Here is a 144,179-nt window from a genome sequence, read left to right as displayed (position 1 = left end):
TATGAATCAATAACTGGGACAGACAGTTCTTGTATCTTCCAATAAATATTTTTAAGATCTCCTCTTGAGCCATGCAAAGCCATAATACTACAATGGAGGGCATCACCACCATATCCCACAGGATGATGAGCAGAGTGCACTAGACCCATTGATGAGTCCACCAACAACATAATATTATCTGCAAAAAGGAGCAGTGTAATTCTTTCAGAAATGCCCATTACAGGCACTCCAAAACTATCCCTTACAATGCCATCCAACACATCTTTGATGGAGACAATGAGTAGGATAGGTCACAACGGACAACTTTGCCTCATTCTTCTTTTGAAATAGATAAGCTTAGCAATTCTCTCATCTACCTTTATGCAGTTTTTGCAGCTGGATTTCACATTCTGGATGAATTCCAAAATTTGGCCACATACACCAATAGTTTATGGCTTCTAAATGAGGGCCACATAAGAGAGAGATACATTTTACAGCACTTAATCTCTCTAGTACAATGTACATGATCAATCTCTACAGTGTATCTCTTCCTGAAGGTTTGAAGTAGTTTACACATTGCCAAGTGCCAGATCATAAGCCAGTATGGGAATCACTTGATTGCACTTGCAGACAAGTTCTGAGCATATGCAAAAGATGTCTTCAACGCATTCTGGGGCAACCTCAGGAGAATGGGCCAGCAGTGAAAGAAGTTCAAATCCTGTGCTGATTTTTGTCAGCAAATACTAATAAGCAAGCACAAACTTTAGCTGTCAACAACTGTGTTCTTTTTTACTCTCTTCAATCTTGCCCTGCACTATGGCATTTGGCCTTTCACTTGACTTCTCAAAAAAATTCCTTAGTTTCTCTCATGTTCTTTTTTTAACAGAACTAAAAACAAAAGCAGAAATATTTCATCTGTAAATGAAAATAACTCTTTCATACGATACTGCACACAAAATGAAAGCTATATCAAGGTAGAGGAGACTAGTACGTGATGTAGTTTTATTTTAAATCATCATTATTCTCCTCTTACCACAGAGTGTTTGGAGACCAAACAGGGAGAAATGGCCAGTGACCACCTCCTACCCCCAGGGCACATATCTGAAATTGCTCAAATTCCTTACCAATTGGGAAATGTAGGACAGAAAATCAGGTGGGCTGTGTAACAGGTGTGCTGTCTTCTGAGACAGATAATATGATATGCAAAAGCAGAAAATGATCCCATTTACCTCCTTCTTTGGGCTTACCTGCCATAACTTAAGAGATGCTTTTAGATTTTCCATTTGCGCACATGCTGCTGAATGCATGGTGTGGGAGTCACCTGATTTTGCAAACGCACAAGTTCCACACATGCACAGAAGACATTTTGAAGGCATTCTGGGGCGACCTCAGAGGAATGGCCAGGCAGTGCCGGGTGTTCAAATCCTGTGCTAGTTTCTATCAGCAAGTGTTGATAAGTGGATACTGTCACTATGAAACATTGATGGTGTTGATAATATATGCTAACAAATATAAATTAATGTGATATACACTGCTGTCAGGAAAAGCAAAGATTGGATTGTGGAATGAGACACAGGTGGCCACGTTTCTCCAAGCCAGAATGTAAAACGTATTTTTGCAAATCTTGTGGGGCATCCTTTAATAGACAGGTACTCCCAAAGGAGCAATTTTTTTCCGTAAAAAGTGAAAAAGAGAAACTGTTCATATTTTTTCCTCAAGAACATGTATCCTATACAGCAATATAGGGATATTACAATGTTTAGTACTGTTTGTCTTTTATAGATGTTTTTGCACAGATTTTTTGCATCAAAATACAAAGTTATAACAGGCACTACACAGAGACATTTAGCTGATTTCATCTGTTCAGTTCAATAAACTAATTAATAAAGTAGTGGAAATAATTACGGTTTATTAGATTTATTCATTTCTTGATGAATAATGTTTATTTATCTGTAATATTTTTCTATTTGACCAAGTAAATATTTCAATCTTCTCATGTATGTCTCCAGTGACTTTTCTTCCTTCCAGGCCATAATTTCAAACCCAGTTAACATGTAAGGGCTGATTTTACAAATGGACACCATTGGTAAAGAAGCTCACCAATCAGCTGTGCATATTGGAAAATGGTGGAAGCACGGCGTGTGATTTTCAGTCCATGGATGGAAAGTTATGGGCAGCACGTCCACGTTTTCCCAATATGCACAGCTGGTGGGCTGGTAATGTGCCTTTGTAAAACCAGGCCTGTAGAGTGGACCCATGAGTTTGATCACTGCTTACCCTCTTGTTCTTGCAATATTCAATGTGATTTGGTGTTCTCTTCTCCTTGGACTCTTGATGACATTCCAATATTTATGGCAGTATGTCCTACCTGCAGATGCTGGAAATTGGAAAAAAAATCAGAAAATGCTGGAAACACTCAGCAGGTCAATCAGCATCCATGGAGAGAACAGATGAGTTAATGTTTCAGGAGTGGACACTTTGTGTATAGTCTGTCTGCTTCATGTGGCTTTGTGTCAAGTTCTGGATGCTCTGAATAAGTATCCGTGCAATATCCCAAGCAGCCTGAACAACATGGGTAAGATGACAAAACAGGTCTTTACAGCATGACGTCTGAAGTGCAGAAAGTGCCAGCTACTGTGCCACATACTGTAACAACCTTAGTGAATGTCATGGGAAGCACAGTGTATGCAGCTCCCATGAAAACTCACACTGTAGCAATAAAAATGTTGGATAACAAATGCAACAAGCTGTGAGGACTGGAATTTACTCACTGGGGTACAATTTCCACGGGGTTCTCTCGATGTCCCACAATATTTTTGGCAGAAGATCGGCAGAATCCCCAGAGAAATGGCACAAATAGCTGTTTATATCATTTTTCCAGGGTTTCTGCTGATCTCCCCTCGAAGTTAGGCAGAAGATTGGAAGACTCGCCATAGAAATTATTGGCAATTAGAAACAAGACTGCAGATTTCCCTGCAGCGATTTATACAGGTGCTATGCTGCAGCAGACTAGTACCCTTCTACAGGAGGTGCTCCTGCAGTGTTTAGCAAAACAGTGCACAAGGTTTACTGATTGGCTCTTAGGTTAGTGACAGTACTCTGTCAATACCAAGCCTGATGCTCGCTCCACTGGCCCCATGCTCACCCCTAGCCCACAGTTAAAATCAGGGCTTATATACCTGTATCCCTAGCTCTTCCTGTTCCTTCACTCTGTTAAGAGTCATACCATTTGCGGTATACTTTCTTTCACTAATCTTTTTCCTAAGATGTACTACTTTACATTTCTCTGCATTGAACTGCATCAGCCAACTATCTACACATTCTGCTAACCTGTCTGTGTTCTTCTACAATTTCCTGCATTGCTCCTCAATTTGTCATGTTGCCAATTTGGTATCACTCTGATATCATTCCTCTTGTGTCTACATTCAAATTATTTATATAAATGGAAAACAAAAGAACTCTCAGCATAGTTTGCTGGGACAAATGAAGACCCACACCGTGCCATTCATAAAAATATCTAATTATGCCTATTCTCTTCTTTCTGTTCCTCAGCCATCCCTCTATCTATATGGCTACATTCCTTTTAAAAGCATGTAGGGGTAGATCTTGACTTTGTGGGATAGTGTGAATTGAGTTATAGCGAGTCCGGAGCCCATGTTACATCTATACTGATTTTTATTTCCAATGAAGTCAATGATACACCTCTGTGTGTCAACATTTGAAACAAGTCACTTTCGTGACACCTTCTTAAAATCCATATATTCAATATCCACAGCATTCCCTTCATATATACACATTGTGATTTCTTCAAAAAGTTCAATTAATTTAGTCAAACATGATTTTCCCTTTACAAATCCATACTGACCATCCATGATTAGCCTGTGGTTTTCTAATTTTATGCTGTATTTTGGAATCTAAAAGTTTACCCATAACTAAGGAAAAACTAACTGGATTTCCTAGGTTGTCCCTTTCTCCTTTCTTGAATAGGGGTGTAACATTTGTCACCCTTCAGTCCTTTGTAACAATACCATTTACAAAGACCTTTGGATAACCTCAGCTGAGAGATCCCTTGTTGACCCTTCCGCACGTGGTCTTTGACAGGCCTTTGTATATGCAGTAATGTAGCTGACCATCCATTGTACAAGTAATTGGCTTAATGTCATAGTGTGGCTTCTCAGTGGCAAAGATTTTAGATCAAAGAATGCGAGGAGTATAAGATTTGGACGTGTCTGATATTCCAGTTAGTTGTAATTTTGACCAAGTCGTAGAGGCAAGATGTTAACTCCAATGTAATTCCAAATAAGGCTGAAACCGATAGGGATTAGGGCGCTACTAAGCTACTGAGAGGAGTACACTCTATATTGTTTGAGAAGTCTATATATTGTTTGAGGGCCGTTCAAAAGGAACTTGATAGAGTGGTCTATCTTTTTGAGTTTTCATGAACTGGTTCAAAATTACTGTGTTATTTGAGTTGACTGCGACAACTTGCTGTATTTTACTACGACTGTAAAAGACTCTGGAGCTGATTTTTCTCTGCCTAATGTTCCATGTGTAGTTATTTCCAGAGTCTTATGTAGAGGCAAAGAGGGTGGAGACCCTTTGCTTTCAGTCTCTGCCCCATCTGCATTTCACCAGCTGAGGCATAGAGATCACATCTGAAACAGGCACTGAGATGCACACCATTGCCATCACCACCATTTCTGCTCCCAACATCCTTCTTAGCACAATGACTGTCCCATTCAGAATCCCAGTGTACATCTGTTACTTGGAGAAAGAGGATGACGAGGATGAACTTTGGATGACAGGGTATGCTGCATCACTGCAGGAGGGCAGCTACTCACCATTACCCTGCCAACCAAATATATTGGCCATCAAAGAATTATCTGGATGTCATAAAGAAATAATGCCTTTGGAGGCAGGGATGCAGCAACAGAGTTATGCAAATTCTGCAGGATGACCTACAGCCCAACTCCAGGGCAGGCACCGCATTGCCAGGGACAATGAAGGTGACTGTCACGCTGAACTTTTTTGCCCCAGACTCTTCCAGTGGAACATCGGTAACACTGAGCAACCGGCGGCTGTTGGGAAGATTTTTGTGGGGCCAGTGACACCACTTTTTTGTTGCCATTTTTGGAGCGGCCTGGTTAGGCTGCTGTACGTCCAGCATGCTCCGTCCATCGGTAATTGAAAATTGCGTTGGGGTCCTACAAACAGCGCAGGAACCTGATTTAAATATTTTAATAACACTTGTGCCTGTTTCAAATGCAGCCCATTTCACGGCCCAGTCAAAAAATTATGTCTGCTCAGCGCTCAGATTTTCAGTGTCAACTGATAGGCAGATGAAAACCTTTGATTTGCCATTAAAATGGTTTCCTTGAGTCAGCCACACTACAATTATCAATTAGACAGATTGTTAGAAAATAGGCATTTTCTCAGCAAACTAAAAGTCGCATAATAAATAATCTGCTTTATTGTCCCTTCAATACTTCTTGCATGGCTAGAGGTTCTAAATATAATGGCCCAGAATTTACTGTAAAAATAACGGTGAGGCTAACAGTGGTCACCGATATTTATGCGCAAATTGCACAGCAACTACCGACGAGCAGAGATACGCAGTTAAACTCGAAAATCTGGAAGTTGCTGTCCGAGATGCACTGCCCCTCCATCAGCTTCGCGAAAACGGCATCTTGCCGTCTGACTCACCATTCAAATATATTGAACACGTGAAGTTCCTGTACTGACATCATAGATACGGACTAAACTCACCACAAAAAGTTAGGGCTTGTCCATTCCAGTCTAAGCACCCTTTTAATGATGGGGTAAGTCTTAATTACTGCCAAACCTCTGTGGCAGTGAAAATTAACTTTTATAAGCGTGGAGTCTCATTCCTCCAGTTTATAATTGTTGTTGGAGCTAATTTAAATACTTTTTAAATTTTTTTTCTTTCTGTCTCTTTTTTCTCTTTCTCTTATTCCAATCTTTCTTTTCCCTCTCTTTATTTCACTTACTGTACCTGATTTGACATTGAATTCACTGTTCTAACTTACACTTCCTGGTACAGACTCGGCGATGCTCATTAACGATTCTTCAATCGATTGGTTAAGGAGATACACAATTGCTTGCCCTGTTCACACAGGTCCCAGATGCCCTTTAGTGGGTGCCGAGGTGTTTGGAACTTACAGTAACTTCCAGCGCAAAAGCTAATGGAGAGTCTACGGGCAAGGGCATGGAAAATGAACAGCACAGCCACTCACACTGAATTCTAGCCCAATGTTCTGAACAAACTGAATACTAATTATAACATTTCAGAGACAGAAATTGAATAAGAGCCTCGACCTATAATTATTGATTCAGCAGACTGTTCCACCTGGCTGCAGGGAAAGGGTAGGGGATTAAAGTAATAATTTAAAAATCCCCAGACTTAACAAAATATTAAATTAACTTGTATCTATTTTTTCCTTCATCAAATATTTCTACATCAATACTTATTGTTACTAAAAAAGCTCTTTATATCTAAATTCAAGATTTGTTGTCCAAAACTTCCCTCCTTACTCAAATGGAGTAGTCCGTTTAGGAGCGCCCTTCTTTAAGTTAACCCTTTCTCTGCTGTTCTTTTTGTGTTCTCCCTCAGGTACATACAAGTGAAAGAGATTCAACTGCTTCAACCACTCAGAACACATTACAAAATAAACAAGCAGTACAAAATTTCAAATGTAAAGTTCCACTTGTCACAGCAGGTCATGCTTCATCTCACAGAGAGCAAGTGCTTTCCTATGGGATCTGCGTTTTGTGTTAGGCACAAGAAAAGTATCTGGTGAGAGCTTGAATCATAACACTCTGCTGCAAAACTGCCTTCACACTAACACCAGCAAAACTATGGCAATTACCACTGGCACAGGAATCAGTACAGGGGAATGGGTACAATCACAAGCACAGCCCACACCATCTCCACCTTGACCAGAGCGTTTACCAATATGTGAGGATGTGGCACACCCCTGGAGGAAACAGATGTGGGAAAAGTTTCAGAATCCAAAAGCCACATGCAGAGCAACAGGACAAAGTGTAACAGAACTTCCTTTCCAGCACCTTCAAGGAAAGAATTATGTTGCAATTAGAGACCTACGGACTTTTATGCAGAAATTAAGATATGACTTGTACTCTACTTCTACAGTGATATGGACAACCTGCACTCAAGCATGTCTGACTTGCACATATATATCTTGAATGCTATGGTTAAAATCTTGCTTTGGAGGACTTTAATCCATTCAGTTTACAATGTTTTGAAAACCATACACAATATTGAACACAAATTTTGTATATATTTACAAATGAAATATGTTTGTTAAATTTAGTATTTTATCACCTAGATAAAGTCTGAAACGCAGCTTAATGTAACCAACATGGGGTTGGATTGCAGCCAGCTCTGAGTACTAGTTTAACTTACATTAGGAATGGCTGGCAGTCCATACTACATATGGGATGATTATTAGCATTGAGATATTAACCAGACTAGTGTCAGTAAGATTGACGATTGTCTAAAAACTCTTTGAACCACAGTAAAGCTAAGCTGAGAGCACCTTAGGCAGAGCATCAGATATCTGTGAGCAGCAGGAATGTGGTAATAGCAATTCCAAGCAACACAACTTTTGATGGTCCTTTCACAACACAAAATATATGAAAGTTTGGGCTCAATAGAATCAATTAGAGTGATTTAGTATGTGCTGCAGGAAGATTGCAGCCTTGCCTGTTGCTGTGAAAGTAACCATAGTACTCACTTTCTATTTGGCTATTTTAAGATTTTGCCAATACCAGTCAGTTTGCCATAAGAAAACAGAACTTGTATTTATATAGATCCTTTCATAACCTCTAGGTATTCTAAAGTGCTTCATAACCAATGAAGGTAGTTACCAATGGTAATTGTGTAAATTGGAAAGCTATGACCAGCAGAAGACTCCAGGATGGACCAAAGATCCTGGCTATTCATATTTATTAATGGCCTAAAACTGGATATTTGAAAGTAGGATGTTTAAATATGTGGGTGATAAGAAAACAATCATATGAAGGGCAAGATAAGATTCAAAAGATTATGGCCCAGAATTTGCTGGAGTGGGGCATCTCGTGACGTGCCACCATCAGTTAAATTTTTTCCCTCACCCATCAGCTCGAAAAATTTTTGCCATGTAAGTTGCTGGAATTGTGAGCTGGTAATGGCACAGTGAGAGCAACGGGGCATCTGGGATCTTGGTGAACAACGGGACAGGCAATGTATCTCCTTAACTAATGAGATTTAAGGATATGGAAAGAAACAGAGGAAGGACTGAGAAAGAGAGTGAATTAGAGTCAAATCAGGTACAGAAAGAGAAATAAAGAGAGGGAAAGAAAGATTGGATTAAAAGAAAAAGAAAAAAGAGACAGAAAGGAAAAGCAAGAAAAAATTTTAAAAGTTTAAATTCCAAATTTAAAAAATATCTAACAACAATTTACTACCTGTAGGAATGAGACGCCACAGTTTAAGTTCCTCCCTTTCTGGGCTGGAGAGGTTGATTGGCATTGCAGGAACATAAATTTCCTCATTAAAAAGAAACTTAGAATCATAGAATCATAGAAAGATTACAGCACGGAAGGAGGCCATTTGGCCCGTCGAGTCAGTGCCAGCTCTATGCAAGAGCAATCCCCCGCCCTATCCCCCTAGCCCTGCAATTTTTTTCCTTTCAAGTACTTATCCAGTTCCCTTTTGAAAGCCATGATGAATCTGCCTCCACCACCCCCTCTGGCAGATCCTAACCATTCACTGTGCAAAAAAGTTTTTCCTCATGTCACCTTTGGTTCTTTTGCCAATCACCTTAAATCTATGCCCTCTGGTTCTTGACCCTTCCGTCAATGGGAACAGTTTCTCTCTATCTATTCTGTCTAGACCCATCATGATTTTAAATACCTCTATCAAATCTCCTCTCAATCTTCCCTGTTCCAAGGAGAACAACCCCAGCTTCTCCAGTCTATGCACATAACTGAAGTCCTTAATCCCTGGAATCATTCTAGCAAATCTTTTCTGCACCCTCTCTAAGGCCTTCATATCTTTCCTAAATTGCGGTGCCCAGAACTGGACACAATACTCCAGTTGTGGTTGAACCAGTGTTTTATAAAGGTTCATCTTAACTTCCTTGCTTTTGTACTCAATGCCTCAATTTATAAAGACCAGGATTTTGCATGCTTTCTTAACCATTTTCTCAATCTGCCCTGCCACCTTCAACGATTTGTGCACATATGCCCCCAGATCTCTCTGTTCCTGTACCCCTTTTAGAATTGTGCCCTCTAGTTTATATTGCTTCTCCTCGTTCTTCCTACCGAAATGTATCACTTCGCATTTTTCTGTGTTAAATTTCATCTGCCACATGCCCGTCCATTTCACCAGCCTGTCCATATCCTCTTGAAGTCTATCACTATCCTCCTCACTGTTTACTACCCTTCCAAGTTTTGTGTCAACTGCAAATTTTGAAATTGTGCCCTGTACACCCAAGTCCAAGTCATTAATATATATCAAGAAAAGCAGTGGTCCCAGCACCGACCCTTGGGGAACACCACTGTATACCACCCTCCAGTCCAAAAAACAACAGTTCACCACTACTCTCTGCTTTCTGTTACTTTGCCAATTTTGTATCCATGTTGCTACAGCCCCCTTTATTCCATGGGCTTCAATCTTGATGACAAGCCTGTTATGCGGCACTTTATCAAACGCCTTTTGAAAGTCCATATACACCACATCAACTACATTGCCTTCATCCACCCTCTCTGTTACCTCATCAAAAAACTCGATCAAGTTAGTTAAACATGATTTGCCTTTAACAAATCCATGCTGGCTTTCCCTAATCAATCCACACTTGTCCAAGTGACTGTTAATTCTGAGCCGGATTATCATTTCTAAAAGTTTCCCCACCACTGAGGTTAAACTGACTGGCCTATAGTTGCTGGGTTTATCCTTACACCCTTTTTTGAACAAGGGTGTAACATCTGCAATTCTCCAGTCCTCTGGCACCATCCCCGTATCTAAGGATGTTTGGAAGATTATGGCCAGTACCTCTGCGATTTCCACCCTTACTTCCCTCAGGAACCTAAGATGCATCCCATCCGGACATGTGACTTATCTACTTTAAGTATAGCTAGCCTTTCTATTACCTCCTCTTTATCAATTTTTAGCCCATCCAGTATCTCAACTATATCTTCCTTTACTGAGACTCCGGCAGCATCTTCTTCCTTAGTAAAGACAGATGAAAAGCAGTTATTTAGTACCTTGGCCACGCCCTCTGCCTCCATGAGTAGATCTCCTTTTTGGTCCCTGATTGGCCCCACTCCTCCTCTTACTACCTGTTTACTGTTTGGATGCCTATAGAAGACTTTTGGATTCCCTTTTATGTTTGCCGCCAGTCTATTCTCATACTCTCTCTTACGCTGTTAAGTACTAGCCCTAACTTTCTACTGCAAGTTTAATGGGCAATTAATGCGCAAATGCAGCAACTTCACAAAACACACGGCGAGGTTGAAGGCGAACTGTCGTTTTCGCAAGGCTAATGGCAGAGTGACGCAAATCATCACTCTGGCCACTCATTCCAGCGACGAGGAAGCCCAGTGATTTTGAATTTAGCAGACAAGCTGCGGGGCACCAAACAGAAACCCCGATGCAGCTTGCTGAATTGAGGCCTGAAGATCAGGCGGGGGCGGCCACCAGCAAGGTAAGTTGCAGGATTAGGGGCCGTGAACTCAGAGAGTGGGGGCCCCGGGGCGACATCGGCCCAGATTATTTTTGAGGGCCACAGTTGAGCAGTCCTGCTCTGCCTTGGCCACAGATATAATTTGACACTTACCTTTGGCCGGCCTTTTTGGTTCCATCGCCCGTGAAACTGCATGGCGCAGACTCTGACCACTTCCGACCAAAAATGGCAATCGGGGTCCTATTTATGTTAAAGGATCCCGATTTCCATATTAAAAGTGACTTTTATCTTGAAACAGGCGGGTGCTTTGGACATCCAGCAGTTGGTTCCTTTCAAAATGAAGATGACTGCATCGCAGCTGCTAACTGGGCGGTAAGACTATTGACTCAATTTTGAGACTGTTACCACCCCGTTAACGCCAGGCGAAGGCAGGAAAAATCGACCTATTTAGATTCTTGTTAGAAAAGTAAAAGGAATTAGGATTCAAGTTTAATTGGCTGTGAAGTGCTTTGGGCTGTTCTGAGGTTGTGAAAGCCACTATATAAATGTAAATTCTTTCTTTCTTTTCTTAAATATTGAAAAGAATTGAATAGATTGGACTTACAAATATAATTTGTATACTATTAGAGAACAAACTTATGATGAAGCTATTGGAGACAAATAAAGTGGTACTTTCTCAATAACTTCTAAAGCTGTATGGAAATAAAACCACCTTCTCCACCAAAGTCTTTTTAATTTTGTCGCCTCTCCTGTGCAATAAAGCAGTCCACACTTCAGTTGTCTTCAGACCCAATGTCTCACCCCCTCCCCACCTCCACCACACAGTTGTTCCAAAATTCCTCATCCAGTGTGGATGCCCAGGGAGTGCCATAAATTGTGTGAGTGCCTACCCCCTTTATGTTAAGGGCTCTGTCCCCAGGATTGGACAGAGTCAACATCAGGGGAGAATGGCAACCAGGAGTCGTATCCCGCTGCACTTCCAGTGGTGGAGCAGAGCTCAAAGAATTTCAAGCCCTAACTTCCTTTATGTGTAGCACCTGGAGAATGACTTGATTGGCAGAGAAGGGTGAACTCAGGATTTAAAGACTGGTCTATTTATGACTTGGACTCTGTGGAATGTCTAATGTCATTCGAAGTTTACATATATAGTGCTTACCAGATGCTGCCTTTTAAAAAAAAATTAGGGTGATTTTGCACACATCAAAATGAAGAAAGTTAGTGATGGGAAATGAAACATTTTGTCACCCAGTGCCAAGAACTCCTGTATCAAGCACACTGTTAAATTTCTATTTCCACACCAGTCATTTTTGTTGATTCTCTAAATAAGATGCCAATTGATACTAAAATATGACCAATTTTATGCTGTGAATTCAGCCCTAATGAGAACTATATTGAGGCTTACTAAACTAATTTCATTTAGGACCTTTACAATCAGAGAAATAGAAGACTTTCATCTCATTACTCTAAGCTGAATTTATTGAAAGAAAAGCATTCTATGCTACTTAATTTCCTAATGTCAGGCATAACTTAGATCAGTGTTATTAGGTGACAGATCATTGACCTTACATTCTTAGCCTACATTAACATCTCTGAAGACTGTGTTTTAATTTATTTATTATGTGCAATTAACTAATTCCTTTCCGTGTGATGTTGTACCAACCGGTGGTGTGCCACTTATGCTGTTCTCTTTATTCAGGATGAGTTTTATCTTACTGAGATGGAGTGGTAAAGGGCAACTTGGACTTTCCCCTACCTTGGTGCACTTGTTTTAAATTGTTCTCCTAGACACTACATTGAGGTTTTCAGTAACTTGCCTGGGTAGTCACAGCAATTTGGATCCTTTTGCTGGCTTCAAATATGATTGATGAAGACCACTTTCTATTGTGTAAAGATATGAGACTTGAGATTAGAAGATTTTATCCCATAAAGTGGTTGACACATTGAATAGACTTGTAACAAATACAAATAATGTTATAACAATACCTGTCAAAAAGCACTGGATAAATATTTTAACAAAGTTACAAAGATAAGGACATAGATTATCAAATCCTCTGTAGTTCCTGCGCTGCTGTAATTATTGATGAATCTTCTATGGCATGCAACAGGTCAGAATTGAGCGGCATAGCTCTGAGGGCAGCCAAGAGTTGAAAAGGATGGTTTTGAGCTAAGGAAATTTGCCTCATTCATGACTCAACATTAGAAAGTTAGAAAGTATATCAACAGCATATAAGTCAATGATGGTGGTGGAGAGGTAGAGTTGGATGTTGTCTGTACATATGGATGCTCACCCATGTTTGTGGATTATGTTGCCGGGTGTGTAAATGATAATTAGAAGGAAATCAAGGATCAAGCTTAGGAGAGCACACTTGGAAGAGACTGTGTGGGTATGGGAGGAGAAACCATGTAGGATTTGGTGGCTGTGCTGGGACAGGTATGAATGGAACCATGAGAGAGTGCTGCTCGCAAGACAGACTGTGGAGGAGAAGCAGCAGAAAGAATGGAATGCGAAACAGTGTTAAAGATGGTAAAGAAGTTGAGGAGGGATAGTGAGGCACCTTCACAGCCACACAGGATACCATTGACAACTTTGACCAGAGCGCTCTAGGTGCTGTCGATGAAATGGAAACCAGATCAGAAAACTCTAGCTGGGAGTGGTTAGAGAAGTAAGCTTCTTCAAGAAGCTGGAAGAGAAAGGATAGGTTCAACGTAGTCTGTTAGTTAGAAAAAATAGGGGGGTCAAAGTTTGGCATTTTAAAAAGGTTATAATAACAGTGTTCTTGAAAGGGATGGGGTCAGTGAATAGGCAGAGGCTGACCATGGTGAGTATGAGGCTGTGTAAGTTGGGTACTCAAGAGCTGGGTCAGGAGACAGTCATGGGAGCATGTGGTGGATCTCATGCAGAATATGAGTTTCATGGGAGCTGATGGGGTGGGGGAGGAAAAGGCTGCAGAAAGCGGGTCTGAGTTGAAAGAAGTCTGGGAACATTGAAAGATGGGAGAGAGAAGAGGCACAGGAGGCAGAGCCAAATGTTTAGATATTTCAACTGAAAATACACAGGTCAGATATAGAAGAAACAAATTTCTGACAGGTGAATGAATGACTGTTGGTATCAAGGAATTGCTGGAGTGAAATATATGATCAAAAAGTCACAAATTTTAAACCCATTTAAATATATGCAGTTACATTTAATTTTAAGCATAAGGTATGTCAAAGGAGGTGACATTTTTATATCAAAATGAGCAAAAACTGACAGATCTGAGGAATGTTGGATGATTATGCAATCAAAAGGGTGGCCTGAGTAACATAGCAGAGGTTAATGTTCTGCCAATCTATATGGTGGAGGCATGAAGACACAAAAACAAAGGGGAAAGACATCAGAATTCCCATCGCCTCCACCCTTACTGTGCTCAGAGTAACTTATGACCAGATAAAAAAAGGTGTAGTGGCCAGTCAGATCAGCTGAGCCTGATGGAAGTGCTCTACTTAAAACTACCAGCAGCGTGAACAACTTTTGCCCATATCTTAGGATTTCCTGCATATATTGGGATATTTGCTTTGGGAAGTTACTTAGGTGGACTTTAAATTGACAGACTAAGGGATTCTCTGATCAACTGCAAATATTTGACCCCCATTCGGAGTAAAGCATTTGAGAACAGTACGGGTTTCTCGATAGGGATTCTTCTACATATGCTATCTTGATGGAGAAAGAGGAAACCTGTAGGGAGAAAAGGAGAGTTAAACAGCATCAAAGAAGGATGAGGACAACTCGATATTACCCCCACAACGAGCTGGAGTATTGTATCCAATTCTGGGCACCATACTTTAGGAAGGATGTCAAGGCCTTAGAGAGGGTGCAGAAGAGATTTACTAGAATCATACTAGGGATGAGGGACTTGAGTTATGTGGAGAGACTGGAGAAGCTGGAGTTGTTCTCCTTGGAGCAGAGAAGTTAAGAGGGGGTTTAATAGAGGTGTTCAAAATTATGAGGGGTTTTGATAGAGTAAATAAGGAGAAACTGTTTCCATTGGCAGGAGGGTCAGTAACCAGAGGACACAGATTTAAGATAATTGGCAAAAGAACCAGTGAGGAGATGAGGAGAATTTTTTTTACACAGCGAGTTGTTATGATCTGGAATGCATTGCCTGAACGGGTGGTGGAAGCAGATTCAATAATAACTTTCAAAAGGGAATTGAATATATACTTGAAAAGGAAATATTTTCAGGGCTATGGAGAAAGAGCAGGGGAGTGGGACTAATTGGATAGCTCTTTCAAAGAGTCGACACAGACATGATGGGCCAAATGGCCTCCTTCTATGTTATATGATTCTATGAGTGTATTGGTCCTGGAGATCTTATGAGGGATTGTGCAAGGAGCTTTACCGTTGCACAATGTGAATCAGTAAGGAAGTCCTGGATGACCTGTTCAGAGGGGCCATAGACGATATGCATGGTGCACTACAATGAACCCATTGAATTTCCCAAACAGAAAAGGATTCCACTCCTTCAATGTTCAGATTGTTTGTGACCAGCTGCAATGAATTCACCATGTCAGTGCAAAATTTTCAAGGAGTTGTCACAATGCTTTAATTATGAGGCTGTCCAGCCTCCCAGTTCTATTCAGGGAGGACAGTGAAGTGTCGGGATGGCTTCTGGTGACAAAACATTACCCTTGCTACCACCCGACTTCGAGAGCCAACCTAACCAGATGAACATTGCTACAATTAGGCCCATTTAATCAGTTAGGGGGTTTATTGAAAAGGCTATTGGGGTTCTAAAGGGAAGATTTTGCTGCTTTGATAGAAATGGAAGGGCACTGCAGCATGCTCCTGAGCTGATAGGTTACATCATAGTTGCCTGCTGTGCTCTTCAAAAATTTGAGATGGGAAAGGAATGGAAATGGAATCCCGGCTGCTGTTGAGGCTGAGGAACCTGGAACTCAGCTTTATGAAGATCAGGATTTGTGCATCAGCTGCAAGAGAAATTCATAGTTAGATTATTATTAATACATTCTCCTCAAATTAAAGCATTTCCTTTTAAAAACATCAGTCATTACATCTTCCCAGCCTTCATATCAACTCCAATCATTGTATGCCAAAAACATTTGCCTCTGTGTGTCCCTAAAAAAAATGCCACTTATTCCCAACCAGATCTTGTGATATCACATTTACTCAACTAATAACAGAGCCATTAAAAACATCAACATCTGTTTTATATGACTGCTGCATTCACATTCAATATAATGCCCTACTTCTTATCACCATCTGCCCCCTGGATTTCTTGATGTGCTTTCCTATGTCCTACCCTAGTGCTTCTTCTAGATGCCACCTGAGCACAGTGTCACAAAAGGTGGTTGACTGCTGGTTTGGTACAAAAGGCAGAGGAGCCCTTGTCTCATGACAGCTGAGTCCTGGGAAGGACCCATTATGGCCTGCACCTCTTGTGCGACTGCTTAGACAGCCTAGCCCTGCATTCTATGTGCTCTTGGATGGACTAGGCTGGATGCCTGACATGTGCTGCTATCCTGAGAAACAGCTGTCTTATGTCAGTCAACCCCAGCTGTGCCACTGTTACTGGGCCCGGGATCTGCGTGGCTACTCATCAGTGGGATGGATGATTGAATGGTTCCCACCAGATCCTGTGAGCTCCAGGAGAGTGTATTCTGCAAGCAAGCCCCCAGAGTCTGAATGCTGCAATGCAGGGCTAGCTCAAGCCCGACCCTAGGTACTCCAGGGCCACAGTTTGTGTTTTTCATGAGACTGTCTTCGGGTTCCTCTACCATTGCCAGATTTTGAATCCATCCTTCAAGTCTTGAAATCCCCTGGTAAGAAATCACTGCTGGTGTACATTGTGCAGGAGAAACCATTACTTATTACCCCCTTCAACTGATGAATCGGGTGGAGAACTTCAATGTCCACCATCAAAAGTGGCTTGGTAGTACCACCACTGATGAAGCTGGCCAGGTCCTGAAGGACATAGTTGCAAAATTAGGCCTGCATCAGGTGGTGAGGGAACCAACACGAGGCAGTAACATACTTGACCTCATTCTCACCGGCCTACCTGTCGTAGACACGTTAATCCAGAATAGCATTGGCAGAAGTAACCACTGCACAATCCTTGTGAAGACAACGTCTTGTCTCCACCATGAGGGCATCCTCCATTGTGTGGTGTGGCACTACCACCATACTAAGTGGGACAGACTAAGGACAGATCTAGTAGCCCAAAAATCAGCATCCATGAGGCATCATGAGCCATCAGCAGCAATAGAATTGTATACCACCACAATCTGTAACCTCATAGCCCAGCACATCCCTCACTTCTCCATCACCATCAAGCCAGGAGGCCATTGGTTCAATGCATTGTGGAAAGGTATGGCAGAAGCAGGGTCAACATTCTGTAACTCCCTACTTAATACCATTGTGAGAACACTATCACCACAAGGACTGCAGCGCTTCAAGGAGAAGGCCCATCAACACCTTCTCAGGGCGATTAGGATGGGCAATAAATGCAGCCTTGCCAGATGAGCCCATATCCTGAAAACAAATTTTAAAAACCTGCTGTTTTTTCAGGAAGCAGGTGCCATTTTAAATAGCTGCAGGCTTTTAAATCCTGCAAATTTGCTTTCCTTCCATACTGTATTTCTCCAATTTTATATGGGAGTTTGCTCCTGGGCCACCCATGATTATTATGATTAGCTGACCCGAATTCCAGCAGGTTCAGCAGCACATGCCACCAGTGGGCAGAAGTCACACTCTCTGGTGCAAATCCAGGACTGCTTTCTAGATCACTTTGGCCCTGTGGATTTTCAGGGCCCTATTGATGTAGAAAGCAGTCCTGGACACATTGTAGAAACCCCTTCCCTATATTTTTACCCCAGTCTTTCATTGGATAGTTAAAGTCACCCATTAGTATGGACCTATTGTTTCTGCATTTTTCTCTAATTTGCCTACATAGCGCTTCCTCTATCTCCTTTTCACTGTTTGACAGTCTATAATAAATTCCCAATACAGTAACAGTTCCCTTCTTATTCCTTTTGTACCATGCCTTATACTATCCCTATGTTCTAGTGCAGTATGGAATCTTTGATTAAGGCTGCCACCCTCCTCCCCTTTTTCCGAGACTATCCCTCCTGAATATTTTACAATGAGAAATGTTTAGCTCCCAGCCCTGTCTAGTCTAGAGGCCTAAAAGAGGTGGCTGCAGAGATAGTGGATGCATTGGTTATGACCTTCCAAAATTCTCTAGATTCTGGAACGGTCCCAGTGGACTGGAAGGTAGCAAATGTAACCCCGCTATTCAAGAAGGGAGGGAGAGAGAAAACAGGGAACTACAGGCCAGTTAGCCTGACATCAGTCATTGAGAAAATGCTGGAATCCATTATTAAGGAAGTGGTAACAGGGCACTTAGAAAATCATAATATGATTAGACAGAGTCAACATGGTTTTATGAAAGGGAAATCATGTTTGACAAATTTATTAGAGTTTTTTGAGGATGTAACTAGCAGGGTCGATAAAGGGGAATAATGGATGTAGTATATTTGGATTTTCAAAAGGCATTCAATAAGGTGCCACATAAAAGGCAGTTACACAAGGTAAGGGCTCATGGGGTTAGGTGTAATATATTAGCATGCAGAGAGGATTGGTTAAAGGACAGAAAACAGAGAGTAGTGATAAACAGGTCATTCTCAGGTTGGCAGAATGTAACTAGTAGGCTACCGCAAGAATCAATGTTTGGGCCTCAGCTATTTACAATATATATCAATGACTTAGATGAAGGGACCAAGTGTAATGTATCCAAGTTTGCTGACGCTACAAAGCTAGGTGGGAAAGCAAGCTGTGAGGAGGACACGAAGAGTCTGCAAAGGGATTTAGACAGGTTAAGTAAGTGGGCAAGAAGGTGGCAGATGGAGTATAATGTGGGGAAACGTGAGGTTATTCACTTTGGTAGGAAGAATAGAAAAACAGAATATTTTTAAATGATGAGAAACTATTAAATGTTAGTGTTCAGAGAGACTTGGGTGTCCTTGTACAAGAAACACAAAAAATTAGTATGCAGGTACAGAAGGCAAATGGCATGTTGGCCTTTATTGCAAGGGGATTGGAGTACAAGAGTAAGGACGTCTTACTACAGTTGTACAAGGCTTTAGTGAGATCTCACCTGGAGTACTGCGTACAGTTTTGGTCTCCTTATCTAAGGAAGGATATACTTGCCTTGGAGGCAGTGCAACAAAGGTTCACTAAATTAATTTCTGGCATAAGAGGGTTGTCCTATGAGGAGAGGTTGAGTAGAATGGGCCTTTACTCTCTGGAGTTTAGAAGAATGAGAGGTGATCTCATTGAAACATATAAGATTATGAGGGGGCTTGGCAGGGTAGATACTGAGAAATTGTTTCCCCTGGCTAGAGAGTCTAGAACTAGGGGGCATAGTCGCAGGATAAGGGGTCGGTCATTCAAGATTGAGATGAGGAGGAATTTCTTCATGCAGAGGGTTGTGAATCTTTGGGATTCTCTAGCCCAGAGGGCTGTGAAGTCATTAAAAATATTCAAGGCTGAGGTAGATAGATTTTTGGACTCTAGGGGAATCAAGGGATATGGGGATCGGGTGGGAAAGTGGAGTTGAGGTCAAAGATCAGCCATGATCTGATTGAATGGCGGAGCAGGCTCAAGGGATTGTATGGCCTACTCCTGCTCCTATTTCTTATGTGCTTATGATCTTATGTCTAAGCCTTGTCGCTGTTAATGCTGTTATAGCATACCTCCCACAGCATTTTATGCCTCTAGCTTACTAATTTTATTCACAATACGTGGTGCATTTATGTACATTAAGAAAGACTTAAAAGACTTGCATTTATATAGCACCTTTCATAGTATCATAGCATCATAGTGGAATACAGCACAGAAGGAGGCCATAGGAACATAGGTCAAGAGTAGGCCATTTAGCCCCTCGAGCCTGTTCCACCATTCAATCAGATCATGCCTGATCTGTGACCTAACTCCATATACCCACCTTAGCCCCATATCCCTTAATACCTTTGGTTAACAAAAGTCTATCAATCTCAGAGTTAAAATTAACAATTGAGCTAGCATCAATTGCCATTTGCAGAAGAGAGTTCCAAACTTCTACTACCCTTTGGGTGTAGAAATTTTTCCTAACTTCATTCCTGAAAGTCCTGGCTCTAATTTTTAGGCTTTGTCCTGTAGTCCTAGGCTTCCCAATCTGTGGAAAAAGTTTCTCTCTATCTACCTTATCAGTTCCCCTTAATATCTTGAAAACTTCCATCAAATCACCCCTTAATCTTCTAAATTCCAGGGAATACAACCCTAGTTTGTGTAATCTCTCCTTGTAATTTAACTCTTAGAGTCCAGGTATCATGCTAATAAATCTACACTGCATTGCCTCTAAAGCCAATATACCCTTCCTAAGGTGCAGTGCCCAGAACTGAACATAGTACTCCAGGAATGGTCTAACCAGGGTTTTGTATAGCTGTAGCATAACTTCTACCCCCTTGTATTCTAGTCCTCTAGATATGAAGGCCAGTATTCCATTAGCCTTTTTGATTATTTCCTGTTCCTGTCCATGACATTTTAATGATCTATTTACATGGACCCCCCCTAAATCTCATTGGACCTCCACTGTTTCAAGCTTTTCACCATTTAGAAAGTACTCTGATCTATTCTTTTTAGATCCAAAGTGGATGACCTCACACTTGCCTACATTGAAATCCATTTGCCACAGTTTTGCCCATTCACTTAATCTATTAATATCTCCCTGTAATTTTATGCTTCCATCTACACTGCTTACAATGCTGCCTATCTTTGTGTCATCGGCAAACTTGGATATGTGGCTCTCTATCCCGTCATCTAAGTCGTTAATTAATACAGTGAATAGTTAAGGCCCCAACACAGATCCCTGTGGGACACCACTGGTCACATCCTGCCAATTTGAGTACCTGCCCATTATCCCTACTCTCTGTCTCCTGCCGCTCAGCCAATTTCCTAACCAGGTCAATAATTTGCCCTCAATTCCATGAGCTTCAACTTTAGTTAACAATCTCTTATGAGGGACTTAATCGAATACCTTCTGGGAGTCCATATAAACAACATCCATATACCTTCCCCTGTTCACTACTTTAGTCACCTTTTCAAAAAATTCAATCGGGTTCATCAGGCATGATCTACCCTTTACAAATCCATTGCTGGCTCTCTCTGATCAGCTGAAAATTTTCAAGGTGTTCAGTCACTCTATCCTCAATTATAAACTCTAGTAATTTCCCTAGAGCTATCCAATTAGTCCCACTCCCCTGCTCTTTCCCCATAGTCCTTGTAATTTTTTTCCCTTCAAGTAATTATCCAATTCCCTTTTGAAAGTTATTATTGAATCTGCTTCCACTATTCTTTCAGGCAGTGCATTCCAGATCATAACAACTTGCTGCGTAAAAAAATGTTTCCTCATGTCGCTTCTGGTCCTTTTGCCAATCACCTTAAATTTGTGTCCTTTGGTTACTGACCCTTTTGCCACTGGAAACAGTTTCTCCTTATTTACTCTATCAAAACCATTCATGATTTTGAACACCTCTATCAAATCTCCTCTTAACCTTCTCTGCTCTAAGAAGAACAGCCCCAGCTTCTCCAGTGTCTCCACTTGACTGCAGTCCCTCATTCCTGGTACCATTCTAGTAAGTCTCTTCTGCAACCCCTCAAAGGTCTTAACATCCTTCCTAAAGTGTGGTGCCCAAAATTGAACACAATACTCCAGCTGAGGCCTAACCAGTGATTTATAAAAGTTTAGCATAACTTCCCTGCTTTTGTACTCTACACCTCTATTAATAAAGCCCAGGTTCCCATATGTTTTTTTAACAGCCTTCTCAACTTGTCCCGACACCTTCATAGATTTGTGTACATACACCCCCAGGTCTCTCTGTTCCTGCACCCCCTTTAAAATTGTACCATTTAGTTTATATTGCCTCTCCTCATTCTTCCTACCAAAATGTATCACTTCACACTTCTCTGCGTTAAATTTCATCTGCCATGTGTCTGCCCATTTCACTATTCTGTCTATGTCCTCCTGATGGCTGTTACTATCCTCCACATTGTTAACCACTTTTCCGAGTTTCGTGTCATCTGCAAACTTTGAAATTATACCCTGTATACCCAAGTCCAGGTCATTAATATATATCAAAAAGAGCAGTGGTCCTAATACCGACCCCCGGGGAACATCACTGTATACTTCCCTCCAGGGAATCTCAGGGCATCCCAAAGCACTTCACAGCCAATTAAGTACTTTCGAAGTGTAGTCATCGTTGTAAAGTAGGAAGCAAGGCAGCCAATTAGCACACAGCAAGTTTGCACGAATGCAATGAGGTAATGACTGAATAATCTGTTTTAGTGATGTTAGTTGAGGAATAAATATTGTCCCAAATTCCCCTGCTCTTCTTCGAAATAGTGCCATGGGATCTTTTACCTCCACCTGAGAGGGCAGATGGGGCCTCGGTTTAACGTCTCATCTGAAAGACGGCACCTCCGACAGTGCAGCACTCCGTCAGTACTGCACTGAAATGTCTGTCTAGATTTTGTGCTCAAATCTCTGGAGTGGGACTTGAACCCACAATCTTCTGACTCAGAGGCGAGAGGCTGCCACATATACCTCAAAGCTGCCTCTGCTTGGCAATCTTCTTCTTTACTATCCCTTCTCCTACTGATCTGTTTTTTTATTACTTTCCTGTTATTCTGTTTTATATTTCCTATACCTCTTGCCTCTTTTGCGTTTCTTTCTACTTCATCATCCTGTCTTTTCCTTCCGCCCTGTCACATTGGTAAAACCCATCCCCACAGCACCAGTTACTCTCCCAGTGAGGACCCTAATCAGGTGAAGCCTGACCTTCCTGTGCAGGCCATTTCTGTCCCAAAAAACGTCCAAGGAATCTGATGTCTTCCCTCTACACCAGCTGCCAGCCACTTATTTACCTTTGTTATCTTACTGTTCGTATACCGAGTAGTGCATAGCAATGGGAGTAATTTGAGACTCTCGCTCTTGAAGTCCTGCTTTTAATCTATCTCCTAATTCCTAAAATTTAATTTGCAGAATGTCAAATCTATTGCTTCCTATGTCACTGGTTCCAACAAAACCCAAAACTTTTGGCTGTTTCCTTCCCTTTCCAAAATCTTTTGCACCACTCCATTATATCCCTTACCCTGGAATTTAGTCCATTTTAGTTCATCTATCCAGAAAGTTCCTACAAGTTCTCCCACTATGACATAAATAATCGAAGTTGGTCAAAAAGAGGCCTGCAGTTTGAAAAGGACTCTCTTCAGCCGTCAACCTTTTGGCTCAAAAAATTGACACCAATGAGAAAAAAGCCCCAGCAAAATACTAGTAGGTTCATTGTAAAAGCATGCCCACCAAAAAAGTGATTGATACCTAGGAGTTAGGGTCTCCCTCCCATCATTCACTCCCTGTGTTGTCAGACTGCTTGTCTGATATCCAATCTTGGATGAGCCGCAATTTCTTCCAGCTAAACATTGGAAAGATTGAAACCATCGTCTTCAGCTCCTGCCACAAACTATGTATTCTTGCCACTGATTCCATCCCACACCCCAGCCATTGTCTCAGGCTGATCCAAACTGTTTGCAACCTCAACATCCCATTTGATCCTGAGCTGAGCTTCAGACCCTATATATTCTCCATCACAAAGACCACTTACTTCAACCTCTGCAACATCGTCCACCTTCACCTCTGCCTCAGCCCATCTGCTGCTGAAACCTCCAAACTCGACCATTCCAATGCTCCCCTGCCCAGCCTCCCATCCTCCACCATTCGTAAACGTCAGTTCATCCAAAACTTTGCTGCCTATATTTTATCCTGCACCAAGTCCCACTCACCCATCACCCCTGTCCTTGCTGACCTACATTGGCTCTCACACCCCCAGTGCCTCAAATTTAAAATTCTCATCTTTGTATTTAAATTCCTTTGTGGCCTTTTCCCTCCCTGTCTCTGTAACCTCATCCAAGTCCTACAACAATAACCACCTCCTGTGTTCCTTCGACTCTGGCCTTTTGTGCATTCCCCCTTCCTTTGTCCCACTATTGGTGGTCAGGCCTTCAGTCATATAGGCCCCACGATCTGGAAATCGCACCCTAAACCCCTCTGCCACTCCACCTCCCTCTCCTCCTTTAATACGCTCTTTAATACATACCTCTGCCCAAGCTTTTGGCCACCTCTCCTTTGTCTCAGTGCACATTTTTGTCTGATTACACCTCTGCTAAGCATCTAAGAATGTTTTTGTACATTAAAGGTACTATATGAATGCAAGTTATAGTTACTGTTATTAAGCCTGGATGAAGACCCAGGCCTGGATTGAAGCCTAGGCCCAAAGAAATTCCTGGCCCAGACTTCTGCTTAGTATCCCTCAGTGATTAAATAATAAACTCAAAAGTACCAAGCTAGCAGGAGCAGTCACCAATGTCTCGGCTGATCTACCGGCAGAAATTTCAAAAGCATGATTGATTCAAAATTGGGCCCCACGCAGCAGTGGGAAGCAACCCCAACCAGCCTACAGTGACCATCAAAGGAATTCCACCCCCACCCCCCGCAAAAATGCATACTTCTGCTCCAGAGCCCCCATAATTACCTCTGGAAGCTGAAAATCCTTCCCCCTCTTTCTCTGTCTGTCTGTCTTTCTGTCTTTGTCTCTGTCCCCTTGCTGATCTGCGCAACTCAGGCAAAAGCTCTGACTCCATTGAAGCCGTCCAGGCTCAGGCAGTTCCCTTCCTTCCATGTGCAGCAACCATGACAAGTCCCTCCCTCTCTACTCAAGATCCCACAACAGAGGACTGCCATGTAATAATTGAAACCTCCTCCAAGACATGATCACACTAAGTGTAACAGTGCACGCAGCAAGACAATGTCCAATTTCTGCTCAACTTCACACTAAATCTACCCAACAGCCCATGTCATCTAAAACTCTCACTGCCAACCATGCAAGGAACAACTCAATACTCACAGCACCTGGGACAGACCCCAGGTGATACCTGCCAACTATGCAGACTTCTTGCCAACATCAGAGAACAGGATAGCATGTTCACAAATACCTTTAACACATACACTCAGAAATCTGCACACTTTAAGCCACAAACACCTGAACAGAACACCACTTTGACATGCTGGAAGGTAGCCTGGGGGGACAGCAGCCTCATGGTTATCAGATACCAGGTGGTTGACAAACACAACAGAAGCCAGGAAATGACTGCAAAAATAGACAACCTGGATAAAAGGGGTCGTCACAACAACAATCACATTGTTGGCATCCCTGTAGGCACATAAATAAAGGTCTATCCCCTTTATCCAGGAACCCTTATGATTCTCAACAACTAACTTGATGTAACTCTGGACAGAGTCCACAAAACATTCACCCCCATATCTTTGCATCCAAAAGGTCCCAGAGCCTCTGCTCCAGACAGCACAGTATGTGGTCTCTGTGACTTAGCACAGCGATTCTCAGGGAAAGACTTGAAGGAGGCACTGAGATTGACCCTTATGACTTCTACTTGTAGCATTTTTAGTAAGGGTTGACTCAGAATCCTCCATCATACATACTTCACCCCACCAAATTTAAAAACTTCCACCTAACCTTGCAGGAGAGTGCTAGTAGAACTATAACCACAAGGACACACCCCTGCATACATTCAGTTCCTGTCCCCTGCTCCGGCACCTTTGAACAGATATACTTGAGGCCACTAAAGCAATGACATGATTAACCAGGACCCAAGCTGATGCATTCTCAGTCTACTGCTGACAGGGAAAGTAACCTCAACCACTCGCAAGCTCACGCAAATCTTGCCCCTGGCAACAAGAAGCTGCATCCATCTGTTGTTGTGCACTTCCAACACTCCATGCAACAAATATGTGGTCTAAGCACTTGTAGTGATACATGTGCCAATCAGATCAAGTAATATACAATCGGTGCATACAGCTCGAGAATTGCTAGGAGATATGGGTCCTTTTCCTGTGGGTCAGCCTCCCACCCACCCCAAGACCCCCCAACCAGACCAGCCCCAGGTCTATCTGCTAAGGAGACAGTCCCAATAATGCACAATGCTGATAAAGACCTCTTGTTGCTGTAATCTATGCAGCACCTTATCCTCCCCCCTGTAAGGCCCCAGTAATCCCTGACCAGCTATGTTCATGACCTTGTCACCAAACACTCCTCACCTTAATGTATAGAACTGTATAGTTATCTATGACCTTCACTGCATTTACTATCGCATGGACTCTGTATGAAATCATATCCTGAGGGTGTGTAAACTTCTTGTATAAAATGAAATTATTAAATATATCTATCCCTTATGTATTAAATATATATATCCCTCTGGCACCTACAAGACAAAATGCCATTCAGGATTCTCATCTGCAGCTACAGAAATGTCGATCTATTCTCTAGACTGTGGAATCCTCTATTACTACTGCATTCCTGCAGTTCACTTCCCTCCCCCTTTTGTCTTCAAGGTTCCATGACATTGCTTGTGGTTGTTTCCTTCAATGTTTTTGTTCTTGCCATAGTTATTCAGCACTTTTTTGTCAATTCAGCACTTTTTTGTCAATTCAGCACTCTCAGGAGATCTCTGGACTGCCTCTTGTTTCATTTTCCTATCCTGATGGATTGTCATCCACTTTACCTCCTCACGAACGTGCTCTGCCTGCAGAACAATCACCTCCTGGAAAATGCATATGAGAAACATCTCCGCTGCCTAAACGTGACAGAATATACCAAGCCACTCCTCAAACTCAGAAACTTTGAGCTTGAGCACAAGCAGCCGGAGACACTTTCCACACTTGTGGTCATCCTGGACTCACAAAGCACCCAGGACCTCCCACATCATGCAGGGCACAAACATCGCAGGCTTCAGCTGTCTCCCCCATACTAAACTAGTTTTCTCTTAAAAGTTTAATAAAATCAAACATAGCGATTTAACCTCTCAAATAAAGCTTTAGGCCAACCTATCTTAGGACTGAACTCTCACTGAGGCTAAATTTCACATTCTGTTAGCCCTTTGCATTGCACTGGTCTCTCAGTCTTTGCTGATCTCTAATCGCTGACCTCTATTTCAGTACTACTGCACCACAAATGGTCTTTAATAGTGACATGTGCAACATTAGTATTATTTTATGTTATGCTTAATTGGTTGGCACTATTTAGTGCTCGAACCAAAACAAAAGCTACCACCTTGAAAATACAGGTAACTCATTTAAAAAATGCCACTAAAACAGCATCATAAGTTGTGTCTTTTGGAAACATTGACATTAATAGTAGTTTCATAGTATGATACAGCACAGAAGGAGGCCATTCGGCCCATCATGCCTGTACCGCCTCTTTGAAAGAGCTATCCAGTTAGTCCCACTCCCCTGCTCTTTCCCCATAGCTCTGTAAATTTTTTCCATTCAAGCATTTATCTAATTCCCTTTTGAAAGTTGTTATTAAATTTGCTTCTACCACCCTTTCAGGCAGTGCATTTCAGATCATAACAACTCGCTGCATAAAAACACGTTTCCTCATGTCGCCTCTGGTTCTTTTGACGATCAACTTAAATCTGTGTCCTCTGGTTACCGATCCTTCAGCCACTGGAGACAGTTTCTCCTTATTTACTCTATAATATGGACATAGGAACATAGGAACAGGAGTAGGCCATTTAGCCCCTTGAGCCTGTTCCGCCATTCAATGAGATCATGACTGATCTGTGACCTAACTCCTTAGCCCCGTATCCCTTAATATTTTTGGTTAACAAAAATCTATCAATCTCTGAGTTAAAATTAACAATTGAGCTAGCATCAACTGCCATTTGCGAAAGAGAGCTCTAAACTTCTACCACTCTTTGCGTGTAGAAACGTTTCCTAACTTCACTCTTGAAAGTCCTAGCTCTAATTTTTAGGCTATGTCCCCTAGTCTTAGACTCGCAAACCAGTGGAAATAGTTTCTCTCTATCTACTCTATCAGTTCCCCTTAATAAGCTTGTAAACTTTGATCAAATCACCACTTAATCGTCTAAGTTCCAGGGAATACAACCCATGTAATCTCTCCTTCTAATTTAACCCTTGGAGTCCAGGTATCATTCTAGTAAATCTACGCTGCACTCCCTCCAAGGCCACTCAAAACTGTTCATGATTTTGAACACTTCTATCAAATCTCCTCTTAACCTTAATCTGCTCTATGGAGAACAGCTCCAGTTTCTCCAGTCTCTCCACATAACTGAAATCCCTCATCCCTGGTACCATTCTAGTAAATCTCCACTGCATCCTCTCTAAGATCTTGACATCCTTCCTAAAGTGTGGCCCCCTGAATTGAACACATTACTCCAGCTGAGGCCCAACCAGTGTTTTATAAAGGTTTAGCATAACCTCCTTGCTTTTATACTCCATGCCTCTATTGATAAATGTAAGGAGTCTTACAACACCAGGTTATAGCTGTTGGACTATAACCTGGTGTTGTAAGACTCCTTACATTTGTCCACCGCAGTCCATCACCGGCATCTCCACATCATGGCTTCTATTGATAAAGCCCGGGATCCCATTTGCTTTTTTAACAGCCTTCTCAACTTGTCGTGCCTCCTTCAAAGATTTGTGTACATACACCTCCAGGTCTCTCTGTTCCTACACCCTCTTTAAGTCCAAAGTAATTTGTGTTTATGTCTGCCATTGGTGGTAGACATAAACACAGTTGCCTCAGCCGTACTGATTAGAATTCTCTGCCTAAACCTCTCTGCCTCTCCACCTTTAAAACCTTCTCAAAACCTATTTCTTTGATCAAGCTTCCAGTCAACACTCGTAATCTGTGCCCTCCAGCCCAGGATCCATTTACCTTGCCTGTATTTGTGAAGTGTGCTTGATAAATACAAGTTGACATTGTTGCTGTAAAATACATTTCTGTCTACTTCATGCTTCAAATTTCTTTTTGTTGTAGCAATTTTGATGTTCATTGCTTAATATTTTCTTATCTCACATGTCGAGTATGGAGGTATAAAAGCACAAAAAATGGGAATTTGATACTGTTGAAATCAGTATAGAGGGGATGTTAAGTTCTGAATTTTAAAAGAGCAAGAAGCTTCTCACTATTTCAGCTCTTAAAACCTTTTGGTTAAATACCAGCCATTTATAATTATATTTTAGTTCCAAAATTTGAAAAAGTAAAATTTGTTTAGGAGATTGATAAGAGCAATTGTCTTTTTACCTGCAGATGGAGATCTGCATCATTGTACCATAATCCTACATTAAAAAATGAGTTTGGTGTACCTTTTAATACACCAGAATACTGTCTGTTTGCAGTACTTATGCTGCACTGTGTGCCACACTGGTAAACACATTAATCAACATTTTCTGGCACAAGTGTTGCTCATAGATATGTTCAGATGTTGAAAGCTGAAAAACACTTTCATTGTCAAAATGCTAAATGCCATTCCAAGTGTGGTCAAATTTTGTGGACAACACTGCTTTTTTCCATCTTAGTATTGCCATAACTTGTTTTTTTGGATTTAGTGCAATAATTCTGAACAAGAATGTTCTCTTACAATCACCTCTGGGACAGTCAATCGCAGGAAGCTGCCAATGCAAAACTTTCTCCCAGGTTTGACATCCCAAATATAGTACTACAAAATTTGATTTTTGGAACTATCTTCTTTGATCATATATCACAGTTTTTTTTTGTAGAAACTTATTTTAAATATGGGCTATTAAGAGTTGCTAGCCTTCAAGCTTGATTGAAATATTTTATTTTGTAATTGAAAATTGTCCTCATATCCATCATTTTTGTTTGGTGGTCAATCGAAACGCTTGGCATCTTGACTTTATGTCATTTAACTGTTTTTTTAAACCGCAATACTGCTGACTAAAGTTACATGACAGTCACACACTTGCTTTCACAAATATGCGAACTATGAGAATTCGTTTTTTGTGCATTTTGTGTAAGCAAAAGAAAACAAAAACACACATCAACAGTGACAGTTGTATTCTAAAATCAATATTCTCTCAACTTGCAAAAGGCATTAGGACAATTGTGTAATAAAATCTCCGTTTTAGCCTGTATTTACTGTGTGCTCTCATATCCATCGATATGGCGGAGCCAGCCTGTCTCGGTTTTGAGCTGGAAGGAAATGCAGAGCCTGTTCGCTGACAGCTGATCGCACTCAGCTCGGATACAGAGATCAGAGATCTAACCCACTCACCCACAGAGGCTGCGACTCCGATTGGATATTCGGACCTGAGTGCTGACATCACTCTGTTGCTGGGTGGAAAACTGCGGGGCAAAACTTGTTTGTTTTGCAGGAATTTGTCTAACTGAACTGTTCAGTGAAATCTTGATGTAAAATGTTTGGCACCCGCTGTGTACATATATCATAACTCAGTTAATTTAATAATTGCGTTTAAGAGAAAGCACCAGCACTAAAATGTAATGTTTTGACTTGGTGATTTCATATAAATCAAACGATTAAGGCCTATTAACGAACTGTAAAAGATAACAAATTATACCTAAGTGGCTGTTACCGATTTCCACGCACACATATGACCTTTGATAGTGCAATGGCATATTATAGTTTGCCAGTTACAGAGCAGGCAAAAGGGTTGATTGCACATTTAGGGTTGATTACACAAGGAAATGCATACAGATTAGCTTTGTTTTATATCACGGTAAACTTGTTTTATAACAAAGTTGATTTCGGCTGAACAGAGACTGCTTGATTTGTGGTGAAACAAGGTGTCACTCTCTGCTCCTTTTTAAACAATTTTGATTGACAGCCGGCGCCTCTCGACACCCCTCGATAGATCGAGAATCGGACCGGGGCACTCGCCCGGGGCCGGGCCAGGCCGGGGAGCCGGGGGGTCGGGCCGGGGACCGCTCGGCGGGTCGCCCTGCAACGTTTTATTATGTGTCGGAGCGCGGGCTTCATTTGGGTGAAAGAAACGGGCAAAGCAGGACGTCGGTTGCAAATTTAACGTATTTGTCATTTAGTGATTATTATTGACCAAGTCTGTTGGGAAAATGAATCAATTTAAGACCAGTGCAGACCGTGCTGAAATAAAGGGCTTCACGAAAGCCAAGACAGAACGTCTTTTTAAATAAAGGTTCTTAGTTTCAGAAAATGCAGTCCGAGTTTGTAACAAAATAAAACACATCAATTTGATATTTCAGACGTGCATAAATTCAGTCAAGCAGCGCACAGAGAGAACTCCACACATTAGAGACACATCAAACAATCCATGACCAAATGATTAACAGAAACAACTTTTTCCCACCGTGTTTTTCTTTCATTTTTGGGGCTAATTTTACATGTTTGAATTGTTACAATATTTCATTACATACTTAGAAGTGATTGGGCCAAAACAGTGAATGTGTGGGGATGGTTGGGCGGTGAGGGAAGCTCAGTGACTGGTTTGTATGTCAGTGAGGGCGAAGCGTCGGAAGAGGATTGGTCCGGGGGAGGGTATTGAGTTAATCTCTACAAGGCGATTAGTTAGAGATGGTTGCACTTCTATTGCTTGATTGGTTACGGGTTGGGCCGTTGATTTACATTTCTGTGCAATGAGCGGTCAGGGGGCGGGCAATTGGTTACCGCGGTGAAATTATTACATTAAACCCAGTGGAAAGAGCTGCTGGTGGTGTTGGTCATAGTTTGTTTGGTGCAGTTATTTAGTCGGAGTTGAGGGATTGATGAAGAAAGGTCGAGAAGTTTAGAAACCCTGTCTTTATGCTCATTACAGGTCGGAGATTAAATGCTCGCTTCCCTTTGCATTGACTCATGCGCACACGTGGTAGTTAGACAGACTGTTGAGAAGAGTGACCCAAAACCTGGGTAACAATGTTCATATCTACCACTTGCAAAGAGAACAGGATCACCATGAATTCGGAAAAGCTCTCCACCGACTACATGATTTGCATCAACTGTCAGAAAGTCCTCCGAAAGGTAACCTTAGTTCAGCCGATACCTTTTGAAATGCAAAAAAATAAATAAAAACGCGTCTGGTTTGTATGGTTCGGAGAGTGGGGAGAGCTGACCCGGTAACATGTTATGAATGTGTGTGTTAAAGTGTTGGCACCTCGACTAAATGTCACTGTGTTGTTGGTATATTTATGACCTTCTGTTTTTAAAACACTACAGAAATTATGCATTTTGCTGCACGCAGTCTGATTTCAATGTGCAACATTGCGAGTTATGTATCAACTAACGTTACTGTGCTGTGTGTGTATAGCTTTTTATTGCAGAGTTTTTATATTGTGTAGTTATTAATGTGCGTTAATTTTACAAAGATAAATTGTTTTGTCGAATCGAAGCTATGACTTACAGACATTGAATCTTTGGCCCCCTGCTATCGGCTGGCCGAGATGTCAATCAAAGTTGTTTTTCCAAGCTCCGTCCGCTGCCCTCGATAAATCCGATATCTTTTGATGTTCTTTACGTTTTGTGATTGATTGCAGTTTAAAAAAAAGTGACAAGAATTTCACTGATAAAGCTAGTAAAGGGCGGGCCTAACCTTTTAAAAAAATGCAGTGAAATTGTTGCCTTGTTTTGAGAATATGTTTGTCTCTTCCCCCCCCCCCCCAATCTGTGATAGTCCGAATAATATTTTTAAGTCTCATACTGTCAACACATTTTATTCTATTCTATTATTCATGCATAGTTTAAATGATTTTTTAAAAAATGCCTAATTCTATCCCAGAATGTCCCAGTGTTCCCTTTCAGTTTTATTCGCTCATCTCTCTGGCCCTTGACTGAAGATCAGCCGTGGATACTGTATTCATCAGGTAGCACTTCTAATAAAATTCGTTTGTAAGTAACCTCTACTCACATTTACAAAGAGTCCACTTGAGATCAAATCTTTATCTAACAAAAATAGTTCATTGTCTATAATTATTAGGACGCTACTGACCTTTAATTAATCTAAGTTCCGACTTTCAGATCATAAGTTCAGAATTTAAATTTTGGCTTTCCGCCTGTCCTACAGTGCTTTTATTACTACACTAAGATTATCATAAACTCACCGCTGTGTCTGTGAGATGTGTGTATATATAAATACCCTGTTCTGAAGTACTAAGGCCAATGAGGTTTTCGTCCGTCCATCCTTCTGTCGTTAGGGCAGATCAAACTTTTTAAAGATGTAATCGTATCTATCTTGTCCTTCAGTTGCACCTAGATGGGATGGTAATGTTTTGATTGTGATCTTTACTGCTGCTGATTTGATCCATTTTGGATTATACTGTTCCTGGAGACAGAAAATCTGTATAATTTTTATGTATTTTAAAATTAACCTCCATTTCAAGCTGAAATGCTATGATCTCTCTTTCCTTCTCAGATAACTTGATATTCTCAAGAGGGTTTCAGTGCCTTATTTTTTCTGAACTTTAAAGTATATCAGGACAGCCCAGATACAATGAAATGGTCTGTGATTTGGTATTGATTGAATCTAGGGTTACTGGTGAGTTTGGGACTTGTTTTTCCTGATTTCGGATCACAAGTCGCTGTGCATAAGGCTCACAATTGTCCTCTAGTAATCCTTGCTTTGGTTCATTGCCACATTTCAGAAGTGCTTACAGACTTGCTGATTCAGCAGAAAGTTGTTAAGACTGCTAGCAAATACTGGTATGTCAGTGCTTTGTTACAGTCATTAGCCTAGTCTGATGGTTTGAAATGAAAAGATTGGAGGGTTGTTTAATCCCCACATTTTTGGTGTTTTGACACTGTATGCGTGTCCAAGTTTAAATTCTGTGAGGTACATGGCTTGTTGTAATGTTCTATCATTGCAGTAATTGAGGCCTAAATGTTCTCGATGTAAACTGAGTAGGACCAAGCAGCATAAGCCAGTGTTCTTATCCGTGTGACTTCACTTGAGATGTGAGAAATGCGAATTCTTTCGCACAGAACACACCTAGTTCCTAAGTTCTGTCTTTTATTGTAATTTTTAAACTGCTACATTTTTAAACTGTTGAAATTTTCTTGGAGAAAGAATGGTAACATAAGGGTATGACTATTGATAAATGGCATATTCATATTTTGCCTAGTAAACTGCACCTTGAGCTAATCAATAAGAAGTGTTGCCAATTGCAGTTGTGTAGTGGCGTTGGTTGTCATAGTTTCCATATGTGGTCATTAAAAGTAAATCTGTAGGCTGATTTTGTTCTGGCATATAATTAATAAATATGAATAGGAGGAAACTTTAACATGATTTGTGTAAAATTTGATGTCTGGAGTTGTGCTTTGATTTTAATGACTGCTTTTTAGGTAAAACCCTTATACTTTGCAGACAAAGGAGTTTTGCCCCTGTAGCAAAGGGCATATCAACATGTAATGAAGGTCTGATTTGTGCATCCAATTTTACAGTACTTGGCATTTTTTTTATTTTTCAGACAGTTGCAATAGTTTATTTATAGCAAGATTTATTTTTCAGATGCTATTAGATTTGTACCATATTCTTGCAGTGGTTATTAATTCATCCCTCCCCTCCTTTTTTAGGCTTCTGTTAAATTATATTAAAATAAATGTTTGACTTTCTTTAAGAAGGGCTTTTGTTTTTAAAGATATCAAAAGACTTTATCATATGCAATCTCAGCGAACATATATTTTTCCAATGTTGCTTTTACTGCTTTTTTAAAAAATAAGTTTAAAAAGCTGTGTAAACTTAATTTATGTTTTATTGTTTTAAATAATACACAGTAGCTACCAACATATACATTTCTTGAGTCTTAGCTTAATTAGTAAATGGTGTTGATATAAACATTTAAAAGCAGGCTTTGTGAGCAAACGCCTGCTTGATAGACATTTTTATAAGTAATTTGGAAATCTAAACTCTGACTCTTAAATATTGGCAATGCTGTCACAGTTAGCAATTACAAGTGCATTTTGTAACTAATGCTTGTGTAGTTTATTTTAAAAAGGTGAATTATCCAATTCTACATGACTACATTTAGCATTCATAAAGTGCTGAAGAGAAATATTTTATTTGTGCTGTTTTTCCTGACTCTAGCTATTTGTATTTTGAAAGCTGCAAAGTGAATGCAATGAAATGGTTAACTCAACAAGTGATCTGTGGTGATGTTGGCTGAATTTGACCTGAGTTAATGAAGGCATTGCAGCATGATCAGGCTTCAGTACTTATACATTGAGCCAGGAGGATTGTGGTATAACTTTTTTAACATTTCAACTATTTCAACACTTCAGAATCTGCTTCAGCTCTTCAAATGATTTATATTTGAACTTTTATTTTTCACTATATTTACTTCAATGTAAAAGTTATACAGTGTGTAGATGCAACATACAGTGTACCCGTACAAAACAAGAGGGCGGGTTACAGCGCTGTTGCAAAATATCTTGGGAGAGTTGAATGGTTGCAGGAAGCATGCCTTATTAATAAATGATACTCCCTGGCTGCATTAAAAAAATTAAACAAGTCTGGGTTTAATTTGGTATTAATATATAGCAATAATAGATTATGGAGAATATCAAAATAGGATTTTATTTCATTGTGGTTGGGGAAATACAAGTCCTGTTTCCTTCCGCTTTGCAGTTTGTTTGGGATATTCATGTTTGAATGACATAGGATGGGCCTTTCTGCAGATCCCTCCCCCCCCCCCTTTAGCTGAATAACTTTATTTGTACCAGTCAAAGTGAGCAATGAAAGTTCTGATGCTAGGAATGGAGCATGCACCCTATATAACAGTGCTAAGTGCAGAGTGATGGTCTCTGCTTCAATAATCCACCATAACCACTTTTTAAAAATTCGTTCATGGGATGTGGACGTCGCTGGCGAGGCCGGCATTTATTGCCCATCCCTAATTGCCCTTGAGAAGGTGGTGGTGAGCCGCCGCCTTGAACCGCTGCAGTCCGTGTGGTGAAGGTTCTCCCACAGTGCTGTTAGGAAGGGAGTTCCAGGATTTTGACCCAGCGACGATGAAGGAACGGGGGTATATTTCCAAGTCGGAATGGTGTGTGACTTGGAGGGGAACGTACAGGTGGTGTTGTTCCCATGTGCCTGCTGCTCTTGTCCTTCTAGGTGGTAGAGGTCGCGGGTTTGGGAGGTGCTGTCGAAGAAGCCTTGGCGAGTTGCTGCAATGCGTCCTGTGGATGGTGTACGCTGCAGCCACAGTGCGCCGGTGGTGAAGGGAGTGAATGTTTAAGGTGGTGGATGGGGTGCCAATCAAGCGGGCTGCTTTGTCCAGGATGGTGTCGAGCTTCTTGAGTGTTGTTGGAGCTGCACTCATCCAGGCAAGTGGAGAGTATTCCATCACACTCCTGACTTGTGCCTTGTAGATGGTGGAAAGGCTTTGGGGAGTCAGGAGGTGAGTCACTCACCGCAGAATACCCAGCCTCTGACCTGCTCTTGTAGCCACACTTTTTATATGACTGGTACCATTAAGTTTCTGGTCAATGGTGACCCCCAGGATGTTGATGGTGGGGGATTCGGCAATGGTAATGCTGTTGAATGTCAAGGGAAGGTGGTTAGACTCTCTTGTTGGAGATGGTCATTGCCTGGCACTTAAGTGGCAAGTAACATTCACGCCAGACACGAGCCCAAGCCTGGATGTTGTCCAGGTCTTGCTGCATGCGGGCTTGGATAGCTTCGTTATTTGAGGGGTTGTGAATGGAACTGAACACTGTGCAATCATCAGCGAACATCCCCATTTCTGACCTTATGATGGAGGGAAGGTCATTGATGAAGCAGCTGAAGATGGTTGGGCCTAGGACACTGCCCTGAGGAATTCCTGCCGCAATGTCCTGGGGCTCAGATGATTGGCCTCCAACAACCATTACCATTTTGCTTTGTGCTAGGTATGACTCCAGCCGCTGGAGAGTTTTCTCCCTGATTCCCATTGACTTCAATTTTACTGGGGCTCCTTGGTGCCACACTCGGTCAAATGCTGCCTTGATGTCAAGGTCAGTCACTCTCACCTCATCTCTGGAATTCAGCTCTATTGTCCATGTTTGGACCAAGGCTGTAATGAGGTCTGGAGCCAAGTGGTCCTGGTGGAACCCAAACTGAGCATCGATGAGCAGGTTATTGTTGAGTAAATGCTGCTTGATAGCACTGTCGACGACACCTTCCATCACTTTGCTGATGATTGAGAGTAGACTGATGGGGCGGTAATTGTCCGGATTGGATTTGTCCTGCTTTTTGTGGACAGGACATACCTGGGCAATTTTCCACATTGTTGGGTAGATGCCAGTGTTGTAGCTGTACTGGAACAGCTTGGCTAGAGGCGCAGCTAGTTCTGGAGCACAAGTCTTCAGCACTATAGCTGGGATGTTGTCGGGGCCCATAGCCTTTGCTGTATCCAGTGCAGTCAGCCGTTTCTTGATATCACGTGGAGTGAATTGAATTGGCTGAAGACTGGCTTCTGTGATGGTGGGGATATCGGGAGGAGGCTGAGATGGATCATCCCCCTCGGTACTTCTGGCTGAAGATGGTTGCAAACGCTTCAGCCTTGTCTTTTGCACTCGTGTGCTGGACTCCGCCATCATTGAGGATGGGTTGTTTACAGAGCCTCCTCCTCCTGTTAGTTGTTTAATTGTCCACCACCATTCTTGACTGGATGTGGCAGGACTGCAGAGCTTTGATGTGATCCGTTGGTTGTGGACTATCTTGGAATAACACTTGCTTACTGCACTAGCGCTACTTTTCTATTTACCACATCAAATTCTAATGGTTTTTATTGGGCCAATTTGCACTTTGTTGGGGGTGGTTTTGTTCTGAGGGCTTGTGCCTAACCATATTACCTATCCAAACACAGACTATTGTAAAACCTTGCAACCAGTAGATATTCCGCCCCCCGCCCCCATATCCCATTTGTGTGCAGGATTAAAATCCATGTGCAAGAAGTGAATGACAGTTACTGTGCAAATGCCACTATTAATGTCTCCTGTGATCTTTCAGAAAAATTGATTTTCTTTGTGTCTCAAATATGTTTTAATGCTCCTTGTAAAGTGAGTTTGCTTTCTTCCATGTCCAGTCATGATTTAAATATTCACTAGAACGGTCTTGGCCCTAAATGCTACTTATTTCATTGATGACATGTAACTAATATGAATGTTTAGCTGTGAATCTTGAATATTCTGAGGCTTTCTCTGATTCATTGGGTCTGTATATAACGGTATTGTAACTCACTACATGGGGGTGGTGTTTTTTTAAGAATCGTATTGCACACAAGGCGGTCATTCAGCCCATATTGTGCATGTGCTGGATTTTTGAAGGAGCGATCCAAAAAACCCCATTGCCCTGCAAATTTTTCCTTTTTAAGTGTATATATCCAGTTCCCTTTTGACAGTCACTACTGAATCTGCTTCCACTACCCTTTCAGGCAGTGCATTCCAGATCATGCATAAAACAAAATTCTCCTCATCTCCCCTCTTTTTTTTGCCAATTATCTTAAATGTGTGTTCTGTGGTTACTAACCCTCCTGTCAGTGGCAACTGTGTCTCCTTATTTACTGTTATCAAAAGCCTTTTATAGTTTTGAACAGCACTGTTAAATCTCCCCTTAACCTTCTCTGTTTATAAGAACAATCCCAGTTTCTCTAGTTTCCACATGACTGAAGTCCCTCATTCCTGGTTATCATTCTAATAAATCTCCTCTGCATCCTTTCCAAGGCCAACTAAATTAAAGGAGACACTTTTAATTTGTGTTGCCTTTCAGGTCTGTGATCATTGATGTAACATACAGTTTTGTGCTTTTTAAGTTACTATGATAAACTGTTTCTATAGCACAGAAGACTGAAACTATTCTAAAATTATGAGGGTCTATATGTATGTTCCCTTTCTGGTGGGATGTGAAGCCACTATACAGCCTATTTTAATCTCCTGGCTTGTCCAGTTTGCTTCTGGTTGACAGGATTTTAAATTGCTAACTGAAAATGGATCTTTCAAACTGATTGTTTAGGTTGTTCCAACATAAACTAGGCCATTGCAGTCTTACTGTAGTGGACTTGATTCACAACTGCCATTATGAAAAATACTTTTTAAAATAAAATGTCATTATGAATATAGCCTATGAGTTTATAATATCGAGTCAGCTCTATTTATAACTGCATTTGATACAGTTCTTGCCATCTGTATTTTGCATTTTTGAATGTCTAATAATGTCTGTAGTTACCATGTTGCTTGTTCATCCCAACAGTAAAGTAGTCAGTCCTATTCTTTGACGGTGCTTTCCAGCATTACAGTGGAAAATGTACAAAAATCATTGCAAGTTTTTACTGTAATAATTCCAAACTCTGGTGACAGGTTATATTTACTAAACTGCTGTAGGAAGTGAGACTGCTGAGCAAGTAAAGTTGCATTCAACAGGAGGAGGATGTTTATGAGCAATGGAGGCTGTAGGAGCAGCCCACTCAAAGAAGGTTGGACCTGGCTGTTTCCCCATCTCCATTGTCATTCCTAACCGCTAAACCATTTTTCAATTTTTAAGGCTATTTTGGCAGAAATACTTCATACTGAAATCGGTATTCAGATACATGAAACAGTCATAACATAGTTAGTTATTATTTCCTAGTTAGTGTCTTGCACAAATGTACCGGTAAATAGCATTTACAAAATCAGATTCTTAATTCAACCTGTAGGTCAATTGCCCAGTTAAGATAACTAAAGACTAGGAATACATTTCAGTGTTGCAACAACATAAAAGGCGCTCTATGCTGCAGAATACAAACAAATTAGCAATTTATAGTTCACTGATAATTCAAGATCATTTTTTTGCTCTAAAAATAATTGAATTGAATTAAGCAATGTAAATAAGAACAAAGTGGGAATTTAGTGCAATTAAATTGAATCAGTTAATTTGAATTAAGAGTAGATTGTACACGAAGTTCAGGTTAGTTAGCTTCATGAATCAAATAATTCTGTTCTACTCTTTCTCCTTTCCTCTCCCCACCCATTCACTTGGCTTAATGCCACACAGTCTGGTTTGTGAGCTTTGCTATGCTCACTTTTCTTGCTGTTATGTGGTCAGGCATTGTGAAGTATACTTATCTCTGAATATGAAACACACTGGTGGAGCGCAATGCTGCGTTTAGCTGTCCAGCCAACACCTAGCAAAAGTATCACAATAATGGTAATTGAGTTCTAATGATGTTTGTGGTTGGGACAGCAATACTGGGTGTAGGGTTGTATATCTTAGTAGTTATAATGCTGACTTGCAAAACTAGAAGATCTATTAACATTTTTGGTGGCATGACATTTGAGCCTTAAAGTTAGTATAATTATACCTTACCTCAATTATATAATATGGTAGCTAAGAAAACTGGTAGTAGACTGTAAAGATGTGTAGGTGATTTTTTTTCATCTGACTTGCTCTATGGCACATCCTGTAGACTGTACATGAGTCATTTGAAATAAAAAGACTTGCAAATGCTGGAAATGTGAAATATAAGTAGAACATCTTGGTATATCCAGCATTTTTGTCTGGCATTTTGGATATTTAATGTTCAAATGGTGCTATCCAAACTCCAGCTCTGTTAATAAATAAACCCTATTTAAAAAAAAATGAGATCATAAGGCTAAAACATACACCCTTTTAAAGGAGGCAATGTAAAATCCTGTACATGTCATAACCATTTATGACCCACAAAACTGGAATGTCAACCAGTGGAACTTTAATGCAGCCAGCTATAGAATCACTGGTATATCCAGTAGACCATATTCAGTGGTAGGTAGAATAAATGAGACCCAAGACCTTCCAGAATAGGAGCTGGTGAAATGCTAAATGATAGCCTTTCCCAATATAAAGATCAATATGAATAAAATGTTATTTCCCAACCAACACCTGCCATGTTTTTAATGAACCAGTGTGTTTCGGCAGAGTCAGAAAATCAAAACATTTATGGCACACTTTTTTTAATAAAGTAACAATGGTTCTAAATTAGAATTAAGAGCTATTCAGTGTTGTGCTTGCCAAAAATTAAGTTATCAGATAATCATCCTTTAGTTAACAAGTTGCTAGTTTTTCATTCACTGAACTAGCAGCACAGAACAGAGATTGGTACAATTTGAAGTTTGTAACTATGTGCAGTCACAATCCTCCAACAAAAAATAAAATCTGTTATGGGCCCCATTTTGAAAGTTGTTAAATTCTAAGGGTGCTGTACCATAATGTGGTAGAAAATGAGTGCCCACAGTTTCCCACATGGTGAGGTCTTGATCCCTTAGTGCTGAGAAGGAAAGGAGATATTAATATAGCTATTGGTGCTCCCCAAGGGAGTGAATATTGAAGGGAGGGTCACCTGAACTGTTCTTGGTCACCTTTTTGCAGCAGATTGTGAAGCAGTATTGGTATAGATTAACAACTTGCATTTATATAGCACCTTTTTAAAATGGAACAACATCCCAAGGTGCTTTGCAAAGGCATAATCAGAAAACAAATTGTAGTGAGGGACAGGATATGGGTGGCTTGAGTTTTGGACAAACTGGAATTTGTGGAGATTGGCAAGCTGGAGGAATCGGGGACAAAACCTTGCCATCCTGTTTGACCCAGCGGTGACAAAAAGCGTGGCTTAGGTAAGGGTGTCCTAGGGTGGAGGTGAGCAATGTTGCAGAAATAGAAGTAAGGGGTTTTGTGATTGGGATATAGGGTTTAAAGCTTATTGCTGGGTCAAACAGGATGGCAAGGTGTTGCAATGCCTGATTAAGCTTGAGTGAGTGGCTGGAGAAGGGGATGGAATAAGTGGCAGGGGAGTAGTGGAGTTTATGGCAAGGGCTGAGAAATTATGGCTTTAGTCTACCTAATCTTCAGTTGGAGGAAATTTTGACTCGTCCTTTCTGATTAAATAACATGGAGCAACCCATGGGAGCAGTTAAAATTGTTTGAAACCTGGACTGCCTGTCATTCAAATCCCTTCTCTGGAGAACTATAGGAAGTTGTGCACCTTAATACTGATTAGACAGGAGGAAGAAGGGAAGAATCATGTAATGATTTCTGAAATTTGCAAAACATTATCCAAATTATGGGGAGCTCTGTGGATCTATAGCTACTACAAAGTGGATTGAGACTGACAAGATTCACTTCAAATTGTGAGCAGATAGAAATGACTTTCAGTTTGGGCTACCTTTAACTCTGTGTTCCAGAAGTGAAAGGACAGTGTGTTGATCCAATATGCCACCCAGTGCCTGAACTTCTTAACATTTTGAAGTATGGAATAAATTAAATAAATTCAAGTGTTCTCTTCCCTCCCCACCCCTGGAAAAAAAATTATAAAATATTCACATTTTGAATAAAGAGTCCCATTTGCAAACCCTGACTTGTTTGAATAAAACAATTAATTCAAAGTATTTCCTTTTTGCTCCCATTAATACATACTGGGCCACTGGAATCAGCCTTTAGTAACAATATAGTAATCTTTGAATAGCCCGTTGACTTAAAGTATGTGGGGTGAAAAGAGCAGAGGATGGTGTGGTTGGTGCAAGATTGCTGTTGTGCCTAGAGTCTGGATGTTGCCTTCAGTTATCCAGTTTAATAGAATTGGAATTTTTCATGTACCTCTTTCAATACTGAATCCTAATTTTATGTGTCTTCTGAAAATATGCTCCCTAAGTTCTTTTTGAAGCTGGCAGTTTCACAAACAATGGGGAAGAAATATGACCTCTCTCCCAAGATGAACACTATGGTGGGTTGTACCACTTCAGGATCTCTTAGTATTTTGATAATTGAATTGGGTCTACTGCCAAAATAAATCACAACAACTACTTGGATTTATATAGCGCCTTTAACAGAGTAAAACGTCCCAAGGCGCTTCACAGGAGAGTCATCAAACAAAATTTGTCACCGAGCCATATAAGGCGACCAAAAGCTCGGTCAAAGTGGTAGATTTTAAGGAGAAGGTAAGATTTAGGGATGGAATTCTAGAGCTTAGGGCCTAGGCAGCTGAAGGCATGGCCACCAATGATGGAGCATTTAAAATCAGGGATGCACAAGAGGCCAGAATTCAAAAAGAGCATAGAGATTTCGGAGGGTTGTAGGACTGGAGGAGGTAACAGACATAGGGAGGGGCAAGGCCATGGAGGGATTTTGAAAACAAGGATGAGAATTTTAAAATCGAGGCATTGCCCAACCGGGGAACCAATGTAGGTCAACGAGCAAGGGGTGATGGGTGAACGGGACTTGGTGCGAGTTATGATTTCGCAATAAATGCACACCATGTGAATTTATTGTGTAACTATCTGTGTTCATATGTGCAGCAAATGACAATTTCCTCTGATAACATTAAGCAAACACCTTATGTTTTTACAGAAACTAGTGCAGTAGAAATTTCTTTTTTTAAATTGAATTTTTAAATTATTTATAGTTTCTTCCCCCTCATCCTCTTTCCCCTTTTCTCTTCCCATCCCCCCCATCCCCCACAACTAAGTACCAGTGTCTTAAAAGTTAACTAGGTAACCTGCTTCCAGTGATCCATCAGTATTACTCTGCAACTAGCAACTATGTAAATCTCTGGTGGCCAATAGTAAATCCAAATTACAATTTTAAAGAAAAACCTTGAACTCTGTCCCACTATACTGTCAGCTGGCACGATCCTTGAGAACATAAAGCATGGATCAACACAAACCATTTGGCTCATCAAGCTTGCTCCTCCCATAGAGTGCTTACAATCCGTGTTATATTATGAAACCTGCCTCTGAGGGAAATGTGGTGAAAACATTTGTTTTTTCATTTCTCTAGCTCTGTGAACCAGGCATGGTTGTTGATCAGGAAATTAATTAAGATGATGGTGTTTTGATCGAGGTGAAGATTGTATTGTATACTGTAAAGGACTGTAGCAGGTGTGTGAGACCCAGATGATTGTTTTTAACTTCCCATTGACATTCCAGGAGACCATTTTCATGTATTGTGCCTTTGATCATGTGATCTGCCTTCAAAAGGATTAAATGTACAAAATGGGGATTTTTCAGTGGTTTTCTGTCCGAGTGGTCACCAGTGTCGTAAGCACGAGTCCCACATATACTATGTCTAACATCTCACCCAGAAAGACCATAGACATGGAAAAAGAAGCCAGCTGTTTTGTACAAAGGAACTTTTACCTTTTAAGAATCTGTAAGGGGCTGGTTTTCTGACAGGGTATATTAAATCCTTGTGGGCCAATTCCATTTCATATACAAGTATCATAAGAACATAAGAAATAGGAGTAGGCCATACGGCCCCTTGAGCGTGCTCCGCCATTCAGTAAGATCATGGTTGATCTTCAACCTCAACTCCACATTCCCGCCCGATCCCCATATCCCTTGATTCCCCTAGAGTCCAAAAATCTATCGATCTCTGCCTTGAATATGCTCTACAAATGAGCATCCACAGCCCTCTGGGGTAGAGAATTCCCAGGATTCATAACCCTCTGAGTGAAGACATTTCTCCTCATCTCGGTCCTAAATGGCCAACCCCTTATCTCGAGACTATGACCCCTAGTTAGACACTCCAGCTAGGGGAAACAGCTTCTCCACATCTACCCTGTCAAGCCCTCTAAGAATTTTAAATGATCACCTCTCATTCTTCTAAACTCCAGAGAATATAGGCCCATTCTACTCAATCTCTCCTCATAGGACAACCCTCTCATCCCAGGAGTCAATGCGGTGAACCTTCGTTGCACCCCCTCTAAGGCAAGTATATCCTTCCTTAGATAAGGAGACCAAAACTGTATCCGGTACTCCAGCTGTGGCCTCACCAGAGCCGTATATATTTACAGCAAGATCTCCTTACTCTTATGCTCCAACCCCCTTGCAACAAAGGCTAATATACCATTTGCCTTCCTAATTGCTTGCTGTACCTGCATGTTAACTTTCTGAGATTTGTGTACAAGGACACCCAAATCCCTCTGAATACCAATATTTCTTAGCCCCTCTCCTTTTTAAAAAAAATTCTGTTTTTCTATTCTTCATATAATTTCACATTTCCCCACGTTATACTCCATCTGCCACCTTCTCGCCCACTCACTTATCCTAACTATGTCCCTTTGCGTCCTCCACACCACTTGCTTTCCCACCTATCTTTGTATTGTCAGCAAACTTGGGACACATTACACTTGGTCCCCTCATCTAAGTCATTGATATTTATTGTAAACAGGTGAGGTCCAAGCACTGGTCCCTGCGGCCCCGCCAACCTGAAAATGACCCGTTTCTCTTTTTTTGTGTATTAACTAAGCCTCAATCCATGCTAATATATTACCCCCAATCCCATGAGCCCTAATCTTGTGTAACAACCTCTTATGTGGCACCTTTATCGAATGCCTTTTGAAAATCCAAATATATTACATCCACTGGTTCCCCTTTATCTATCCTGCTGGTTCCATCCTCAAAAAACTCGAATAGGGAAATCATGTTTGACAAATCTGTCATATAAAACCATGTTGACTGAGCCTAATCATATTATGATTTTCTAAGTGCCCTGTTACCACGTCCTTAATGATAGATTCTAGCTTTTGTTTTACTGATGCCAGGCTAACTGGCCTATAATTCCCTGTTTTCTCCCTCCTTTCTTGAATAGCGGGGTTACATTTGCTACCTTCCAATCCATGGGGACTGTTCTCGAATCTAGAATCTAGAATCTAGAATGCTGGAAGATCAAAACTAATGCATCCACTATCTCTGCAACCACTTCTTTTAAAAACCCTAGGATGTAGGCCATCAGGTCCTGGGGATTTGTCGGCTTTTAGTCCCATTAATTTCTGCAGTACTTTTTCTTTTAATATTAATTACTTTAAGTTCCTCACTCTCATTAGACCCTTGGTTCCCTGCTATTTCCGTTTGTTTTTTGTATCTTCTGCTGTGAAGACAGATACAAAATATTTTTTTTAACATCTCTGCCATTTCCTTATTCCCCATTATAATTTCTCCTGTCTCTGCTGCTAAGGGACCCATGTTTACTTTTGCTAATCTCTTCCTGTTTACATACTTGTGGAAGCTATCTATTTTTACAATCTATTTTTATATTTCTTGCTAGATTACTCTCATTTGATTTTCTCCCTCTATCAATTTTTTGGTAATCCTTTGCTGATTTCTAAAACCCTCCCAATCCTCAGGCTCACTACTCTTTTTGGCAACATTGTAAGCCTCTTCATTTAATCTAATACTATTCTTAACCTCTCCAGTTAGCCACAGTTGGATCACTTTTTTCCCGTGGTGTTTTTATTCCTCAAGGCAATATATTCGTTGAGGATTATGATTATTTATTTAAATGTTCGCCATTGCTTATCTACTATCATATCTTTTAATCTAATTCCCCAATCTACCTTAGTCAATTCGCCCCTCATACCTACATAATTGGCTTTGTTTAAATTTAAGAACCTAGTTTCGGACTTAACTACATCACTCTCAAACTCAATATGAAATTCTATCATTATGATCACTCTGCCCCAGTGGATCCTTAACTATAAGATTACTAATTAACCCTGCCTCATTACACAATACTAGATCTAAAATAGCCTGTTCCCCAGTTGTTTTCTCGACATATTCCATGAACTCATCCTCCAAACTACTTTTGCCAATTTGGTTTGCCCAGTCTACATGTAGGTTAAAGTTCCCCATGATTATTGCATTACCCTTGTTACATGCTCCTCTAATTTCCTGATTTATACTCTGTCCAACACTATTAGGAGACCTATAAACTACTCACCCCAGTGTTTTCTGCCCCATGTTATTTCTTGGCTCCACCCATATGTTGTTTAGTATATTGCCCATGGGTTTTTTTTGACCATGTGCATTGTTCTTGTAAATAAAGGTGGACAACAGCTTGATCTGTCATGTGGTGTCTGAGATGACACAATGTGCTGAGCATCCGACATTTTCTGCAGTGAATAATTTATTTAGTAGCCTGGGTTACACTAACCTAAATTCAGCACAGAATAAAGGTGTAGATTTCATTGGAGAATTGGTCTGCATATGGAAGCTGTCATTGAGCTGCTTGGTGGAGGAAGCTCACATTGTGACGGGAAAGCATTTCGGCAAATTTTTTTCTATGATAGTTGAGCAAAATCCATAATATTTATCCACCATTGTTCTGACTTTAAAAAAAAAATCACTTACATTTTAATGATTATATCACATCATCCAGGAGTGGTGTCCCTTGTAATCTGGTAGTGTATGTCTTGGTTTGCTTACCACTGGGCTAACAGTTCTCCCACTAAGGAGAAAATTCAGCATTTTAGAAATTACATAGTATTTCCATTATGTGTCCTGTCAATCTGGAACAGAGAACATTTAGGTGTGCTTTGTACAAGTTAAAACTGCTGATCAACTTACAACTGGATGGTTTTCAGAGGAAGAGATATTGGGCAAATACTATCCAGCACAATAACGATTAAAACTTAGAATCTTTAAGTAAAAAGAACCGAGCAAAGTTCTACACGAGCAATATTTTTTCATTTCCATGAAGTCTCTTTTCATGAGATTAGTGTAATGTAGACTTCTGACTTTTTTATTCGTTCATGGGATGTGGGCGTCGCTGGCGAGGCCGGCATTTATTGCCCATCCCTAATTGCCCTTGAGAAGGTGGTGGTGAGCCGCCGCCTTGAACTGCTGCAGTCTGTGTGGTGAAGGTTCTCCCACAATGCTGTTAGGAAGGGAGTTCCAGGATTTTGACCCAGCGACGATGAAGTAATGGCGATATATTTCCAAGTCGGGATGGTGTCTGACTTGGAGGGGAACGTGCAGGTGGTGGTGTTCCCATGTGCCTGCTGCTCTTGTCCTTCCAGGTGGCAGAGGTCGCGGGTTTGGGAGGTGCTTTCGAAGAAGCCTTGGCGAGTTGCTGCAGTGCATCCTGTGGATGGTACACACTGCAGCCACAGTGCGCCAGTGGTGAAAGGACTGAATATTTAGGGTGGTGGATGGGGTGCCAATCAAGCGGGCTGCTTTGTCCTGGATGGTGTCGAGCTTCTTGAGTGCTGATGGAGCTGCACTTGTCCAGGCAAGTGGAGAGTATTCCATCACACTCCTGACTTGTGCCTTGTAGATGGTGGAAAGGCTTTGGGGAGTCAGGAGGTGAGTCACTCACCACAGAATACCTAGCCACAGTATATATAACTGGTACCATTAAGTTTCTGGTCAATGGTGACCCCCAGGATGTTGATGGTGGGGGATTCGGCGATGGTAATGCTGTTGAATGTCAAGGGAAGGTGGTTGGACTCTCTTGTTGGAGATGGTCATTGCCTGGCACTTGTCTGGCGCGAATGTTACTTGCCACAAATCAGCCCAAGCCTGGATGTTGTCCCGGTCGTGCTGCATGCGGGCTCAGACTGCTTCATTATCTGAGGGATTGCGAATGGAAGTGAACACTGTGCAATCATCAGCGAACATCCCCATTTCTGACCTTATGATGGAGGGAAGGTCATTGATGAAGCAGCTGAAGATGGTTGGGCCTTGGACACTGCCCTGAGGAACTCCTACAGCAATGTCCTGGGGCTGAGATGATTGGCTTCCAACAACCACTACCATCTTCCTTTGTGCTAGGTATGACTCCAGCCACTGGAGAGTTTTCCCCCGATTCCCATTGACTTCAATTTTACTAGGGCTCCTTGGTGCCATAATCTGTCAAATGCTGCTTTGATGTAAAGGGCAGTCACTCTCACCTCACCTGGAATTCAGCTCTTTTGTCCATGTTTGGACCAAGGCTGTAATGAGGTCTGGAGCCGAGTGGTCCTGGCGGAACCCAAACTAAGCATCAGTGAGCAGGTTATTGGTGAGTAAATGCTGCTTGATAGCACTGTCGATGACATTTTCCATTACTTTGCTGATGATTGAGAGTAGACTGATGGGGCGGTAATTGTCCGGATTGGATTTGTCCTGCTTTTTGTGGACAGGACATACCTGGGCAATTTTCCACATTGTTGGGTAGATGCCAGTGTTGTAGCTGTACCTGAATAGCTTGGCTAGAGGCGCGGCTAGTTCTGGAGCGCAAGTTTTCAGCACTACAGGCGGGATGTTGTCGGGGCCCATAGCCTTTGCTGTATCCAGTGCAGTCAGCCGTTTCTTGATATCGCATGGAGTGAATCGAATTGGCTGAAGACTGGCTTCTGTGATGGTGGGGATATCGGGAAGAGGCAGAGATGGATCATCCACTCGGCACTTCTGGCTGAAGATGGTTGCAAACGCTTCAGCCTTGTCTTTTGCACTCGTGCTGGACTCCGCCATTATTGGGGATGTTTACAGAGCCGCCTCCTCCCGTTAGTTGTTTAATTGTCCACCACCATTCACGACTGGATGTGGCAGGACTGCAGAGCTTTGATCTGATCCGTTGGTTGTGGAATCGCTTAGCTCTGTCTATATCATGTTGCTTCTGCTGTTTAGCACGCATGTAGTCCTGAGTTGTAGCTTCACCAGGTTGGCACCTCATTTTTAGGTATGCCTGGTGCTGCTCCTGGCATGCTCTTCTACACTCCTCATTGAACCAGGGTTGATCCCCTGGCTTGTTGGTAATGGTAGCGTGAGGAATATGCTGGGCTATGAGGTTACAGATTGTGCTGAAATACAATTCTGCTGTTGCAGATGGCCCACAGCACCTCATGGATGCCCAGTTTTGAGCTGCTAGATCTGTTCTGAATCGATCCCATTTAGCACGGTGGTCGTGCCTCACAACACGTTGAATGGTATCCTCAGTGTGAAGACGGGACTTTGTCTCCACTCCTACCAATACTGTAATGGACAGATGCATTTGCGACAGGTAGATTGGTGAGGACGAGGTCAAGTAAGTTTTTTTTTTTTCCCTCGCAGGCCCAGTTTGGCAGCTATGTCCTTCAGGACTCGGCCAGCTCTGTCAGTAGTGGTGTTACCGAGCCACTCTTGGTGATGGACATTGAAGTCCCCCACCCAGAGTACATTCTGTGCCCTTGCTACCCTCCAAGTGGTGTTCAACATGGAGGAGGACTGATTCATCAGCTGAGGGAGGGCAGTAGGTGGTAATCAGCAGGAGGTTTCCTTGCCCATGTTTGACCTGATGCCATGAGTTTTCATGAGGTCCAGAGTCAATGTTGAGGACTCCCAGGGCCACTCCCTCCTGACTGTATATATCACTGTACTGCCACCTCTGATGGGTCTGTCCTGCTGGTGGGACAGGATATACCCAGGGATGGTGATGGAAGAGTCTGGGATGTTGGCTGAAAGGTATGATTCTGTGAGTATGGCTATGTCAGGCTGTTGCTTGACTAGTCTGTGGGGCAACTCCCCCAATTTTGGCACATGTCCCCAGATGTTAGTGAGGAGGACTTTGCAGAGTCGACTGGGCTTGGTTTGTCTTTGTCATGTCCAATGCCGGGTGGTCCGTCCGGTTTTATTCTTATGACTTTTTTTAGCGAGATTTTACATCTGCTTTAAATGAGAAAGGGAACTGATGAACTGGGGGAGGAAGGGGTTGGCGGGGGAAAGAGAATAATTAAGGATACTTTCCCTTTGAAGTTAAGATTGTCAATTAAGATTGGTTAAATCGAATATCAAAGTAGTGATGCTGTTTTGTTCCATTAGAGTTACGCAGGCTCTCCTAATCTTTGCGATTGGTCACTGTAATATTGTACTTTACAATCACTGTAGACAGTTGAACCACCTCTTTACAATACAGTTCATGACACAGTTGTCAAAGTGTTGCTGGGCTGTTGACACCTCTCATTAGTATTTTCCACACCGTTCACCTGATGAAGGAGGAAGCCTCCGAAAGCTTGTGGAATTTAAAATAAATTTGTTGGACTATAACTTGGTGTTGTAAAATTGTTTAGTATTTTAAACACACTATCTCTATCAGAGCCCTTAGCTTAACTAATTCTTGATGAAAGAAAAACTGCCTTTTATGAAAGCAATTGAGTCAACAGCTGCCATTCCATTGTTTGGAAACCCAGTATAACATCCATTTGAGATATATATATATATTAGAATGATGGGACCAAATTTTTGTATTTGTCATAACTTAACACCCTCTTTATTCAAGCCTAGTTGATTGATTCCTGCTGACTCCATGAAAATGTATTCTCAGAGAAACATTGTGTTCTATGGAACATTTGATTATTTCTGTCTGTACTTTATTCCACAGTTACCATCAATGGAATTCACAGGATTAAAGTTTTCAATGAAGCTTTTTCCAATCCTGGAGATGTAGCATCCTGAATCATTGTGCCTGAAAGCTTAACCAACTTATGGGTTATCTAGAACAATTGTCATTGACTGATTCAATCTATCTTTTTTATGGGAATAGTGAGCTTGATCACTAAAAGCTATCTTTCCTGTAATAAGGATGCCTAAAACAGGTTTTGCAGCTGGGCCCTGTTCTGTGGAGAGGAATAGACTGTTAGTTACTTTTTAATTGAGTAGAGATCCCTTGTGTAATAAACTAACCAGTTCATTATTGCTGTTGGAAAAGCACTCTTTGCAGATGTACAGTGGGCTAAAATACTGGGGGAGGGAAGGAATTACATGTTCAAAAAACAATGTATGACATGTGTTAAACACATTTTACAAGAGTTACAGTAACTTTTATAGAAGGCATGAGACTTTTATAGCCTGTGAAATTGCTGTGTATTTGGTTTTCAATGTATACATAGGTTAATGGATAGATGACTGGCAGCAAGTTGCAAGATGATAATTCATTCCACTATCTGCAAGGCACAAGTCAGGAGTGTGATGGAATACTCTCCACTTACCTGGATGAGTGCAGCTCCAACACTCAAGAAGCTCGACACCATCCAGGACAAAGCAGCCCGCTTGATTGGCACCCCATCCATCACCCTAAACATTTACTCCCTTCATCACCGGCACACCGTGGCTGCAGTGTGTACCATCCACAGGATGCACTGCAGCAACTCGCCAAGGCTTCTTCGACACCACATCCCAATCCCCTGACCTCTACCACCTAGAAGGATAAGGGCAGCAGGCACATGGGAACAACACCACCTGCACGTTCCCCTCCAAGTCACACACCATCCTGACTTGGAAATTTATTGCCATTCCTTCATCGTCGCTGGGTCAAAATCCTGGAACTCCCTTCCTAACAGCACTGTGGGAGAACCTTCATCACACGTACTGCAGCAGTTCAAGGCAGCGACTCACCACCACCTTCTCAAGGGCAATTAGGGATGGGCAATAAATGCTGGCCTTGCCAGCGATGCTCACATCCCATGAACGAATTTTGAAAAAAATTCAGGCAAGCACCTCCTGATATTTGAAGCTACACGAGGGCAGCTCCATTGGCTTATGAATGTCTGACTTTAAACTCATTGCCAAACATTTGTTATGCTTTACAGTTTGCAATTTAAAAAATAATTATATTGCATTTTTGTTAAGACATCCTCAGGATGGCAGTAGTAGTTTAATTTCCATGTTTTAGTGGCCATGCAAATATTAGAGGATGTGAATGTGGTGCAATTGTACAACAGCAACTCGAATTTATATAGCGCCTTTAACATAGTAAAACATCCCAAGACTCTTCACAGGAGTGTAAATCCTTAATCTTCCGCAGAACATGATATCTCAACGTAGATTAGCACAGGATAATCTTCCTGAAATACTGTGATTGTTGTGCACAACATACTGGGTTTTCTTGAGGTGGCTATTTAAAAAAAAAATCTTGTTTTATTTGGCTGTCAAAAACTACACCAGGATTGTTTTGCATTTCCCTTTATTCCATCCTCCTGACAGATCCAAATTGTTTTCCCTGGCTGTTTAGGGTGTATTCAGAACTGCCAAAAAAATCGACACTTCTTGAACACAAACAATTTTATTTTTTTTTATATCACTGTTTTTAAAAAATAAATAGACCTATTTTTAATTATCTTCTAGTTTTGCCAACATAGTGTGGAAAAAGGGGCAGCAGTTGGCAAAAAAAAATGTCCTTGAAGTCAGGACTAAGGACCTAGTATTTGTGATTTTTTTTCCCCCCAAACATTCTGGAGAGTAATCCTGGGACCCTGTTAGTACACTGTTATCCTTTGCATCATCCCAGTTGTACAGCAGTCCTTCTCTTTGAATTATTGATCCACATTCTCTTAGCATTTATTCAAATTAAATGTTAGCATTGGACAGGCTATTGGTGAATGAAACACAACCAGCAATGTTCAATTCATGATGTACATTGTATGACGTTTTTGCGTTTTACACTGGATATTCTACTTTGGTTCAGCGTTACCGACCACTCCTGTAGGCAGATCTGGAGAGCGCCATACCTGCTTAATATCTAGGTACGTGATGGCAAGCCTCAGGGATGGAATAGAGAACCCTTGCTATTGTACACCAGACTACATGATTCTTAATTTTGTCAGGCCAATTAATTAGATGTACACCCTACCACATCAACTTTCACGCTGTAAACCAATGTAGAAAAATGAACAGTATTTGGTGTAAAACTGTATATGTACAATTTTACTGTTCATTATTAAAACAACAAAGACGCTTCTGACTGAGCTATCACACTTCTTTTCTTACATGGCAAAATCCTACCACAGAGCCACTGACCCAGCAGAGTCACACTGTTGGCTTCAGACTCTGACCAGTAATCTGGGTGTCCATAACCCTAGATAAGCCCGCACTAGACACTTTCAGCCATGGAGATTTCCATCAAAGGACTATATCCAAACACTGACCCTGTCCCTTCGCACAGATCTAAGACATAGCTGTCGATCAACATCACCAATCCTGGCTGTCTTGGTTCTTTGATCTGTGCCATTTGAACTACTGGTTGAAGGACACGTAATTAAAGGAGCTAGTTTGTTAATATCTTATATTCTGATATGAATTGGCTGCCATTTGCAATGTTCAAACGCATAGTGCTTGTGTAGTAAGTCTGGAGCTGTCATGAGATTCAAAATGGGACCATTTAAGCAACGGACCGGAATCAAAATTCAAACGCATAGTAATTGTCTTTGGCATGTTGTACCAAAATGAGTGTTCCTATACCTTGTAGAAATAGCCACCATAAATCTTGTGTATTGTGGCCAACAATAAAGAAAGCAATCAATAAACTAACATCACTTTCTCCCCCCGCCCCATGTTTATAAATGTTGAGAGCAGACAGGAGTATATGCCTTCTAATGTTAAGATTCTGACTTAAGTTTATAAATGGCTAAGAGGTCCATTAGATCACTTGAGCACTTTATAAACCCGACTTCAGACTGCATTGGTGTTGTGCACCATACTATGCAATCCCAAGCAGTGTGAGATGGCCTCCTGGAGGAGTTCCAATTTGGCTTTAATATATTCTGGAGTCTAACCAGGACCACACTTCAGAGTTATTGTGCATTTTTTGTGAGAAATGCACCAAAAACTGCTGCACAGCAAAGCAAAAATGGCATTATAACTACAGCCCTTCATCATTGTGGATGAATATATTATAATGAAGCAATTACAGTTTTCTGTATGTGGAATGGTGGCAAAGCTAATGAATGCAAATTGTGGCTTGATTACTTAAATGGATCTGAGATTGCATTTTGAAGTAGCTGAATATCTTGGTCAATTCACAAAAGTTATAAAATTTTTTACATCAAAAATTTTTCTCCTCCATCCTCTCCAAAATACAGGTCTATAGCCACTATCCCATAAGATGTATGGATGGGACTGGTAATATAGTTTAGTTCTGCTGTATAAATCTATTACACTGAATCCCAAATTCACTTAGTCGTTGATGCAGATTATTGAAATGATGTAAAATTGAATTGCAGTATCCAGTCTTTACTATAAAATGCTTCATTCCTTCCATTTTAAAGATTTCCCTATTCCCCAGCTGCTTTGGTACTGAATTCATACAATGAACATCCGAAATTGCATTGTGCATTAATCCAAAGATGTTTTTGGTATATTATTGCAGAAGAGAACTGGTATTGTTAAAACCTTGTAATCTTAATCCTGACCGAGACCATGGGCTCTATTTTCGCACCCCCGAGCGGGTGCATTCGTGGCTGGAGGGCTGCAAAAATTGGGGATTCCCGGGGTGGGTCTGGAGCCAGGCTCCAACCCGCCCACTTTCGGATTCCCCAGTGACGCGCTGACATGCCGTAGCTGCAGTCATGACCTCTTCGGAGGATGAACAGCACCGCCGGTCATGCCGTCCACCTCTGACACGTGGAACCCCGCAACACAGTGCTGTGACACATCCACCTGCAAAGCAGGAGGGAGGGCAACGGCAGAGAGATGTGTCGCAGAAGGCACTACCCTCGCCACAGGGTCCACAGACCGAGGCTCAGCTTCCTTGACCTCCTCTGAGCAGCAGTGCATACGGAGGCTCAGAGTCACTCGACATGTAGTCGTGGACATCTGCAGCCTCCTTCATGCCGAGCTGCTCCCGGCTGGCCCGAGCACCATCTTCTTGCCTGTTGCTGTCAGTCACCACTGCCCTCAACAACTTCTCCGCATCCTTCCAGGGTGCCACCGGGGACATCGCCAACGTCTCTCAGCCGTCTGCACAAAAGAGCCCTGCAAATACACCTACACCCACTCTGCAGTGATACAATGGGTGGCATCAGTTGTGGGTCTTCATAGTGATCCTCAGGAAAGGGCATTATTGCACAAACCAGACAAGATTTGCAAAGAAGTGGCAGTAGTGGTGACAATATAATATGTGAGTTGATCAGAAATTAAATATAAGTTTGAAAACCATGACAAACCCTCAAACACCCTTGTGCATCCCCTTCATGCTCACGACACGTTTGTCTTATGCTTCCTACTACACATATGTGATGCATGCCCTGTGGCTGCAGCACAAGTAGTGGCAGGTTGAGCGAGGCTGACCGTGAAAGAGATGCATGAGAGGGTGAGTATGAGATTGTATGAGGTTTGGGTTGAGTGGTAGTGGTGGGATGAGTACTGGCGAGGTGAGTAAGTGCAGGTAAGATGAGGATGAGCTTTGAGTGGGTGTGAGGAGTGATGTGACAGAGTAGTGTTGGCAGTGCAGAAGGAGATATGGGGTGGGGGCGGTGATGTGGCAGACGGAGAGTAGGGGAATGAGTAAGTGTACTCACTTCGGCTGACCTACTTGGGTCACTGAAGCGCCTCCTGCACTGTATGCAGGTGTGTGATATGTTGGTGGTGCAAGTGACCTCTGCCACCTTGAGCCAGGCTTTCTTGGTGGCAGAGGCAGGCCACTTCCTCCCGCCTGCTGGGGGGGGAAGAACTCTGTCCTCCCCCTCCTCCTCACCCCATCCAATAATACCTGGAGTGAGGCATCATTAAACCTGGGAGCAGCCTTCCCCCGGGTTGCTCCATGCTGTAATTTTTCCTATTTCCTGCAGCATCAGTCAGTGGAGGACTGCCCCTTTTAAATAGGGCTCCTCCAGCTGATAGCGCATGCGCAGTCCGCCCGCTGCGCAGCTTTCCAGCGCGGAAGCACAAGTAAGTGGCTCCAATTAACCTGCGATACCGTGCGGAGCACCCCGATTTCACTGGGCACGTTACCCACGCGCCCAGTCGACCCTGCCGCCCTCCTAATATCGGGCCCCATGAGGTAAGCTGTTCTAATCAGCCGATTAGAAGTACATTTCTGCTTATCCAAGCTACCTATTCCTGCTCTCTTTCTCTATTCACCTCCCAATACTCCCATTTGGAGTACTGTAAAGAGTTGAGGTTGAAGTGTGTTAACTAACAGGACCACTAATAGTTCCTTGAAATAAATCCTATTCTGGGTACTGAATTTCTCATATCCATTCTCTTTCTGAATTCCTGGAGTTACAGCTTTTGGTTACTGTGTGTTGGTAATGCAACAGACAATTTCCAAGATCAACAAACTGAAACAATATCCTTAACTGTTCTCGATGCTGAGCACACAGTACAAAATGAGCAACAATTTATATTTGGCATCTTCATAGATATCATAGAGTTACAGCAGCAAGGTACTTTTAACATACCAAAATGTCCCAAAGCTGGTATGGGAAATGGAATTGGTGCACTAGAAAATTTGGGGGTAAGGCATGGTGAAAAGAATTTATGCTATAACCTGCTCTAGAAATGCATCAAATATCAGGGGCACGATTTTAACATTGAAAAACGGGTGGGTTGGGAGCGGGGAGGGCATTCAAAATCACAGCCATTTCAGACCTGCCTCGCACCCGCCCATTTCTGGTTTTCACTGGGGCAGGTGACCAACCCACTCCCAGGAGGTGGATTGATGATTAAAACCTTTCAAGGAGGCTTCGGGCCTCCATTTTTGCAGATTTTGCAATTTCAACAGCTGGGGACCTGGATTCCCGGGCCTTCTGCTTCACGCCACGTGAAAGAAGGCGAGAAGGTGCGAAACTGAAGGTAAGTGCCTTTCTGGCACAGCTTGTGGGCTGGAGGAGCAGGAGTGCTTCCCCCAGACCCAACAAGCCTACATGCAACGATTGCGGACTACCGCAATGACCCCCGATCCCTCCTCCCATGACTGACTCCTCCACCCCCCCCATGACTCCCGTGCTCACCCATGACCATCAGTGCCCCTGTGCCTGCCCATGCCCCATCCACCCACCCCCCCCCCCCCCAACCCAATCCATTTAAAGACTTACCTGAACATGCCCTCTCCCTGGCTGCTCTCCCGTCCGACTGAGGCCAGCCTGTCGATCAGGCCAGCCAGTCGGATGGCAAACCGACAAAAAAATAAAAGACGTCCTTACGTCAAAATCGTATGGACGGCCGGGAAACCAGTACTTCCGGGTTTCCTGTCTGCAATTTGACCCCCAACCCCCGTCCCAGCTCTGAGTCAAAAAAAAAACCGCCTTCCAAAAAAATGTCCATGTTGTTAATCTAAATTTCTAACCTTAATTGCTATATCATATTTCTCAATAGCAGTATTAATGTTTTGCAGTCTCCCAATTTTGTTTTGAATGATTTGTGCATTCATATATATATACGACTCAATTATAACTCCAATTTTTTTTTGTAACATTGACCCTTATCCTTTTTTCCTGGTTTTCCCAATTTTTGATATCCCTGGCCCCTTCCTTTTGCAACAGTATTTTCATCTCTCACTATCTCATAGTCAATTTCTTTCTCTTTTTCTTCTGTTATTTTCTCTCTTAATCTCCACTTTCTGCTTCAACCTTTTGTTAATCCTACTCTCCCTCTCTAGTCTTAAACCTAGACTTTCCCCATGCTGCTGTTAGTTTAAATCCTAATCCACTGTTCTATTTACTCTCTCCACAAGGACATTGGTGCCGTTTTGGCTTAGGTGAAGGCCTCCCCTTCACCATTGCCATCCCTTGTTCCAGAAATTGCTCCAATGCCCCTAGAATGTGAACCCTTCTCTCCTGTCCCGCAGCCGTGCATTGACCTTCCTCATCTTCCTCTTCTTTAACCTATCCAGTGGACGGCATAGAAAGCAATCTGGAGGTTACCACCTTCTTGTTTTTCAGTTTAATGTGTAACTTCTTAAGCTCCCTTTGCAAGATCTCATGCTTACTTCTATCTATGTCATTGATTCCAATGTGGACCATGACTTTTGGCTGCACTCCCTCCCTTTCCAGAAATTTCTCCACCTGTTCAATGATGTCTTTTACCCTGGCACCATGGAGGCAGCATACCATTTGGGACTCCTGGTTATGTCTTTTTTTAAAAAAAAGGCTGTCTATACTCCTAACTATTGAATCCCTTACTACTATAGCTCTCTTTTATGTAGCCTATCTTCCCCTCACTCCCATGGACACTGAGATGCACGAAAGTCTCTGTCTCAAGTTTCCTGCCTCTTTGAGCACAATTTCAGTTTCTTGATAGATTCTGTATTGCTACACTTTGGTAGAGTGCTTTTGCAATTTCACTCCAAAAATGCCAACCTAGAGCTAATTGGAATAAATATTTGAATGAAACCCAGTACTTCCAATAGTAGCATGGCTTGATTTTGCACTTGTTATTAATCACGCATCAGTGAGATCAGAAATACAAACCACTAAATAATTAATTATTCCCATGCGCACTTATTAAATCACAAAAGCTTTCTATTGACACCCCCCCCCCCCCCAATTTTCTGTTTATGTATGCTCTCTTTGATATTAATCTTGGGTTAAACTACAGCAACCAATTAAAATAAACCAAGGCTAATTATTTCAGGGTTTAACCAACACTGAATTTTATCTATAAGACCTTAAGGCACTAATTGTATTTCATTGTGTTAAAACATAATTGACTCTTTCTTGCTCGTATTCTAGGCAGCACAATTCGTTCCCTAGGTCCTAATATTCTGTGACATCTGTATGTAGTAGCTGCTGATAACTGCCAGTACAATGGATGTAATTCTGAAAATATTTTAAATTACAAAGTTATAGTCCATATTCTAGTAGTTATTAAATCACAAACTGGCTTAGTTATGATAAATGAACTGAGAAATTGCAATTTCATTACCTGAATAAAAATAAAAATTTGTTTTGGCAAATGATGGAACGAATGGTATTCAGCAATATTGGGATCACTAGTCTATTCACAGATTTATAATTGTTATACTGTAGATTTTGTTGCTTGTACACACAGATTAAATGTTGATGATCCAGAGTGAGTTATTGTGGAAAATAACATCTGGGAAGCCTTTTAAAGAGTAAGTGAAGAATTTATATTAGTGCAAAGTAAAATACACAGTTCATTTTGGCACAAACTGCATTACATTACAGGATTTGATATTTTTATAATAAATTTGCCAAACACTCTTCAATGAAGACATTGCCCCCAGCCAATAGTTTAAAAGAAAGTCAGTGCATGGGATTTGCACATGTTCTTTCCCACACTGTAGATTGTTACTTCGTATCCAATTCACTGATCCTAATGCTAAATAAACCAATTAAAAAAAAAACATCTACTGGATTGAAGTATATTAATTAGCTAGAACAAATAGTTCATTCCATTGTCTTAAATAAAACAAGTAATATTCTGAAGATTTATATGGAATCCGTAACTTGGAAGTTTTTTTTTGAAAAATTACAAGATGGAGTCCTTTTATGTGAGATGGTGGTGTTATTACTTGAGTGTTGTAGAGATCTATATTATCCCATGTAGCACTCAGTAGACGTTGTAGAGTAGGAGTAATGTATAACAATGACCACTTACCCTTGGTAATAAATCCCTTGCCAATAAATTTCCACATTCTAATGAAACACACTGCTGAAGTAGGAAATTACATTTTTCTTGGGTGTTTTACTTTTAACAAGTATTATTTAATTGCCTTGTTCTGTTGTTTTTATCTGAGCAGTTTTTGGGTGGAAAATTCCACAAGTCAAAAAATGAAATGCTACAGTTTGAGTTTTGCCATTAGAGGGAGCTCTATTTCATTAACCCAGTTAGAGCCATGTAGCTGAAATGGTGAACTCCCATTTCAAGTGTGAAATATCTGGAGGAAGCCCCATCAGGATGAGGGCACTGCTAGCATGGCTGGCATTTATTGCCTATCCCTAGTTGCCCTCGAGGTTGGTGGTGAATCTTCCTGAACTGTTGCAATCCAAGTGATGAAGGTACTCCACAATGCTTTTAGATACGGTTCCAGGATTTTGTCCCGGCAACGGTGAAGGAATGGTGATTCAGGATGGTTTGTTACTTAGCGGTGATGGTGTTCCCATGCACCTGCTGCCCTTGTGCTTCTAGGTAGAAAAAGCCTTGGCGAGTTGCTGCGGTGTATCCTGGTGGTGGAGGGGGTGGATGTTTAGGCTAATGGATGAGGTGCCGATCAAGCTTTGTCCTGGATGCTGTCAAGCTCCTTGAGTGTTATTGCAGGTACACCATCCAGATAAGTGGAGAGTATTCCATTACACGTCTGACTTGTGCCTTTTAATTGGTGGAGGATTTGCAAAGTCAGGAGATGAGCCACTCTCCATGGAATACACAGTTTGAACTGCTCTATTAGCCATGGCATTTATGTGACTGCTCCAGTTGAGTTTCTAGTCAGTGGTGACCACCAGAATGGTTAGGATCTGGAATGCACTGCCCGAGGGGGTGGTGGAGGCGGATTCAATCATGGCCTTCAAAAGGGAACTGGATAAGTACTTGAAACGAAAACATTTGCAGGGCTGTGGGGATAGGGTGGGGCAGTGGGACTAGCTGGATTGCTCACACATAGAGCCAACACGGACTCAATGGGCCGAATGGCGGCCTCCTATGATTCTATGGTCATTGCCTGGCACTTAGATGGCCAGTAACATTCGCGCCACATCAGCCCAAGCTTGGATGTTAGTCTAGGTCTTGCTGCATGTGTGCATGCACTGCTTCGTTATGAGGAATTGTGAATGGAGCTGAACACTGCAATCATTAGCGATCAGCCCCACTTCTGACCTGATGGAGGGAAGGTCTTTGATGAAGCAGCTAAAGATTGTTGGGCCTAGGATGATGCTCTAAGGAACTCCTGCAGCAATGTCTGGGGCTGAGATGATTAGCCTCCAACAACCACAACCATCTTCTTTTGTGCCAGGTCTGAGCATCAGTGAGTAGGTTATTGATTGTACATGGTGCAGTGTAGTACTCGACTGCTTCACCATTCAATCAGATCATGGCTGATCTTCAACCTTAACTCCACTTTCCTACCCAATCCCTATATCCCTTGATTCCCCTAGAGTCCAAAAATCTATCTATCTCCGCCTTGAATATACTCAATGATTCAGCATTCACAGCCCTCTGGGGTAGAGAATTCCAAAGATTCACATCCCAAAGCATCTGTTTAAGTAGGGTGGGTGGATATATTAATGTTGAGGAGCACAACTCCCATGCCATGGTATATTTTATATCCACAGACACATTGGGGGTGATTTTAAACCCCTAGAACAGGTGGGTTGGGGGTGGGTGGGAGTTGAAAATAGTTGTTTTTTGGGTTGTGACCGCAATCTGGCTTTATTTCTGGGTTTAACGTCGGCGCGTAAAATTACAGGCTTCCCACTGGGAATGCAAAGTCCAAACATTTTGCGGTTGCGACCCAAAAAAACAACTATTTTCAACTCCCAGCTGCCCCCAACCCGCCTGATCTTGGGGTTTAAAATCACCCCCACTGCCTCAGTTTAATGTCTCAGCTGAAAAACTGTACCTTCGACAATGCACTGACTTGTTGGCCGAAATTATGTGCTCCTATCCTGCAGTGGGGTTTGAACCCACGACTTTCTGACTTGGGTGAGAATGCTGCGACTGAGCCAAGCTGACAATTGATAAAGTCTAATGCATTGTTAAATTATAACATCTGAATTGCATTTTTTTTTTGAATGTGACATTTTTATGAAAGTTTTCTGATATTGAAACACTTTCAAAAGCTGCAGTTTTACAATTCATGTTAAATTGAGCCTGGATGAACTACATTTTAAAAAAATGCATCTTTCTTGGATGGAGTCCCAGCACTTCATAATTCTTCAGCACAGAAAGTTGATGGATTTAGACCAGTGTTGTCCAATACGTTAGCCACTAGCCTGATGTGGCTAACTGGGAATCCAGATGTGGCTAATTGCATTTTTTGATTAGTAAATAAAAAATGAGTAATAAGATATCGTTGTTAGGCATGAGATCTCAATACTTGTATTTCCACAGCATATGCATGTGTACTTCATCTTCTTGTACGTTTGTTGGTATAATGGTGAGAGATAAAGCAGAGTGAGCAAGTGTTTATTGATAGTTGTGTGTAACATGGCTGAAAACACTGGACTTCAGCACCATAGAAACAGCAACATTGTATGAAGAGGGGAGCTGTTATCATGGTCAGTTCAACCATTTGGCATAACCACTACAGGACAGCAAAAGAAAGCAAGCCCACCAATATCGAGCAGCTCCAGTGGGGCACATAAAAAACATCATGGCAGTCAGGCATCCAACTACATTCTGGATAGTGAGTAGGGATGGTTATGGCGCAGTCTCGTTGTGCGAGGCAACATTCTCGGCAATCACTCTGATGAAGTCAAAGTACCTCTTGCAACTGCTGGACAAAAACCTACAAGCTGCATGTGTGTCTGAAATTCATGCCTGAATTTGAAAGAGAAAACCTGCAGAGTTTCACAATGAATGGTGGTAGATAATTAAGTAAATATACATGAAAAATACATTTACCTGTATTACCAAAATTATGGCATGTGGCTAAGTGTTACCATAGCCTTTGGCTCGTCAGGGATTTCTATTGGATAAGACTGGTTTAGACCAAACAATTGTATGTTTTAAGAGGCCCAGCAAGTTGTGTAGATGGTAACAGGAAGTTCCAAAGGAACACAGATAGATGAAGATGAAGTGGGCAAAACTATGATGGATGGAGTTCAATGTGGGGAAGTGTGAGGTCGTCCACTTTGAATCTGAGGAAGACAAATCAGAATGATGAGAGATTAGGAGCTATGGAGGAACAAGGGATTCAGGTGTCCATATACACATCACTAAAAGCAAATGCATTGGTACAAAAGATAATCAAAAGGGCTAATGAAATATTGGCCTTTATCTTAAGGGGGCTGGAATACACAGGGTAGGAAATGATGCTTCAGTTATACAGGGCCTTGGTCAGATTCCATCTGGAGTACTGCATTCAGTTTTGGGCACTGAACCTCAAAGGATATAGTGGATTAGAGGGGGTACAGTGCAGATTCACCAGAATGATGCTTAAGGGGTTAAATTATGAGGACAGGTTGCATAAATTTGGCTTGTATTGTTTAGATAATTGAGGGGTGATCGAATCAATGTGCTTAAAATGATAAGGGATTTGATAGGGTAGATAAAGGGAAACCTATTTCCTCTGGTGGGGCAATCCAGAACAAGAGGGCATAATCTTAAAATTAGAGCTAGGCCATTTAGGAGTGGAATCGGAAAGCACTTTTTCACACTAAATAGTAGTGGAAATCTGGAAAACTCCTTCCTTTTCCCCCCCCCCCCCTCAAAAAGGCTGTGGATGATGGATCAATTGACATTTTCAAGACTAAGATCGATTTTAGATTTTCTTTGGGGTAAGGGTATCAAGGGTTATGCAGAAAAGGCAGAAAATTGGAGTTAGTACACATCAACCATGATCTAATTAAATGGCAGAACAGGCACGAATGGCTGAATGGCCTACTCCTATTCCTATGTTAATATATAAGACATGCCAGATCATCGACACAGATACCACCATCACACGAGAGGACACCACCCACCAGGTGCACGGTTCATACTCCTGTGACTCGGCCAACGTTGTCTACCTCATACGTTGCAGGAAAGGATGCCCCAGAGCATGGTACATTGGCGAGACCATGCAGACGCTGCGACAACGGATGAACGGACACCGCACAACAATCGCCAAACAGGAGGGTTCTCTCCCTGTCGGGGAACACTTCAGCAGTCATGGACATTCAGCCACCGACCTTCGGGTAAACATACTCCAAGGCGGCCTTCGAGACACACGACAACGCAAAATCGTCGAGCAGAAATTAATAGCCAAGTTCTGCACCCATGAGGACGGCCTCAACTTGGATCTTGGGTTCATGTCACACTACATGTAACCCCACCAGTGAACAAATGTTATCTGTTTTTAATATAACTGGTCATTGACTGTCTTCGTTCTGTGTCTCTCTTTTTTTTGGGGGGTTGTATATTCAGTGGCCTTTTAGATGACACTTTCTGTCTGCTCACTGTGATTACCTTGGCAACGGGCAGTAATCACCAGGCTTTGTTATGTGATCTTAAAATGTGAAGGATTCGAAATTGTCATCTCCACACCGCCTGAGGAAGGGGAAAGCCCCCGAAAGCTTGTGGGATTAAAAATAAAATCGTTGGACTATAACTTGGTGTTGTAAAATTGTTTACAATATGTTAATATAGTTCTAATTGTGGTACAGTGCTGGCAATATGTAAGTATATACTGCAACAATTTTTAATTGTTTCAGCAAAATAATAATTCAATCATTTCATTCAATGCAGTGGTACAGTAGTGAGTGAATATTGAGTCTCGTAGCAGGGGTGCCGATCAAGCAAATAATCTGTCCTGGATAGCGTCAAGCTTCTTGAGTAGTTGCAGCTGTACCCATTCAGGCAAGTGCTTAGTATTTCATCACACTGACTTAAGCCTCGTAGATGGCAATGAGGCTTTGAAGAATCAAGACGTGACCCACTTGTCAGAGTACCCAGCTTTGGCCCCTGCCCTTAATTACATCCTCTGGCTGATCCAGTTAAGCTTCTGGTCAATGATGACCCCCACGATTTTGAACGGGGGATTTGATGTAGGTGGTGCTGTTGAAGGTCAGGGGGAGGTGATTGGGTCTTGGAGATGGTCATTGCCTGGCACTTGTCAGCTCAAGCCTGGAAGTTTGTCCAAGCTCTGCATAGGCTGCTTCATTATTGGAGGGGTTATTAATGGAGCTGAACAGTGTAGAATAGTCAGCAAACAGTCACATTCCAAACCATATGATGGAAGGGAGGCCATTGATGAAGCAGCTAAAGATGGTTATGCGGAGATGCTTCCCTGAGGAGCTCCTACATTGTTGGCCTGGGGTTGCACCAATTTAGTCTACAACTATTGCAAACCTCTTCCTTATCATTGAATCTTACAGCACATTTGGCCCATCGTGCATGTGGCAGCTCTTTGAAAGAGCTGTCCAATTTAGTCTCTCACCCCAGCTTTTTCCCTGTAACCCTGCAAACTAGTCATCTTCAAGTACATGTCCAGTTGCCTTTTGAAAATTCCTATGGAATCTGCTTCCACCACTCTTTTTCAGGTAGTGCGTTCCAGATCTTAACAACCCTCTGTGGGGAAAAAATACCTCTTCATTTCCTCTCTAGTTCTTTTGCTAATTATTTTAAATCTGTTGCCTCTGGTTACCAACCCCCTTGCCAGAAGAAACAGTTTCTCCCTATTTGCTCTATCAAAATCCCTCATTATTTTGAATACATCTATCAGGCTTCCCCATAACCTTCTTTGCTCCAAAGAGAACCGTTCCAGTTTCTCCAATCTCTGTACACAACTGAAGTTCCTCATCCCTGGTATCATCCTAGTAAACCTCTTCTGTGTCCTCTTTAAGGCCTTGACATCCTTCCTAAAGTGCTCAGAATTGTACACAATACTCCAGCTGAGGCCTAACCAGTGATTAAATATTTAGCATGACTTCCTTGTTTTTGTATTCAGTGCTCCTATTTACAAAGCCAAGTATTCCATACATTTTCTTAACCACCTTACCAACTTGCCCTGCCACCTTTCAAGATTTGTGAACATGCACCCCCAGGTCCTTCTGTTCTTGCATTCCCCTCAAAAGAGTACCATTTAGACTATACTGCCTCTCTATGTTGTTCCTCCCAAAGTGCATCACTTCACACTTAACCACATTAAACTGCATCTGCTATGTGTCTGCCCATTTCACCAGTCTGTGTATGTTCTCCTGAAGTCTGCTACTATCCTCCTCAGTATTTACTACGTTTGCCAAGTTTTGTATCATCTGCAAACTTCGAAATTGTTCTCCCTACACCCAAGTCCAGGTCATCTTATATATAAACAAGAAAAGCAATGGTCCTAATACGAACCCCTGGGGGACCACACTGCATAATTCTCTCCAGTCAGAAAGACATCCGTTCACCACTACTCTCTGGTTCCTAACCTGGAGCCAATTACATACCCAAGTTACCATCATCCCTTCAATCCCATGTGTTTCTATTTTCTGAATAGGTCTGTTGTGTGGTACTTTATCAAATGCCTTTTTGAAAATCCATATATACAACATCTACTATCTTCTTCAATCGTCTGTTACTTCATCAAAGAACTCAATCAGGTTAGTTAGACATGACTTGCCTTTAACAAATCTGTGCTGGCTTTTCCTTATTAACCCATGCTTCTCCAAGTGAGAATTAATTTTGCCCTTGACACTGGTCTCTAGTAGTTTTCCCATCACTGACTTTAGACTGATCGACCTTTTTAGTTACCAGGTTTATCCCCCTCCCCTTTTTTGAACAGGGGTGTAATATTTGCAATCCTCTGGCACCACTCCCATATCTAAGTAGGATTGAAAGATTGTGGCCAGAGCTTCTGCTATCTCCACCCTTGCTTCCCTCAGCAATCCAGGATGCAGGTTAACCAGGTGACTTGTTAACTTAGTGATTCCAACCTATTCAGCACCTCCTTTCTATTTATTTTTATCCTATCCAATATCTCTACTCCCTCCTCCTCTATTGTGATATTAACTTCATCCTCTTCTTTTGTGAAGACAGATGCAAAGTACTCATTCAGTACTAAGACATGTCCTCTGCCTCCACGAAGATTTCCTTCTTTGTCCCTAATCGGCCCCACCATTCCTTTTAACTATCCTTTTACTTTTTATATGTTTAGAAAAGATTTTTGGGTTTCCTTTTATGTTACCCTCTAATTTTTTCTTGTATTCTCTCTTTGTTCTTGTATCTTTTTTTCAATTTCCCCTGCACTCTGTATTCTGCCTGGTTTTCTACTGTATTCTGTACCTGGCATTTGTCATAAACCTCTTGTTTTATTTTAACCTCTATTTCCTTTGTCATCCAGGGCGCTCTAGCTTTGGATGCCCTATCTTTCCTCCTCTGGTTGCCCGCTTTTGTGGCGGGTATGATGGCAGCCACTGAAGGGTTTTCCCTCTGGTCTTAGTACTTTTAGTTGAAGACATGTCAGCCATGTCTCTTGCACTTGCATGCTAGACTTTACCAGAGTTACTGCAGACTCTGATTAGTGCCTTATTTACCACTTCCATCAATACCTTGGTGCCTTATTCTGAGGTTTCCTGTTGCTGCTCCTGGCACTCCCTTCTACATTACCCATTGTACCAGGGTTGGAGAACTGGTATTGGAGGAGTGAGAGATATGTCAAGCCATGTGATGGTATACAATTCTGGTGCTGATCGTCCACAGCGCTTTATAGTTGCTCAGTTTGGGCTGCTCGATGTGTCCTCGGTCTGTCTGTCTTAGCACGGCAGTAGTGCCACACTACTTGCTGCAAAGTGTCTTCACTGTGAAGACAAGACTTTATCTTCACAAAGACTGTGCACTGGTTACTGCTGCTAATGTTGTCACGAATAGATGTGTCTGCGAAAGGTACTTTTGTGAGGGCAAGTATGTTGGTTCCTTAACCACCCGACTCCAGCCCAAGCTAATGGTTTTTATCCTTCTAGACGTTCAGTGGTGATACTATTGAGTCACTCTTGCCGGACATTGAAGTCCCAAACCTAAAGTACATTATGTGGTCTTGCTTACCCCAAGTGGTGTTCAACATGGAGTACTGTCATTTGAGGGTAGCTGTGGTAGGTGGTACTCAGCAAGAAATTTCCTTGGCCTTATTTGATGTGACGTCCTGAGACTTCATGGTGCCTGAATTCAATTTTGAGGACTCCCAGAGCCACCCGCCCACTGTGACCATCACCTACTGAACCTATTTTACTGATGGGCTAGGCCATGTTGAGGGATGGTGATGGGGTCTGGAATGTTAGCTGATTCGACCTTAAGTACAACTATGAAATTTCGTTTACGATTGTAACAGTTGTTTTACAACCCTCTAGGCCACTTCAGAGGGCATTAAGAGACATATGTAGTAGGCCAGGCTGGTTAAGGGTGATAGGTTCTATTCCCTGAAGGATATTGTGAACGAGTTGGGTTTTATATGACAATCTGGCAGGTTTGATTTTTTTTTGATTTTACAATTTTCTATGGTAGGATTTGAACATTCAACCTTTTGGGTTGCTAGTTCAGTACTACAACCACTACCCTACCATACGGCCCATTATTTTTTGCTGACACTATTTGAAGTTATTTCACTAGAAAAAGACAAAAACACACATGACATTTTGACTACATTTTCAATGGTGCATAATTAATGTAAGTTTGGCTCAGTTGGTTACATTTTAGCCGCAAGGTTGTGGTTTCAAGCCCCAGTTCAAGGCATTACTCTAGATTGATGCTCCTGTTCAGTACTCTTGAGAGTAATGTCAGAAGTGCCAACCTTCCGAAGGGATGTTAAGCCAAGGTCTTGGTTATTTGTTCTAGAGGAAGTTACAGCTGTAAGGCTAGATGATAAGGTTGCTATTCTGGAAGGATGAGATGAAATGGGCCAAAGGGCCTTTTTCGTCTGAATTTACCTTGTGATGATCTGATGCACATTTTTTTTGTGTGTGTGTGTGTGTGTGTGTGTGTGTGTGTGTGTGTGTGTATTTAATATACCAAGCGGTGTCTATTAAAACAATTTTGTAAAAACCCTATAAAGAATGACCTACATGCACCTATGTGAGGAAAAATGTCTTCGAAAATATCCACTGGTTTTGTTTGTTTTCCTTCAGCAATCTATTTAAACTAAACATAGTTAACACCTGCAGGCAGAGGGGTGTCCAATGCACATGGTAAATGTTCATGAGCATTCATTTCCAGGCTCTCTCTCTCCTTTTTAAGGATGTCTCTCCATTTCTTTGACCATAGAGTAGGAGGAACTCGATGCCACTAATGGTAATTTGTAACTTTTGGAAATTTTGGGGTTTTTTTTGGTTCTTTTCGAACATTTAGTTGTTGTCTTTAGCCAGATTAAGTAAGAACTTGAGATGAGTTCTGATGAACTAAATGGCCGTTTCTCATCCTTAACCCTTTTAAGTACCCCCAACCCGCCCAGTATAATTTTAATATACTTAAACCAACAATTTTTTTAGAAAAGACAAACAAAAAAATTGCATTTGGGATGGGGAAAAGGAAGATGGTGGTTAGATATTAAATCTGTTCTGAACATTACTGCATGTGCAGAAGAGGTGACTCGTCATAGATTATGGGGCAGGTTCAGTTGATGTGTATATATTCTGCCTGTTATTGCAATTGTTTCTTCTGTACAGTGGAATAATGTACTTTGCATGGAAAAGCTGATTCCTTTTAGTATTTTGTTCCTCTTCAAACCCTTGCCCACCCATTGCCTGTCTGCCCTGATCACACTGTGCCACATGCAAATGATATTTAACTGTGGTTGGCAGTACCCCAACACACAGGCTGCCACTTAATTTTTCTACATTAATTTGCAATTTATTACATTTTCTGTATATGGTTGCAAGTTGTTGAATACCTGTTTACAATACCAGTAAGTAAGTTTGCTCTTCTGCTGAATTTGGGGCGTTTCAATCTGTGGTATATCACAATGTCTGTCTGCCATTCTTTGGCTTTATTTCCAGAACAATTAAATTCTTATGGGATATTTACCTATACGCCAATGGTCAATGTTTCTGAAGGCCTGTCTTTGTTGCCTGGAACGTTATTCTGTTCAAGTAAATACTGTGGCTCCAAAAGCAGGTCAGAGGCTGGGTATTCTGCGGTGAGTGACTCACGTCCTGACTCCCCAAAGCCTTTCCACCATCTACAAGGCACAAGTCAGGAGTGTGATGGAATACTCTCCACTTGCCTGGATGAGTGCAGCTCCAACAACACTCACTAAGCTCAACACCATCCAGGACAAAGCAACCTGCTTGATTGGCACCCCATCCACCCCTCCAAGTCACACACCATCCTGACTTGGAAATATATCGCTGTTCCTTCGTCGTCGCTGGGTCAAAATCCTGGAGCTCCCTACCTAACAGTTCTGGGAGAACCTTCACCACACGGACTGCAGCGGGTTCAAAGCGGCGGCTCACCACCACCTTCTCGAGGGCAATTAGGGATGGGCAATAAATGCTGGCCTCGCCAGCAACGCCTGCATCCCATGAATGAATTTTAAAAAAAAGTAGTCCCAAAATTCCCCGAAATATTCTTGAGCATATGTGTGAATCATCTTTGTCCTGCGCAGAGGCATGCTGACAATTTATGCGCATGCACCAAGCTCCATTCAGTAAGGACACAGTAAACACATCTGTTAATCAATTAAGGAGCGGTAAAAGGTTTAGATAAGAGGTGAGGAGAAAGGGAAAGGACAAGAAACAAAATGACCAACAAAGACAGATCTGGAACTGAAATTAAGATTGAGGCAGAACTGTGTGGTGCTAGAGACAACATATTACACAGAATAAAGAAAAATGGATGAGGGCAAGTATTTGCCAAAAAGAGAAATTTAGAAATGACTAATGATGCAGAAAGAACTTGCAAAGATAGAATGTGAGTGTGCTCTTAAAAGCTGCAATTTTCTTCAAAAATATTTCATTGTATAAATTTTAGCAAATGCAATGCATGCCAACCATCCACTCTACACTGGCAGATGCTATTAGTACCTCTGTTCACGCTGCTATACCTGTGGCCTGAAATCAGACAGCAAGAACTCCTTGCCTCCCTCCCCCATTCCTTCTGAGTAAGGTGGCTAATGTACGGGACAGATCCCGTCCCTTCTCTTCACACGCTTCCAGTACTACTGGCCCCAACTGTTGCCTCTGTATAGTGAAGGCTGGAACTCTCATGAGAATGGGTTCCTGCATTCAATATACAGAGCCAGCAATCTGCACGAAGAGGAGGAACAGGACTTGTCTGGTGTATTAGCCGCAGGTCTTGTATGAGACCAGATGGGGGGGGAATAGAGGGGGTAAAATGCATTTCAACCATTTAGGACTGAGCTGAGGAAAAATTACTTCACTCAGAGGGTGGTGAATCTTTGGAATTCTCTACCCCAGAGAGCTGTAGATGCTCAGTTGTTGAGTATATTCAAGATGTGGAGATGCCGGTGATGGACTGGGGTGGACAAATGTAAGGAATCTTACAACACCAGGTTATAGTCCAACAAATTTATTTTAAAATCACAAGCTTTCGGAGATTATCTCCTTCGTCAGATGAATGAGTATATTCAAGGCTGAGATCGATAGATTTTTGGACGCTAAAGGAATCAAGGGATATGGGGATAGGGTGGGAATGAGGAGTTGAGGTAGAAGATCAACCATGATCTTGTTGAAAGGCGGAGCAAGCTTGAAGGGCCATATGGCCTACTCCTGCTCCTAATTCTTATGTCACTGTGTTCTTGAGGAAAGGAGCAGAATGCATGGCAAGGAGGGAATGACTGGGCAGGGAGAAGGAAATCAAAGGTAAATTCAACCTCCATCTCAACTTATCATGCCCTCTCTCCTGAGTTCACTGCCCTCCTTCCGTAATCTTGACCTTCGTATAAACTTGCCTACCCATATTCACGGCCACCCCCTCAACCTTGCCACTTCACATGGCCTCTACTCCTATCATGTCAATCACAGATGAGGCCATTTCTGATCACTTCCTTATATCCCTCTCCGATCACATCTCCCTTCTCCCTCCCAACCCCACTTCCTTCTGTGTCCACTCCTGGGAAAAGTTCTCCTTCAAGTCACTTAAAATGGCACTTTCAAATTCCCAACTGTTTAGCCTTTGGCCCTCCATTCACCACAACTTTTCTGTAGCTACTGATCTGCTCAATCACACCCTCACCTCCACCGTTGCAGCTTATCCCCATTAAAACCATTAATCTCCCTCACCCTCGTTGTTCCCCCTGGTACAGCGCTCCTCTCCGATCCCTTAAGTCCAAGGGGCACAGACTTGAAAGTTTATGGCGGACAACTGGTTTAGCCATTCATTGCCAGATCTGGCTGGATCACATTAAACACTATCAGGTCCTGCTCTCCTCTGCCAAAACTGCGCATTGCATTCCAGGATGATCCTGAAATAAAGATAACCCCCGGCTTTGCTTCTCTTTACTACAAACTGTCTTTTAAACACCTCTCCTCTGCCCCCTCCACCCTCACCTCCAACACAAGTGCAAGGAGCTCATGGACACCTTTGTCACTAAGATTGAGACCATCCGTTCAGCTGCCTCTTGCTTCCCTCCCTTCCCCCAGCCCACCAAGCCAAACGTTCCCTAACGCTCCCCCCTCTTTCCCCCCCACCGCCCTAACCCTGAACTCTCGTCTTTTCCTAGTTTCTCTCCGATCTTCCTCTCATGCCCTCTGAGCTCAGAGACCCACCTCCTGCTCCCTCAACCCTATTTCCACCTAACTGCTGACCACCCAACTTCCCTTCTTGGCCTTCATGTTAGCTGATTATGTTAATGGTTCGCTCTCCTCAAATACTGTCCCCCTCCCCTTCAAATCGGCAGTTATCACTTTCTCTCCCCCCCCCCCCCCCCCCCCCACTCAAAATGCACCCTTGACCCCCTCTGTCCTTGCAAACTACTGCCCCACCTCTAACCTCCCTTTCCTCTCAAGTCCTTGAACATGTTGCCGCCTCCCAAATCCGTGCCCATCTTTCCCGCAACTCCATGTTTGAACCCATCCAATCAGGTTTCCGCCTCTGCCACAGTACTGAAACGGCCCTTATCAAAGTCACAAATGACATCCTATGTGACCATGACCATGGTAAACTATCCATCCTCATCCTTCTCGACCTGTCTTCCGCCTTTGACATGATTGACCACAACATCCTCCTCCAGCGTGTCTCCTCCATCATCCAGCTGGGTGGGACTGTGCTCGCCTGGTTCAAAGCCAGAGAATCACCTGCAATGGCTTCTCTTCCCACTCCCACACCGTTGCCTTTCAAGTGCCCCAAGGATCTATCCTTGGCCCCCTCCTATTTCTCATCTACATGCTGTCCCTTGCCGACATCATCTGAAAACACAACGTTCGGTTCCACATGTATGCTGACCACACCCAGTTATACCTCACCACCACATCTCTCAACCCCTCCACTGTCTCTAATTTGTCACACTGCTTGCCCGACATCCAGTCAATGAGCAGAAATTTCCTCCAACTAAATATTGGGAAGACCAAAGCCATTGCCTTCAGTCCCCACCACAAACTCTGTTCTCTAGCCACTGACTCCATCCCTTTCCCTGGCCACTGACTGAGGCTGAACCAGACAGTTCACAACCTTGGCATCCTACGTGACCCTGAGATGAGCTTCCGACCCCATATCTGCTCCATCACCACGACCGGACATTTCCACCTCCGTAACATCGCCTGTCTCCGCCTAGCCTCAGCTCATCTGTTGAAACCCTCCATCCATGACTTTGTTACCTCTAGACTTGACTATTCTAATGCTCTCCTGGCCAGCCTCCCACCTTCCATCCTCTCTAAACTTGAGTTCATCCAAAACGCTGCTGCCCATATCCTAACTCGCACCAAGTCCCGTTCACCCATCACCCCTGTGCTCTCTAACCTTTATTGACTCCTGGTCTGGCAATGTTTGATTTTCAAATTCTCATCCTTGTTTTCAAATCCCTCCATTGCCTTGCCTCACCCTATCTCCGTGACCTCCTCCAACCCTACAATCCTCTGAAATCTCTGTGCTCATCCAACTCTGGCCTCTTGTACATCCCGATTTTTAATCATGCCACCATTGGCGGTTGTGCCTTCAGCTGCCTTGGCCCTAAGCTCTGTAATTCCCATCCTAAACTCCACTGCCTCTCTAACTCTCCTCCTTAAGACACTCCTTAAAATCTACCTCTTTGACCAAGCTTTTGGTCACCTACCTTCATAACTTTATGTAGCTCGGTGTCAAATTTTGTTTGATAATGCCTCTGTGAAGTGACTGGGGACGTTTTACTATGTTAAAGGCGCTGTATAAATGTAAGTTGTTGTAAATGGATGAAGAGGGAAGGAATGGAACAGGAGCTGGGGAGGGGTGCTTGGGGTGGAGGAGGGGGAAGTAGTGTTAGCATTAATTGGGGGAGAGTAGAGAGGGGGAATGCCAGCATGAACAGAAAGACCAAGGGTGCTAACATGAAGGGGGAGGAAAGTGTGCTAGCTTGAAGAGAGCGAAAGAAGAGTTCCATTATGAATTGGAAGGGTTCGAGAACCACTTGCCTCTCAAAGGATGGGCAGTTAGATGTGGTGCAACGTCTCTGAACTGAATGTGGCACGAGTATAGTGCCATTGCGAGCTGGTGGAATGGGGTGCTGGATGTGAGGGAGTGACTGTTGAAAACATTTAAAAGTTTATTTAATGCCCCTGTGCCTTAATTATAGACTAATTAAGATTTTCCTCCTCGATTTAAAGTACAATTAGACATTGTCCTGCAGTTGAGCACAATAGAAGTACAAGTAATGTTCTTTGGCTCAATGCTTTATGGATTAAAAATATTCTGTGTTTCAATAATTTTATGATGTATGTAAGCCGACAGACCATTATTATCTGCATTAATGTCTGATTCACCTATTGCACCTCCATATATGTAAGCCTGCTGAGCTCTACCCATTGAATTGTTGGTGCAAAAATTAAGTTGATTGTGACTTGTAACAATTACTTTTGTTTTTGGTTATAGATTCTGAACCACCGTAGACTTCAAAATGCTGATAAATATCACAAGTCAAAAATCAAAATTTCCTGGTTGAGGCATGCCCCTAGACAGGCCTAGCAAATTTTGCAGCATCAGAGCTCACTTCCTCCCCTTTCAAGGATTTCTAAATTCAACACTGCAAAAACTTCATTTTTGTGCACTTCAGTTTTATTTCCTCCCTGCAATGCAACTGATGAAAGATTGTTGTTGCTGCAGTTTAAGTGATGGCATGTTTATGTCCCATTGTGATGCTACTTTTCATGTGTCATACATGAGATCATTAAGTTTCAGATTTCATGAAAACACAAACTGAATTGCAGAATGTGTTCCAAAAACAGTAATAAACATCCTGAAATGGCTACAGGGTATGGTAGCCTAGTGGTCACGGTACTGGACTAGCAAATAGTCAAGGTTCAAAACCTACCATGGCAGGATGTGAAATTGAAATTCAACAAATCTGGTCATTTGTAGGCTAACGCCATGAAAATTACAATGAAAGCTGTCAGATTGTCATAATGCTCTACTGTCCTTCATGGAAGGGAACCTGCCACCCCTATACAGCCTGGCCTTTATGTGACTCTAGTCTCACTACATGGTTCGGCTCAATGCCCTCCGAGCAACTGTGGATGGACAATATTGCTTTGCCAGTGTTGCCTACATCCCAGGAATAAATATGAAAAAATTCTAATACATTTTTAAAAAAATGTAACTTATTCAGTCACCTTGAAGCAGTCACAAGCCTTGGTCATTGACATTTATTCAAGGCTGCTTTTTATGTTTTTTTTAATGTTGTCAGCTTTTTTGAGGGCTGTAGCAGTTTTTTTTTTTAAGTTGTTCATCGGATTTTGAGAGTTTTGTAGGTTGGCATTTTCTAACCTCCAGACGTAACTCTTCCAATGCTTTCCTGTCCAGCCCAGCCTCCCATCCTCCACCCTCCGTTAATTTCGGCTCATTCAAAACTCTTCTGCCTGTATCCTATCCCGCACCAAGTCCTGTTCAACCATCAATCCTGTCTTTACTAACCTACGTTGGCTCCGAGACCCCCAATGCCTCAAATTTACAATTATCATCCTTGTGTTTAAATTCCATCATGGCCTTGCCCCTCCCTATCTTTGCAACCTCCAACAGTCCAACAACCCTCCCAACTTCTGTTCCTCGGACTCTGATATCTTGTGCACTCTCACCCCTTCGCCCCACGATTAGCAGCCATGCTTCAGCCTAGACCCTAAGCCCTGGAATTCCTTCCCTTAAACCCCTCTGCCTCTTCACCTCCCTCTCTTCCTTTCAAGATCCCCATTAAAAACCTGTCTTTGAGCACCCCCCCCCCCCCCCCCCCTTGTACTCCCTTTGATTTGGTGTAGACTTTTTCCTTCTGCTTCTGAAGTACTTTGAGATGTTTTTTATGCATTAAAGGCTCTGTATAAAATGCAAGCTGCTATTGCTGTTAATTATCTCTTGGTACAGAAATAGTATTGCAGTCATCAGTGGTTTTGTTTCCCCTTCTCCCAGAAAGATGTATTTGCGAAGCTATGATGGAACTCTTTGGGCTCGCTTTTAGGGTCGGGTTTCCAGCGGGGGGGGGGGCCCCGAAAATCCCGATATGAGGTCACGTGACCGGATCGCGCCGCGATCCCGACCACTTCCGGATTCCCCGATGATGTGCGGGGCTGCGTGCGTGGCCCCCGCTGGTGGGAATCCCGCAGGCAATTAAAGCCAGCGGGGTTCCACTTGAGAGTACTTACCTTGCTTGTTGAGGTCAGTTAATGAGCTGAATCAGCTGTCAAAAGAGGAAGTGTGGGATTTTACCTGCATGGCAGAGTGTTTCCCACACTGGGGGAAACAGTCTCTCTCCAACCAGGCGTGTTGCAGCCAGCAGCCTGTGGCAGGTGCCAAGGTGCACCCCACGGGGGAGAGCCCTCACCCACGCAGGAGGCCACCGCGTCACATAGGGCAACCCCTGCCCCCCACCACCCCCCGCCAAGCCAGAGGACAGACCGACACGAAACTGCAGCCCCAGTCCGAGGAACCACCCACCTACCCTGCACAACCCCTCAGACCAACACCTGCCAGATGGGTGGTGCGTGGACACCCTCGGAGGACGAACAGCATGACCAGCCTCGCAGTCCACGCCGTCCGCCGCAGAGACGTGGAGCCCCCCAACACGGGGTTGTTGCACGCCCACCTGCACAGCAGGAGGGAGGGCTACCACAGAGAGAGACGCATCGCAGAGGGCACTACCCTCGCCACAGGGTCCACAGACCGAGGCGCAGCTCCCCGGACCTCTCCGAGCAGCAGTGCACACGGAGGCGTAGATTCGCTCGACATGTAGTCGTGGAGATCTGCAGGCTCTTTCATGCCGAGCGGCTCCTGGCTGGCCCCAGCACCAACTGCTTACCTGTCGCTGTCAAAGTCACCACTGCCCTCCACAACTTCTCCTCCGCATCTTTCCAGGGTGCAGCCGGCTACACCTCGGATGTGTCTCAGTCGTCTGCGCGGAAGAGCCCTGCAAATACACCTGCACCTACTCTGCAGTAACACGATGGGTGGCATCAGTGGTGGGTCCTCATAGTGATACCCAGGAGCGGGCATTATTGGACACAACAGACAGGATTCGCGGAGACATGGCAGTGGTGGTGCCAATATAATGTGTGCTGTTTGTTGCTCTGAAATTCAATATAGGTAACACCCATGGCAAACCCTCCGACACCCTTGTGCACCCCCTTCATGCTCACGGAACATTTGCCTTACGCTGCCTACTGCACATATGTGATGCATGCCCTGTGGCTGCAGCACAGGTGGTGGCAGGTTGAGTGAGGCTGGCCGTGAGGGAGATGCACGAGAGGGTGAGTATGGGATAGAGCCATGAGATTGTATGAGGATTGGGTCGCGTGTTAGTGGCAGGATGAGTACTGGCGAGGTGAGTAGGTGGAGGTAAGATGAGGATGGGGTTTGAGTGGGTATGAGGGGTGATGTGACAGAGTAGTGTTGGCGGTGCCGAAGGAGATGTGGGGTTGGGGCAGTGTTGTGGCAGATGGAGTGTAGGGGATAGACTTCGTGTTCTCACTGTGGCTGACCTACTGAGGTCATTGCAGCGCCTCCTGCACTGTATGCAGGTGGGCGATATGTTGGTTGCGCAGGTGACCCCCTCTGCCACCTCGAGCCAGGCCTTGGTGGCAGAGGCTGGCCGCTTCCTCCCGCCCGCCGGGTGGAAGATCTCTGTCTTCGCCCTCCTCCTCACCCCATCTGATGATACCTGGGGTGAGGCATCATTAAACTGGGAGCAGCCTTCCCCCTGGGCTGCTCCATGCTGAAATTTGTTCCATTGGTTGCAGCATCTGTCAGTGGAGGACTGCCCCTTTAACTAGAGAGCCTCCAGCTGACAGATCATACTGCGCATGCGCAGCCCGCCCGACGCGCAGACCAGCAGCGTGGACTCCGGAGGAGCAGGTAATTGATTCCTATAAGTGTGTTGCCTGCTACGATCGCGCGGGCAACCCACTAATTTCACCGAGCGTGTTGACCACGCTCCCGAAACCCAACCCGCCGGAAACCCGCAGGCCTGGTAACATCGAGCCCTTTGCCTCCCTCAACGTTTTCTTCTTTGTACTACCGTCACTCACTTAAAATCCTAAAATTGGCCTCATCTAATCACTAAAGATCAAGGGAAACGAAGATATCCCTCTCATCTATCCCTTCTCTAGCGTTCTATCTCCCTCTCATCATTGGGCTATGTTCCTTTAATTTCTCCTCACTACGTGGTGTATATTCATGTCATCAAGAATTTGTCACTGGCACAAAGTGGGGGGGGGGAGGTCCTCGTTTTCCTTTGTTGTCCTTCATCTTGGCTTTGCTTCTTCCTGGATCTTATTTGTGGATTTAGTAGTTGTACTGTGTATAAAACCTACTTTAGAACTGTACTGAGCAGAGTAATCTAAATCATACCACAGCCCTGTCACTAAGCCAACTGCCTTCCAATATCCAAGAAATATCACCTTCATCGACCTCCTGTTTCTCTTTCTTCCTCCCCCCCCCTCACCACCACTGCTGCTGAGACCCTAGTCCATTCCTTCTTCATCTCAAGGCTTGACTTCTTGAATGATCTCTGCCACCCTCCCTCCACAATCTGTAACATGCAAAATGCCACAGTTCTTGTTTTCTCCCACATAAAGTTCCCCCTTCTCTCTTTCTCTTTCTCACCACCCCACCCCACCCCACTCCCCCAGAAAACTGTTTTTGTCAAGCTTCACATCAGCTTGACTCAGTCAGTTGTGGATTCAAGTCTCATTATCAATGCGAGCACATACTCTGAGCTAGATTGACACTTCAAATGGAGTGCTGCATTGTGTGAGGTGTGGCCTCATAGGGCCTCAGTTTAACATCTCATCTATCTGCCCATACATGTTGACATCAAAAAACTATGACACTGCAAAAAAGTGTCGGGCATTCTCCCAATATCCTGACCAACATTCCTTCTTCGTATAATGTAGCCAAGAGCACACTAATTGGTAATTCTTTCATTTATGGTTTGTGGGATCTTGCTGTGCACACATTGGCTGCAGCATTTTCATACATAAGTGACTGTGCTTCAAAAGTAATTGGTTGTGGAGCATTTGGGACATCCTGAGGATGTGAAAGTTGTTAAAAATTCTGTGTACGGTATTGTATAAATGCAAGTTTTTTTTTTCCTCTGTCCTCTCTAGCCTCCTTTCTCCCTTTTTAACATTTTGGGTTTTATAAATAGAGGCATACAATACCAGGGTTAAATAATAGTCATAAATTTGTACAAGGATATACGTCAGTTAGTACTATGTTCGGTTTTGGGCACCCTCATTATAGAAAGGACATTAAAGCCATAGAGAATGTACAGTGTAGGTTCAACAGGACAATGCCAAAGATGGGAAACGATTGTTATAAGGAGAGATTTGAGATACTGGGACTATTTCCACTGAAGCAGAGAAGGCTTAGAGGAGAGTTGATAGAGGTTTTAAAAGTATGAAGAGTTTTGATAGTGAAAAGGGAAAGTCTATTTCCCCAACTGGGGAGTCGGTGATTACCATCATCAATTTTAAAACTGTCGCAAGGTTTGGAAGGAGGTTTTATTAAATAAATTCTGACAGTGTTAGAAAATTGAATGCTAGGCACAGGGAGTGGTTGAGGCAGAAACCATTGATTCCTTTAAGGGAAAGTTGAATATATATCTGAAGATACTGGACGAAGGGGAGAGAGTGGGGCAATGTGATTAGATTTTTTGGATCGCTCTAACAAAGAGCTGACAGGCACAATGGGCTAAATGGCCTCCTTCTGTGCTGTAAACTTCAATGGTTCTCTTCTTTTGTATTGATTTATAAAATATTTGATATCCTGTTCAAATGCTTTGCCCCACCCTGCTGCTGTAATCCCCTGCAGCAGTACCACCATCCATCCTTGTATGCAGCCTCCTGCCCTAGTATAGGTAAACTTCTCATCTCCACTCCACTGTCGATGGTTGTTTAACCACTTTAGCCCCTTCCTCTGGAACATTATTTAAATTCCTTCTGCATCATCGCCATTTTTCCTGCTTTCAAAAGCTTCCTTCAAACCTAAAAGGAAAAAAAGGCTTGCATTTATATTGTGCTTTTCATGACCTCGGGTCGTCCCAAAGCACTTCACATTTCAAAAGTATTTCATTGGCTGTGGTCACCGTTGTAATGTAGGAAACCTTTCCCTTTGATCTTTTGTTTTGCTTCCCCTTTTCTTTCCTGCTTAGTATCTTTTTTTATTCTGTAAAATGCTCTTAAGGCATTGTTCTCTATGTAAGAGTAAATGCAAGTTGTTTCCTCAATTATTTGGTTATCTGTTTTATTTTTTATACTTTATTTTTGTAACTGTAGGTTTACTTTAATATGAAGCAGACAAAATTTATTCCTAAATGAATACCTTTTCCAGGTAATTTGGTAACGTTCCCAATGAAATGAAAAACAAGGTTACACAATAGTGCAAGTTTGAACAAGCAATGTTTTTTTTGCCTTGGGAATCTCATTGTACAAACCTATCACAATGCAGTGAAAACCAGTGTAGAAACTCCTCCTCCCCCTCCCATCACTGGCTGTGTTCCATAAGAAAAAACATAGAGAAAAGGCCAATCATGCAATGCAGCTTATTCCTTCCACAGAACATGTGCCTTTGCATTCTGTCATAGACTCTAACAAATCCAGTTCCTCCCTGCCAACCCTTCCTCCTCCTCCCACCCCCCCCCCCCACTACCACCACAGACCCTGAAGGCAAATTGAGCACTATTTCGTGACTTACCATGATTTTCAACTTCTAAGCTTTACAGTAATGTACTTCATTTTAATGATTTTTGTAGTGTACCATATATTTTTAGATTTAAATTTGGATATCTATCCAAAAGTATATCTTACAAAAATAAAATTGGATTGATTTCATATTTTTGTCCTACACACATACAGCAATTAGGGGTTCCGGCCACTTCAGGTTCTGCTATATATTAGAAAATTGATTAAATGAGGTGTGGAAACAATTTATAATGAAGTTAATTGAATAATAATTGATTTTATGATGCTTAGTATTCCTATCTTGCCGTAATCAAATGTTTATCTCGTCCATAATTCACACAGTCATAGTTTGTTCCTTTTTAGGTTGTACACTTAAAAACAAAATTAACCAGTTGTTTGATGAGTCAGCTCAGTGTTATCCCACTGCGGGCATATGTTCCCTGCCGCCCCCCCGCCCCAATAGATTGTCACAGGTCAGGTCACTGGAGCTAAATGAACAGGGTAGAAAGCCTACTGTCAGGCAACCAGCAGTCTGGTAAAGAAATCCACCTGACTCTCTCTTTCTTCATTCTCCTGTGGAGAGAGGAGAAGACGACTCTCTAATCAATGCCTCTCTGCAGGACTAGTGCAGTTTGCAACGGTGGATTGAACCTGTGATCCTGCTCTTTATGGCATTGTGTTGAGGCTAGATTTTCTGATTGGCATTACTTTAACACTGGCAGTAACCTATTTTTACCTGATCGTAAAGTCTAGGCTTTGGTGTTTCAGTATGTATATTTTCACATCGTTCACCTGACGAAGGAAGAAGCCTCCGAAAGCTTGTGAATTTAAAATAAAATTGCTGGACTATAACTTGGTGTTGTAAAATTGTTTACAATTTTCAGTATGTAAGTGAGTAGATAGTGAGGCCTGAATGCCTACCACATCTGGTATTGTGGAAACTAAAGACCGCTCCTTTTGATTTTTGGTTGGACGACGTGTGATAGAATGGCTCACTTTTCTATTTACTGAAAGAATAATATCCACACAACAACTTGTATTTATATAGTGCCTTTAACATAGTAAATCGTCCCTAGGCACTTCACAGGAGCGTTTTCAAACAAAGTTTGACACCGAGCTACTCAAGGAGATATTAGGACAGGTGACCAAAAGCTTAGTCAAAGAGGTAGGTATTAAGGAGCATCTTAAAGGAGGAGAGAGAGGTTTAGGGAGGGAATTCCAGAAGTTTAGGATCTAGGCAGCTGAAGGCACGGCTGCCATTGGAGGAGCGATTAAAATCGGGGATGCGCATGAGGCAAGAATTGGAGGAGCGCAGAGATCGCTGAGGATTATAGAGCTGGAGGATGTTAGAGATGGGGAGGGGCATCGAGGGATTTAAAAGCAAGGATGAGAATTTTAAAATCGAAGCGTTCCCAACTGGGGGCCAATGTAGGTCGGTGAGCACGGGTGATGGGTGAACGGGACTTGGTGCAAGTTAGGATACGGGCAGCAGAGTTTTGGATGAGCTCAAGTTTATGGTGGGTGGAAGATGGGAGGCCAGCCAGGAGAGCATTGGAATAGTCAAGTCTAGAGGTAACAAAGGCATGGATGAGAGTTTCAGCAGCAGATGAGCTGAGGCAGGGGCGGAGATGGGCGATGTCACAGTAGAAATAGCACTGCAACTTTAACCGAAAACATTGGATCTTGTTTAACCAGTAACTGGCTTCATGCCCCCAAAACATGGGCTATAATATTAGTCTATGTTTATACTAACTTTGTTGATTCCCACCGTTAAGGGGGTCAGAACTTTATTTTCTAGATCGAATGGAATTTATTGATGATACTGTGTCTCTAATCCATTTAATTGCAATGCGTTTCTTTAGCGGGTTTTCATTTTCTTCTTTAGACAATACTTTTTTGGCTGGATAGTCATTACCTATTTATCTTTCTAATTGTGATTAAACAATGTAACTTGTGGACTTCTAGTTCCTCTAATACTGATCCTGTGACCTTCAGTTTATTATTTGCGTCAGAATGACGTCATGAGGTGGGCTTTACACAGCAGTCACAAGTCCAAAGTGATGTTGCTTATCAATAATTCTTAGAAAAAGAAATCCCCTGGTAACTCAGATGATTTAAATAAGTGGAGAGTATTTTTTTTTCATGAGAAACAAAGGTAAAGCATTGGTTATTGAGTGCCTAGTTTTCATTTTTACACTTAATGTTCGGAAGTGTCAATCAAAAACTAGTGATTAAATGACAGTAATCTTGGGTTTTAAAGATTGCTGGAGGAAGCAAATGCTGGGAGTGGTAAGGAGTTTTGAAATCCTGGGGTGGGGGGCAGAATATTAGTAGGAAATTGGGTGACTCTTAAACACAGTGAGTATGCAGAGAGGGGGAGAACTTTGTAGAACAGAAGCTGACAGCAACAACTGATGGGATATGCTGGTTGCATTGATAAATAATAGAGAAAATGTATTTATGGACACCAGCCAATGGGAAAACTTTGGTAGCCAGAGGTTTTCTAACATTGATCTTCAACTGTGATGGTTGTGGATATTTTGGTGGTGGGATTCTGGGAGTATGTCTTCATGTATCACATATGCAAGTATAAAAGGGAGCAGCAAATATTGAAAAATTGGGTGATCAGAGCACATGCCTGTAAAGCAACACCCTCATTAAAATTCACAAACTGCTATGGTGGGGTTTGAACTTGTGTTCTCTGGATTATTAACATAACCACTGTGCTACCAGGATCGCCTGGGCGCAGTGGATATCAGAAAATCGGGCTGGCCTGTGGACACTGCCATAAAGGAATTTGCCCAATTTTTCTTGCAGTAGTCTAAATGAGAAGGAAAATTGATTGGGTTACTTTGCCTGTATGTGCTTTGCCCAATTTTCCAATATTTGCTGCACCCAGGCAATCCATTGTGCCGCTTGGACCCAGGTAAGTCCCCCTTTGCATGCCGAATTCTTGTGTTAAGGATTGTTAAAGGGAAAACAAGTATTTGACATTGAAGATAAATTTAATTTCTTGGAGGTACTTTGAGCAATGAAAGAGACGTAAAAGTTAGTTTAAGGCCATAGGAAATGGGGAGGCCAAGAATGTCAATTTTTAGATGAAAGTTTATGTGGCAAGCCATTAAAGGTGAAGAATTGTAGCTGTTGGTTAGACTTTGAGGCATGTGAAGAAATTGTTGAAAAACAGTTTTTAAGTCCCTCTCTTGCAGACCATTGAGGTTGTGTGCACGGAGAGCAAGCATTCTGGAGGGAATGATGATGCAAGTACAATGAAACTTGCATTTATATAGTGCCCTTAATGTACAAAATACCCTAAGATGTTTCATGAAGTATCATGGCAATAGGCACCAAGGAAGAATTAGAAGAAGTGGCCTACACTATGGTTCAAGGTGTTTGAGGCTTTTGAAGGTACATCAAAGCGGACAGATTTAGGAAGGAAGTTCCAGAGTCTAGAAGCTTGATGGTTTAGTAGAGCAGAGTGAAAGGAGGCAGCTCGTAGTAGGCTAAAGTCAGTAGCGCAGATGGTATGAGCTGGGACGTAGGCCTGGAACAGGTTCCAGAGGTAGAAGAATTTGTAGACCAGGATAAGGGTTTTGAAATCGATGCATTTTAGGAAATGGGAAACTAGTGAAGCCTGACAAGGAAACGGTGATGGGTGAGTGAAGCTTCGTACAGGATAAGATGCAGATGGTAGCGCTTTGCATGAATTAGGGGTTGTCCGCAGTCAAACTCGATAGGGAGGAAAGTGTTGGAGAAATCGTACCTAAATATGACAGCGGTGCAGATGAGAGTGGGAGGGGGGAGAAGGTAGGAACGTAAATGGGTGATGTTATGTAGATGGAAATGTTGGTGATGGAGTGGGTGTTGGATTTGCTCAGCTCATGGTCAACAGGACACTGTGCATCATCAGGATCAGAGAGAGAGCACAGCCGGGCAAGGGATGAGGTCAGGAGCTAAGATGTGGAATTTATGACATCAACCAAATAGGCTTGGGCCTTGCCAATGTTAAGCTGCAGAAACTTCAACTTTGACAGTGGGCAAACAAGTCAGTTGTGCACCATGCAAGGGTGGGAGGTCATGAGGGATTTAATGAGGATAATGGTGTTAAAAACAGAAACAAGGGAGTTGTTTTCCAGTTGACAGGTAGTGTCATGATTAGTTGCAAGCCGGAGGAGGTTGAGGGGTGAGAGTTAATGACTCAACTAATGGAGCTGGGGGATATTTTTCCTGGGAAGAAGGTTGGAGACCGGCTGGGTGAGAAACTTGGGTAGAGCTCCCAAGGTGGTCGTTTTTCAGAGATCCCCGAGGTTGCGAGGTCTTGCATGATAGCAAGATCAGGAGGATGGCTGTTGGTTGAGTTGATATGCAGAGTGCCATTGATTCAAGGACAGGAAAGTGGAGATGTTGGAAGTGAGCGAGTAGGAGTTTAAGTCACTAACAGAGATGCTTGGTGCAAAGGTTAAATGAAGAAAATAGGGAAGTGATTTTAGGAGGATAGTGGACTGAGGCTTTGAAGGAGGGGTGGAATAGGGTCTTGTGCTCAAAGAAGGGGAAAGCACCAGAAGGATAAGGGGTGTGGAGTGGATAGATTTTGATGCTGAGTAGAGGAGACAATTGTTATGCTTTTTTGGTCTTTTCTGTCCTTATCCTGCATACTTTTGGCTTCTGTATTTCAGATTACTCTCAAGTGAGTTCTTAGTTCCTCATAGTCTTGAGAGTATGTTCACTGGCCTTGATATCTCGGCAAATGTAAGATGCTCAAAATGACGAACAGAAAACCTTTCTTTTAAATTTAAAATTCTGTCTACTGGATCCATGTTGTGCTCCACAGAATTTTCACATGGGTTGTGGGTTCAAGTCCCACTTCAGAGACTTGAGCGCATAATCTAGGATGACACTTCAGTGCAGCACTCCCTCAGTACTGCACTGATCGAAGGTGTAGTCTTTTGGATGAGATGTTAAACTGAGGCTCCATCTGCCCTCTCGGGTGGATGTAAAAGATCCCATGGTACTTCTGAAGAGAAGCAGGGGAATTCTCCCTGGTGTCCTGACCAACATTTTACCCTCAACCAACATCACTAAAACATATGATCTGGTCATTTATATCATTGCTGTTTTAGAACCATAGAAAAGATACAGCACAGAAGGGGGCCATTCGGCCTATCGTGTTCGCACCGGCTCGAAGGACAACCAAGTGCCCATTCTAATCCCACCTTCTAGCACCCGGTCCATAGCCCTGCAGCTTACAGCACTTTAGATGCAGGTCCAGGTACTTCTCAAAAGAGTTGACGGTCCCTGCCTTTACCACCAATTTTGGCAGTGAATTCCATACACCCACTGGGTAAAAAAGTTTTTCCTCATGTTCCCTCTAATCCTTCCGCCAATCAGCTTAAATCTATGTCCTCTAGTTCTTGAACTCTCCGCTAGGGGAAACAGGTACTTCCTGTCTATCTGGGCCCCTCATAATTTTGTACACCTCAATCAAGTCTCCCCTCAGCCTCCTCTGCTCCAAGGAAAGCAACCCCAGCCTATCCAATCTCTCCACATAGCTGCAATTTTCAAGCCCTGGCAACATTCTTGTAAATCTTCTCTGCACACTCTCCAGAGCAATTACATCCTTCCTGTAATGTGGTGACCAGAACTGTGCACAATATTCCTGCTGTGGCCTTACCAGCATTTTATACAGTTCCATCATTACATCCCTGCTTTTGTATTCTATACCTCAGCTAATAACGGAGAGCATTCCGTATGCCTTCTTCACAACTTTATCTATCTTTACTGCCACCTTCAGGGACCTGTGCACATGCACTCCAAGGTCTCTCACTTCCTCTACCCCTCCCAATATATTCCCATTTACTGTGTATTCCCTTTTACTGTTTGCCCTCCCTAAGTCCATTACCTCACACTTCTCCGGGTTGAACTCCATTTGCCACTTTTCTGCCCACTCCACCAACCCATTGATATCTTCTTGGAGTCTCCAGCTATCCTTTTCACTATCAACTACACGGCCAATTTTTGTGTCGTCAGCAAATTTGCCGATCATGCCCCCTACATTCAAGTCCAAATCATTAATATACACCACAAACAGCAAGGGACCCAACACTGAGCCCTGTGGCACACCACTGGAAACGGATTTCTATCCGCAAAGACATCCATCGACTTTTACCCTTTGTTTCCTGTTACTGAGCCAAATTTTTGGATCCAATTGGCCACATTTCCCTGTATCCCATGGTCTTTTACCTTTCTGACCAGTCTGCCATGTGGGACCTTGTCAAATGCCTTACTAAAATCCATGTAGACAACATCCACTGCACTACCCTCATCAATCCTCCTTGTCACTTCCTCAAAGAATTCAATCAGATTTGTAAGGCATGACCTTCCCTGAACAAATCCATGCTGACTATCCCTGATTAAACCATGCCTTTCCAAGTGACAGTTTATCCTATATCTCAGTATTGATTCTAATAGTTCGCCCACCACCGAGGTAAGACTGACCGGGCTATAATTGTTCAGCCTTTCCCTCGTACCCTTTTTAAACAATGGTACTACGTTTGCAGTCTTCCAGTCCTCCGGTCCCTCCCCTGTATCTAGTGAGGATTGGAAAATGATCCTCAGAGCATCCGCTATTTCCTCCCTGGCTTCCTTCAATAGCCTAGGAAACAATCCATCCGGCCCTGGTGATTAATCAACTTTCAAGGATTCCAGTCCCTCTAGTACTTCCTCTCTCGTTATGTTTACCTTATCCAATATTTCACACCTCTCCTCTTTAACTACTACGTCCGGATCATCCCTTTCCTTTGTGAATACGGAGACAAAATATTCATTTAAAACCCTACCCGCATCCTCTGCTTCCACACACAAGTTCTGTTTGTGGGACCTTGCTGTGTTTATCTACATTACAACAGTGACTAGACTTCAGAAGTACTTCATTGGCTGTAAAGCACTTTGAAATACCTTGAGGTCATACAAGGGGGCGACATAAATGCAAGTTTTTTTTATTCTTTCACATCTTCCAAAAAAACAGTAGAATATCACATTTCAGATTTTACATATGGAGCACATTTTTTGAACAAGCAAATAAAGGTGAGTTATATTTATAGTAGATATTATGCTATAACTGAAGAGGAAAATGTTAATATTACAATCTCTATGCCAAGTAGTTAACATTTAAATGCATAGTTGTTATTCTGATTTCCCCCCCGCCACCCCACCACAAACTGCGGGAACTAACAATCTCTTTTAAAGTTTCAAGCTGATGATTTGATCAGTTCACACTCAAATACTCCTGCAGCTATTGGAGTTTTGAGTAACTGTCAAAAGTAACTGCCTGTCATGCTTATAATTGAGCAAATCACTTTGTTTTTCTTTGAATGTGCCTTGGCTCTTCCCTCCAGCCTGTGGCCTCAGACAACTGAACTACTAATCCTCGCAAAATTGTATCTAGTTAGGTGGAAGACATGGTTTTGAATGCAGTCGTTTTTTAAAACTCCTTGGGTGCTCTGACTAAATTAAAGAAAACACTACCTAGCTAAAACTAGACAAAAAGGCTTCATATTTATCACAATTGATATTAAAAAGGGAGAGAGGATGGGACCTTGGAAAGCCAAAACACCAGAGTTAATGGAAAAAAATTGAGGATGAACTATCAATTACAACACATAGTGCTGAGAGATTTGAGAGGAAAATAAATAGCGATGAATATGGATTTGAGGGTGACCAAATGAAGTGCACAATGCCATTCTAAACTGAAGAATGTATTTAAAAGCCTATTTTAGGCTCATTCGTTTCATACATTGTACTTGTATCTTGGGCACCCGCATTTAAATCCAGCTCAGACTGATGGGATGAAATGTCGTCTGCTTATTGGCTTCAAGAGCCCATTCTGAAATGATGTTGGACAGTTTTAACCATTTTCTAGTCACCGAGCACAACACATAATTGTCCCTAATTTGGCAATCCCATTCCAAAGACCACAAGATTGGTGTGTAGATATGCATATTGTAGGTGTAGTGTGCTGAGAGCATTTATCCATGCTATAGCAGACCTGGAGTGCTTGATGCTGAAACAGGATGCAAAAATTCATTAAATAGGTTTAAATAGAGTTTAATTTCCTTCTTTTACACTAATAATAATTCCTCCAAATAAACCCACATTGGAGGAAGAATTCCGATATTCATATGTAGCAAATTATAAATGAGTGCCAGTGTTCTTCATAATTTTGTAACAGAGTGCACAGACATTTTGTGTGTTTGTTTATATTGATGTCTAAGTAAGAATGATGTGGAGATGCCGGTGATGGACTGGGGTGGACAAATGTAAGGAATCTTACAACACCAGGTTATAGTCCAACAGTTTTATTTGAAAATCACAAGCTTTCGGAGGCTTTCTCCTTCGTCAGGTGAGTGTCGAGATTCATTGAAAATTACCGCATATATAGTCATAGAACAATGCCTGGTGATTACAGATAATCTTTCCCACAGCCCGTTATCGAGGCCATCAAATTAATTGAATAGTGTTCAGACAGAGAAACCTTTTTTTAAAAAAAGTTATCTGTTTTTAATACAACTGGTCATTCTCTCTTTTTCTCTTCCTTTCGGATGTTTCTCGCTCTCCCTCTCTTTCTTTGGTTCTGGCCGTTTGTATATTCAGTTGTCTGGGGTATCTAAGGTTTCTCTGTCTGAACACTATTCAATTAATTTGATGGCCTTGATAACGGGCTGTGGGAAAGATTATCTGTAATCACCAGGCCTTGTTCTATGACTATATATGCGGTAATTTTCAATGAATCTCGACACTCACCTGACGAAGGAGAAAGCCTCCGACAGCTTGTGATTTTCAAATAAAACTGTTGGACTATAACCTGGTGTTGTAAGATTCCTTACATAAGTAAGAATAATTACACAGTGGCAAATTAATAACCTGTTCAAATGATCTCACTCTAATGAACTCCCAAGATCAGTTACAACCTTAATCACTCATCCTACTATCTTATTTTCAGAATGACTGTGTGTGAACAAGATCTGATCAGACAGGACACTTTGTTGTGTAGTTCTAAAGTTGCAAGTTTATATGGGGAGGTTTTCCAAAAGGAAATGACTGAACACCACAGTGTAATCAGAGTCTAGAAGGAATCTGCAAACCTGCTCTTGATCATTAAATATTGAAGTGTGTGCATATGGAGAAATGTTTGCACCCATATGTACAAACAAATTGTAACCATAAGTCTGATTTTGTAGTCCATGTCAGTCTGTTAGAGCTTTCAAAATATTTCAGCGATGATTCTAATCAGTAACACTTTCTATCAACAGGAAAAAGGTGCGAGAATCCCTCCACCTCCGATAACTGGACCAACTGCCTTTATACCAGAGAAAGAGGTAGCTTTTCTATACGTTCAGTAATAGTTCAAGTAATCAAAATTGTTGAGGGATTTGTTGCATTTTTATAAATATGTTGATACTCTGGAAAGTAACCATGTGATGCAAACTTTACATGTGATTCTTTGAAGTGGGACATACACTTCGTATATGAAATGTGACCGATGTATGTGAGATGCCAGACTTTTAATTATAATGACTGTAAATGTAAAAAACCCAAAAACAAAGTATAACCAGAACAAAAACTTGCATTTATATAACGCATAAATTTGTCCCAAGACCTTCAGAGGCGTAAAGAAAAAATAGACCCTGAGCAAAAGCAGGAGCTATTAGGAGAGGTGAGCAAAAGCTCGGTCAAAGAGATGGTTCTAAGTTGTGCCTTAAGAGGAGAGGGAGGTGGAGAGGCAGAGGTTCATGAAGGGAATTCCAGAATGTGGGCCAAAGGCAGCTGAAGGCATGGCTGCCAATGGTATAGTGAAGGGAGTGGGAAGTACAAAAGGCCAGTGTCAGAGGAATAGAGTTTTGGGTCGGGGAGGGGGGAGGAGAGGAGGTGTGGATTAGTGGTGGTATGGTAGAACTGAAAGAGGTTACAGATACGGGGAGGGGTGAGGCCATGAAAAGATTTAAACACAAGGATGAGAATTTAAATTTGAGGCATTAGGGGACATGAGCCAATGTTGGTCAGCAAAACAAAAGAGATGATGGGTGACTAGGACTTAATGTGGGATAGGATCTGGCAGCAGAGTTTTGGAGTTGAAGTATATAGAGAGTGTCGGTTAGGAAACCGGGAAAGGGAGCATTGGAATAGTCGAGCTTGTAGGTGATAAAGGTTTGGATGAGAGTTTCAGCAGCAGATGGGCTGAGTCGGAGGAGGAGGAAGTAGGCAATGATATGGCAGTGGAAGTCGATGATCTTTGATGGATAGGAAATGTGTTTGGAAACTCAACTCGGGGTTGAATAGGACACTCGGGTTGCGAACAATCTTGTTCAGCCTAGGGAGGGGAATGGAGTTGGTGGCAAGGGTACGGAATTTGTGGCAGGGACCAAAGCCGATGGACACTGTCTTCCCAGTGTTTAACTGGAGAAAATTGTAGCTCAAGGCTGGATGTCGGACAAGGCATTTGACAGTGTAGCGGCACTGGTGGAGAGGTAGCTGGGTGTCGGAAGCAGACTCCCTGTCTGTTGCTGATGTCGCCAAGGTGAAGCATGTAGATGAAGAGGAGGAGGCAAAGGAAAAAATTTTGGGAGACTCCAGAGATAATAGTGCAGCCGCAGGAAAAGAAGCCATTGCTAGAGGTGGTCTGGTTATGATTGGATAGGTGAGTGTGGAACCAAACTAGGGCAGTCCTACTGAGCTGGACAATGGAGAAGAGACGTTGGAGACACATGGTGTGATCAACCATATCAAAGGTCACAGAGGACGAGGAAATAAAATCAATCACAACCACAGAGGATGTCGTTTGTGATTTTGATTAAAGCCATTTCAGTGCTGTGGCAGGGTCAAAAACTTAATTGAAGAGATTCAAACATGGGAGTTGTGGGAAAGATGGGCACGAATTCGGGAGGCAACAACGCATTCGAGGACTTTGGAGTGGAACAGAAAATTGGAAATAGGGCAATCCATTGCCAGGATAGAAGGGTCAAGGGTGAGTTTTTTGAGGAGCCGATGGTGGTGGTTTTGGACAGTAGCTGAGGCGAGGGAACCATTTACAATGTCAGCTATCATGGGGTTCAGGAAGGGAGGTTGGGTGGTTGTCTGTTTAGTGGGAATGGGGTAAGGGAGCAGGAAGACGAGCTTAGAGAGGACATGAGGGGAGATAAACTAATGAGAATGGGAGCTCGGGGCTAGTGCAGGTGGGAAGCTGGGGGGAGGTTTGGCTTGGTAGGCAATGGGAAAGCAGTTGAATGGAGGTTTCAACCTTGGTGACAAAGAAGTCGATGAGTTCCATGCACTTGAGGCTGAAGGAGGCAGGGGAAAGGGATTTAAGAAGGCAGTTGGTGGTGGAGAAAAAAAGGGGTTATCGTTACACTCCAGGATGATCCTAGAGTAGTGAGTGAGGCCCGATAGGGCTTGATATATTTCAGCCAGATCTGGTGAGGGAAAGTCAAGCTAGTTGTGCACAAGAGTGCGATCCTGGGACTTCAGCCTCGTGGTGCACTCTTCGGTGCAGTCCTCTTGTCCAGTGCTGGGGTGGGGGGAGGAACATAAAATCTGCCCTTTGTCAGAAGTTTGAACCCAAGCCCTCTTTAGTGATCCATTACAGCACTAATATACCATGGACCTGCTCGATTTTGAGATTTTAATGCATACATGTAAGTCATCAGTAAGCTGAGCTCACTGGACCTTGCATGCTTTAGAAGCTATATTTTTAGTGAAATAATAGCTCCAAACATAAGTTTTAAAATGATAAAACATTGAAAATTTCTTAATACACATTGTATATGCAAAAAAACTTGAATGTTTATCTGCTGTATCTCATACCCCTCCTTGTCCCCTTTAATATCTCCACTCTCCATGTTCAACGAACATTTAATTTTCCTGCTAACTGAAGCTTTGAATGAACCAGCTTTGAGTACTTCAAGTACAATTGCTAATATTTTAGCCTGGATGTTAGAATTTGCATTTTGGAAGGCAATTGTTACAGCAAAATGTTCAAGTTTTAGCTACATGGTACAACTAAAAAATGTTCATTATTGAATATAATTGGGGAGACTTTTTTGTTGGGCGTATAATTCTGATCAATTACAGTAAAACTGGCCAAGGAAATGTGAACAAATTGGTAATTGATCTTGGTCTACAGGTAAATTTGAAGAAATGCTTCAGTTACCTTTGTCGCTGTTGATGCAGCATGTTTCTCAAATGGGTTTGGTAGGGGTAGAGAGAGTTCATAACTTCTTTCTCCTTCCTGACAAAATAAAAATCTCTCTTCAGGTAATGATTTAGTACAATTAATGAATAAAACAGAATTTTGTTCCCAATCTGCTTTGTAAATGCTTGCTGTCCCAAATATCAACTTTTTTTTTTGAAGAAAAATTTGATAGGTTTTTAGTAAATGTTGACTCTTCCCATCCCCCAAAAGCAGGTGCTGTTTATTTTTAATTGAACACTTTTTTTGTGGTTCTTGTGCTTTATTGGTATTTTTGGTGAAAATGCAATGTTCTTTTCATGACCAGTGATTTTAGAGTACTACATTTTTAACTTTATAATAAATTGTTTATCAAAGGAAATATCTGCTTCCTTATGATTTTGCTATTATTGCCTTCCTGTATAGATTGCCCAAGATAATCCTGTAGATGGACATACCAACTTGCTATTTCTGGAAGAATACTCCACCACAGGTCGCCTTGACAACACCACGCAAATCATGGGTTTACACCCTCAATACCTAGAGTCTTTTCTCCGGACCCAGTATTACATACTGCGAATGGACGGACCACTCCCCTTTGAGTACAGGCATTACTTGGCAATAATGGTAAATCAAACTAAATGGAATGCAAAGTTTTTAATCATACCTACGAGCATACGAATTAAGAGCAGGAGTAGGCCATTTGGCCCCTCAAGCCTGCTCTGCCATTTGATAAGATCATGGCTGATCTGATTGTGACCTCAACCCTAATTTCCCGTCTACCTACTATAACCTTTGACTCCCTTGTTAATCAGGAATCTAGCTAACTCAGCCTTAAAAATATTCAATGACCCTGCCTCCACCACTCTCTGGGAAAGGGAGTTCCACAGACTCACGACCCTCAGAGAAAAAATTTCTCCTCATCTCTGTCTTAAATGGGAGATCCCTTATTTTGAAACTGTGTCCCCTAGTTCTAGTCTCTCCCACAAGGGGAAACATCCTTTCAGCATCTACCCCTTCAAGTCCCCTCAGGATCTTGTATGTTTCAATAAGATCACCCCTCATTCTTCTAAACTCCAATGTATACAGGCCCAACTTGTCCAATCTTTCCTCATAAGGTAACCTCCTCATCCCAGGAACCAGTCACGTGAACCTTCTCTGAACCGCCTCCAAAGCAATTATGTCCTTTCTTAATAAGACCACCAAAACTGCACACAGTATTCTAGATGTGGTCTCACCAATGCCCTAAAGAACTGTAGCAAAACATCTTTATTTTTATATTGCATTCCCCTTGCAATAAATGACAACATTCCATTTTCCTCCCTAATCACTTGCTGTACCTGCATACTAACTTTTTGTGATTCATGTACAAAGACACCCAGATCCTTCTGTACCTCAGAGTTCTGCAATCTCTCTGCATTTAAATAATATACTGCTTTTCTATTCCTCCTGCCAAAGTGGACAAGTTCACATTTTCCCACATTATACTCCCATCTGCCAAATTTTTGCCCACTCACTTAACCTATCTATATCCCTTTGCAGTCTCCTTATGTCCTCTTCGCAGCTTACTTCCATACCTACCTTTGTGTCATCAGCAAATTTAGCAACTATACATTTGGTCTCTTCATCCAAGTCATTGATATAGATTGTAAATAGTTGAGGCCCCAGCACTGATCCCTGTGGCACTCCACTCGTTACATCTTGCCAACCTGAAAATGACCCATTTATGCCTACTCTCTGTTTTCTGCTAGCTAACCAATCCTTTATCCATGCTAATATATTACCCCCTACACATGAACTCTTATTTTGTGTAGTAACCTCTGATGTGGCACCTTGTCAAATGCCTTCTGGAAATCCAAGTACACCGCATCCACAGGATCCCCTTTATCCACGTTCCTTGTGGATAAAGGGGATCCTGTGGATGTGGTGTACCTCAAAGTTTAATTTTTGCAGGCGGTTAGTCAAATAATTACACAAAGCAAATTGTAAAATGCAATTGTTTTATTGATCATGATTTTACATATCTCTTAATTTCATGCGTGTACATTGCCATATAACAAACATTTTCAGATTTCAACACTTTTAAAAATTTTCCCAGGTGTCAACCTTACTTCAGTGGTAGCACACTCACCTCTGAGTCAGAAGGTTGAGTTCAAGTCCCACTCCAGAGACTTGAGCACATAATCTAGGCTGACGCTTCATTGCAGTACTGAGGGAGTGCTGCACTGTCAGAGGTGTCATCTTTTGGATGAGGTATCAAACAGAGGACCCGTCTGCCCCCTCAGGTAGACGTAAAAGATCCCATGACGCTATTTCAAGAGGAGCGGGGAGTTCTCCCTGGTGTCCTGGCCAATATTTATCCCTCAACCACCATCACTAAAACAGATTATCTGGTTATTATCTCATTGCTGTTTGTGGGATATTGCTGTGCGCAAAATGCTTTTCCTACATTTCAACAGTAACTACACTTCAAAAGTACCTCATTCGCTATAAAGCACTTTAGGACATCCTGAGGTCGTAACAGGCGCTATATAAATGCGAGTTCGTTCTTCTTTCTTTATGTGGGCATTTTTAGCAAGATTTTATTTGCAACCCATATTTAGAAATGGCAGTCGACAAGCAAGTCATTATGTATGTTACACACAGTCAACACTACAAGGAAACATGAACCTCTAAGGCTGTGCTCACTTTCAAAATAAAAATTAATGAAAATGATGGTTCAGGTCAGAACTGCCTGTAGGTAATCTTTGGACACTAGATTACTACATTATATCCGTGTTTTCTCCTGGTGCTTAGGCTGTTATTAAATAAGTAATCACTTTTTTTATATAGTTCATGATGCATCTTCATTACATTTACTCCATTTTATCAAGTGAAACATATTTGGTTGCATTATAGTTTCACTGTTAATCAATTGGGGCAGGGGGTGATAAGGATCTGGCCCACCATGTACAAGCATCTGCTAGCTGAGATTTTTACTTTACCAGCTATTACTCTGTGAAACCCACTGGCATTTGATGAGCGAATGCAGTAATTGCTATGTCCAGAGTTGTTCAATAATGCATTTTATATGTAAAACAAATAGTTTTAAAGGAAAAACTTAAAAGTGCAAAATTGATTTTATAGTTAAGGATGAAGGAGGGTTGTGACAGTCATTCACTTGCTGCAAAATCCTAGATGGCAATCCACTTCTTTTATTAAGGTTTTAATCCAAATAGCAGCTGTAAAATTTGAAAAATCTAAGACAGTTCTTTTCTATGACAAGTATTCCTTTAATATCTGTTAGGAAAATAAAGTGCACCATTTTATTGTTTTTTGAGGCATCTTGAAGACTTTGCCATTTCAGGCCTCCTACCCTTTTAAAGCCTCTCTGTTGTCAGCCATAGAGTTTCTTTTTATGGCGTCCGGCTGCTGCAAAGTTGTAGTCCCAGTTGAAATGAATGGAGCTGATCTAAGTCACGGACAGATCCTTCCTTTTGTGACGTTGAACAAAAAGCTCTCCAAACTTTTCTACCACTTAGTTGCTCTCCATTTTGAGGACAAAGTACACAAAGGTGTGTGACTATGATGGACTTTGCATCACTTTATTTGATCTCTGAAGCAAGTCATTCTTCTGCATTAATTGCTGCCATTACATAAAGGGAATCTCAAAAAGCAGTAGAAATTAAGACCTGCATCTACTGTAATCTAATGGTGAACTCAAGGTGTACAGTTATATAGATTTTAGCACACTGCTTCACAGAAACAGTTCTGAACATGTTCAAAATCTACAATGCTCTTGTCTTCCTCCGTATTTTCAGCATGGATAGTACTGCTGCTGACGATATACCCTTGTGCTTTTTGTGACCTTTTCTAACTAGGCTGCTGCCAGACACCAGTGTTCCTATCTGGTAAACACTCATATAAATGAGTTCTTGCAGGTGGGTGGAGATGGGGAGTGGCTAAATGGCTTGGCGTACATCCCGCAGAAACTGAAAAATCTCAACGAAGTCAACAAAATCCTAGCGCACAGGCCCTGGCTGATCACAAAGGAACACATTAAGGTAAACCTTGCACAGACTTTGTACTTTTGAATAATTGATTATAGACTCTTAATAGACTTCTATAATCTTAACATTGTTTGTTCTCTAACTATGTCTGCACTGAAAGAAAAAATAATTTGGTTTTTCAGAAATAAATTCAGAAAATGCTGGATGTGCAAGTTGATCAACACCTTGAAAAAAAGTTAGCATTTATGATGCCCTATCACGTTAACTTATCCTCCTCTCATATGCTCAACACCTATTGTGCATTTCCAGTAATTTCTGTTTTTATTTCAGATTTCTAGTATTCATGGTTATCTGCAAACTTTGAAATTACACCCTCTGTACCCAAGTCCAAGTCATTAATGTACATCAAAAAGAGCAGTGGTGCTAATACCGACCCCTGAGGAACACCATTGTATACTTTCCTCCAGTCTGAAAAACAACGATTCGCCACCACTCTCTGCTTTCTGTCCCTTAGCCAATTTTGTATCCATACTGCCACTGTCCCTTTAATCCCATGGGCTATAATTTGGCTATAATTTTGCTAACAAGTGTATTATGTGGTACTTTATCAAATGCCTTTTGAAAGTCCATATACACAATATCAACCGCACTACCCTCATCAGCCCTCCCCGTTACTTCCTCAAAGAACTCAAACAAGTTAGTCAAACACGATTTTCCTTTAACAAATTCATATTGACTTTTATTTATTAGCCCATACTTTTCCAAGTGCCAATTTATTTTGTTCAGGATTATTGTCTAAGTTTCCCCACCACTGACGTTAGGCTGACTGGCCTGTAATTGCTGGGTTTATCCCTCTTCCCTTTTGCAATCCTCCAGTCCTCTGGCACCATCTCCTTATCTAAGGAGGATTAGAAGAATGTGGCCAGAGCCTCTGCAATTTCCACCCCTACATCCCTCAGTAAGCTAGGATGCATCCCATCTGGACCAGGTGACTTTTCTACTTCGAGTAAAGTCTTGATTTTCTGTGTACAACACCTCGATCAGTTAATAACATTTTTAAAAACCGTGCATCTATACACGCTTCCATTATGAATTCCTGTCTCCACATTATAACACAAACTTCCTATGTAAATCTGTCTTGCTGTAGTGACACCTTTCTGCCCATGGTGGTGCTGCAGCACCTCAATGTTGCATCTCCCATCTCCTCTGCCTATACTGCGGAGAAACTTCTGCTCCAATCAAATCTAGATCTCCGCATTCCAAATTGCCATAAGTTTTGCAATTTAACTATAAATAATAAAAATCCATGTATTATAAAAACAAGGACATAATATATGATTTTAAAATGGGGTCTAAATTATGCCTCTGTGCCCTGATCCAATTATTCCCTGATCTCTAATCCCGCTTCACCGGACGATCGGTATATAATTTTCATGTAATCCATAGCATAGGCTCTTAAAACCAAATTTAATTCTTCTGCCAACTTCTATGGCGAGGTCACTTGTAAATATTAGTTTGCTACGAAAGCTCCCAGAATGCATTTCTAACAGTTGGTAACTTAGTTCATTTGGGTAGTGATCAGGAGCAGGAACCTTGACTGACTTCCCATGGTCCCCCTCCCCCTTCCTCTTTAGCAAGAGATTGTTGAGGCCAACTCTAGGGCGCTCATTATCATCCCAGCTGAGATTATCTAATCCAGCACAGACCAGATTTGAACCTGGACCACCCAAATCTGTGTCATTCAGTTACAGACCAAGTAGTCCATTCTCCCACTGAGCCATGTCTTCACATTTTTAAAGATTTATAATTTTTCAGAGTTTCTGTAACAATTTTGTATTGGATGTGTATTTTTGACTGCTTCTGCCTGTATATTGACCAAAATCTGTGACCTGTGGATTTGTGGATGAAACACTTTTCATTAACTAGTAATGTTTCAATAAATTGAAATATTTCATCTACATGCCATTATTACTATTTTGTGTTTATGAAGTACCGTAAACGTTGTCTAACTTAGTGATCAGCTGCAGCATTGGGGCCCACAAGTGTTAATTTGACCAGTCTTATGAAAGAAAAGTAGGTGCATTGCAGAAATTGTTCACTTGAGTACCCAAAGAAATAGGAAGCATTGTCTTAATGTTCCTATTTTGTGTTTTCATTTTTAGAAATTGCTTAAAACCGGGGAGAACAGCTGGTCCCTAGCTGAGTTGGTACATGCCATGGTCCTGTTGGCACATTATCATGCCTTGGCAAGCTTTGTCTTTGGAAGTGGCATTAATCCAGAGATTGACCAAGATAGCAGTCACAGCTTCAGAGCACCAGCCGTCAGCAACTTCTGTGTGTGCAATGGCATCAATGAGAGCAACATGGAAGATGTCATATTTATGTACAGCAGTCCTGGGGTCAGTACAGGCAAACAAGGATTCTAATTAATTTTATTCTGCAAAATGAGATGTTTAAATTGGCTAATGAGACTATATTCATTACCTCAGTTTTTAACAACATTTTTATCTTTGGAGTAATAAGGATTCCTCTTTAATGAAAGGATCATTTGACTGCATGGAGAAATGTTAATTTAACCTTGTACTTAAAACAGATGACTAGGTGTTTCCAGAATATGCAACCCAGGAATTGTACTAGTTTTTATTTCTGCTGCTGGGAAAGCCTAATATGCAAAACCACCTGCACAGTAAATTTGAGTGTTCAGTTCCTTGGCCCAGAAAATACTGGGACCCCTTGGATGCCTTTTATCTACCTCATTCCTGCTTGAGCCTCTGTCCTTCTCACCATCTAAGATGTTATCACAGGTCTCAATATATTTCCATTTTGTTACTGATTTGAGTCTCTGCACTAATTTCCTCTCCCAAATAGAGAGAATAAATGTTAAATATGAAGTAGAAACAGAGAAATAAGATGGAAAATTAACTCAATTCTAAATAACAAGACTGAAAAAAGAGTTTAATATGTTTATAAGATTGCTCTAGACCAAGAGTGGTGAGATCATAAATTTGTATATGGCAATAGTTCAGCCACAGTTGAAGTACTATGTGCACTTTTGGACACCCCCTTCTCATTATCAGAAGACGCTTGAAATTCTGGTACTATTTCTACTGGAGCAGAGAAGGCTAAGATGAGTTTTATTAGAGGATTTTAAAATTATGAAGGCTTTCGAAGGGTGAATATAAAGTCTATTTTCTCTGGTTGGGGATCAGTGACTAGAAGTTATCAATTTAAAATTGAGCAAAGAAGGAAGTTAGGAGAAATTTCTTTATAGAAATTGTAAGAAAGCATTCTATCCTCCAATAAAGAATAATCGAGGCAGAAATCATTAGCCACCTTTTTTTTAAAAAAAAATTTAAAATTAATTTTCACTTTGTTTTCTTCTGGTAAACCAAAGTATATTTTCAAAATCCGAAAGAGGGGCCCAGGAACGAAAAATTCCAGCTGTTTGAGCGAGAACAGCAAGAGTCTCACACTCAGCAATGTGGAACTGAAAACTAAAACTTTGGTACTGACAAACTTATTGACCAATCAAGATTTTATTTTTCTTGCTGCAATATTTGGTTTCTGATTTTAATTTCCCTCATATTATCCAATCGAAATCAGCTTTCATAACTTGTTCAACAAATTGCCTTTTGGTTTCAGGAGGGACAAAAGCCTTAAAAGACATGAATCAGACTTGTCTTGACATTACAGGCCAGTGGCCGTTTGATGGTTTTATAAATGTTTTTAGATTAACTACTAAAATAGTCCTTTAGATTAACTACTGACAATTCATTTTTACTGAGTTTTAACATATTGGGCTAAATTGACATTTCTTTACATAATCTCAAAAAAAAAAGTAACTGTTGTTTCGGATCCATGTGATTTCAGCCTCAATACAGTACTTCCAGAAACCCTTGTAAACAGTAAGCTATAGGGGTAAAGTTCCTGACGTTGCTCATTTTAAAAAGTATATATTGTATTGCCAAAGTAATAAGGAACTGTTGATGTAACCAGGAGACACTATACTAGTGAAGAGATGGCACTCATGTTTCATGATATAATGAAGAAAACTCTTCAGAAGGAAAGTGAGTTGAATATATTTTGACCTCGTGTCCCAGTGAGTGGGCCAAGGATTTCTTGACTAGATATTTTCTGATCACCTAACTTGCATGGAGGTTAACAACTTTTTATGGAATTAGAGAGGCAAGTTTGTCATGGCAAAGAATTTCTACCAATCAGTCTGTATAATATTTACAACATTTGGTAAACCCTACCAATACCTTGTGGCCCCATGAATTTTACTGAGGTTAATAAGTAGTCTAACCTATTAGTTCAGTGTACCCAGCCTCATCTTTGCTTCTTGGGTGTCTTAATTAGCTGTCAAAGTAGCAGGCATTAAGCCCTTGAGAGCCGAGGATATAAATATAACTATCTTCAGACTCAATGTTTTTAATCACGTAGAATGTATTCTGGTTCCTACCCTTCTCTCCCAAGTATGGAATTCTCTTCCTCATTGGCCCCCCTGTTGAAATGTGCATACTCTTATTCCAAAGGAACTTCCTGCTGCTGCTTGTAGTTTAGGGCCTCTTTGGGGGACATGATTCAATTTCTAAGCTAGAGCCTTCATCTGTAGCTAGATGGTCACTGATCAGCTGCATTAAACATCATGGTCTTTTCAGAAGTGATGAAAACCCTTGAGTGGTAGAAATGAGAGAGCAATCTTTTTGGAAGTATATATCGGAATCATACTTTACGATAAGTTTTCAGGGCTTGGGAGGTCACGTTGCAGGTACAGTAGCCTACAGGCACAATCGTTGGACCTTTGACTAGTATTGCATGCTTTTTCTTCTATTTTCACTCTGAAGCTGAAAGGAAGGTAGACTAGTAAGGATCAGACCAGAGTTATATACAAAGCATGATATCAAGGAAGGAAAACTCAGACTTTTTCCTCTGGTAATGAATATGTGCATGATCCTTTGGGTTGTGGATGTGTTTTTGTTTCAGGAGGAATTTAAAAAAAAAACTAGTATCCGTAATGGTGGCCATGAAATTGCCGTATTGTGGTAAAAACCCATCTGGTTCACAAATGTCTTTTAGGGAAGGAAACATGCTGTCCTTACCTGGTCTGGCCTATATGTGACTCCAGACCCACAACAATGTGGTTGATTCTTAATCACCCTCTGAAATGGCCTAGCAAGCCACTCAGTTGTACAATCTCGTTACAGAAAGTCACAATAAGAATAAAACTGGACGGACCACCTGACGTAGGACCACTAGGCACCGGACACGACAAAGGCAAACGAAGCCCAGTTGACCCTGTAAAGTCCTCCTCACTAACATCTGGGGACTTGTACCAAAATTGGGAGAGCTGTCCCACAGGCTAGTCAAGCAACAGCCTGACATAGCCATACTCACCGAATCATACCTTTCAACCAACATCCCCATCCACCACCCTAAACATTCACTCTCTTCACCACCGGTGCACCGTAGCTGCATTGTTTACTGTCTACAGGATGCACTGCAGCAACTCGCCAAGGCTTCTTCGACAGCAACTCCCAAACCCGTAACCTCTACCACCTAGAAGGACAAGGGCAATGGGCACATGGGAACACCACCACTTGCACGTTCCCCTCCAAGTCACACACCATCCCCACTTGGAAATATATCGCCGTTCCTTCATTGTCGCTGGGTCAAAATCCTGGAACTCTCTACCTAACAGCACTGTGGGAGAACCTTCACCACACGGACTGCAGTGGTTCAAGAAGGCGGCTCACCACCACCTCCTCAAGGGCAATTAGGGATGGGCAATAAATGCAGGCGTTGCCAGCGACGCCCACATCCCGTGAACGAATAATATAAAAAATATAATAATTTCAAAAAAATCTCCTCTAGCAAGTCAGTATTTATCATCCACTTGTTTCAAGGCAGTGTTTCTAAAGGTTATTCCCTCGTTATCTTTATGCATTGTTCCTTTTACAATGTTGCATAAACATTTATAACACTCCATACAGTTGATATCACAAGAATTTAATTCTGCAGGTTCTGATTGAGCAAAACTCTGTTAATGGCTAAAGTAATTTAAGCGTTTGGTATCTTAATCTTGTCCAGAATGCTGTTGCCCTGTTATCTATAAGAGCGCTAAAATATGACCTGTTTATGATGTTGTAGACTTCAGACTCTGTCAGTGAGTTGGAAGCTCTTATGGAGAGAATGAAGAGACTTCAGGAGGAGAAGGAAGAGGAAGAAGCGTCACAAGAAGAGATGGCAACACGTTTTGAAAAAGAGAAAAAAGAAAGCCTTTTGGTAGCCACGGGAGGTAATTCAAATTTTATTTGCAATCTCATGTTCCATTTTTAGAAGACGGTTTGCAATTCAGCCGCAACGATCTTGCCACTATTGATCAAGGCTATATTTTTTCAGAGTAAGACAAATGACTTCACAGCAGAAGACACAAAAAACATACCAAAAATAGTGGGGAACAAAGGGTCTAATGGGAGTGAGGAACTTAAAGTAATTAATATTAGTACTGGAGAAATTAATGGGACTAAAAGCCAACAAATCCCCTGGACCTGATGGCCTACATCCTAGGGTTCTAAAAGAGGTGGCTGCAGAGATAGTGGAAGCATTGGTTGTGATCTTCCAAAATTTCCTAGATTCTAGAACGGTCCCAGTGGATTGGAAGGTAGCAAATGTAACGCTGCTATTCAAGAAAGGAGGGAGAGGGAAAACAGGGAGCTACAGGCCAGTTAGCCTGACATCAGTAGTCAAGAAAAATGCTGGAATCTATTATTAAGGACATGGTAACGGGGCAGTTAGAAAATCATAATATGATTAGGCAGAGTCAACACGGCTTTATGAAAGGGAAATAGTGTTTGATAAATCTTTTTAGTTTGTTTGAGGATGTAACTAGCAGGGTAGATAAAGTGGAATCAGTGGATGTAGTATATTTGGATTTTCAAAAGGCATTCGATACGGTGCCACACAAAAGGTTGTTATACAAGATAAGGGCTCATGGGGTTGGGGGTAATGTATTAGCATGGATAGAGGATTGGTTAATGGGCAGAAAACAGAATAGGAATAAACGGGTCATTTTCGGGTTGGCAGGCTGTAACTAGTGGGGTGCCGCAAGGATCAGTGCTTGGGCCTTAACTATTTACAATCTATATTAGTGACTTAGATGAAGGGACCAAAAGTAATGTATCCAGTTTGCTGATGATACAAAGCTAGGTGGGAGTGTAAGCTGTGAGGAGGATGCAGAGGCTGCAAAGGGATATAGATAGGTTAAGTGAGTGAGCAAGAAGGTGGCATTTGGAGTATAATGTGGGAAAATGTGAGATTATTCACTTTGGTAGGAAGAATAGAAAAACAGAACATTCTTCAAAAGGTGAGACTAAGAAATGTTTGTATTGAGAAGGATTTAGGTGCATTGTTCACAAAACACAAAGTTAACTTGCAGGTACAGCAAGCAATTAGGAAGGCAAATGGTATGTTTGCCTTTATAGCAAAGGGTTTGGAGTACAAGAGCAAGGAAGTCTTGCTGCAATTGTACAGGGCTTTAGTGAGACCACACCTGGAGTACTGTGTACAGTTTTGATCTCCTTACCTAAGGAAGGATATACTCGTCTTGGAGGCGATGCAACAAAGGTTCACTAGATTGATTCCTATGAGGAGAGATTGAGTAGAATGGGCCTATACTCTCTGATGTTTAGAAGAATGAGAGTTGATCTCATTGAATCATATAAGATTCTGAGAGGGTTTGACAGGGTAGATGCTGAGAGACTGTTTCCCCTGACTGGTGAGTCTAGAACTAGGGGGCATAGTCTCAGGATAAGGGATTGGCCATTTAGGACTCAGATGAGGAGGAATTTCTTCACTCGGAGGGCTGTGAATCTTTGGAATTCTCTACCCCAGAGGGCTGTGGATGCTGTTGAGTATATTCAAGGCCGAGATCGATAGATTTTTGGATTCTGAGGGAATCAAGGGATATGGGGATAGGGCGGGAATGTGGAGTTGAGGTAGAAGATTAGCCATGATCTTATTGAATGGTGGAGCAGGCTCGAGGGGCCGTATGGCCTACTCCTGCTTCTATTTCTTACGCTCTTATAAAACTGTTGTACACAGTCCCATCTTGCATCTCCCGCTAGTCAATCTGACTTTGATCCCCAAAAGTAGTTTATATCCAGCTACTGGGTCAACTGCTTGTCATTACATGATAGGAACCTACCAATTAGTCTTAACTACAATTTTAATGGGGAATTAAAATTTTATACAGACTGTGGAGATTTCATTTTATTTAAGAACATAAGAAATAAGAGCAAGAATAGGCCATATGGCCCCTTGAGCCTGCTCCGCCATTCACTAAGATCATGGCTGATCTTCTACTTCAACTGCACGTTCCTACCGTATCCTCATATCCAAAAATCTATCGATCTCAGCCTTGAATATATTCAACGACTGAGCATCCACAGCCCTCTGTGGTAGAGAATTCCAAAGATTCACAACCCCCTGGGTGAAGAAACTTCTCCATCTCTGTCCTAACTGGTCGACCTCTTATTATGATTGCAAATTGTACACATTGCAGCCCTGATTCATCATGATGCCATTTTGCCTTTTTAAAAGAGTGGCTTTGTCTTGTAATTGTGTAATTATGCCGTGCTGCATTGTCAGAGGTGCCGTCTCTTTGGATGCGATGCGAGGAGGACGTAAAGGGATATAGACCGGTTAAGCAATTGAGCAAGAAGCTGGCAGATGGAGTATAATGTGAGGAAATGTGAAGTTATCCACTTTAGTGGGAAGAATAGAAAAGCAGAATATTTATTAAAAGGTGAGACTAGTAAATGTTGGTATTCAGAGGGGCTTGGGTGTCCTTGTACACATCACAAAGTTAACATGCAATTAGGAAAGCAACTGGCATATTGGCCTATATTGCAAGGGGGTTGGAGTATGAGTAAGGAAGTCTTGCTGCAATTATATAGGGCTTTGAGACCACAACTGGAGTGCTGTGTACAGTTTTGGTTTCCTAGCCTGAGGAAGGATATACTTGCCTTGGAGGCAATGCAACAAAGGTTCACTAGATTGATCACTGGGATGAGAGGGTTGTCCTATGGAGTTTAGAAGAATGAGAGGTGAACTCATTGAAACATATAAAATTCTTAGACGGCTTGACAGGGTAGATGCCGAGAGGCTGTTTCCCCTGGCTGGAGAGTCCAGAACTAGAGGGTATAGTCTCAGGATAAGGAGTCGGCCATGTAAGACTGAGATGAGGAAAAAATTCTTCACTGAGAGTTGTGAATCTTTTGAATTCTCTACCCCAGAGGGCAGTCGTTGAGTATATTCAAGATGGAGATCGATATTTTTGGAATTAAAGCCAGCGGGGTTCCACTTGAAGGTATTTATTTTGCTTGTTCAGGTCATTAACTGACCTGATTAAGGGATTATGTGAGGAGGGGTGGGATTTTATAGCAAACTGGGACTGTTTCCCACACTGGGGGAAACACTCCCAGTTCAAATGGACCTGTTGCAGCCATCAGCCTGTGGCAGCTGCAAAGGTCCATTTGACAGGTGGGGGGGGCGGGGGGGGAGACCCTCACTCATTGCAGGAGGCCACTCTGTCACTTGGGACAAAGTTTGGCCTCCACCACCCTCCTCCTGACAATCAAAGTCACCAACTTGCACACTTAACCTGGGGTCCAGAGACATGTACCTGCGTTGCGGACCCCCTCAGATGTACATCTCTCGGATGGGGGCCGCCGTAGCTGCAGTCATGACCTCCTCGGAGTGCGAACAGCATCACCAGCCTCGCCGTCCACCTCTGACACGTGGAGCTCCACAACAGAGTGCTGTGACACATCCACCTGTACAGCAGGAGGGAGGGCAACCGCAGAGAGAGATGCGTCGCAGAGGGCACTACCCTCGCCACAGGGTCCACAGACCAAGGCTCAGCTTCCTGGACCTCTCTGAGCAGCAGTGCACACGGAGGCTCAGAGTCACTCGACATGTAGTCGTGGACATCTGCAGCCTCCTTCATGCCAAGCTGCTCCTGGCTGGCCCAAGCACCATCTTCTTACCTGTCGCTGTCAAAGTCACCACTGCCCTCAACAACTTCTCCTCCGCATCCTTCCAGGGTGCCACCGGGGACATCGCCAACGTCTCTCAGCCGTCTGCACAAAAGAGCCCTGCAAATACACCTACACCCACTCTGCAGTGACACAATGGCTGGCATCAGTTGTGGGTCTTCATATTGATCCTCAGGAAAGGGCATTATTGCACAAACCAGACAAGTTTCACAAAGACATGGCAGTAGTGGTGCCAATATAATATGTAATGTGAGTTGGTCAGAAATTCAATATAAGTAACAACCATGACAAACCCTCAAACACCCTTGTGCATCCCCTTCATGCTTACGACACGTTTGCCTTACGCTGCCTACTGCACATATGTGATGCATGCCCTGTGGCTGCAGCACAGGTAGTGGCAGGTTGAGTGAGGCTGACTGTGAAAGAGATGCACGAGAGGGTATGAGATAGAGCCATGAGATTGTATGAGGATTGGGTTGAGTGGTAGTGGCGGGATGAGTACTGGCGAGGTGAGTAAGTGCAGGTACGATGAGGATGAGGTTTATCATTACCAACAAGCCAGGGGATCAACCCTGGTTCAATGAGGAGTGTAGAAGAGCATGCCAGGAGCAGCACCAGGCGTACCTAAAAATGAGGTGCCAACCTGGTGAAGCTACAACTCAGGACTACATGCATGCTAAACAGCGGAAGCAACATGCTATAGACAGAGCTAAGCGATTCCACAACCAACGGATCAGATCAAAGCTCTGCAGTCCTGCCACATCCAGTCGTGAATGGTGGTGGACAATTAAACAACTAACTGGAGGAGGAGGCTCTGCAAACATCCCCATTCTCAATGATGGCGGAGTCCAGCATGTGAGTGCAAAAGACAAGGCTGAAGCGTTTGCAACCATCTTCAGCCAGAAGTGCCGAGTGGATAATCCATCTCAGCCTCCTCCCGATATCCCCACCATCACGGAAGCCAGTCTTCGGCCAATTCGATTCACTCCACGTGATATCAAGAAACGGCTGAGTGCACTGGATACAGCAAAGGCTATGGGCCCTGACAACATCCCAGCTGTAGTGCTGAAGACTTGTGCTCCAGAACTAGCTGCGCCTCTAGCCAAGCTGTTCCAGTACAGCTACAACACTGGCATCCACCCGACAATGTGGAAAATTGCCCAGGTATGTCCTGTCCACAAAAAGCAGGACAAATCCAATCCGGCCAATTACCGCCCCATCAGTCTACTCTCAATCATCAGCAAAGTGATGGAAGGTGTCGTCGACAGTGCTATCAAGCGGCACTTACTCACCAATAACCTGCTCACCGATGCTCAGTTTGGGTTCCGCCAGGACCACTCGGCTCCAGACCTCATTACAGCCTTGGTCCAAACATGGACAAAAGAGCTGAATTCCAGAGGTGAGGTGAGAGTGACTGCCCTTGACATCAAGGCAGCATTTGACCGAGTGTGGCACCAAGGAGCCCTAGTAAAATTGAAGTCAATGGGAATCAGGGGGAAAACTCTCCAGTGGCTGGAGTCATACTTAGCACAAAGGAAGATGGTAGTGGTTGTTGGAGGCCAATCATCTCAGCCCCAGGGCATTGCTGCAGGAGTTCCTCAGGGCAGTGTCCTAGGCCCAACCATCTTCAGCTGCTTCATCAATGACCTTCCCTCCATCATAAGGTCAGAAATGGGGATGTTCGCTGATGACTGCACAGTGTTCAGTTCCATTCGCAACCCCTCAGATAATGAAGCAGTCCGAGCCTGCATGCAGCAAGACCTGGACAACATCCAGGCTTGGGCTGATAAGTGGCAAGTAACATTCGCGCCAGATAAGTGCCAGGCAATGACCATCTCCAACAAGAGAGAGTCTAACCACCTCCCCTTGACATTCAACGGCATTACCATCGCCGAATCCCCCACCATCAACATCCTGGGGGTCACCATTGACCAGAAACTTAACTGGACCAGCCATATAAATACTGTGGCTACGAGAGCAGGTCAGAGGCTGGGTATTCTGCGGCGAGTGACTCACCTCCTGACTCCCCAAAGCCTTTCCACCATCTACAAGGCACAAGTCAGGAGTGTGATGGAATACTCTCCACTTGCCTGGATGAGTGCAGCTCCAACAACACTCAAGAAACTCGACACCATCCAAGATAAAGCAGCCCGCTTGATTGGCACCCCATCCACCACCCTAAACATTCACTCCCTTCACCACCGGCGCACTGTGGCTGCAGTGTGCACCATCCACAGGATGCACTGCAGCAACTCGCCAAGGCTTCTTCGACAGCACCTCCCAAACCCGCGACCTCTACCACCTAGAAGGACAAGGGCAGCAGGCACATGGGAACAACACCACCTGCACGTTCCCCTCCAAGTCACACACCATCCCGACTTGGAAATATATCGCCGTTCCTTCATTGTCGCTGGGTCAAAATCCTGGAACTCCCTTCCTAACAGCACTGTGGGAGAACAGTCATCACACGGACTGCAGCGGTTCAAGAAGGCGGCTCACCACCACCTTCTCGAGGGCAATTAGGGATGGGCAATAAATGCAGGCCTTGCCAGCGACGCCCACATCCCGTGAACAAATAAAAAAAAAAAAAGGTTTGAGTGGGTGTGAGGGGTGATGTGACAGAGTAGTGTTGGCAGTGCAGAAGAAGGCGGGGGGTGGGGGCAGTGATGTGGCAGATGGAGTGTAGGGGAATGAGTAAGTGTACTCACTTTGGCTGACCTACTGAGGTCAATGGAGCGCCTCCTGCATTGTATGCAGATAGGCGATATGTTGGTGGTTCAGGTGACCTCTGCCACCTCGAGCCAGGCCTTCCTGGTGGCAGAGGCAGGCCGCTTCCTCCCGCCCGCCGGGGGGATGATCTCTGTCCTCCCCCTCCTCCTCACCCCATGTATTGATACCTGGAGTGAGGCATCATTAAAGTGGGAGCAGCCTTCCCCCTGGTCTGCTCCATGCTGTAATTTTTTCTATTTGTTGCAGCATCTGTCAGTGGAGGACTGCCCCTTTAAATAGAGCTCCTCCAGCTGACAGATCTTACTGCGCATGTGCAGCCCGCCCGACGCGCAGATCAGCAGTGGGGAACCCGGAAGACAAGGTAAGTGGATCCAATTGGGCTGTGATCGTGCGGGTGGCTGACTAATATCACCGGGCGCGTTACCCATGCGCCCAATAGCCCCCCCCGCCGCGAACCCGCAGCCCTGCTAACATCGAGCCCTAAGGGTATCAAGGGATATGGGAATAGGGCAGGGAAAGTGGAGTTGAGGTCAAAGATCAGCCATGATCTTATTGAATGGCAGCGCAGGCTCGAGGGGCTGTATGGCCTTCTCCTGCTCCTATTTCTTATGTGCATAAACTGATAGTCATTTTAATCTGTTGAACTGATGTCTGCCTAAAACATCATGTGGCACTTTTTTGAAAAAGAACAGGAAGTTCTCTTGGCCTACATTCATCCCTCAGCAACACCACCAGATTAACTGGTCATTTTTCTCATTGCTGTTGTGAGACGTTGCTGTGAGACATTGCCGTGCGCAAATTGGCTTCTGTGTTTGCCTAGGAAATTGTTACTACACTTCACAGTTAATGAATTATTTTTGAAGCAGTTTGGGACATCTCGAGAATGTGAAAGACGCCATATAAATGCAAGTTTATCTTCCTTCCTTCAAAAAAGCTGGCCTCCATTCAAAGGAAATGATGGGAATATCTGAGCAGCGGCTCTAGGATGTCTTGTTCACTAATTTTAACGTTTATTTTTCATATGGCAGTGAGTGAGAACTCCATGGGGACAGGCTCTGCTCCTTCTGAGACTTTAGTTAAAATATTCTGAACATAGTTTGGTTTGGGACATATTTTGAAGAATCCTCTAATTTATTTTTATATAATTGTTTGTTTATCTGCTGTTTACGTTGCTTCTGTAATCCTGTTTCCTGTAATATCTGATTTGTAGTTTTGACCTGAATTGTACAGCCATAATGGTGTGGTATTTTTCTGCCTATCATAAGAGATCAGAAGTGTGCAGTGGGATTCCCATCCACCTTCTGGTGCATAATCCAATAGTTCAAGGGCATACTTTTAACCCTGAGGCACCCTACACCTGTTCACCATCAGCTTTAGTTTCAGCTCCTAAGTAATGTGATTCGCCAGTAAAGACTACAGTCTGTTGTAAGCACACATAGAGAGTTGGGAGAGGGCCCAAACTGCAACCAAGGTATATAACCTATGTTAATTGTATTATAACAAATATGACATCTGTGGTTGTTAAAGGATACAAAATGGCAGCAAAGACTAAATTAAAAAGACAAGCACATTTTACTGAATTAGGACTGTTTATTTTACTGAAGCAAAAATTGATTTTTATGATATAAAATCGACACTACCGAACTCAGAAGAGTGGACATCTACATGGACTACAATTTCAAAGAAAGTGAAAACGGTCTTCCAAAATTCCAGGAGCACCACAAGATTGTTGGAAGCATAAAGAATTCAAATGGTTGACAGTAAAAACAAAAGTGGAATAAAATGAGCAACTGTCCAAAATACACCACAAACATGAAGTGGTACAACAGTCACTTGGCTTGAACATGTAAACAGCTGCAGTTATTTATAAGTATTTCTGGTAAGTTTTTTTTTACAATTTCTGCATACTGTGTATGTAGTTTGAAAGTATTCATAATTACTGTAGCTTATTAATAGTTATATAAAGTCATTGATTATAGTGAACAAAACTTTGTGCCTTTCTGTCGCCTACAGCTCTACTGTAAACTTATTCTGGTGTGTTTAGTCATTAGTCATTAATGCCACAATATCCTCTTATTTTCACAGATGAGTTATTTTCATCACCATTGCTGTGTCCATTTCTGAGGTGGTGACTATGATGAAGCACAGAAGAACATATCTTTGGACAAAGAACTATTTTTAACTGTCAAGTGCATGCCATTGAGTGAGAGTCCACATTGATGTAGAGCATTGGGAAGAGCCTTCACCAGAGCCTCTGAAGAGCTTTTTTGAACTTAGAAGTAGATGGAGAGTGGACTCATAGGTGCATTGAATCCCTGAGTTACTGGAACAGAAGAATAGTAATAGTGGGGAATTCTGTAGTCGGGGTATAGACAGCCTTTTTTTGCAGTCCTGACCAGGAGTCCCAAATGTTATGTTGACTCCATGGTGTCAGGTTGAAGAACATTACAGAATATGTGGGAAAACTTGTGGAAAGGGTGGGAGAGCAGCAAAATGTCATATCTAATTTTTAAAAAAATAAATGAGCAAACCAGGAAAAAGAATAAGGTCAACATTCCAAAGAATTGGAGTTAGAATTGAGTGGGATGTATGTGAAATGCACATCATTCAAAACAAATAAAGGACATTAAAGCCATAGAGTTCGTACAACATAGATTACCAGGATGATGGCAGGGATAGGAAACTATAGTTATGAGAGACTTGAGATACTGGGACCATTTCCACTGGAGCAGAGATGACTAAGAGGAAATTTAATGTTCAAATTATAGAGATTTGATGAGATTAAAAAAAAAAGTCTCCTCACCTTCCCTCTGGTCCTTTTTGTTAATTAACTTAAATCTGTGTCATCTGTTTACCAACCCTCCCGCCAGTGGAAACAGAGGGGTTAGGAGAAATGTCTTCATGCAGAGGGTTGTTGGAGCTTGGAGTGCTTTGCCATAGGGAATGGTTATGGCAGAGCCCATTGCATCTTTTAAGGGGAAAATTAGATGAATATATGAAGCAGAGGAAGAACCAAGGGCAGTGGAATTAGTTTTGGATTGCTCTAGCAAAAAACCAGCACAGACACAATGCACCCATGGGCCCATCTCCTGTGTGGCGAACTTCAATGATTCTGTGGTTCTATATTGTACGAGCTAGAAGATCTGCAACAACAAACTGCCAACGTGTCCAAAATGAGAAAACAATCTAGGCCTTTCAGTACTCCCTGTGAATATTGCATTCTGAATTTTTTTTAATCTCTGGATTTTTTTTGGTTCAATATGCAGTGTTTTCACTTGCTCAGATACCTAGGTAAATTAGCAGTGCATCCAAGATGAAACAGAGAGCCCTCTTCCCTTTAATTCGGCTTACTGATTTTTTTTTCACATGCTCTCATATGGTCATCTTTGACTTTGGAAGATGGCAAAATAACTTTACACTAGACTGTGACTTGGACTTCAGCTGTCAAACAGATTAATTAAACAGTAAAGAAACAGTAGCAGTGATTCAACATAGATTGTACAGAAGTTATTAAACTTAACTATCTTCTCAATAAAGTAGAAAATAACAAATGGTTGTTACTGCAGTACTAAATTATGTATTCTTACATGACAGTTCTTTTCCTTTTTTTCCCACTGTTCACAAAGTTCATCTGGCCTGACTCATTCTCCAAAGGCTTCACATTGACACTCCAATTTGAATCAGTCAGGCTGACAGAAATCTTTGAGCAAATAATTGTAGACCAAGCCAATTTAAGTAAACTTCAAAAGAGAAGCCATTGCATTCAAACTAATCCCACAAGATGTGTGTACTTGAACTGAATGGTGTGCCCCTCCCTCAGACTGCTGGCTAAGACAAAACAACAAATTGTTGCAACTGTTGTGAGTGAAGTTGGTTTTTAATTCTTTTTGTATTGTGACAATTAAATAAACCAATACAATACTAAATTTCAAACAAAACTTAATTTTTGACATACTAACAACTGACCAGCAACATGTCCAAAAAAAACCACTACTGTCCCCAGTAACTACTGGAAAGGGTAATATGCCTCTTCAGGTTATTGAAACACCCAGATGTACACTGACCTGGTAACGTTGTTTAATGTAGGCAGTTGGTGGAGCACATTGACTGAACAGCTAATCTCCTCACCATATAACAAAACCGCAGTCATCCTCCACATTGCTTCAAGATTTTCTTTCATGTTATCTGAAGGCCTTTGTGCAGGGATTCTGGCACTTGTATCCAGTTCTACCATATCTGACATGGCCTCCAGTTCAGAGCGCTGCATTGTAGAGAATCTTTTCAGTGCCAGATCCCCCTGAAATTGGCAGACAATTTTGCACAAGTCTGTAAATAGAAGGGGACATATTATCCTGTGTTTTTTCTCCAATGTCTCTAATATGGCATAAATGATTCCAGTAGTAGTCTGATTGCTGAAATATTGAAAATATTCCATACAAGTACTCTAGATTTTTAAAAGTTACATCTTTATTTCCAGTTTTCGCTTAAGGTTCTAATGAAGATAACTATGCTGATGTGTAAATTGGTTTTACAGTACAAGTTGATGTTTCATTTACCGAAATCTTTAGTTGAAGTAAGACATTTTTCTCACTTCCGTTTCCAGTGTCTCTTTTCCCCTCCATGCTAGTCTTTCAAACCCAGTTCATATGTTGATTGATGGGGGTAGATTTTCAACTTGCCACCAGGGTGTAAAACTAGTGTTGCTGATCAGCTGTCTGTTATAGAAATCACTGGAGAAGAAAATCGGACAGTTTTTATAATGGGTGGATGATCTGCAGCACCAGTCGCAAGTTGAAAATCTACCCCATGGTCTTTAGTATTGACTGCTCACTCTTCTGTAATAGTTTTTGGAATGTTCAGACATATGTTCTCTTTATCTGATGGGTCCTGCTGTCCATGTGGAGGGAATCTTGACATATACAAGTTACAACAGAAAAATAGTTTCTTCCACTTTAATATTGCACTGGCACCTTTGTTTGTCTGTGTAAACGACCCAAGCTTTGGGTATAAAGATATATGCCAGATGAGGAGATGATCACGTTCCTACATTCAGAGCAGAGGTAATTTCTTCGATTTGTGAAGGATGAGATTTGGGAACAATGAAAATGGATTTCTTGCTTAAAACACTTAAAGCAAAAGATGCTGTTTCGATCATAATTGCCAAATATATATATTTGCAAAATGCACTAATACAGTTGGATGCTACATATTAAACTGATCAATTAACTGAATTAGCTGGACTCCCTTCATATGTTGTATGTATCACTTCTGTACAGTATATATAAAGACTTGTCTCTTTTCCTGCCAAATGAACAGACTCTGGTCAGTTATCTGAATTATTCAGTTATCCAAGCACTGATATTTCCCCAGTTAAATAAAAAGCATCTGATATGCAAAGATGGTATTGCATATGCAGTGTGTACCAAAGTGGGAGAAATTAATCAGCATTTCTGCATGATGCATTCTAGACATCAATACAGTATCATTTTAGTTAACAATTTGGAAAAAGGTTATTTACTTCAGCCCTTGGGCATAGAACAATGCCTGGTTTGAGTGTGACTTATTTGATTCAAACCAGATAGAGGTGTGAGGTGTTGGTTACCTTGTTCACCATGTCTAAATAGTGTGAGGTTGTAATAAGGCAAATAAGATGCTGGGTTATATAACTAAATCAGTTGAGTTTACATCCCCAGAGATTATGCTAAAGCTTTACAGCTGCGGTATGTATACAACTGTGGTTACTATGACATAAGGGGCCCTTCAGTCCCTGGAGGCAATGCAGAGGAGAGTGAGGCTGATCCCTAGTAGCAGATGGGAAAAAATCTGAGTAATAACTTGATATGTTAGGGCCCTTCAACCTCAAAGAGATGGCACACAGGGACATCACAGAGACATGTAAGATACTTAACTAAAGAAAGTAAACCTGAAACAGGACTTTTAGACATAATGGGACAGGAGGCAAATTTAGAGCCACCCAGGACAAATTTAGGACTGATATCGGGAAGTATTTCTTTAGAGAATGGAACTGATTTCCAGGAGTAGTTAAAGCCAGGGCTTGGAATTAATTTAAGAAACTGCTCCTAATTGGAAGAGTGTAGGTTGGTATTGTGGAAGGATTAGATAAAATGAGCTGAAATAGTTTTTTCGTCTGAGCCTATTTTGTGACTATTCTGGATCTGCAGCATTACTACTAAAGTTAGTTGGCTCTGATTGCCTATATTCTCCTTTTACCACCCCCCCCCCCCCCCCACCCCAGTAAATATGTGCTTTTAGTCTTCTGGAGTTTAACTTTTTTAAAAATACTTCTGGGTTAAAATTTGCAAATCAGTGTAAATGCTGCTCAGATGTACTTTAGCACATGGATTATTAATAACTGCATGATGGTAAGTTGACATCAAGTTACTGATGGTCTGGAAATCTTCCTTTTTGCCCCCCCACCAATATTCAACAAAACCTTCCAGTTTTGCTTTTGTTTTGTTTTCTTTACCATAGGAAGAGGCTGAATAAATGCTTACATTACTTATGCATTGAACTTAATGACCCAACAGCTTTCGAAGATGAATTGATTCCAACCTCTTACACATCACGCTATGTAGACGACCCAAGCTTTGGGTATAAAGATTTTGCCAGACGAGGAGATGATCATCTTCCTACATTCAGAGCACAGGTAATTTCTCCGATTTGTGAAGGATGAGATTTGGGAACAATTAAAATGGATTTCTTGCTTAAAACACTTAAAACAAAAGATGCTGTTTTAATCAGAATTGACAAATATATATAGCAATAGAACTGCCAGGATCATTTTTACTTTACTAGTGAATGGATGTTCAACATTCAGACTGGATTTTCTTAATCCTTGTCCACTGAAGATGCTTTTTTTTTAATTTAAGATTTTCAAATGAGCAACAGCAGTTTTTTAAAAAAGATCAGGATAGAAAACAACAACCTGACAAAATAACGATTCATAATCAAACGAATCAGCGTTAAACATTACGCACAATCTTCAATATATTGAGCTCATATTGAACAATGAATACTATATCAGAAATCCAAAATGACATGGTAATTAGTGCTCAATAATTATGGAAAACCAAGAATAGAACAGGACCAATAGGGATTAGAGTGAAACTAAATGTAAATGCATCTGAGCAATGCTACAAATAGCAGAACTATCCCATATGTATCTGCAGACATTTGGTCATGGCCTACAAATGACCACATCAGGAGCCCAGAGAAAGGCCATCATTTATGCGCTGAATAATGAACCATTGCAAAACCAGGAAAAGGATCACAATTTGATAGGTGCTGACCCTAGGGTTGCCCCCTGCAATGTAGACGAACTATAGATGTAGATATCCTGGCATCCACCGCCATCCACATTGCTCTTGGCATTGTCAGCCCAACACCAATGCTCCTGATTTGATCAAGGGGAATCTGGCCAGCTTGCCACCGGTAGTACTTTAGAAATTGAGGTCCATGGTTGTCCTGCTACAGTAAGTGAGTGAACATATGTTTAGCTTTGGCAGTCTGCCACAGCATTTGGAACCAGTTCAAGTATGATGGTAACTCCATCTGCTACCATGCCATTGGTTTATTGCAGTGCAAAGCATAGAGTATTAGTCTATTAAATGACCCACATGGGATTAACTACAATGTCACCTGAGACGTCATAAGAGCTGAGGGGAAGTGTTTATGACAGTTGAGTTCCAAGTGATGGATTAAACTTGCTTAACAAATTTATCCATTATTCAGCGCTCAACTGAGGCTTAATATACAGGTCACCATATATGGAATAGTGGTTATCTGTGTGGTAGCACATCATCCACATCCTGTGCCCAGTTGACTGTCTAAAACTCTGTATGTATTCATAGTCATTCCATTAAGAGTTCATCAGCTGGGCAAAGAGGAGGGCAGTGAGTATCCCCATCAAGTGTAAGCCTGAAGTTGGAAGTGTCCTGATGAGACACTATACTGCTGTATCTAAATGTATATAATTCTTATTGAACAACTATTAAAGCTAATGAACTATTAGAACGGTGAACTTTTACATATATATATATATATATATATATATATATATAAACTGATTTTAAAGTTTCCATGCCAAATAATAGAAACAGAATTAATAGTGGAAGTCATTGAACTCCGTGTCTAACTACATTCTGCTTGTTCTCCATTTTTTTTCCAATCCTGCTGCCTTGACTAACAAAATGTCTGTGTTGCTGTCTCTCTTCATCTTATTCTCCAAATGTACCTTTTTGGGATATCTGTCTGCAGGACTACTCCTGGGAGGATCATGGTTTTTCTCTAGTTAACCGACTTTATTCTGATATTGGCCAACTGCTGGATGAAAAGTTTCGCATGGTCCGCAACCTGACCTACAACACTATGGCTATACATGAAGATGTGGATACGACCACATTAAGAAGAGCTATCTGGAACTATGTTCATTGCATGTTTGGTATAAGGTAGGGCTTTATATCTGAAAGTGAAGTGCTGCATCTTCAAAAAATTTACTTTTGATATAAAACGTTTAAGCAACCTTTTTTGCAGGATATACGAAGCACAAAGTTTGGGTGAACTTTGAATAGTGCAGAACAAGTGAGACAAAAGCTCTTAAGCTTTTTTAAAAAAAAAGTTGCAGTCAGAAACTCAGTTTTACTACTTCATAATAGACCTAATAGAAGCACGATGTCAACAAAGTTGGTGGGTAAAAAGTGCTATATAAATACTTGGAAGTTACATTACGGAAACGGCCAATCAGCCCAACCAACCCATGTTGGCATTTAGCCACCATGTGGGCAAATAATCCTAATCAAATTTATCCACTCTGTTCCTGTATCCCTTCACATACTTTTCCTACACCCATCTACCCAATCTGATTTTGAATGTTGACATACTTTCTGCCTCAGCCACTCCCAGTCTCACAACTCTGTGTAAAGAAGTTTCCTGTGCCCTCTGTTCTAATTCTCTTGTACTTAATTTTGTATCTTGTCCCTCAATTATTGGAAACAGCCTGCTTCTATCTACCCTGCACCGTCCTTTCAAAATTTTAAACAACTCCATTGTTACACCATATTATGTATTGTAATGAAAAAAGCCCCAATTTTTCAATTTGTCTTAATTGTATTTCCTCATACCAGGCAGCATCCTTGTGAATCTGCATTATACCTTCTCCAGTGCCTCAATATCCTCCCTATAGTATGGAGTCTGAAACTGCATGTAGTGCTTTTGAGATCTTACTAAGATTTTATGTAGGTTCATCATTGCCTCTTAGCTTATATATTCTATACCTCTTGTCATAAAATCTAGACTCCCATTAACTTTTTTAATGGCCTTATCAACCTGAATTGAGCTTTTCTAAAGTCCATGCATCATTGCATTTCTCAATCTACCATGTCTGTTACCGTCTCAAAGAATTATTTAAATAAGGTTTGTCGAGCACGATTGTCCCTTTTTAAAATCTGTGCTGGGTACTCCTAACTATTTCCTCTTTACCTAGATACATGATAAGATGTGCTTAATGCCTTCTAAAATAGGCTAGAACAGAAGCAGTTATCTTTTACACAGAACAGTGATGTTTCCAAAATTTGACATTTAACCTTGACTTTAGGATTAAAATGAACCATTTTCTTCAAATGTAAAAACTTAGACTAATTTAGCCTTCAGTTGGTACTAAAGAGCAATAATTAATTTAAGAAATCAAGATGGCAACAAACGATTTTCAGAAAATTATTTGGCATAATTTCATAGGCTTGTTTTCTGCTCCTTACTATTAATAGCTGTTTGTTAAAATAATTTTGGTTTATTTTTCTGTCAATGGGATGTGGCTGACACTAGCAAGGCTGCATTTGTTGCCTTGAAAATGTGGTGATGGCCACCTTGAACCACTGCCGTCCTTGTGCTAATGGTGCTCCCATGATTTTGTTTCTGGTTTTGAAAATCTATTTCACTTTATTGGTGTGTGATTTGAAACATCATTGTGAATGATTTGACACAAGTGTGAGAATTTTTGTCGTTGCTACTGCTACCTTTTTAAATGATATGGTTTTAAAATTTGGAATTAATTGCCTTTTTTTTGTTAAAGATATGATGATTATGATTATGGTGAAGTTAACCAGTTGCTAGAACGGAGTCTGAAGGTTTATATCAAGACAGTGACTTGCTACCCTGAAAGAATCACAAAACGCATGTATGATAGCTACTGGCGGCAATTCAAACACTCTGAAAAGGTGAGTGCATCAAAGTTGAGATATTTCTTGCTAAGCCCAGTTAGTATGTTGGAGATCCAACCTTCTCTTTTATTTAAAAAAAAAATAAAATGTAGAATCCATTTTCATGTACTTCTATTTATAAAATTTTTTTTTAAATCCTTGCCAATTCTCATCCCTCCCATCTATCCTAAGGGCACTAACTCCAAGTGTTCTCCAGTTCCTCACCCAAGTAACCAATATCTGTGTTTAAGCCTTGACTACAGGACCCACTGCTTATAGTAGGAACTTATAGTGTTGATGTGATTTGCCCACTACAAGCAGTAGACGGTTAAAGCATAATAAATTGTACTGTACACCAATCCTCCAGTGTTAGGCTCCTCATTTCGTTTCTATAGCGAATGGCTTTGTCAAAGCAATGGGTGGAGTGAGTAGCCTCTACAATTCGCACTGCATTTCCAGTTCCTGCTATCCACAATACATCACCTCTGTTCAGATGAGTGCCCTGCAGCACTGCATTGTTGCTCCATAGACTGATGTGGAGATGCCGGTGATGGACTGGGGTTGACAATTGTAAACAATTTTACAACACCAAGTTATAGTCCAACGATTTTTATTTGAAATCTACAAGCTTTCGGAGGCTTCCTCCTTCCTCAGGTAAATGTGAACCATAGACTGAAACTAACTAACATATTCTAGACAGCAACAGCCATGGAATTCTTTTCAAGGCTGAAATCAAAAAATATTCAGGTGCTAAGGATTAAACCACAGCCTGTTTTGATTGCACGTTTTTCTCTTCCTCTATTACCCATTAACGGCTCTTTTGATGCCTTTGATGAAGGGAAGCCTTGTTGGAACTCATTTCGTTCTCGATTGGAATCCAATTACCAAGACAAAGGGACGATTTCACAAATTTAGTAGTTAATGGGTATGCATTCCATTAGCACTTTACATGCAAAAATCGGTACTCGGGATTAACGAGGTCCAAATTTATTGAAGAACCTATTGAACTGCCAGGAATAGCCAACATGTTTAATTATATTATAAGCGGAGCCTTCGTAATTAACTCTAATGGTACTGGCAAATAGTTAGCGATATTTACCCAATATAGGCTGCTGCCCGTAATGAGTGTTGATGGCATAAGTTTTGGGGACTATATCAGTAGGCCATTCGACTGTGGAGGATATCATAGCTGAGCCTGGTCATGCCCACATCCAGCATGCATATCCAACAGTGGTAGCTGAGTAGTAATGAGGAACAAGTACTTTGTCCATTTGCTCCCTCCCTAATCCAGAGACACTGAAATGAATTGTAGTGCCTCTACCTTTGCTTTACACGAGAGTTAATTCAACACCGATTTGGAGATTAAACCTGAGTTTCCTATTCTGTATGGCTCACATGCTCACTGGAAAAATTCATTGACCCATTGGGAGAACATTGAAAGTATTGTCTTTCCTGACCTTTGAATTTGATTCCAGCCCAAAGGATGAACAAACAGCTATGTCCAAAATAAAATGAATTTGCAGACATGCAGAATTTAAAAGTCTCATCCTTGTGTTCAAATCCTACGATGGCCTTGCCCCTCCCTATCTCTGTAACCCCCTCCAACCCTCCAAGAACTTTGCGTTCCTTCAATTCTGACCTCTTATGCATCCCGATTTCCTTCGCCCCACTATTGGCGGCAGTGGCTTCAGCTGTCTAGACCTTAAGCTCTGGAATTCCCTCCCTAAACCTCTACACCTCTCCTCCTTTAAGACACTCCATAAAACCTATATCCTTGACCAAGCTTTTGGTCATGTGTCCTAACATCATCTTATGTGGCTCAGTGTCAAATTTTGTCTGATAATGCTCCTGTGCAGTGTCTTGGGTCGTTTTACTATGTTAGAGGCGCTATCTAAATGCAAGTTGGTGGTTAATTGCATTTAACTCTGGCTGTATCTGGCCTTTTAATGCTTGTTTCACTCCTTGGTTACAAAGAGGATTTCTTCCGAATTTCTTCATCCTTAGTAGGCCATCGAAGGGCTGATGGGCCTACTCCTGCTCCTATTTCTTATGTTCTTAACGTACACATGAACCATTGGAAAACTCCCTTTTAAGACTTGAAATGTTCAAGAGCCCCAATTCACTTGTGCCTCCAAAGTGGTGGGGGAACAGGTTCAATGACCCGCTCTGCTAACTCTTGAAATACTGCACAAAAGTAAGAAAGGTCTTTGTACTAAATACAGTAATTTTGCATCTTTGCAATACAGTTTCTAAGGGCTTTTTAAAAGTGGCACTAAATTAGTATGAAACGTTGAAATTCTCCAGAGTTGGTACACATTTTGTTTTCGCCAGATTTACAATGCATTGTGCGATTCTACAACTGGAAATAAGATTTTGTTTTAAGCAGTGACCTCATTAGGTGTTTACTCTTTTAGATTTCCAAAATATTGCATGTGCATGTTGTGAGCTATTTTTCCAGATTTAAACTACTGATGAAACACAATAAACATGAGACTGCTCATAATTTACACTTCCATTGCCACTTGCAGACATTCCATCCTGGCACAATGGTCTAATTTTTGGTAGAGTTGAATATTAAATGTAGTAGTGATTAACCTGCTCTAATCCAATTGAATTTTTAGCATTACCAACTACAAGTTAGAACTTCTATTTGAATAGAACCGTACCATGTCCTCCAGCTATCTCAAAGTACTTGAGAAGTAATTCATTAGTTGTGAAGTGCAGCCACTGCTTTGGCTTGAACCCACAACCTTCTGACTCAGGCAAGAGTGCTATCAAGTGAGCCAAGCTGACATTTGTATTACCGTAATCACTGATTATGATGAAATCTAGCTCAACATCTCTTGTGTCTGTATTGCCATGACGACTGTTCAACATGTGGTACTTAAGTGATGTAACCTGAATGTGTATAACCTGTAGGGTGATACTGTGTCATACTCTAGATTTAAGATGGCATCTTCCACATCTTGAAACTGAACATGATATAACTTGATTTTTTTTTTCACCTTCCTTTAATTCAAATACCTTTTTAAAGAGAATAAAACTGGTGGGAATTGTGCATGGCAAGAATGAATGGCTAAGCTGGCTACTTCTGTAGATTTTAAACTTGATCTTCATTTTAGCTTTGGGTGCATAGCTTTTTAAATTTAAAATTAGAATTTGTAATTGGTTGCATTTCTATTTAATTTATTACTATTGTTGATTTGTACTTTATAAATCAGGCTCAGTACCTTAAATTATAATGCACAGTTATCTAAGATAAATCCAATTTGTGTTTTGTTCACTATGTAATTTGCACTGGAAACTTGAGGTAAATTGGAAAGCCAATTTTCTATTCCTCAAGTTTATCCTTTTTTATTTTCTTTTTTTAAAACAAATTCTTAATTTGGGATGAGGGTGCATTTTTAAATTTGAATATGCCAGTGAACTATTGTCCCCATGGAGAAACTTTTCTCGTCTGGTCCCCCCCCCAAAGGGGCACAATTGAGATCAAGAACTTGATGTGCAGAAGATTGGGGGAGCCAACTTTCAGCCCATCACTGAGCCTCAACAGCACCCTAGATAAGGGATGTTTTATAACCCTACTATTCTGCTGAGAACCCAGTAGTAAAAGTCTATTTTTTTTTTCAGATCCATGTTAACTTGCTGTTAATGGAAGCGCGTATGCAAGCAGAACTCCTGTATGCTCTGCGTGCTATAACTCACTACATGACTTGAAATCAGGAGGGGAAGATATTTTCTCCAAGAACTTTTCTTGCTGACAACGGAAGCTGAACCAGTGCTGATTTTGAATTATCAGGACAGTGACGATGACCCATTCTAGAAGATTGTTCTAAACTTTAGCCATTATGTGCAATTTATGCTGACTGTAGAATAACTGAAATGTTACTAAAGTTTAACACTGAAAAGTAATCACATAACCGATCTAATCACTCGCCAAATTCACAGATCCTTGATAATGTATTTGCCTGTGCTACTGTTCTTGGTTACAGTCAGCTGTAATGTGAAGTGGTTTTTGGGAGATAGCGGGTGAAAGAGGACCGTGGCAATTTCCAAAATGTGAATTGAATCAGAAAAACACATTTCTACAAGGTATTGTTTGCTTCAAATCTAGCATGGACATTTTTTTTTCCCTTCCTGTGAATTGTTTTCTTACTTGCATTATAGTTGAATTCTATTTGCACATCTGCCTTTATAAGCTAAACTTAAGGAGCTCAGTAGACCTATGATGTAAGAACTGGGCCCACTAAAGATAGACAAGCAGTTAAAATAAATGTATTTGTTTGTGTGTGCGTGTGATCTAAAACATGATGTGAACTTCTGCTTTATGTGTTGATTATCCTGGACTGTGTTCTAGTTGTTACAATCATCTCTTTTATACATACCTCCTCCTGTTCTACATAGTCCAGAAATGTAATCTCCAGAATAAAATTTTTAAAGAAACTATCTACTGGAATGGTAGAGGCAGCACTATCTTAATCAAGTTAAAAATATATGGGGTTTGGTAAGATTGCTAAACAATTAGACTGGTGGTAGATAATGGACGTCAGCATTTATTGTATTATTGTTGAAACTTGGATGCAGTAACAACCAGATTTTGATTTGGTTAGTACATGACATTTACAGAAGAGTTGTTTGCCTCCTTAAAGTTCACTTGCTGTTCATTGTTGCTATTGGATTACATTCTGTTTAATTTTCTAAAGTAAGATTGGTGCACCATGAATTCATATTGCCCCAACCAATTACTCTTGAGGAAATTAGTATTCATATCATCTAGTTTTACTGTGTTTCCTTGAATAGAGCTTGTTTGTTTTGATGTTTGAATGTTTAAGGCTTTGGGGAGGAGAATTACTTAAGGGGCTGCCAGTACCAATATTTAGGGCTTAGGGAGGAGAATTACTCCAGTGCTTACCAACACTAAAATACCTGTTTACAAAGACATAATTGAGAATATTCATTGGGGAAAATTTACTTTTTTAAAAATTTAAAGTGTGAACTGAAGCTTTAAGTAAAGTTCTATCTGCTACAAAATGGGGATTAATAAATACTGAATGTTTGAGACATAGATTTGTTTTGATTAGAGTCTGGGAAAATTGGGATGAGGGAGGGAATGTGGAAAAAAGACTGCGATGAATAATACTTATATCTGCCAAGATCAGTTCTTGAAAATCTCATCAAAAAAGAAAAAAATCTTTCAGAAATGAGATCATCATGTGCTGGTGAGCAGTTGGGTTCCTTTGTTGATTATAGAGGCAATGATGTCTATGCACACCAACTTATTTGTATGATTTTTACCTGGCTGAAAAAGCTTGATGTCAGAATTAACCCTTAAAGTGGGTATGCTACTGTTTGTCACATAAAACACTAATTGCTTACGAAGGTTTTTTTTAAAGCATCTTTTAAGCAATGTAAATTTCTGTTCAATAGTTCTATTGCACACTCCCACTTAAGACTAGCAATAGATATTGGTTAGTTTTAAATCATGTTGGGGGGGAGAAGGTTTGAATGTTTCAAAGGAAAGTTAGGATGCCTCAGAAGTTTTACTCTCCCACTCTTGTAAGACTGGTCAAAACAGGCATTCACTGCATTAATTCTCTGCTTTTGTGCCTGAAGTAGTTTGGAGTCTCAGTGACCACAGTGATTTCAAAACTGAGTGAGTGATGTTGGGTTGTTGCGTTAGTCAAGCTTGCGTGGACATTTTAGACTAATGAGCCAATCTAGTTATAAATGTAACCAAATGATGGGTACTACACATGTCTAACTCTCTGATGCCCAATTTTGGGTAGAAGTGTTAGATTAAGAGCATCATGGGGTTCTATTGCTAGGTGTCAAATAAAGTTAGATGACTACAATTTAGTTCAGTAGTATTTTTCAGAATTTAGTGAAGTATCTCTTCAACCCCCCCCCCCCACCCACCCACCCCCAAATACCTGACCATATTATCTTCTCTGATTCACAGATTAGTCTAAGATCAGGAAGAGTTAAGATAAAATCCCATAAGTAGTGTATAATTAAAAAGTTATACTGACATTTAGTTTTCTACAGCTTACTGTTCCTGTTTAATTATTGGGAGGAGAATCCCTGTCTGATGCACACTGGACTGTGGGTTCTTCCAAACATTGAATGTTTTGTGACCAACATGTTGCCTTTTGTACATATGGAATAATGATCGGAAATGCTGACTTGAAGAAATCTAGGATGCTGGTCTAATGATCGATCTTAAATCTTCCAGGATATTGACCAAACAATAGCTTGGATTATTATCAATAGAAATTCATTCTTTTGTGCCATTAAGGTTGACTTCCTAGCCAGATCAGCACCAGTCCCTCATTAGAGAATTGCTATTATGTAAAAGTTAACAACTACATCTGTTTAGTTGATTTCATTTTAATCATAAATGTATCACTAATAATGCAGTACAACTCCTGAGAGGGTAAGCAGGAGTATTTGCATTGCTGGATTCAGTCTAACAGCTGGATCAGGCACAATTCCCCATAATTAATTGTGGGCATTGTGTACATCACTAAGTTCCCAAAGCAACTGGAGCGCCCATTGTACATGGCCACTATAACCTGGCTGGCAACTTTGAGGTGCATTGAAGGTTTAGTTTATGTTGTGAAATTTCGTATGGCAAACTTTCCATAGCACTGTAACTACATCTCCGATTGTTAATAAGTACGACTTCAGGTATATAGAATGGAGCACAAGAGTATGAGTAAATTTAAGATTCCTACCCAAATAACAATAAAGCTTTATTCTTTGAGACAGCAAAAAGATCTAAACTTGTAAATGATTTGAGGTGTCTGAATTAGGATGGTAAGTAGGGGTGGTTTCCATATGATTTTTGAGTCTGAACATCATCTTAATCAAGTAGGGATGTTGAACCCATCAGATGAGTCCGTTTTTTATATGTGCTAGCAAAAGAACTGAATTTAAATTAAGTAATGGGATTAAAACTTGAAATCTTCTCTAATACCTTTTTATTTTTCTGGATGACTAAACATAATGAAATGTATTTTGCATCTAGAAACTAAGCCTTGAGAGTCACATGTTTCAAGTGGTAATTACTTCAATTAAAAAGATTTTGTAGATTTTTTTTAAAAAACAACTAGAAGTACTTTTGTGTTGTACTGAAATCATCATGTGTTTATTTGTTTAGTGATCCAACAGTATTAATATAAATAATCTTGGAGCTTTCTTGATACTGTATACATTCAATGATTATAATCAAACAAGCTATGACATTATGCCTGTCTTGTGCTTTGTTACTGATATTTTCTTCACTCAAAGGGTTGTGAATCTTGAGTTCTCTACCCCCAGACTGTGGATGATCAGTCATTGAGTATATTCAAGACTGAGATAGATAGATTTTTAGACTCTAAGGGAATCGAGGGATATGGGGATCGGGCAGGAAAGTGGAGTTGAGGTCGAAGATCAGCCATGATCTTACTGAATGGTGGAGCAGGCTTGAGGGACCGTATGGCCTACTCCTGCTCCTATTTCTTATGTTCTGATGTACTGTATGATTAACTGTATGCAAAATGTTGTATTGCATGAAACAAATATCACTAGTTTCAATCCAACTGCCTTTTTTTGTGATGGATCTGAAGAAAGCTACATTGGAATAAGACAGTCAATCAATTATAAATGCAAAGGACAGCTCCTGTCATATTTGACAAACCTGCTTAATGTGTGGGAGTTAAGTAACTGGATTTTCTTATCTGTCTTGCTAATTCACACATTTGGTGAAAATGATCCCTGGCAGCTGCTAATGGAAAATGAAAATGGTGAGTCTGTGGTCACCAGCTGTCAAGAGATATTCTGAATTTTACTCATTGTTACTCAGTTAATTTTTGCAAAAGTTTTTATTTAACATCTTTTTCTGAATTGCTTGTTTTTCTAATTTCCTACTGAAAATGTGGTTATAGTTGTGACAGATATTTAATAAGTGACAGTTGTTTTTCTGTGATATTTACACTTTTATTTTGTATCTGACTTGGAGGAAAAGCACAAAAGGCATCAAGTGTGGGGATTGATGCAGATGGCATATTGCATTGCGCTTTGGTGAGCAAGGCTGCTAGACTGGTAATAGTTTCCAATGTTTAGTTGCACATCAGACTCATGGAACTGGTGAATTCTTAACCATATAATCAGCACTTGATGGATGACCTGCACTTTTTCCTGAGGTTTAAGATGTTCTCTTCATAGGTACGGAACAATGGAGTTGGTTTATAAAGAAACGTCACATTTTATATTTGCAGATTTCTTTTCACTTATTGGCGGGGGAGGGTGGAGAAAGAATCTATCATTGTTTCAATAAAATTGAAAAAGAAAACTTTTCTTTGTCCTTTCTCCAACAACAGCTTGCATTTATATAGCATCTTTTTAACGTAGAAAAATGTCTCAAGATGCATCAGAGGCATGAGGGGAGAAAATGATGCTGAGACAAAGGAGGCGATTTTAAGACTGGTGACTAAAACTTGGTCAGAGGTGGGTTTTAAGGTGGAGAGGCTGAGGGGTTTAGAGAATACCAGAGCATGGAGCCTAGACAACTGAAGGCACGACCGCAGATGGGGTGGGGGAGAGGGAGATGCACAAGGTCAGACTCATAGGAACGGAGGGTTGTAGTACTGGAGGCGATTAGAGATTTGGGGGGGGGGGGAAGGTGGTGGGGAGGCTAAAAAAAAGGGATTTAAGCACTAATGAGAATTTTTAATTTGAGGGACTAGGAACCAAATTAGGTCAGCGAGGATTGGGGTAATGGGTGAGTGGGACTTGTTTTGGATAGGGTATAGGCAGCAGAGTTTTGGATGAGCTGAAAGTTAGAGGGTTAAGGATGGGAGGTATGCCACAAGAGCATTGGATTAGTTGAGTCTGGAGATGACCAGGGCATGGACGAGGGTTTCAGTAGCTGCTGGGCGGAGTTGGGCAATGTTAATAAGGCGGATGCAGGTGGTTTTTGTGATGGAGAGGATATGGGGTTGGAAGCTTGACTTGAGGTCGACCAGGACGCTGAGATCATGAACAGTCTAGTTCAGCCTGAAACAGTGGCTGAGGAGGGGGTTGGAGTCAGTGGTGAGGATCTGGAGTTCGTAGTGGGGGGCTGAACACCTTGGCTTTGATCTTCCCAGTGTTTAGCTGGAGATAATTATGGCTCATCCAAACTGGATGTCTAACAGCACAGGGGGAGGCATTCGGAGGTGGTGGAGAGATAGAGCTGAGTGTTGTCAGGGTACATGTGAAAACTGACCCCATGTCTGTAGCCAATGTCACCAATGAATGACATGTAAACAAGGAAGAAAAGAGTGTAAAATGGATCCTTGGGGACTCCTAAGGTGATGGTGAGTGGATTGATTTCTAGCAATGCTTTGTTTATGATTGGATAGGTAAAAGTCGAACCACTGAGAACAGAATCAACGAGAATAGCCCCACTGACCTGGACATCAGAGAAGAGGCGTTGGAGGGAGGTGTTATTTGACCATATCAAAGGCTAGAGAGGACATTCATGATTGTGGTTACGGCCATTTTGGTGCTGTGGGAGGGGTGGAATCCTGATTGGAGAGATTCAAAAAGAGTTGCGAGAGAGATATTACCAATCTGGCAGGCAACAATACTTTCGTGAACTTTGGAGAGGATAGGAAGGTTAGAGATGGTGCAGTAGTTTGGAAGGACAGAGGTTTTGGGTGAGTTTTTTTTTAGGTGGATGTTGGTGTCTTTGAAAGGGAGAGGAACAGTGCCTGAGGAATGAAACTATTTACAATGTCAACTAGGATGTGGGTCAGGATGGAAGTTGTGGGGTTTGCAGTTTAGTGGGAATGGGATTGAGCCAACAGGAGGTGAGTCTCATGGATAAGATGAGCTCGGGGAGGGTGTGGGGTGGGGGAAAGAGAGATGAGAGAGAAACGAGAAAGATGTGGGGGTTCGGGGCTGGGGTAGGGGAGCCTGGGTGAGTTTTGGCATGGTGGGAAAGGAAGAGCAATAGAGGCAACTGAATGGATGGTCTCTGCTTGGTGACCAAGAAGTCCCTGAGCTCCGTTGTTAGAGGTTAGGATGGAGGGACAGGGGAGACTGGTTCACTGATATACCAATCTATTGATTTATGAAAATTATCATGGATGCAGTACATCATGAAAGTAGATGCATACAGGAAGTTTAGAGTGCACTGATAAATAGATATCCTATTGCGGGGTGAGGGAGGGGGGTGGCGGGAAGGGAAGGGAGAGTGTTGACCACCCATAGATGCTGCATCTTTTGTGCAGTTTACAGGTTGAGGTGATGGGAACAACCTTAGTGGTCTTTTATTCCAGATAGAGCACACTCAAACAAGTTCTATTTGTACATATCCTCTGAATTGCTTACTCTTATTTCTAATTAAATAAGTTACTTTGAATAGTATTTTGGAAAGGTTTTACTGGGTTTGTGCCAGCTAGCTCAGCAGTCTATGGATGACCATAATTGCCTACTAATGTAACTTCACACGTACAAATACAATTTTCTATTTCTCTGGGTTCTTCTGCTGTTAAACTTTTCTCTACTCAGCTCAAATTTGTTGTAAATATAGGGAAAAATTAAATTTTATTGCATTTGTGTAGAATCATATAGACAAAAAAGTGTTTTCTCACCAGTAGCAGTCACCTCCTCCTTTTTCATATCCAGTGCACAATGAGCATTACAATGCAACAATCTTTGTATTGTTTCATGTAAATATAATATTGACAGCACGTTATGAATTACCATATGCTCACCTGGAATTTCAGTGGGGGTTCTTCTGATCTCCGGCCGTAACTTCAACGGGAATCCTGGAGAAATGATGTGAACGTCTGTTTACGCTGTCTCTCCTGGGTTCCTGCAAAAGTTGCAGCTGGAGACCGGAGAACCCCTATGGAAATCCTACCACCCTGTCTCCCAAAGCTGAGTTAGTGGTGTGCTTGGTTATAGTCTTAAATTTTGTAACAATAGTATCACGTATAATCCCAATGGTGAATGTTTGGAATGGGTTACCCAGACAGTAATTGAGGGTGTTAACAGTAATACTAAGATGGAGTTAGACAGGCACATGGAGAGATTGAATGATCTAAGGAGTGAACTGTGCATTCTGGGGGGGTAGGGTTTCCACTTGTTTACACCAGTGATATCAGCGCAATGCGGATGGAATCGGTCAAACTAACACAAAAGATCGGGGAATTTTAAACTTAACCTATGCCCAAAACCACTTACGTTCGTATTTTATGCTGGTTTAAGATTTTTAGCCCAGATTAGGCCCCACCCTCACAACTGGCCACTCTCATCCCCCCACCACCCCCCCCCCCCCCTTGCCGGTCAAAATTGCGAGATTCTGTCGATTGCACTGGTTTGGGAAGGCTGTTCAAATTGTGCTCATTTTCTTATGTGCGCAGGCACTAGTAGGCATGTTAAAAGTTTTTTCATATCAAAAAATATTTAATTTACTAACAAACTGACTAGTATACACCAATGAAATGTTTCATTGCAGTTTTTAATGGACATTTTCAGTGATTTCTAAATTAGGCTACTTACAGGTAAGACTGGACACTCTTATTCAAAATGCTTATTTTTGGTGATAAACCCATTTTCAGCTGTATTAATAAAACCACCAGGTGACCATTCTTAAATACAGTACATCAAGGAATACTTTTTAATGGAAAGGGGAAAAAAAACCCATTACATTCTATTACGCTGCCCGATTGTGCTTGTTCATTGAAGATTTTACATTTGTGATTATGCAAATTAATTTTATCGCAACTTGAACTGTAATCAAACAGACGCAACTTCGAGCGCATTTTTGGGTGCAATTTCCCGATTGCGCCCAAAGCAGAAACTCTACCCATCTTTTTAAACTCAGGCCAGTTAAACCAAAATGGTCTTTCCAGATTCTGTAGGTTCTATGTTCCTAGTAACCCATTTGCATGGGTAAATTTTCTTATCTAATTCAAGCTATTCCTGATACTTTGTTCCATTATAGCAGAAGCTGTTTAGCAATGAATGCAGTGTTTCTCTGTACAATTAGATGTAACTCATTCACTGCCAAATATTTGGTGACTGGAATAGCTACAGCAGTGACTCAAATAATAGTAGTATGCTAACATTTTAAAGAGGGATTTTTAAGTGGAACAAAACAGAGGATAAAAGGTGTTTATACAGGGTTGTACTTTGTTTAAAAGGTGAGTATTCCTTTATTCAATTTCCAAACATTACATTGCCAAATACTCTAACCTTGCAACATAATGTGTTTTTTTTACCTCAAAATATGCAAATGCTGGAAATTTGAGATGAAACTAATTGCTGGGAATGCACAGCATATTGATTAACAGTAGAAAGAGAAAACTTGGTTAGTATCATTATAACCCTTTCAATTGATTTGGAGTCAGACATTCCCTACATTTCTTTTCGCTTGGTAATTGGATTAGCCAGAATAATAACCACTTGTGTAACTATTCTTGCCAAGATTCATAGATGGACCTTGATGTTGGTGCACGTAATTGGTTCAGTGTGCTTATGGGATTATACATTGAATCAAGTGCTTCAACCTATTGGATTTAAGCATATTTTTATTGATTAACTGGCAATGCTTCAAAGAATTAAAGTGAGAACATGACCAACATAAAACTGTCCTGGACTCCACCGTATCATTACCTGTTCAATGTGGCTGAATGGGGAAAATGAAGGGTGGAGTTTGAGTAATTAATTAAAATGTCCACAGTGATATTAGGGTTGAGGAAGAGAAACTACTGATAACCCGAATTCCCTCCCTGGCCCCCATGCTAGCTGATCTTGTAAATGGTTTCCTCTCCCCTGGTGCTGTCCCCCTCCCTTTCAAATCTGCCATGATCACATCCCCCCCCCCCCCCTCAAATCCCACTCTTGACCCCTCTATCCTTGCAAACTACCATCCCATCTCCAACCTCCCTTTTTTTCTCAAGTCCTTGAACGTCACCTCCCAAATCCGGCCCATCTTTCTCGCAGCTCCAAGTTTGAATCTTTCCAATCAGGTTTCCACTCCAGCCATAGCACTGAAATGGCCCTTATCAAAGTCACAAATTACATTCTATGTGACCATGGTGCACTCGCCCTCATCCTTTTCGACCTGCCTGCAGCCTTTGACACAGTTGACCACACCATCCTCCTCCAACACTTCTTCGTTGTCCAGCTGAGTGGGACTGCCCTCGCCTGGTTCCATTCTTATCTATCCAGTCGTAGCCAGAGAATCTCCTGAAATGGCATCTCTTCCTGCACCTGCACTGTTACCTCTGCTGGAATTCCCCAAGGTTCTATCCTTGGCCCCCTCCTATTTCTCATCTAAATGCAGCCCCTCGGTGGCGACATCATCGGAAAACACCACGTCAGATTCCACATGTACGCTGATGACACCCAGTTCTACCTCACCACCACCTCTCTCAACCCCCTCCACTGCATCTGATTTGTCATGCTGCTTGTCCAACATCCACTATTGGATGAGCAGAAATTTCCTCCAATTAAATATTGGGAAGACCGAAGCCATTGTCTTTGATCCCTGTCACAAACTCCATTCCCTAGCCACCAATTCCATCCCTCTCTCTGGCCACCGTCTGAGGCTGAATCAGACTGTTCGCAACCTCGACGTCCTATTTGATCCTGAGCTGAACTTCCGACCCCATATTCCCTCCATCACCAGGATCGCCTAATTCCACCTCTGTAATATCGCCTGACTCAATCCCTGCCTCAGCCAATCTGCTGCTGAAACCCCCATCCTTCTTTTGTTACCTCCAGACTATTATTCTAATGCTCTCCTGGCCAGCTTTCCATCTACCACCCTTCATAAACTTGACCTCATCCAAAACTCTGCTGCCCATCTCCTAACTCACACCAAGTTCCTTTCATCTCCTGTGCTCTCTAACCTTCATTGGCTTCTGGTCCAGCAACGCCTCGAATTTAAAATTCTCATCTTTCCTTCCATGGTCTCGCCCCACCCTATAATCTGTAACCTCCAGCCCTACAACCCTCTGGGAGCTCAGCATTCCTCCCTTTTTTTCTCAAGTCCTTGAACGTCACCTCCCAAATCCGGCCCATCTTTCTCGCAGCTCCAAGTTTGAATCTTTCCAATCAGGTTTCCACTCCAGCCATAGCACTGAAATGGCCCTTATCAAAGTCACAAATTACATCTTTGATTTTCTTCGCCCCCACCATTGGTGGCTGTGCCTTCAGCTGTCTAGGCTCTAAGCTCTGGAATTCCCTTCCTAAACTCCTCTGTCTCTCTAACTCGTTCCTCCTTTAAGACACTCCTTAAAACCTACCTCTTTTACCAAACTTTTAGTCACCTGTCCTAGTATCTCATGTGGCTCGATGTCAAATTTTGTCTGATAACTTTCCTGTGAAGCATCTTGGAGCGTTTTACTATGTTAAAGGCGCTTGTTGTTGATTAATCAAACAGACCTTAACAGTGGCAAGAAATGGGAAATCCTTTGAGATTAATTATCTTTATTAATCATATTTGTATGTAATCTGTTCATATTCAATCTCCATTCCACTGTCCCTCTTTACCATGAAGTCTAAATATTCATGACTGTGGACGTGGTAGTTATTGTGGGCTTTCTCTAAACATGTCTGCTTTGTGTTCATAGTGAAAAGTTCTTATAAAGGGCCCATGGTTTAGTTCAGAAGTGTTGGTTATGCCTAGGCTTAATAACTAACTCCTAATTACGAGTTGTTTATTGGAGATTGCATAGGATGCCCAGCATGTTTTCCAGTGTCCCAAAAGACACGCAATACCACCAGTCAGATTTATTTACAAGTTACACAGAAGAGAAATGATGCTGAATCAGCACAATACTTAGGTCTAATAATACCTTTTTAATGATATTTCTTAGAGTTTGACAAATGACGCGACTTTCGGATGATACAGGTTTGTCTCTTGATGGACCTTGCAGATATATGCAAATAATGTGAAACCAATTCATCTGCAGAATTCACTGAGTATTCAGAGCTGAGTTTGGGCAGTGGGATGTCTTTCATGTTACAGCCATTTACTTGGTATAATCATACAGACTGAAAGTTAACAATTTTTGAACCTTATGAGGTTATGATATCTGGATGGATCCTTTATCTCCCTTAATGGCTCAAAATTCCTTTTGGGATTTCTATTCTGGTTAGAGGAAGAGGACCACATGGGAGGCCACAGAGGAGAAAGAGAACTCAAATCCGTACCCTCCCAACTGAGTTTATAGGCCTCGACTTACATACCTGCACTTCTCAGAGGAGCAGTGCATGAGAGGCTGTGCTTCTCTAGGGAGGTTGTTACAGACCTTTGTTGCCTTCTGCAACCCACTGGCACAGGTGGCACTGTTACCTGTTGCAGTCAAGGTTACTACAGCCCTGAACTTTGCCTCTGGTTCCTTCCAGGCTGCAACATCAATCAGCCTGCAGTTCATGTTTGCATTGAGCAGGGGCTTGATGCCATGTTTGCTAAAGCTTACTATTTCAACACATTCCCTATAGATAATCAGAAACATCAAGGTGGGGCATTGGGGTCGCACAGATTGCAGGTCCCCCGTCTCTTTCCTCCCCCCCCCCCCCCCCCCCCGACCTTGGTGCAGGCTGTCATTGGCTGCACACATTGCCATGTGGGTTTCTGCAGATGAGCTCAATGCCTTCAATAGAGTGGAAGCCTTTCCAGTTCTTAATGTGCAAATGGTGTGTGATGACCAGCAGCACATCATGCAGGTTTGTCCCTGCTTTCCTGCAAGCTGCCATGAAGCTTTTATCTTGTACTATTTCTCCATCTTTCACTCTTTGCCCTTGTACAGCTAGTGAAAGGTTGGCTACTTGGGGACAGAGGTGATCCACTCCCATACTTGGCTCATGCCTCCTCTCAGAAACCCACGCTCACTGGCCAAACTGTGCTATAACTAAATTCACAGGTCAACTAGAGCCCTCATCAAGCTGAGTGTTATGGTGCTCAAGTAAGGATTCCGATGCTTGGACAGGTCTCATGGCTTCATCCTAAACAGCTCAGAGGCTGTCCTGTATCATAGTGGTTTGCTGCATACTTCATAAGTTTGTAATTGGGATAAAACGTGGAGCTACCAATGGATGAGGATTTTCAACCTGATGAGGAAGCACATGACACCAAGGATGGTGAAGTGGGAGGGCACCAACACCAGCATTTGTCAGAACTCTTTGGCAGCAGCTCATTGAACAGTGCTGAACAATTCCTGCATTAACAGTCATCTGTCCCAGTCCTTCCACCCTCTAATAAACTACTTATGCACAAAGACCAACAATGATATACATGTCACCTGACATTGCAGTGTCACCAGCTACTGAAGTAGCACTGCACATAAGATTTCGAAAAGGTTTATTTTACTGGTTTACACAAATGCCTATAAACTAATTATCACCCAGTGGTGAGCCTATAGTGCCTTTGTGATTTCTTGCCTATTCTACTACTACCACCACCATGGGAACTGATAGACTGCTGTGGCTCAGATGAGTGCCCCTGAGATGCTCATGGTCAGTGACCTCTAGGAGCTCTGGCCTGAAAGAGCCTGGCTGCAGATTGTAGCAACTTGGAGGCTGCCAGGTTCGTCTGGTCCAGCTGGCTTTTAGGTACCAGGGTGGTTATTGGCCAAGGGGGTGGCAAGGGTGTGGACATGGTCATCTTAGAAAAGGCAAAATGTTCCACTCCCATTGCACCACTGCCCCTGCTTTGGGGCTGTGACTCAACACTCCGACTAATCTGTGGGAGAGAAGACTAGGAGATCTCTGATGTGGCTGAAGCCCCTACCTATTTATTCTTCCAGCCTGTCCCAAACAGAGGAGATGCTAGAGCCCAGAGCCTGCACAGCGCTGGTATGAGCATCCCTGAGAAATTTACGACTGGTGCATTGAGGTGACCACATGCTCCACGATTGACTGCAGATTGTTGATGCCGTGTGTCAGAACCCCACACAGGTTGGTAGTGGACCATCTCCGACATGTAGCAGTAACTCTCTGGCAGGCAGGCCAATACGTCGAGCAATTGCTGGTGCACAGAAAAAAGGCTGGGCCACTAAAGTCTCCATCTCTGTCCTCTTCAGCAGACCTAGGACCCAAGCTTATCCTCCAGCAAACTATTACCTGAGCTGTCCTTTCCACCTCCACCTGCTCCTGCTCACTTGTGCTGGGTAAATCACCTAATACAGACTCCTCTAACTCACTATCTATACCACCCTGGGTGGTAATCTCTGTGCTGGTGTTTGGGAAGCAGCTATGGCCACATCTCTGGGAATGTCCCAGTTTCAAAATTTTTTGTTTGGCCTCTGTGCGTTCAAAGTCCACCCTCTGTATTCGAATGAGGGTCATCAGGAAATCCAGATGTTCTAGTTGTGCCTCAGATGCAGCACATTTCTGGTACGCTTTGCACACATTGCTCCTGCACAGGAAAATCGGCCCTCTGGTCTCAGACTTGTGCAAACTAGTAAGGGGTATGACTGTGGCTGTAGGTGGAATTTATATGTACTTTCACCTCGACTCGATAAAAATTGTTACTTTTTTGTAGAAATCAAAAAGACCGAGCTGCTTCTTGTTTAATTTAGTACGGATTTTTACTGTATGGTGTACACCATTTACAAGTATCTGCAACTCTGAACTGAGGATTACTGGTTAGCTAAATAAATGAGAAACAGCTGCCCAGACTCTTGGCATTTTTACTTGTGTCTAATCAAATTGTTTACTGTGTTGTAAATGTACCTTAAAAAAATTATCCTGATGGGATTCAATTCCTCCTTGTAGTATCATTAATAATCTTGTTAAGACAACAGATACATGGCAAATTTAGTACATTTGCAACAGCCCAAACTGTTGGCAACAATAGTAGCTGCATTAAACTGTGATCCAATACACAGGATAAGGCCAGAGCAATCTGGTGTAGTCTGGAAATAAGTTTTTCTTTTAAAACATAGCTTGTGCTCTCAACACTTTCACAACTGAATCACATTACTGAACCACATTTTTTGTTTATTCCAAGAATGCTACCGCTTGGAAACTGCTGTTGATCGTATTAGCAGATGAGTAATAACTGCATTTGTATAGGATTCCTCTGTGCTGTTTTTGCAGAGGCATTAACCCATGTAAAATAAATGGGTAACAGCAGCATTAAAATAGTAGACAGAAGAATTTCATACAAACACATTAATTGTCCATTTGTTAATATTGCCAATAGTAATTTCTAGGTTTATATTCAAAGAACAATCTGAATTAAGAAATACTATTTAAGCATTTTGAACATAATTCGCCACAAAACCAGTTCCAGATCTTGTCTGAATTGTCAGACGAGGTACAAGATAGTAGAGAGACAGTGGTTAAGTGACCTGCTTTTGGTGATAGTGTCTTGGCTATGGGTGATTGATTGACTAGGGAGCCTAGAGGGTGAACATTTTTTTTTAAATTACAGGGTAAGTTGTGGCAATTTTTAATATTATGTTTGTCAAAGTGAGTTTATCAATGTTAGTGAATGAATCGCTTTTGGCACCCAAAAGCAGCATCAAGTGCTTAAAATTCAGGCATCGAATGGACCAGGCATAGAGTAAAGCCCACTTAATTCTGCCCCAATGTATATAAACAGTGCGTTTCATTACATTATGATTTCATTACATATAGCACGCGGAGGAAATCTTCCCCCAGTGTTTAAACTCTAACATCTGGCTAGTATCAGCCATCATTATGGTAAGACTGCTCAAACTAATTTCACTAACAATCTTTATAGCCGGCACAAAAGAAACTTGAAGCTCAAGTCCCAGAAGTGAAAGAACAGTGTGCTAACACACTGCACAACTCAGTCTCTGGGTTTATTTATCACTTTTGTAGAAATGCTACTATTGTCCTTAAATTGTCATTAAATCAGATTACTACACATACGTTTATTGCTGAATTCCCAGCATGTTAACTTTTGCTCTTTCCTGTTAAAATACCTCAATGATTCAAACAAGAATTATTTATCTTGAAGTACAGTATGGAGTTAAGCCCAGCTACAAGAATTATATTATTGATGATTGACATTTTATACAAACTGAACTGTATCTTCCCTCTTTTAATTAAGTCTGTACCTCTTGCAAAATTTTATTCTACAAAAATGTTAATTCATTTTAAAAAATTTTTTCTGTTTAGGCAGGGATTATAAGGGAAATTTTTAAAAATCTGGTATTCAAAAGGTTAATATGCAACCTTAACCTAATTGAGATGGTACCTAAGCAACTACCAAAGGATTTATCCAACTAATTAAGGCTTACTAGCTCTTAATAACTGCCCTATGCCACTTCAGCTGCCCTAACATTCTCTATCAGCCTGCCTTTGGAACATTGTACATAGAGATTAAAATTCCTACAAAATAAGTAGATCAGAGACTGAATAGAAGAAAATGCTAGAGTCTATTATTAAGGACGTAGTAACAGGGCACTTAAATCATATGATTAGGCAGAGTCACATGGTTTTATGAAAGGGAAATCGTGTTTGACAAATCTATTAGAGATTTTTGAGGATGTAACTAACAGGGTAGATAAAAGGGAACCAGTGGATGTAGTATATTTGGATTTCCAAAAGGCATTCAATAAGGTGCCACATAAAAGGCTGTTACACAACGTAAGGGTTCATGGGGTTGGGGGTAATATATTAGCATAGATAGAGGATTGGTTAAAGGACAGAAAACAGACAGGAAGGATAAACAGGTCATTCTCCGGTTGGCAGGCTGTAACTATTGGGGTGCCGCAAGGATCGGTGCTTGGGCCTCAGCTATTTACAATCTATATTAATGATTTGGATGAAGGGACCGAGTGTAATATATCCAAGTTTGCTGACTATACAAAGCAAGGTGGGAAAGTAAGCTGTGAGGAGGACACAAAGAATCTGCTAAGGGATATAGACAGATTGGGTGAGAAGGTGGCAGATGGAGTATAATGTGGGGAAATGTGAAATTATTTACTTTGGTAGGAAGATTAGAAAAGCAGAATATTTTTTAAAAGGTGAGCAACTAAGAAATGTTGGTATTGAGAGGGATTTGGGTGTCCTTGTACACGAATCACAGAAAGTTAACATGCAGGTACAGCAAGCAATTAGGAAGGCAAACGATATGTTAGCGTTTATTGCAAAGGGGTTGGAGTATAAGAGTAAGGAGATCTTGCTGCAATTATATAGGGCTCTGGTGAGACCACACATGGAATACTGTGTACAGTTTTGGTCTCTTTAACTAAGGAAAGATATACTTGCCTAAGAGGGGGTTCAACGAAGGTTTATTAAATTGACTCCTGGGATGAGATGGTTGTCCTATGAGGAGAGATTGAGTTGAATGGGCCTATATTCTTTGGAGTTTAGAAGAATGAGAGGTGATCTCATTGAAACATATAAGACTCTGAAGGGGCCTGACAGGGTAGATGCTGAGAAGCTGTATCTCCTGGCTGGCAAGTCTAGAACTAGGAGACATAGTCTTAAGATAAGGGGGTGTCCATTTAAGACCAAGATGAGGAAAAATTTCTTCACTCCAGAGGGTTATGAATCTTTGAAATTCTCTACCCCAGAGGGCTGTGGATGCTCAGTCGTTGAGTATATTCAAGACTGAGATTGATGGATATTTGGATACTAAGGGAAACAAGGGATTTGGGGATAGGGTGGTAGAGTTGAGGTAGATCAACCATGATCTTATTGAATGGTGGAGCAGGTTCAAAGGGTCGTTTGGCCTCCTCCTGCTTCTAGTTCTTATGTAATATTTTTAGTCTTGAATGAGGGTTAACATTGAGCCAGGAATGAGATCAAGAAGATGGAAGAAAAATTATTTCAAGCCAAGATGAAGGAACACGGCCAGATCTTGCTGTCAAAATGACGGTGAGGCTAATGGTGCCTGCTATTATTTATGCGTAAATGGTACAGCAACTTCAGGTGAGGGGCAGATGCGTGGTTTAATGTGAATATCCAAATGTTGCTGAACTAGTTGCGCTGCTCCGCCATTATCATTGCGAAAATGTTATCTTGCTGCCTGACTTACCATTGAATGGCGTGAAGTTCCTGTATTTGTGCAGTAGATATGAACTAAACTTGCCACAGAAAGTTAAGTCTTGTCATTTCAAGCACAAGTACCCTTTTCACGATGTGATAACTGTTAATTACTGACGATCAACCTCTCTGGCACCGAAAATTAACTATTACAAGTGTATAGTCTCTTTCCTTCAGGTCTTAATTGATGTAGATTTTTAAAATGTCAAATTTAAAATTAATTTTTTAACTTTTCCTTTTTTTCTCTTTCAATCCAATCTTTCTCCCTTTTTATTTCTTTTTATCTCTTTCTGTCCTGATTTGACATTGAATTCACCCACTCTAATTTACACTTCCTGCTCAGTTCTTGCACTGTTTATTTCTCAATCCTTCAATCTGATTGATTAAGGAGATACACAGTTGCTTGCCCTGTTCACTCAGGTCCCAGATGCCCTGTTTCCCTCGCTGCGACATTATCAGCTCACACTTTCAGCAACTTACCACGCAAAAAATTTAAAAAATCTAAATGTGCAAGGGCAAGTCTAACTCACGGCAGATGCCGTTCGATTACAGTAAATTATGGCCCATTATTAATATGTAGCATCAGAGGAAGAAAATCAATTTTGACAAAGCAGTGTTTAGAAAATTTGTAAACTTCAGCTAGAAACAAGAGACAATTTAAGATTAAGGTGAACATAAAAGCACACGAGGGCCATTTTAATCAGTGTGTTTCTGAAAATATAATGAATCCATCACGTGAATGGGTTTATAAACTGGGTCTATAAGAGTTTGTCATGATTGACAGTGGAAGAGTACTTGCAAATCCTGCTATCTTCAAAAACTATTGGGTTAAAAATCAGCATCAGCATTTGCACTGGAGTAATGCCGACTAGGGTAGGACATCCACCCACCAGTGAATTGTGGGTCAGCTCATTTAAACATTGAATCGTGGGCCATGGACACAACTGCTGTGAAACATGGAGTAAATCACTGAGTGGGAGGAAATTTGTTGCTGCCAGGATTTAAAAGCCTGCAGCAATTAAAAGTGGCAGCAGCTACCTGGAAGGAAGCACAGCAGGTAGGTGATGTGTGTTTGCTTTTGTCAGAATGTTCAACTGCAGAGATTTCTTGCCAAAGGATTCCTTTGTGATTGCTTAAGACTTCATTGTGGCTTCAACTTCACACACTGATTGCCTGAGGAAAGCCTCAGGAAACTGGTGGCAGAAGGAGAAAAGCCCAGAATTTCTCAGAAGTTGACCAACAGATCCTCCTGAGCAAGATCTACCAAAGGTGAAGCCACCTGGGTTCTCGGGGAAGGAGGCCACCAACAGCAGTCACCGGAGTCATGTGGAGGAAGGTGGCAGAGGTGCTGAGTGCCACCTCTCTCACCCCCATGGCAGTGGAACAGTGGTGCAAAAAATTTAGTGACCTGACCAGGATAACCTATCGGGTACGGTAGCATAGTGGTTATGTTACTGGGCTAGTAATCCAGAGGCCTGGACTAAAATCCAGAGTCATGAGTTCAAATCCCGCCACGGCAGCTGGCGAATTTAAATTCAATTAATTAATTAAATTCAATTAATTAAATAAAAATCTGGAATTAAAATACTAGTATCAGTAATGATGGCCATGAAACTACCGGATTGTCGTAAAAACCCATCTGGTTCACTAATGTCCTTCAGGGAAGGAAGCCTGCCGCCCTTACCCGGTCTGGCCTATATGTGACTCCAGACCCACAGCAATGTGGTTGATTCTTAATTGCCCTCTGAAATGGCCTAGCAAGCCACTCAGTTGTAAAATCTCGCTACGAAAAGTCATAATAAGAATAAAACCGGACGGACCACCCGGCATCGGACCACTAGGCACTGGACACGACAACGGCAAAACACCAAGCCCAGTCGACCCTGCAAGGTCCTCCTTACTAACATCTGGGGACTTGTGCCAAAATTGGGAGAGCTGTCCCACAGACTAGTCAAGCAACAGCCTGACATAGCCATACTCACAGAATCATATCTTTCAGCCAACGTCCCAGACTCTTCCATCACCATCCCTGGGTATGTCCTGTCCCACCGGCAGGACAGACCCACCAGAGGTGGCGGTACAGTGATATACAGTCAGGAGGAAGTGGCCCTGGGAGTCCTCAACATTGACTCTGGACCCCATGAAATCTCATGGCATCAGGTCAAACATGGGCAAGGAAACCTCCTGCTGATTACCACCTACCGTCCTCCCTCAGCTGATGAATCAGTCCTCCTCCATGTTGAACACCACTTGGAGGAAGCACTGAGGGTAGCAAGGGCACAAAATGTACTCTGGGTGGGGGACTTCAATGTCCATCACCAAGAGTGGCTCGGTAGCACCACTACTGACCGAGCTGGCCGAGTCCTGAAGGACATAACTGCTAGACTGGGCCTGCGGCAGGTGGTGAGCGAACCAACACGAGGGAAAAACTTACTTGACCTCGTCCTCACCAATCTACCTGTCGCAAATGCATCTGTCCATGACAGTATGGGTAGGAGTGACCACCGCACAGTCCTCGTGGAGATGAAATCCCGTCTTCGCACTGAGGACACCATCCAACGTGTTGTGTGGCACTACCACCGTGCTAAATGGGATAGATTCAGAACAGATCCAGCAGCTCAAAATTGGGCATCCATGAGGCACTGTGGGCCATCAGCAGCAGCAGAATTGTATTCCAGCACAATCTGTAACCTCATGGCCCGGCATATTCCTCACTCTACCATTACCAACAAGCCAGGGGATCAACCCTGGTTCAATGAGGAGTGTAGAAGAGCATGCCAGGAGCAGCACCAGGCGTACCTAAAAATGAGGTGCCAACCTGGTGAAGCTACAACTCAGGACTACATGCATGCTAAACAGCGGAAGCAACATGCTATAGACAGAGCTAAGCGATTCCACAACCAATGGATCAGATCAAAGCTCTGCAGTCCTGCCACATCCAGTCGTGAATGGTGGTGGACAATTAAACAACTAACGGGAGGAGGAGG

At 41.9% G+C, this 144,179-nt stretch overlaps 1 protein-coding gene across 2 annotated transcripts; it reads left to right on the top strand.

The window, feature by feature from the left end:
- Positions 1 to 31,280: 31,280 nt before the first annotated feature.
- On the top strand, positions 31,281 to 126,954 carry LOC137323022 (sestrin-3-like). Of its 2 annotated transcripts, none has more exons than XM_067986366.1 (10): positions 31,281 to 31,626; positions 90,278 to 90,343; positions 93,616 to 93,816; positions 97,050 to 97,232; positions 99,341 to 99,577; positions 103,329 to 103,476; positions 116,515 to 116,633; positions 118,244 to 118,434; positions 120,054 to 120,198; positions 123,811 to 126,954. In XM_067986366.1, the coding sequence occupies exons 1-10, from the start codon at positions 31,522 to 31,524 to the stop codon at positions 123,895 to 123,897; spliced, it is 1,482 nt and encodes a 493-aa protein (XP_067842467.1). In that variant the 5' UTR covers positions 31,281 to 31,521; the 3' UTR covers positions 123,898 to 126,954. The 2 variants fall into 2 exon arrangements, with proteins under 2 accessions (XP_067842467.1, XP_067842468.1); XM_067986367.1 differs by lacking the exon at positions 31,281 to 31,626 and adding an exon at positions 32,842 to 32,862.
- The last annotated feature ends 17,225 nt before the right edge of the window (positions 126,955 to 144,179 follow it).

The sequence above is a fragment of the Heptranchias perlo genome, chromosome 6 (genome assembly GCF_035084215.1).
Source record: "Heptranchias perlo isolate sHepPer1 chromosome 6, sHepPer1.hap1, whole genome shotgun sequence".
Classification (NCBI taxonomy): Eukaryota; Metazoa; Chordata; class Chondrichthyes; order Hexanchiformes; family Hexanchidae; genus Heptranchias; species Heptranchias perlo.
This window is presented reverse-complemented; position numbering and strand designations above follow the sequence as displayed.

Bases quoted from the DNA above. Each gene is read 5' to 3' on its own strand.
- LOC137323022 (XM_067986366.1), top strand. From the start codon at position 31,522: ATGTTCATATCTACCACTTGCAAAGAGAACAGGATCACCATGAATTCG. The intron at 99,578-103,328 runs GTCAGTACAGGC...ATGATGTTGTAG, and splicing joins TTATGTACAGCAGTCCTGGG to ACTTCAGACTCTGTCAGTGA. The intron at 103,477-116,514 runs GTAATTCAAATT...ATGACCCAACAG, and splicing joins CCTTTTGGTAGCCACGGGAG to CTTTCGAAGATGAATTGATT.